This window comes from Homo sapiens, chromosome 2 (assembly GCF_000001405.40).
Source record: "Homo sapiens chromosome 2, GRCh38.p14 Primary Assembly".
Lineage (NCBI taxonomy): Eukaryota > Metazoa > Chordata > Mammalia > Primates > Hominidae > Homo > Homo sapiens.
In genome coordinates, this window is record NC_000002.12 from 117,911,310 (window position 1) to 118,055,488 (window position 144,179).

General features: G+C 42.3%; 1 protein-coding gene, 2 long non-coding RNA genes and 1 pseudogene across 12 annotated transcripts in view, besides 2 other annotated features; 3 read left to right on the forward strand and 1 right to left on the reverse strand.

Annotated features, from left to right (window-relative positions):
• Positions 1 to 4,171: 4,171 nt before the first annotated feature.
• On the reverse strand, positions 4,172 to 102,761 carry CCDC93 (CCC complex scaffolding subunit CCDC93). 6 transcript variants are annotated; one of them, XM_011511359.2, is made up of 24 exons: positions 102,645 to 102,761; positions 97,236 to 97,349; positions 95,413 to 95,507; positions 89,512 to 89,623; positions 84,955 to 85,053; positions 84,137 to 84,193; positions 74,660 to 74,760; positions 66,685 to 66,721; positions 63,879 to 63,971; positions 63,541 to 63,591; positions 62,599 to 62,685; positions 47,056 to 47,169; positions 41,064 to 41,126; positions 38,013 to 38,086; positions 36,796 to 36,877; positions 35,502 to 35,573; positions 34,220 to 34,273; positions 32,715 to 32,777; positions 29,880 to 29,988; positions 27,720 to 27,802; positions 25,393 to 25,430; positions 24,186 to 24,270; positions 19,728 to 19,841; positions 4,172 to 9,087 (listed from the first exon to the last, which is right to left on the reverse strand). In XM_011511359.2, exons 1-24 carry the CDS (start codon positions 102,684 to 102,686, stop codon positions 9,034 to 9,036), a joined length of 1,893 nt encoding a protein of 630 aa, XP_011509661.2. In that variant the 5' UTR covers positions 102,687 to 102,761; the 3' UTR covers positions 4,172 to 9,033. The 6 variants fall into 6 exon arrangements, with proteins under 6 accessions (XP_011509661.2, NP_061917.3, XP_011509663.1 ...); NM_019044.5 differs by having other exon boundaries at positions 47,056 to 47,172; XM_011511361.1 differs by lacking the exons at positions 97,236 to 97,349; positions 102,645 to 102,761 and adding an exon at positions 93,392 to 93,475 and having other exon boundaries at positions 47,056 to 47,172; positions 95,413 to 95,501.
• LOC101929908 (uncharacterized) lies at positions 10,420 to 20,361 on the forward strand. Its single transcript, XR_923242.4, has 3 exons — positions 10,420 to 10,509; positions 19,876 to 19,980; positions 20,098 to 20,361. It is a non-coding gene; the product is annotated as an uncharacterized LOC101929908 (long non-coding RNA).
• Positions 102,249 to 102,298: a silencer, noted in NCBI's record as "silent region_11894". NCBI's record gives its function as "represses an Ori minimal core promoter by ATAC-STARR-seq in GM12878 lymphoblastoid cells {active_cell/tissue: GM12878}" and the evidence as "EXISTENCE:reporter gene assay evidence [ECO:0000049][PMID:35858748]".
• Positions 102,769 to 102,968: a silencer, noted in NCBI's record as "silent region_11895". NCBI's record gives its function as "represses an Ori minimal core promoter by ATAC-STARR-seq in GM12878 lymphoblastoid cells {active_cell/tissue: GM12878}" and the evidence as "EXISTENCE:reporter gene assay evidence [ECO:0000049][PMID:35858748]".
• On the forward strand, positions 105,076 to 105,360 carry RN7SL111P (RNA, 7SL, cytoplasmic 111, pseudogene; annotated as a pseudogene).
• LOC102723413 (uncharacterized) overlaps positions 133,257 to 144,179 on the forward strand; it is a 13,243-nt gene continuing 2,320 nt past the window's right edge. The window contains exons 1-4 of one of the 5 annotated variants that reach the window (XR_427162.4): positions 133,257 to 133,437; positions 133,995 to 134,073; positions 141,278 to 141,327; positions 143,411 to 143,481. This is a non-coding gene — a long non-coding RNA (uncharacterized LOC102723413). Of the gene's footprint in view, positions 133,438 to 133,994; positions 134,074 to 141,277; positions 141,328 to 141,783; positions 142,325 to 143,410; positions 143,823 to 144,179 lie in introns of those variants that run through there. The other 4 variants (XR_923243.3, XR_923245.3, XR_923246.3 and 1 more) reach the window with 4 other exon arrangements.

Below are 144,179 nucleotides of genomic sequence, written 5' to 3' on the forward strand. Positions count from 1 at the left end.
AGTTTCAGCTTTCTACATATGGCTACCATTCCTTCTGAAACTATTCCAATCAATAGAAAAAGAGGGAATCCTCCCTAACTCATTTTATGAGGCCAGCATCATCCTGATACCAAAGCCTGGCAGAGACACAACCAAAAAAGAGAATTTTAGACCAATATCCTTGATGAACATTGATGTGAAAATCCTCAATAAAATACTGGCAAAACGAATCCAGCAGCACATCAAAAAGCTTATCCACCATGATCAAGTGGGCTTCATCCCTGGGATGCAAGGCTGGTTCAATATACGCAAATCAATAAATGTAATCCAGCATATAAACAGAACCAAAGGCAAAAACCACATGATTATCTCAATAGATGCAGAAAAGGCCTTTGACAAAATTCAACAACCCTTCATGCTAAAAACTCTCAATAAATTAGGTGTTGATGGGACGTATCTCAAAATAATAAGAGCTATCTATGACAAACCCACAGCCAATATCATACTGAATGGGCAAAAACTGGAAGCATTCCCTTTGAAAACTGGCACAAGACAGGGATGCCCTCTCTCACCACTCCTATTCAACATAGTGTTGGAAGTTCTGGCCAGGGCAATTAGTCAGGAGAAGGAAATAAAGGGTATTCAATTAGGAAAAGAGGAAGTCAAATTGTCCCCGTTTGCAGACGACATGATTGTATATCTAGAAAACCCCATTGTCTCAGCCCAAAATCTCCTTAAGCTGATAAGCAACTTCAGCAAAGTCTCAGGATACAAAATCAATGTGCAAAAATCACAAGCATTCTTATACAGAATAACAGACAGAGAGCCAAATCATGAGTGAACTCCCATTCACAATTGCTTCAAAGAGAATAAAATACCTAGGAATCCACTTACAAGGGACATGAAGGACCTCTACAAGGAGAACTACAAACCACTGCTCAATGAAATAAAAGAGGATACAAACAAATGGAAGAACATTCCATGCTCACGGGTAGGAAGAATCAGTATCATGAAAATGGCCATACTGCCCAAGGTAATTTATAGATTCAATGCCATCCCCATCAAGGTAGCAATGACTTTCTTCACAGAATTGGAAAAAACTACTTTAAATTTCATATGGAACCAAAAAAGAGCCCACATCGCCAAGTCAATCCTAATCCAAAAGAACAAAGCTGGAGGCATCACACTACCTGACTTCAAACTATACTACAAGGCTACAGTAACCAAAACAGCATGGTACTGGTACCAAAACAGAGATATAGATCAATGGAATAGAACAGAGCCCTCAGAAATAACACCGCATATCTACAACCATCTGATCTTTGACAAACCTGAGAAAAACAAGCATTGGGGAAAGGATTCCCTATTTAATAAATGGTGCTGGGAAAACTGGCTAGCCATATGTAGAAAGTTAAAATATTTTTTGTATAGAGACAGGATCTTCCTGTGTTGCCCAGGCTGGTCTCTTGAACCCCTGGCCTCAAGCAATCCTCCCACTTTAGCTTCCCAAACTGCTGGAATTATAGGCATGAGCTACCATGCCTGGTCTTGTCTGAGGGACTGTGGATTCTTATCATGATGGCTGTGCTCTGTGAGTGTCTATTCCACATGTAGGTCCCATCCCCAGAGGCTGCTCTTCTGGCCTGTCACCTGAGTGGTGTTGAGAGGTATCTTTTCAACTCCAGGTCACACCCTATCATGAAACCAATTTGGTAGTTGACTCAATCAGCGACATTCTCAATAGTCATGTGCAATTACTACGAAGTCTCTGTGACATATAGCAAGTCTTTATTTCTTGCTTATATGCCTGAGTTGGCTGGGATTTCACTGATCTAGGCAGGGCTCATCTAGGCTTGGCTTCAAGCTTTAGGTTGCGTCTAGGCCTGCTCTGTTTGTCCTTCATCCTGTCCTTGGGCCAACAGGGTACGTTCTTCTCAAGAGAGAAGGGCAAGAAGGTAAACCCAACCATGCAAGCATACTTTCAAAACTTGTGTCAAGTCAGCTAACCCATAGGACAAGCAAAAGCCCAGAGTCAAGGGGAAGTACATTCCACCTGCCATGAAAAGGCATCTGCTATGATGGGATGATGGAAAGCAGCACTTCAATGCTCAGCATTTTCAAAACAGGAAAAAAAATCAGAGTGTAGTATTAAAAGGCTAAGTATTGTCTTATAAAACTTTCCTTTCAGTTATATTTAAATCTGGACTATTTCAGGGGTCTCTTAACTGGGCTCCCTGCTTCTGCCCTCCCTATAGTCAACACAGCCCTCCAGAGGGATCCTTATTTTTTATTTATTTTTATTTTTTGAGACAGTCTCACTCTGTCACCCAGGCTGGAGTGTGGTGGCGTGAACATGGCTCCCTGCAGCCTCGACTTCCCAGGCTCAACCCATCCTCCCACCTCTGCCTCCCGAGTAGCTGGGACTACAGGTGTGCTCCACCATGCCTGGCTAATTTTTTGTATTTATAGTAAAGACGGGGTTTCGCCATATTGCCCAGGCTGGTCTTGAACTCCTGGGCTCAAGCGATCTCCCCTCCTCAGCCTCCCAAAGTGCTGGGACGACAGGCATGAGCCACTGCACCAGTGTAGGGATGCCTATTAAAATGAAGCCAGATTGGCCGGGTATGGTGGCTCACGCCTATAATCCCAGCACTTTGGGAGGCTGAGGTGGGTGGATCAGCTGAGCTCAGGAGTTTGAGACCAGCCTGACCACTGTGGAGAAACCCCATCTCTACTAAAAATATAAAATTAGCCAGGTGTGGTGGCACATGCCTGTAATCCCAGTTACTCGGGAGGCTGAGGCAGGAGAATCACTTGAGCCCGGGAGGTGGAGGTTGCAGTGAGCCGAGATCGTGCCACTGCACTCCAGCCTGGGCAACAAGAGCGAAACACCATCTCAAAACAAACAAACAAACAAACAAACAAAAATGAACCCAGATCACATTGCTTTCCTTCTCAAAAACCCTCCAGTGGCTCCCCACACAGGTCTCCTTCATGTTCCTCAAACTCACCTGCTGGGTATGCTCCTACCTTAGGGCCTTTACACTTGCTATCCCCTGTGCCTGGACTGTTCTTTACACAGGTATCTATATACTCACTCCCTCACTAGTCAGTGAGTGAGGCCTTCCTTCACTTCTCAATATAAAATTGCAACCGCCACCAAACCAGACACTCCTGATACCTTCCGTGCTTTAATCAGCATGTTGAAATACCACATGACAATATTTACGTATTTCTCTTGTTTGTGTGTTTTTTCCCACTGGAGAGTAGCTCCAGGAAAGCAGGTTCTCTTGTCTGCTTTTTTTACTGCTATATTCTCAGGGCCTGACACATAGAAGAAACTCAAGTATTTGTTGGTTGAATGCACAAGCTAACAGAGGTTCATTTTTCTCATGGAACAAGAATATGGAAGCAGGTGGGCCTCAGTGTGGTTGAGAGGCTCATCATGCCTTCAGAGAGCCAAGGCTCTTTCCACCTTTTCCCTCTGCCAACCTCAGTGTGTTGTGATGTCTCTTTTCATGGTCTCAAGATGGCTGAAGTTGCTCAAACCCTGTCCCCCCTCCATAACTTATCACAGGAAGAAAGGGTGAAGCTCTCCTAGTGCATCTCTCACTGATCATCAGGAAAGTCTTTGCCAGAAGTTCAGCAGTCTCCCCAAAACTGGTCATAACTGGGTTAGACATCCATCCGCAAACCAGCAGTTGGCCAAAAAAAGTGAGATTCCCCTGACTGGAAAAGCTGTCATGTTCCTCTCTTGGGGCTGACACACGGCCACCTCGGAGCTGGACAAAATCAGAGTTGTGTTGGTTTTTAAAAGAAGGCAGGGGTGGGGAAGGCTCACCCACAGCAGGTTTCTACACAAGATGGGCACGGCTTCTGGAGGATGTTAACAGCCCCCCTTGAATCATGACTCAGAGGTATGCCTATCTTTTGTACCCCAAAAGTCAGAGGACCAGGGTTGCACTGTGATTTTTGTAAGATGGACGGAACCCTGCAGCAGCCCGTCTGTCCCAGTGATTAGTCACATCACCATCCATTTCCCCATCCCCATCCCTCCCTCTGCCAGCCCAACATGCTCCCAGAGTGTGAGAAGAGCCAGCCTCTGCTTCACTGCCGCATTCTATTCCACCAGAAAAGGACACCTCCCTTTGCATGGCCCATTGCCTCAAGACCCAAGAAAGAGTCTCACTACTTTTGAATCAAAGGCTTTATCTTTAAGAAAGCAGATTTAGAGAATCAGAATTTTCTTCCATTTTGGTTCTATTAAGAAAAGTATACCAAATTAAAAATTAAGAACTATTTTTTAATAGATAATACATGTACATGGTACAAAATTCAAAAGGTACAAAAGGTGTACATTGAAAAGTCATTCCCACCCCTCTTCCCAGAGGCAATTCAGGCTGCCGGGCTGCTAGATATCCTCCCAGAGACATCCTAGGCATATGCAGGTGGACATATGATATACACGTGTATACGTCTGTGTGAAAACATATGCACACACATACATCTACACACTTTCTCCATTCCAAACATTAGGATACCATGGGCTTTTTTCCTCACTTAATCATGCATCTTGGGGCCCATTCTATGGTAGTACACACACACAGGATCCATTGTTTTAAATTTCTACAAACTATTCCATTGTTTAAGCTGGCCATAATGTATTTAACCATTCCCCTGTATTGGTGGCACTCTCCAACTTTTTGCTATTACAATGTTTCAACAAAAACTCTTGTACACAAGTACCTTGTACACAGGTACAATTCTTAGGAGTAGCATTGCTAGTTCAAAGAGCTTATGCATTTGCACTTTTGATAGACACCGTCCAGCTGTCCCCCATGGAGTGCCTACATGTCACACTCCTGCCACCACCGTATCTAGTGCTGCCACCCACAGCCTTGCACTGTGGTCCCACTTCTTGGTTCACATGGCTGAGACATTTCTGCCCATCAAGTTACCTTTAGGTTCATGACACATTTTGAGCCAAAACATACCTTATCTCTAACATTAGTGTAGTTCTTCCCTCTCTTTTTCCCTTCTTAGGGAATAAAAAAAAAAATCTGTAAAAGGCAATTCCTTTGAAAGATTCAAAACCTCTGACACCTTGTTTCATCTCAAACTTCAAGGTTACAGTATAACATACTCTGAGAGAGACCCTCTAAAGTTGTGAAAACTGTTCTCAAACTAAGCATCAAGTAGAGGAAAGGTTCAATCTAAATTTTCCTAATAGAGATGCAAAGTTGCAATGTGGAAAAGCCATTTTATCCAACCGGAATTTCCCAGTCAGTCATCTACCTTGAGCTAGATGCTGGGGAGAGTGTGGTAAGACAAGCCCTTACTTTTGTTGCGCAGGGCCACTGGACATGGGCAGGCAATGGGGACGGATGTAAGGCTGGCGTGGAACATCCACGGTATTCCCTGTGTTGTCAAGTATGCTGCAGATCAGCACCAGATTCTCCAGTTTTGCACATTTATTGAGAAGAGGGAATACTATTATAGCATTACCTTTTACAATGCATCTTCAGCCTGTAATAGAAGGAATGCTCTGGACTTCATGAAAAGGATCAAGAGAGGGCCTGGGGGATTCTGAAGATGCACAGAACAAGGCACTTTCCTTGGCAATCCCAACCATGGGGACAGATGATGGCATCCATCCTATGGGGCTCTTTATTGTACTGTTCTGCATTAAGATGTTCTTTTACTTTGAGGCCAACACCAGCCATGAGTAAATCATAAAGTGCTTCCTTAAAGTGTTCTTCCTCAATGCATGTTTCAACATCTGCACTTCAGAACAAGTGGTCAGGCTCAAAGTAACTGTGCTACTGCTAGATACCTACCTCCCTTTTAGGGTGATCAGTCACCTACAGAGTGGGCAAACAAGACCATATGAGGCAGCAGAAATATGAGGGCACAGGTTAGAGCCAGGGCTCACTGTCCGGAGTGCCCTTTCAGGCAGGTCTGCTTCGGTCACTAGAGACGTACTGGGGCCTGACAACATCAACAACGTCACAACCCTGAGGTCTGAGGTCCCGGGCATGGCACTTTGTGAGGTAGTAAAAGGACTGTCTGAAGGTCTTCTCCAGCCTCTGCTCAAGGTTTCAGGAGGTCCCGAGGGCTCGGTATTGTCAGAGAATGCTTCCCATGCCTGGACCCTGGACCTTCTGGTTGTGCTGATGGACTCAGCGGACACTGGCAGGACCCAGCTATCCTGAAAATATTAAGGGCTACGAGCTAGAACCATTAAAACCATGAACTTCGGACTCTAACAGAGATATGCTTGACAAACTGGGAATTTGCCCTCTGTTAAAACAACCCTCAGTGTGACTCTGACGACTGTTTAACATTCTGTACCTCCCTCTAGTGGTGTTAGCTAACCCAGTCATCCAACAGAGACGGAGCACAGGTCAAAGACATCAACAAATGTCCTAGCATCTCCCCACGCACCTCGTGATCACGCAATCTTGTCCTGCTCACAACAGCTCTGATCGCGGCTTAAAGCAGAGCAGTCCCATGTACTCCATAAGAAGCAAGAAGTGGGAGGGAGCCCCCAACCCAGAGGCTGGCGGAGATTCCACAGCACTGGGCAGCCTGCCCGCTAGCAACTCCCTGTGCTGATTGAGCAGGGAGCCTCTCTCTCCTGGGGAAACCTGGTTCCTCCTGAAGCGCATATTTTGAAAAAGTAACTTAAGGATGTTCTTGCTTCCTTTTAACTCCGGAGAAGCCTGTGGGCTTAGAGCACAATTCCATACTATGTCTGTCTAAGCACACAGAGCCATAGCCCTGGGAAGATGACCCCTTCTGGTGCTCCAGGTGGCTTCTGAAATGATCAGGGGCCTTGGGGCATCTCCTTACCCTATACGGCTTCACCAAAAAGTCATGTAACATCCTAATTACTCAGAAAGGCACTGTCCACACTGAGAGTTGTCTGCAGCAAGTGTGAAATTTGAGCTCAAACTGGCTTCTGTAGTCTAATTCAAAGTGTATTCAGGCAACAAAAACTGATTTATCCGTAGTAGGCCTTGTCGATAAAAAAAAAAAGGGAATAGAGATCTATGGACACCTCTCTATACCAAAACCAAACCAAATGAAACTCCTATGAAATACAGCTCAAAATAAATGCCTGCACTTTCAAAAAGAATTACTGGTTGCTTTGGATTCATCATGCCATACTTTCCCCATCAGCACAGAGGTGGACTCCAGTAACCCCAGAATGTCATCTGCCTCCCTACCACCTTTGGACAAATATTCAAATAACTGCCCCAACTGCTCACAAAGTTCAGTTAGCCAGGGGTGGGCCTACAAGCTGCTTAACAAGACAACGCAGATGTTTCCCTGACTGAAATAATTTCAAACGCAGTCAAACTTCTGTCTCCTTCCCCTGCCCTCAGAGTGCCACCTGTTCTTTTGCAATTACTTGCTTCAACTTAGCCCTTCAAAACCCCCACATGACCACGGCTCAGGGACCAGCTGAGGTGGAGCTGCACATGACCCAAGAAGCGCTCGCAGGTGGCAGTTTCTATTTGCAAGCTGCTGCTTCCGCCTGGCTCAGGTAGGCCTTGCTGGCCCTGGCACTGAAACCAGTGGCTGTTTTTAATCCAGCACGTGTGTGTGTTTTTAAATCTGTACACATCAGCCCTGCTTAATCACATCCATTAGGGACTAAAAATGAACACATTTCTGTGGCTGCTGAATGCCCCACTTGCTTGACATGTTTAAGCTTTTGTGTTACTGTGCAAACCTGCCACCTGGTATGTTTGCAAGATTTATGCAAAATGGAGCACAAACCTACAGAACATGACTGAGTTACCAGACTCCTGAGGACCAGGGCAGCAGGAGCTCCATGTTTGATCTGCACTGGTCATTTCCAAGGATTAAAATCAACCCTCAGCTGCCCTTCAAGGCCCTCCAAAGCCTAGTCTCAGCCCTACTTCCCAGACGGGTCTCTGAAGCCTCCTGCAGAGACTAGCTTATTCCCTCCTTTCCCAACATGCATGCCTTGTACTCCTCTGCACTCTCTTGGGTTTTTAATCATAGTGTATTTTCATTTAAAACAGTCTTCCTATCAACATCCGATTCTCCCTTTAGATAGGGCTCAAATGCTGCCTCCTCCAGGAAGTTTCCCTGGATCTCTGCAAACCCTACTGCTCTTCCTCCTGACACCCTACTTGCCTTGAGTGCAGGGAACAGTGTCTATCTCTCTCCTGGCTCAGACCATGACCCATCTGCAGCGTAGCCTCATCAAATGTGCCTTCAATGAGGGGGATGCACAGCCCCTCTGCATGCTGTGACTCACATGAACATTGGGGCAGGGGAAGGTATAATTTTTATTGACGTGTCCTCAGCACAAGGTCTGTTTTCAATTTTCTGAGAAATCAACTTGAGTAACGTATAAAAATTAAAACAACACTGAACTTTCGTTCCAGTTGCTGTCACCACCAAGCCTGCTGGCTGGCACCTGGAGGAGCTGGGAACAAAAGGTACCATGGCAGGTGAAAGGCCCAAGTGACCAACACTACATGGGCTGATCATTTCAGCTAAATGCCTTCTGTTTACTGAAAAACATCTTGGATAGCCCAGTTCTGCGGTCAAGTGTGCTGTATCTGCCTCCCTGGGCCACCTGCTGGGTACTTGTGCAGTAGGAACTGTGTTTTACACGTCTCTGAATCTTCCTCAGTGCTTATTTCTCAGTGGTTGCTGAACTAATACTTGCTAAACAAATGAATTCTTCTTTATTCAGAGTCCATACAAATACAGGTACCTTCATAAGCGCAATGTTACTGGAGACATAAAAGTTGAATCAACAGAGAACAAGTACTCCCTATATTCTTCATAGGATGATGGGTGTTATCCAAGCCACGTGTTTACTGTCTGACTCCATCAACAGCAGCCAACAGAGATGAATGGAAGCAAAGAGGAGAAAGAAAACATCCAGGTTGTTGAAATCATCACAACTGCATCTCTCTACTGTCGCTTTCAGAACCATTTCATGATCTTGTAGGTGATATACGGTGCTTAAAAGTAAAATCAATGACATACAGCCACGGCTGGGGATGTTCAGGAGGCCTTCGCTTTCACCTTGGACAGCAGCATCTCGTTCTTGCGGCCCTCCTGGAGGGAAAGCAGAGAGTATAGAGAGAGTGGTGACTACATTAGCACCCATGTGAGGCCAAGATGGTCTCAAAGCCCTTCCCATATCCCTATGGGAGACATCTCCTGGCCAACCCAGTCTCTTGGCATGCTGCCGCCAGGATGGTGAAGCTTCCTGATGACCTACTGACATCAACACCAATATAACTATAATGATGCTCCATTTCTGGGCTGTCAGACTGAAAATAGGATGAGAGGATAGGCACTGTCATTCCAAAAGACTTCATGAAGTCTGTGAAACTTCAAGGGGATAGAAGCAGAAAGCACACTTATCTGCCAGTCTTGGCCTACTATGGTGAGGGAGTGGGGAAAGGCTTTGGAGACAGCAGCCTAAAAAGAGATAAAAGGGAGCCCTAGTTTACATAGCAGGCAAAACACATAGAGTTCTAACAGTGAAAGTTAAGAATATTCTTGTCTTTAAGAAACTCAGAAAATAGGATAAGAGATATTCATCAAGAGATAATGGGGCCGGGCGCAGTGGCTCATGCCTGTAATCCCAGCACTTTGGGAGGCCGAGGCAGGCGGATCATGAGGTCAGGAGAGTGAGACCATCCTGGCTACTACTAAACCCCGTCTCTACTAAAAATATAAATTAGCCAGGCGTGGTGGCAGGCGCCTGTAGTCCCAGCTACTCAGGAGGCTGAGGCAGGACAATGGCATGAACCCAGGAGGCGGAGCTTGCAGTGAGCCGAGATTGTGCCACTGCACTCCAGCCTGGGTGACAGAGCAAGGCTCTGTCTCAAAAAAAAAAAAAAAAAAAGATAACCTGCCCTTCCTTAAAACCGAACTGTATGAAATCAATGGCACGTGCTACGGGTTATCACTGAGGGAGGTCACTGTCCCATCCTCTGCCTGTAGAATCTGACATCCAGTGGCACAAGTCACCTCTGCATCATTTCATGTTCCCTCTGGGATCATCTTCAAAAGCTTCTAACTGCGCCTCCTGCCCTTGTTCCACTGGCCTTAGTAGCTCATGATACCTCCATCTGCTAGCAAACCTCCAATAACTCTGACCCCATTCTCTGGGCAGGGTCACAAGGAGTCCTGCTTTTAAATTGGGAGATAAAAGTGGTAGCAGAAAGGGCCCGGAGAGGTAGAGCTCACAGGCTTGGCAGTGGTCAGGCCTCCAGGGGCTGTGTTTTCCTGGAGGTGCATTTATTGTGGGAGAAAAACTTTTACCCTTGAACCTTCTGCACTCAAAACCCCCACGGTCAATTTTTCCAGCTCCCTGGGCCAGGGTCAGGTGCTCCCAGCTCTCTGGAGGCCCTGATCTTTTGGCAGTGTGATGGCAGCATGACCACAACGACCTTGGTTTTGCTAAGACTAGTGCTGGCTCATCTACAGGATTCAGATGTGTCCTTCACTCAGGGAGCAAGGAAACAGGTGGGTGCTTGTCTTGGTGGTAAGGCTGAATACTTTGAGGCTGTCAGAAGCAAGGTGCTCTGACACTTTTGAGCACCTTTTTGGGGAGAGAGGGGCAGTTCATGGGCAGGGCAGTGGGGGGACAGAAATAAGGTGATGCTGGGTTCCTTTTAAAAATGGCTTGAGATGTACTTGGGGGGAAAAAAGACTCCAGCTTAAAACAAATGGAGTGGAAGAGATGGAACAAGAACAGAGAGCTACACTATTATATTGTTATACTACACTCTCTACTTGTATATTTTTTAAGATTTCCATAACAAAAATATGAAACAGTAAATAAGTTTAAACTGTCACCCACCTCACCGTTTAAATGAGGCAAAAACAGCATCAGAACTCTACCGTGGGGAACTGTGTGTGTCACAGAACCCTAGGCGATGCTTGTACTTTTCGGTAGAGACAGCCTGCAATGTCACCTAGTATGTGAGCCTACAGAATCATATTCTCCGTCTCTTCAAAGCAAATACAAAAGAGGCGCTTTGGGTGTTTGTTTCTAGAAGAAAAGGGAAAATGTCTCATCACCTCAGTCTCTTTCCTGCTGAAAACTCTATCCATGCCCACTAGGTGCCAGACAGAGAGCTAAGTTCACTCAAGGTTATGTACCGAAAGCCAGCTTCACAAAAATGTAGGGTTTGAATTCATCAGTGCTATTGAATTTAAATCTTAGTATCATGACCTGATGGCGCCCACGGTGCATAACTGTTGCCCATTTAACGTGGGGTAAATCAAACCCAACAAAGGCAACCGCTAAGGTGGCAAAAAACCATATGGTAGACAACAATGTTGTGTTTTCCATGAAGAATAATTATTGCACACTACAAGTGCTTGGGCCCAGGATGCAGTGAGAATTCAGAACGCAGAAGTAGAGGGCCAGTGAGGGGATGGTGAGAAGGCAAAATAGAGGGTGCTGGAGAAGGCTCCACCCTGGATGAAAGTACAAATTAAACTGTAATATATAAAACAGAAAAGCAGCAGAACTAGTCTGGCTGAAGATATGGGGTAGAGGCTGTGGAGTAGCAAGCAAGTCCCTATCGTCACCTCCTCCTCAACACCTGTGGTGGCCCCAAATTACCTCAAAAGAGCTTGTGGGAGAAAGATGCTGGAACACTGACATGTGGGTGCCAGTTTTAAATTTTTGCCAAGTAATATGTTCAAAAAAAAAAAAGGACTACCCACCATCACAATTATTTTCTAAGACAATTTTAACACCAAAAAATAAAAGGACATGCTAAATGTGAGGTGAAATATATTTAAATGAAATATGCAGGATTTTCAGGGGGTGGAACCAAGATGGCCGAATAGGAACAGCTCCAGTCTACAGCTCCCAGTGTAAGCGAGGCAGAAGACGGGTGATGTCTGCATTTCCAACTGAGGTACCGGGTTCACCTCACTGGGGAGTGTCAGAAAGTGGGTGCAAGACAGCGCGTGCAGTGCACTCAGCGTTAGCCGAGGCAGGGTGAGGCATCGCCTCACCCAGGAAGCACAAGGGGTCAGGGAATTCCCTTTCCTAGTCAAAGAAAGGGGTGACAGATGGCACCTGGAAAATTGGGTCACTCCCACCCTAATACTGTGCTTTTCCAACGGTCTTAGCAAATGGCACACCAGCAGATTATATCCCGCGCCTGCCTCAGAGGATCCTACGCCCATGGAGCTTCACTCATTGCTACCACAGCAGTCTGAGATCAAACTGCAAGGCGGCAGTGAGGCTGGGGGAGGGGCACCCGCCATTTCTGAGGCTTGAGTAGGTAAACAAAGCAGCCGAGAAGCTCAAACTGGGTGGAGCTCACCGCAGCACAAGGAGGCCTGCCTGCCTGCCTGCCTGCCTGCCTCTATAGAGTCCACCTCTGGGGGCAGGCATAGCCAAACAAAAGGCAGCAGAATCCTCTGCAGACTTAAAAGTCCCTGTCTGACAGCTTAGAAGAGAATAGTGTTTCTCCCAGCACGCAGCTGGAGATCTGAGAATGGGCAGACTGCTTCCTCATGTGGTCCCTGACCCCCGAGTAGCCAAACTGGGAGGCACACCCCAGTAGGGGCACATTGACACATCACACAGCTGGGTACTCCTCTGAGACAAAACTTCCAGAGGAATGATCAGGCAACAACATTTGCTGTTCACCAATATCCGCTGTTCTGCAGCCTCTGCTGCTGATACCAAGGTAAACAAGGTCTGGAGTGGACCTCCAGCAAACTCCAACAGACCTGCAGCTGAGGGTCCTGTCTGTTAGAAGGAAAACTAACAAACAGAAAGGACATCCACACCAAAACCCCATCTGTACATCACCATCATCAAAGACCAAAGGTAGATAAAACCACAAAGATGGGGAAAAACCAGAGCAGAAAAACTGGAAACTGTAAAAATCAGAGTGCCTCTCCTCCTCCAAAGGAACGCAGCTCCTCACCAGCAATGGAACAAAGCTGGACAGAGAATGACTTTGATGAGTTGAGAGAAGAACGCTTCAGACGATCAAACTACTCTGAGCTAAAGGAGGAAGTTCGAACCCATGGCAAAGAAGTTAAAAACCTTGAAAAAAAATTAGACAAATGGCTAACTAGAATAACCAATGCAGAGAAGTCCTTAAAGGACGTGATGGAGCTGAAAACCATGGCATGAGAACTACATGATGAATGCACAAGCCTCAGTAGCCGATTTGATCAACTGGAAGAAAGGGTATCAGTGATGGAAGATCAAATGAATAAAATCAAGCGAGAAGAGGGGTTTGGAGAAAAAAGAATAAAAAGAAATGACCAAAGTCTCCAAGAAATATGGGACTATGTGAAAAGACCAAATCTACATCTGATTGGTGTACCTGAAAGTGATGGGGAGAATGGAACCAAGTTGGAAAACACTCTGCAGGATAATATCCAGGAGAACTTCCTCAATCTAGCAAGGCAGGCCAACATTCAAATTTAGGAAATACAGAGAATGCCACAAAGATACTCCTCTAGAAGAGCAACTCCAAGACACATAATTGTCAGATTCACCAAAGTTGAAATGGAAAAAATGTTAAGGGCAGACAGAGAGAAAGCTCAGGTTACCCACAAAGGGAAGCCCATCAGACTAACAGCTGATCTCCTGGCAGAAACTCTACAAGCCAGAAGAGAGTGGGGGCCAATATTCAACATTCCTAAAGAAAAGAATTTTCAACCCAGAATTTCATATCCAGCCAAACTAAGCTTCATAAGTGAAGGAGAAATAAAATACAGAAAAACAAATGCTGAGAGATTTTGTCACCACCAGGCCTGCCCTAAAAGAGCTCCTGAAGGAAGCACTAAACATGGAAAGAAACAACTGGTACCAGCCACTGCAAAAACATGCCAAATTGTAAAGACCATTGAGGCTAGGAAGAAACTGCATCAACTAATGAGCAAAATAACCAGCTACCATCATAATGACAGGATCAAATTCACACATAACAATATTAACCTTAAATGTAAATGGGCTAAATGCTTCAATTAAAAGACACAGACTGGCAAACTGGATAAAGAGTCAAGACCCATCAGTGTGCTGTATTTAGGAAACCCATCTCATATGCAGAGACACACATAGGCTCAAAATAAAGGGATGGAGGAAGATCTACCAAGCAAATGGAAAACAAAAAAAGGCAGGGGTTGCAATCCTAGTCTCTGATAAAACAGACTTTAAACCGACAAAGATCAAAAGACACAAAGAAGGCTATTACATAATGGTAAAGGGATCAATTCAACAAGAAGAGCTAACTATCCTGAATATATATGCACCCAATACAGGAGCACCCAGATTCATAAAGCAAGTCCTTAGAGACCTACAAAGAGACTTAGACTACCACACAATAATAATGGGAGACTTTAACACCCCACTGTCAACATTAGATCAACAAGACAGAAAGATAACAAGGATATCCAGGAATTGAACTCAGCTCTGCACCAAGCAGACCTAATAGACATCTACAGAACTCTCCACCCCAAATCAACAGAATATACATTCTTCTCAGCACCACACCACACCTATTCCAAAATTGACCACATAGATGGAAGTAAAGCACTCCTCAGCAAATGTAAAACAACAGAAATTATAACAAACTGTCTCTCAGACCACAGTGCAATCAAACTAGAACTCAGGATTAAGAACCTCACTCAAAACCACTCAACTACATGGAAACTGAACAACCTGCTCCTGAATGACTACAGGGTACATAACGACATGAAGGTAGAGATAAAGATGTTCTTTGAAACCAACGAGAACAAAGACACAACATACCAGAATCTCTGGGACACATTCAAAGCAGTGTGTAGAGGGAAATTTATAGCACTAAATGCCCACAAGAGAAAGCAGGAAAGATCTAAAATTGACACCCTAACATCACAATGAAAAGAACTAGAGAAGCAAGAGCAAACACATTCAAAAGCTAGCAGAAGGCAAGAAATAACTAAGATCAGAGCAGAACTGAAGGAAATAGAGACATAAAAAACCCTTCAAAAAATCAATGAATCCAGGAGCTGGTTTTTTGAAAAGATCAACAAAATTGATAGACTGCTAGCAAGACTAATAAAGAAGAAAAGAGAGAAGAATCAAATAGACGCAATAAAAAATAATAAAGGGGATATCACCACCAATACCACAGAAATACAAACTACCATCAGAGAATACTATAAACACCTCTACGCAAATAAACTAGAAAATCTAGAAGAAATGGATAAATTCCTGGACACATACACCCTCCCAAGACTAAACGAGGAAGAAGTTGAATTTCTGAATATACCAATAACAGGCTCTGAAATTGAGGCAATAATTAATAGCTTACCAACCAAAAAAAGTCCAGGACCAGATGGATTCACAGCCAAATTCTACCAGAGGTACAAGGAGGAGCTGGTACCATTCCTTCTGAAACTATTCCAATCAATAGAAAAATAGAGAATCCTCCCTAACTCATTTTATGAGGCCAGCATCATCCTGATACCAAAGCCTGGCAGAGACACAACCAAAAAAGAGAATTTTAGACCAATATCCCTGATGAACATTGATGCAAAAATCCTCAATAAAATACTGGCAAACCGAATCCAGCAGCACATCAAAAAGCTTATCCACCATGATCAAGTGGGCTTCATCCCTGGGATGCAAGGCTGGTACAACATATGCAAATCAATAAACATAATCCAGCATATAAACAGAACCAAAGACAAAAACCACATGATTATCTCAATAGATGCAGAAAAGGCCTTTGACAAAACTCAACAACACTTCATGCTAAAAACTCTCAATAAACTAGGTATTGATGGGATATATCTCAAAATAATAAGAGCTATCTATGACAAACCCACAGTCAATATCATACTGAATGGGCAAAAACTGGAAGCATTCCCTTTGAAAACTGGCACAAGACAGGGATTCCCTCTCTCACCACTCCTATTCAACATAGTGTTGGAAGTTCTGGTCAGGGCAATCAAGCAGGAGAAGGAAATAAAGGGTATTCAATTAGGAAAAGAAGAAGTCAAATTGTCCCTGTTTGGAGATGACATGATTGTATATCTAGAAAACCCCACTGTCTCAGCCCAAAATCTCCTTAAGCTGATAGATTCAGCAAAGTCTCAGGATACAAAATCAGTGTGCAAAAATCACAAGCATTCTTATACACCAATAACAGACAGAGAGCCAAATCATGAGTGAACTCCCACTCACAACTGCTTCAAAGAGAATAAAATATCTAGGAATCCAAATTACAAGGGACATGAAGGACCTCTTCAAGAACTACAAACCACTGCTCGATGAAATAAAATAGGATACAAACAAATGGAAGAACATTCCATTCTTATGGGTAGGAAGAATCAATATCGTGAAAATGGCCATACTGCCCAAGGTAATTTATAGATTCAATGCCATCCCCATCAAGCTACCAATGACTTTCTTCACAGAATTGGAAAAAACTACTTTAAAGTTCATATGGAACCAAAAAACAGCCCCCAATGCCAAGTCAATCCTAAGCCAAAAGAACAAAGCTGGAGGCATCATGCTACCTGACTTCAAACTATACTACAAGGCTACAGTAACCAAAACAGCATGGTACTGGTACCAAAACAGAGATATAGACCAATGGAACAGAACAGAGCCCTCAGAAATAATGCCGCACATCTACAACCATCTGATCTTTGACAAACCTGACAAAAACAAGAAATGGGGAAAGGATTCCCTATTTAATAAATGGTGCTGGGAAAACTGGCTAGCCATTATGTAGAAAGCTGAAACTGGATCCCTTCGTTACACCTTATACAAAAATTAATTCAAGACGGATTAAAGACTTAAATGTGAGACCTAAAACCATAAAAACCCTAGAAGAAAACCTAGGCAACACCATTCAGGACATAGGCATGGGCAAGGACTTCATGTCTAACACACCAACAGCAATGGCAACAAAAGCCAAAATTGACAAGTGGGATCTCATTAAACTAAAGAGCTTCTGCACAGCAAAATAAACTACCATAGGAGTGAACAGGCAACCTAAAGAATGGGAGAAAATTTTTGCAATCTACTCATCTGACAAAGGGCTAATATCCAGAATCTACAATGAACTCAAAACAAATTCACAAGAAAAAAAACAACCCCATCAAAAAGGGGGCAAAGGACATGAACAGACACTTCTCAAAAGAAGACATTTATGCAGCCAAAAGACACATGAAAAAGTGCTCATCATCACTGGCCATCAGAGAAATGCAAATCAAAACCACAATGAGATACCATCTCACACCAGTTAGAATGGCAATCATTAAAAAGTCAGGAAATAACAGGTGCTGGAGAGTATGTGGAGAAATAGGAACACTTTTACACTGTTGGTGGGACTGTAAACTAGTTCAACCATTGTGGAAGTCAGTGTGGCGATTCCTCAGGCATCTAGAACTAGAAATACCATTTGACCCAGCCATCCCATTACTGGGTACATACCCAAAGGATTATAAATCATGCTGCAATAAAGACACATGCACACGTATGTTTATTGCAGCACTATTCCCAATAGCAAATACTTGGAACCAAGCCAAATGTCCAACAATGATAGACTGGATTAAGAAAATGTGGCACATATACACCACGGAATACTATGCAGCCATAAAAAAGGATGAGTTCATGTCCTTTGTAGGGACATGGATGAAGCTGGAAACCATCATTCTCAGCAAACTATTGCAAGGACAAAAAACTAAACACCACATGTTTTCACTCATAGTTGGGAATTGAACAATGAAAACACATGGACACAGGAAGGGGAACATCACACACCAGGGCCTGTTGTGGGGTGGGGGGAGGTGGGAGGGATAGCATTAGAAGATATACCTAATGTTAAATGACGAGTTAATGGGTGCAGCACACCAACATGGCACATGTACATATATGTAACTAACCTGCACGTTGTGCACATGTACCCTAAAACTTAAAGTATAATAAAAAAAAGAAATATGCAAAAACATATTTCATCCCCTCCCCCTCTTCTGACTTGCTTTGGACTGAAGGAAAGAGGCCTGGCAAGAATCTGGTCTAGGTGTCTTAGCTGGATCTGAAGGAACCACCCTCTGTGTCTGGTGTGACAATGACTGCCAGCACAGGTGGGAACCCAGACCCAAGCCACTTAACACCTCTGAAGGAACTGGTGCCTTGGAGGTCATCCTAAGCTCTCATCTGAGAGCCTGCAGGGCAAGAATGAGCTTTTCCATTTCATTTTCAATTGCTTTGACAGCTTATACTTATCCTCCTCAACTTGCTTTTTGTTTCTACACTGTCAAAAGGGTGTCTCCAAGCAGCATTTGAGATGCAGTTCTTCTCCTTTTGTTAGTTTTGATTAAAGGGAACGAGGAGCTCTGAGTAGGGCAGCAAATTCCTAATTGTTCCCTGCCAGTTCACTCACTGGCCCTTCTGGGACCTCAGCTGCAGCCTGTGCTAGCCTCAAAGGAGTCCCAGACTGAGCCGCAGACCCTCCGCTCCCCATTCCTGCACTGCTGTGGCTGAAGAACTCTTTCTTCCGATGGCTAGGTCCTGCTCACCCTAGAGGGCCCTCCTAGACCACACTACCTAAACCAGTCTCCTCACATGGCAAAGTCTGGAATTGTTACTACTTATTTGTTATGACTTGTTCTTAGCTTGCCATCCGTCTCTCCCACCACAGCGTATGCTCCTTAAGGAGGAGGAGGTCTGCGTTACAACCTGGCATCTGCCCAGGGGTATAGTAGGAGCTGGAACACTGGAAAAGATGAGATTTTGAAATGCCTATGGGATGTGGCTTCTAGAAGTTAAATCACAGATAAGGAAATATGTAGAAGACAAGGGAAAGATGAGGAAGGAAGAAAAGTCTTAAATTAAGAACAAAATTATGAGCATGGAAAGACTACATTTTTTATTCTGCAGACCAAACACCAGGATACAATCTACCTTTAACTCTGCTGTATTTTCAGCAGTCTCTAAACTCACTGAAACCACATGGATTTAGGTTAGGGAGAAGGAATTCCTTAAAATAAAGCTGCTGAGACCCTAGCAAGGGACCAAATGAAGTCTTTTTGGAAAATCTCTTAAGGGCAGGCACTTTTCTTTCTGGAACAATGAAGAGTAACTGCCCAAATGCAGGAAGGAAAAACAGGGAAAACCGAAATTCAGTTGAGTGTTGGGTGTTAGGAGGTGCCAGGCCTGGTGCTGGATGTTTCAAATTTCTCACCTGACGCAACGGAATTCACCAATGAGGAAACTGAGGCTGGGAGGGATTAGGTCATTGCCAAAAAACACAGCTGGTAAGTGGTAAATGTAGGATTCGAATCCAAGCCTGTGACACTTCAAAGTTCTCTCTTCCCACACAGCTTCTTGAGGTCCCTCCCCACCCTAAGATTGGCAGGAAAGAAGATTCTATATCTGAATCCACAACAAATGCTGTTTCCAAGTGGCCCTTGATACGGACTGATGGAGTCATTTTGTGAGTTAATGTGCTTACTAAGTGTTAGGAAAACTAAAGTGATGTGATGTCTTAAAACATTTAATTAGACCTCAAGATGGGCCACAGAAAAACGCAATCTTCAGCTACCTAGACGCCACACTTCACTGCCAGATCACACTCTGTCTTGTTATTTCCCTTCACAGACCAGAGGAAAACCAAAAAACTGCTGTTTTTTAGTGGCTACTTTTGAGGTGAACATATATCTCACGTTAGCCTTAATGTGCTACCCAGCCTTCCTCTTACCTCCTTGAACTCTTTCACAGTCTTAAAGTATAGCCTCTGCTTTTCTAACAGCTCCAAGTACTGGTCGTTCAACTGGTCTCTTCTCATTTTGTTCTCTTGCTTTTTCTTTTCCATCTGTTGAAACATTGTGGGAAATGGTGATGAAAAGACATGTTCTGCCCAAGGGCTACTGGCAACATCCAAAAGGCAACAGTTGTTAACAGTTTCATGGATTTCCTTACAGTAGAGGAAGCTTCAATATATAATTTTTGAGGTTGGTTAATTTATTTGCATATTACATGGAGGCTCTACAATTTATTCAGCAATTTTTCTATCACTGAGTATTAACTGTTTCCATTTTTTTTTCTCACTACAATTTCACAATGGACAGGTTGGTGATTCTCAACTAGGAGCTATTTTGCCCCCCATCCCCCACCCGGCAGTGTCTGGAGACAGTTTTGATTGTCACAACTGCGAGAAGTGGGTGCTACTGGAATCACTGGGTAGAGGCCAGCAATGCTGCTAAACATCCTACATTGCACAGGACACCCCCACAGCAAAGAATTATCTAGCCCGAAATGTTAACTGTGCTGAGGCTGAGAAACCCTGATTTAAAAACTGTGCTCATATAATAAAACCGTGTATCCTCTTTTGATTTAATGTAAGTATTTCCATGTCATTATAAATTTTCTACAAATTATCATTTTAAAAACAATACAATATTCCTGCTGATTGCTAACTTACCCATCTTCCTGCTGGTAGACAATTTAGGATATTTTCAGGATTTTGATCTCATAAATAGATGCTAGGCTTTGATTTAAAGAGACTTTTCTAAGGTATCCAAAAGCTTATTCATTCAACAAACATTGACTTAGAACCTACTGAGTAGCTACGTGTAGTGGTGAACATGGCAAAGTCACTGCTCTCACAGAGCATACATTCTAGAGATTCACATTAAGCAAGCACCCTGACAAACAGACACACAAAATATTCGCAACACTGATCGGTCCTGTGAGGAAAATGACACGGGGGGAGGTGACGGAGAGGAGGGTGGGTGCATGGCCTCCTCAGCCTGGAAGCTCAGAGAGGCTCTCTGAGGACACTAGAGCAGGGCTGGCAATGCTATGTGCTGTATGTCTGGAAGGTAAACCCAGAGAATCAGCCAGGAAATGAGGGCAGTAAGAGTTACGGTACAGACCGGGTGCCTGACTCATGGCCGGTGCTCAAAAGCTTGTTGAATCAAATTCTGAGAGATGCTTTGCTGTGGCTTTGCTGATGCCTGACCATGATTTCTGTGTTACACTTTGGGAGGGATTTGGTAAACACAAGCTATAGGTAAAATTGACTGCATTTTATTCAGTAGTTCCCTCCACACTATAGGCTTCTGTTGACTACACAGGACAAATGCAACTTGGTGTCCCCAAGGCCTATCCCAATGCTGTTCAGAGAAAGACCCACCACATATGGGGACTGATTTGCCTAGTCAAATCCTGACCTTGCATTCAGTTCCTGAGTCCCAAGACCCTGTGCCCTGCTCTTTCCACAGGTCTGCATACGGATGCCTGGTGCACACCCATGCTAGGTCTCCAGTTTGGTGCCCTCCCTTGTGCCTAGGTCTCCCAGAGTGGCCAGTCCCCTCTGGGGTGTCCTACCACACTTGGAGCCCTGGCTCAGCAGCAAGTCCTGATCCCTGTCGATGGAACCCCTAATGCTGCCTGCATGGGTCTCTGACACCCACTCATGATCCTGTCACAGTGACACACCAGCCCACCGCAGTTCCCACTACTGTTCCTTCGTGGGCTCCAACTCTCAAAGCAGCAGACATCTTTTCTGCTGCACTGGCTAGGACCTCACAGCTAGGTCCCTCTCTCTTATTAGGACAGCCAGCAGCTCTATCTCAGGCCTTTCCTCTCTGCTCTGCACTTTAGCAAAACACTTCACCGTGACTGATTATGTCCTAGTGAGGTAGCAATGCGCTTGAATTATGAATTTATCCAGGATCCACTGTGGGAGTTAGTGTGGCAACCTAGAAATAGTATGAGCTTGAGGCCAGAAAGGCTGGGTTCAAATCCTAGTTCTGCCACTCACTGTGTATCCTTGGACAGCTAATTTAACTTTTTTGAATGCTACGTCCTTTAGCTAAAATAAGAATATCACCTAGATAACCAGTTTTGTTACAAGAAGCTTGGGACATGAAATGGTAAGTGAATGATCCATCACCTGGTCTATAGTAGCTGCTCAATAAAGACCATTTTTCTTCTCAACATTTCACATCCTAGAATGCCAACTCACTATGAGAAGCAGGAGTTGACTCTTTGATTTAAGCTTCATTTTCACACTCTTCTCAGTGTCCCCTTACTCAGACGTACCATTGTTATTCCCTCCTTATCACCTCTTCACACCCTAGGTCTGTGAAGTGCTTGTGCCAAGCACTTGCTCACAGTATTCCAGAGATCCAGAGACCTTAACTCCTCTGAGTGAGGTCGAAATGCTGACTGATATGTGACCTCTTCTTTACTCAGAAACCCTCAGACGGGGCATAAACACCTATTCGGTCATTGTTACCCAGCGCTGGTCTACTATGTAACACTCTGAACCTGCTGGTTCTGAGAAACCTGTGCTTGAGAGGACAGACTCCCCTGCCACATCTATGAGAGCAGGACCCATTAAGGCACTGTTACAGGGAAAGCTTTTTTTTTTTTTTAAACAAACACAATAAAACACATCCATCCAAGTGACTGCTGTTCCATTCACAGTGTCTATCAACATTCAACATTCAAAGCGTATCTGGAGCCCTCTCTGAGAACTGCTCTTTGACTCTGTTGAAAGAATTCACTCATTCAACAAATAGTCCTTGAGGGCCTAACCATGGGTTAGGTGCTACATCAGCCACCAGGGATGCAGACCAGAGAAAGAGAGCCCACTCTGCCCTGGGTGCCATTGACCCATTTGGCACCCACCATGGAGGGGAGAGACAGATACAGCAGCGCCTTTCCACACTGGTCAGCACTGAGGGGCCAAGAGCACGAAGCCTCCTCGGGGAGAGTGAAGAGAGTGAAGGGGTGAGGCCCACTTCTTCCCCTGCTTTGGCTCATAGTCAACAACAGGAATTCATGGAGTTTTTTCCTTTGGCCTCCACTTCCTGTTTACACTGCTCTCTGTAAACACGAAGCAGAAGTCAAAGGAAAAAACCCCATGAATTCCTGTTGTTCTTGACTATGAACCAGAGCAGCTTCCTGCAGAGCAATGGCAAGGTGGAAGCGTCTAACACACTGACACCTGGGTTGTCAGAGGCTTTTGGTCAGCCAGGTTCTCTGCCCTCCACCTACTCATACCCCAGGTCACTGAGAGGGGACTGCATTCTCCCTCTGCAAGACAGCCTATCCTGGCTTGGGTGAGTGTGCATATATAGGCAAACACTGACTTATGTCGTTCTCATTTTTACGGCTGAATAGTCTTGAGAAATCGTGCTTGTTACTAGTGATACTTTTTTTCTCCTCCTTTGACATCGTTTTATTGAAGTCATTCACAGAGAGATTAATGATATTTTTCTACAGGGAAAGGGATATGGAGCACTTCTGCCCTTAGCTCATCTCTTGTGAGATGAGATTACAGGCAACTTGAATGTTTGTCTTCTGTAACAGGGTTTTTTATGATGACAGGACCTATGGACAATTCTTTCTTTCTCATGTGTTTACATTCTGGCATCACTCACTGGAGCCCTCTGCCCCAAGATCGTAAGAGGAGAAACCCAACGTCCCCGGAAGATTTTACTGCCATGTCGGAGAACCACTCTGGCGTGATACATTTTTAAAACAGGACCATAAGCAAGAGATATTTGGAGGTACTGTTTAGGATTCATCTGAGAATGGTGGTAGGAAACTGCAGCTGTCTCTGTAGGAAAATCCCATGCTGCACCCTGACTGAGTGGGGCCTCTCTGTTCTCTTCAGACTTCTGAGACTCAATTTCCTCTCAATTTGGCAGAACTCAGTTCAGCAATGATTTCTCTTTTTTAGAGGGTTCCTGAAAACCAAAATGCTCTCGAGATCCTAAGATTCCTAAGGAATGAATCTCTTGTGGCGGAATGTCAGGTACCACAGATCCACCGAGGAAGTGAATCTAGTCAAGAGCGGAAGCCTGCTGGTGAAAGGTGGTCTCCTCATCTGTAAAATGGGTGTGATACTGTTCACTTCAGAGGTCTTTTAGGAATGTCAGCACAATGCTTGGTACACAATAGGTGTTCAATACCTGGGAGCTACTGCTAACAGCAACTTTTGAACCCCTGGGTGTAGGCAGCTCATGAGACAGGCCCTGCCCATTACAGAGTAAGACGCATGGTGGGAATACCTCTGTAGAAATGTGTCTTTTCAGGATTGAGGGCACACTCCCCAACTACCAGAAGAGGCCTTTTCTTCCCAGGACCTTCCCTGTCACCACTATAAAACCTGGGCTGCATTACAGAAAAGAAGCCATCTGACCTTCATTCTACTTTGCTTAATTCCTTCCACAATCTGTTCCATCTGACGTAAAAACTGGTCCCGGGCAGCAGGGGAGGCCATGGCCCTGAAAGAAAAACCAGTAGAGTTATGACCGGCACACAGGACTCTGAGGCAGGGGGAAATGCCAAGCAGTCAGCTCTGTATCCAGATTATGACTCTTAGGAGAGGCAATCAGGTCTTTGTAACGCACAGTGGAGCCACGGGGGCCCCTGGGATCCCAGGCAATTAAGGATGCTAAACCTCTGAGAAGGCATGGAAATTAGCCTGGTCTTATAATTGCATGTTAATCTTTTTTGTCATACTTTCCCTGTAACTTTCATAACTAATATGTATTTTCTTGCAGTAAAATGTGACTAAAATTAACAAAAACATTATTTATTTGAAATACGGCATGTACTGCATAAGTAATGAATTTCATTTGGTTTACAAAATTTGAGGATTGGCAGATACTTGAAACTGGGAGACATATTCTGAGATTTCCTAAAACCAGGGGAAGCTGTGGTTTTTTGTTTTTTTTTTTAAGAAAAGAAGCTTAAAATCTAGAACCTGTAACTCAATAAGATGTCAGTCACAATGTGTCCGCTGTCATCTGCCAGAGGACAGCAGAGATTTGTGCCAGAGAGAAGGGCCTGCCAGAGGACAGCAGAGATTTGTGCCAGAGAGAAGGGAAGCATGCTCTCCAAGGAGCAAGTCCTGGGGCTGCTGGATGGTGGGTGGGCAAATGGACATGCTTGAGGGCTTGATTTGGGAACAGGTGGGCCTTGACATCTAGTTTTTAGAGAACAATGTACACATTAACCAAAAAAAATCTACCATGAGATTTAAAAAATCTAAAAAATTATATAAATTCCATTATGTAAATTTTAAAGCATCTCTATGTGTTCATTAACAAATATTAATTTGATAACATACAGAGAGATTTTAGTAGGTGGGTACAGTCAAAGTATTTGAAAGTTAACTTTTTTCGTCAGCTCTTCCTTCACTCTACTATCATTATAGTTTTGCAGGTACTCAAGGAGAGTGTAAACAAGATACTTAGCAGAAGGGCTAAAAGAGTAAGAATCACATACCCAGTGTTAAGTCTTGCATGTACCTTTGTCAAGCACATTATAGCAATGTGAGGTGGGCTGAATTCAAAGCGCAGGCCGGCAGGGTATTAGTGGGAAGGAGGACTGACAGTACTTACTGTGAGAAGTTCTCATGAATTGAGTTCAGCAGACTAATCTGGGGAAGTAAAAAAACAAACGAAATTATAAGACAGGCAAAAAGATTTCCACACTACTGCAACTGCTGCAAGCTTGCCTGTCTCCACATACTGCTTCTGCAAGGAACACATGCCTTGTTTATGAAGATTAAAGTAACATATGAAAAAAAAATTAGCCACATGTTCTGTCTCACAGATTTCCTCAGGGAATCCACCTTCTTCTCACAGAAAATTCCCTCTTCCTACAGGGCATTCCCACAGGAATGTAGGGAGAAGGTGCTTTGAAGGGAACTGGATCCCAGCTGAGAGGACACTAAGCTAACACTAGGGCTCTCTAGGCAAACTGCCACCACAGCCCTTTCTATCTTGCCAAACACTGCACTTTATTTTCAAGGATAACAGCTTACGGGAGTCAGACAGTGTGGAAAGTGAGAGTCGTTTACACCCTATTCCTTCCCACAGAATCTTCTCGCCAATGCAACAAGCTAAGCTGCTGGGTGGCTGAGTGCCTCCAAGGGGATGCACTGTTCAAGGCCCCGTGGACACTGCCTTAGCCCCGCAGCAAATCCTCTTATCTGCCCCAATGATACAGTCCTGGGAAGGGCTCTGAGGCAGGAGTAAGGAAACCTGGGTCATCTTTCTGGCCATAAAACTACTCAATTTGGGGCCTCAGAACTAAGTAATTACCATATGTGAACTTTAGGTTCACAGTCAGCAATGTAGAATATTTCTTGTCCTTAGTACTCCACAGGAAGGTTTTAAACTATCATAGGCATAAATCCATTTAAAATAAAATACCAAATTTATTCAAATGTAACATTCTAACTGGTAACATGGCTTGGAATTAGAAAGCCCAGCTCCCCAGTCTGCCTCGCAATATTCCTAGTTTTTAAACAGTGGAACAACTTTAAACACTGCTGATGAAGGAAGGTCAATGGGGTTTAAGGTCTTTGGGAAGGGGCTGGCCTATCCCTAAGTCAGGGTTGGCAAATCTTTCCTTTGCCAGGTAGGAGGGCCCCAAGGCCAGGATGTGGGACAGAGCTATTCCCCAGGTCTGATGCAAATCCCATGAAATGCATTCATCTATTCAAACATTTATCAAATGTCTGTTATACGCCTACCACTGTGTAAGCCCCGGATACAGAAAAAAATAAAACAGCTTCCCAAGGAGCACCCTCTAGGATGACAGAGATCTACCTGGTTTGTCTGACAGCAGGCAGTAAAGGTGACAGTAATTACAGATGCCTCAATTTGGGTTCAGGTAAAAGATACATTTGTAATATTATCCTTATTAAAGTGGTAATTAGTGTAGACTACAAGGTGACAAAATGAAAACACATTCTATCAACCTCAAGGTGAGGGGGAGGGTAGGAACAAGTATGTACTGAGAATCCACCATGTGTAAGGAACTTTACATTTTCTCATTCTGTCCGCATTATAATCATCATCAATGCAATTAGGTGTCATCCCCATTTTACAGGTGAGAAAAAAGAGGCCACATTAAAACCCAAATAAACCCAAATCTGACTGACGCCAAAGCCCGTGTTCTCTTCAGGACACTATGCTGCCATGGTGAAGACCAGGACTGTTCTCTTTTTTAAATTAAGACATATCTGCATACTGTGCTCCAACCGTTTGTCATCAACTTGGGAAAGCCCTGAGCCATTAATTTAACCTGAGTTTTTAAATGTTAAAAAGAGATATACCTAATGCTAGATGACGAGTTAGTGGGTGCAGCGCACCAGCATGGCACATGTATACATATGTAACTAACCTGCAAATGTGCACATGTACCCTAAAACTTAAAGTATAATAATAAAAGAAAAAAAAGACAAGAAAAAAAAAAAAAAAAGACGAAGGGAGTGACAGTGACCCTTTCACCCCTGCTTTGAATTTTACAAACCTTTTAGTTCACGCCTTTGTCGGCCACTGATGATTAAACAGGTATTTTCTCCCTGTAAACTATAACAAGCCCACCACCCCCATTTCATTCAGCTGGTTCCTCCCTTCCTTTAAATCTCAAACTAGTCTCACCAACTCCAGAGCTTCCATTGTGTTCCTTTTAACAATGGCATTTCCCCCACAGCACTCTAGAATGGCTGTCTACCAGTCTCACTTCACAGCAGACAGTCTGGGTTCCCAAGGAATCTTGCACTTTCTGACTGGGTATGCCAGCACTTAGCATATAAAATAGGCACTCTTTCTGCTAATGCTGAACATACCTGTCCCAAACATCAAGTTCATTTGACTTCCTGGAGTCAACTGCACTGTTAGCTGCTTAGCCATTTTCTTTTTATAAATGTTCTTACCTCTTTTTCCAAATAAACCTTTTTATCATCCAGGGTATTATATAAAGTGAAGAACTGCTTGGTTTCTTTGTGCACTGCTGAAACTGTAAAAGTAAAGAAATCAGCACACGAATAAGAACAGGTATCAGAACACCCTACCTGCCCCTCTCCTCCATGAATGCACTGCCAGGACAACTTTGTCAGGCCTGGGAGCTCACTCTGCAGAAACCCCACAGCGTGCAAACTGAATTGCCTGGGAAGCTTTTAACAAGTCTCAGGACCAATGAAAGGAGAATGTTGAAGGTGGGACCCAGGTGGTGACAGTGAGTACCCAAAGTTGAGAATTACTCCCATAAATGAACCAGCCACCCTTACCTCATCCAGCCAAAGAACTGGGTGGGGGTTGTAGATATTTGATAATAACACATTGATACAGGTATTTTGATGTAACTGCTTGAAAATGTCCTTAGTGTAAACATGTCTTTATCAGATGATTTTAACCTGTGTGAAATTTGTTCTGTGAAATAAATAGATGCAGGTATTATTATTGCTAAAAGCTTTGAAACAAGCAGGAATAGAAAAGTAAAGGGAAAGATTTAACTTAAAGCAGAAACTACTTTCTGCTGAAAACTGTCACTGCTGATCCCTGCCTCTGATCATTTGAGTCCAGTGTGAGGACTGGATGAAATCCCAGCCTAGTGGGGCCGGGCACATGAAGGAAGTGTGATCTGATCTCCTCCAATAGAGCCAGTGCTCTACCAGGAAGGATGCTGGAGAGGCCAAGTCCTCAAGGCAAAATCTTAGGTGGATTTTGAAATACCAAGTGGGAATTGTAGGATAATGGCACTATGGACTCAGGTACCAGCTCACAGGCCAAGATGCAGATGTGCAAGAGGGGTGAAGCTGGGTGAAGTGGGCCAAGACGATGCAGGACTTAGTATTGTGTATTTAGGATTCTAAAGATTACCCAAGAAGTTGCAGGGAGCCTAAGTATTACAGCTTTTAGAGTAAAATGATCAAATATATGTTGAAAGAGATCTAATTAGACTCTGAGCAGCAAAGGAAGGTGGCTACAGCGCAGTCCAGAAGAAATAGACTTGAAAATTACTAAGACACAGAATTGGCGAGCAGCTTGAGTCAGAGAAGAAAGAGGGGTCCAGTTTGCCTAAGAGGAATACGGAGTAGGAGGGCCGAATTCAATTTTGTACCTGTTGAGTTTCAGGTATCATGGGGACATACAAGAGTAGGAGCCTGGAGAAGAGGTGGTCACTTCTTGCCTGGGGTGGGGTGCCTAGAATAGGTTTACAGGATCTGAATTGGGTATTGAAGAATTTAGCCTGACAGAAGAAAAAGGATCCAGGCACCAGGAACAGGAGGAGTCAAGGCTAAGACGTCAAAGCTCATGGTTTGTTCAGAGGCAGTGTGTGGACTGGCAAGGCCAGAGTGAGGGTTCAGATCAGGAAAGGGGCCTCCAGGCAGGCCACTCAGACTGGGGAGGAACCCAGGCATGGTAAAGAAAGAGGCTCTATTCAGTAAGGCCTGAGGAGTTCCTGAAGATTTGTTAGCAGAGAGAGAAGTGACAGAATCAGATGTGTGGCTAGGGGACTTGGAGGCACTGCAGCTAATGGTCATTTAGCTGAGATATGATGCAAGAGCAGATGTGGCAGGAATGTTAGGAAGAAAAAGGCAATGGCAGCCTTGAGGGCCATTCTGAGCCTCATGAGACATGATCTCTTATTCAGGCTGAGGGGGTCATGGTCCTGGGTTACTGGGTGAATATGATGCTGTTAAGGGTTAAGGACCACATCAGCAACAAAGTCTGTAGAGAAGAACAATGAATGAGGACTGATCTCTAGACACCAGGGTCACGATGTTCCGTGTGAAGTTGGAAAGTGGTGTGGGAGCTCAGGGGAAGGCTGTGTGGCTGACCAGGATGAGGGCTGCTTTGAAGCTTTAGTCTAAGAGCTCAACTGGTTCAACTATCTGTCCACGGAGAGGGCAGTGAGAGCACCACAGTGCTGCTCCCGGGACTGCCAAGTGGGCCTGCTGATGAAACGGAGCTTTCCGGTGGTGGCCTTTGTGGACTGTGCTCTGGTGCATGCTCCCCCATGCTAAAGTGGAACAGACCCCTCGCCTGTCCCTTCCCAGCCTCAAGAGCTTGTCTGTGGTCAATGCACCTACTCTGGCGGTAGAGTTCAATAAATCTCTTCTGATACTGTATTAGCTCGGCACGGCTAGGGACTTCATCAATCTTGCGGTGCAAAATTGCTATTTCTCGATTTCTTCGAGCCTAAATGCAAAAGGGAGACAGAGACAGTACTATTTGGTAAAAGGCCTTACATGTTCTCTAGGGAGCCAAAATATTGCCTGCACCCCGACCTGAGCCCAACCATGCGCCCTACAATGCAGGCACAAACTCCTGCCATGGGCTTAAAGGTCCCCATCTCAGATTTGGATTGACTTTCCCGCTTTCCTAGGAGTGGGAGGTGGTGTGACTGTGAACTGAATCACAGAAGGCACCAAATGAGTGGACCAGGAGGGAAGATACTGAATGGGAAGGGCTTCTATGGACAGAGCCGGCAGCTACCCACCAGGCCCCCAAGGAGTCTAGAATAGCCAGCTCCACCCTGCCAGGCAGGGACAGGCAACAAAAGGAATGCTTCAGATGATGGGAAGCTATGCCACCTTGCCGCCTCCACATACATCCCAAATTCCTCATCCTGGTTAAAAAGCTCCTGCAACCTACTCCTCAAATACTTTCTAGCATTTTCTCCCTTCCACAGACTCAGGAAACTGCCCTACTGACCGGGTCTGGGAGGCATGGCACTGCTGTGTGGTGTGGCATGGTACAGGGGCAGCTGCAGGGAGAGCAAGCCGCTCACTTGTGCATGGCTCCCACTGAACACGTGTAGACTCCAGACCAAGCGGGCTCTGAGTGCTGCCTTTCTTCTGTGCCTGCATCCCTTTGTCCACCATATCCTCCCACTCTCCTGCCTGCTTTGCCTGCAGCAGCAGATGTGAATCTCTAATTCACTGGGGAAATAGGAGCCTCCTGGTGGGAAACCCACATTCAGCTCTGGTGACCTAATCCAAAACTGGGTCTCTGCAGCTCCAGGGAGAGGGAAGGATGTATTTCTCCCTTAGGCCAAGGCTACGCTCCCCATGGGTGCTCAGGCTCTGACTCCTGGTTTTCTTTCAGGAGTCTTAAGATACAACTCTTCAGTCTTTTACTGCATCTGTAACTTTTCACTGGCTACTGACCCTTCTCATCAGCATTTAAATACATTCATGTCCTCACTCCTTAAAAAGCCCTTCTTTAATCGCCATCACCTTTCAGCTACCAGCCTCTCTCTTCCCTTTTACAGGGAAGAGAAATGTACTGAGAGCCATGCACATGGGAGCCTCTGTCCATGCCAGTCCCTCTTCAACCCACTGCAACTAGGCTCTCCCCAGTGCCCCACTGAACTGCTTTTGCCAAAGTCACTGCACACCTTCTCAGGGACACATCTAATGGACAATTCTCAGCTCCTAGCCTTCTTGATTTCTAGTGGCACTTCCCCTCCTCTCAGCTGAGCTCTCTGCTCGGCTCCCACAAGCCTCATGCACTTGTTTTCCCTTCTGGCTGCTCAGGTGCATCTTCACTGGGAGATCCCTTGTTTTGCTCTGCCTATCCTCACATGTGCTCACCAGGGTGTAGTCTCAGGGCCTCTTCCACATTCCACAGCCCCAGTCCTCATCAACACTGCAGACACCCAAATCTCCAGGCCATACTATTCTGGGAGTCAGAGCTGACAACAAAGCACTCCTTGGACATTTCAATGTGGTTGAGTATCCCAACTTTGAAAAGCCCCAAACAGATCTCATTAACACTCCTATTTATTATACTCCTCTCGCCCTTAACCCTAGTCCATTAATTCTCTTTTATGCTTCTCCTCTATGAATAACACAAATATTATTCACCCTTGTGTCAGAAATTCCAGCATCATCCTTGACTCCTCTTTTTATCTCAGATGATACTAAGTTCCATCAGCTACAGCCCTGCAATCTGTCCCATCAGTTCATTTCCATGCATTCTACAGCCACTGCCTAACTCAGGCCCTTGCCCTCAGCAAGCCACTGGCTTTACTGAAGCTTTCCCCTAGCCAGTCTGAAGCTGCCCTTAGAAAGCAATTTGCACATAATCTCCCTTGAACTTTGATGTATATATAGACATGTCTTGGTTCTCAAATAGCCAGCATGTCCAGGAGATGGGTCATCCTATTTATTAGTTATGGGACCTGATCCAATGCTGAATACATATAAAGCACTCAGTCAAAAAGTTTCCAAATATGCAGCTGTACTGTCCCGATTTTATTTAGTTCTGTGCCTCTTTAAAGATTAGTAGTCTGTAACAAGGACAAATTTGACTCACTCTAATTTAACCCTCTCAGCTCAGCAAAGTAAGTAGGTGCCAGAGAGAGGGGAAAGGGGCTCTCACTGGCCTCTGCAGCCTTTTGGCCACTCCTACCCGAGCCCGGCCTTTCCCTCCCAGGGAACAGAAGGTTGGCTTGAACCAAAGTGTGACACAAGGAATTTTTGGCTTTTGAGCTTCCATGAGCCAGATCCCAGCAATGTAGGGGATTTTAAATGTAATTTTGACTCTGCATGAATTAAATTTTAGAGCTAATTTTGAAACCTATCTCCCCCATATTTGATGTCACTCTCACAAACTGCCGGTTATCCAAACAAACAAGCCAATTTCTTCATAAAGAAAATGGGATGTAATATCCACTCTCCACCTGGGGTTAGGATTAACTCAAAGGAGTGGTTGTGAAAGTAATATACCAACAATGTGAGATGTTAATACCAACATCTTAAATCACTGAGTTACACTCCAGATAGAAAGAAGACTGGGGAACAGCAGCCTCATTACTTATTTTCTCTAGTTCTTAGATATTGAGACTTTCTAGTTATGTCATAGGACATTTATACCTAGTTAGAAGCATTTATGCATATTTTTGTCCTTCTTTTACTCACCTGTAGTAAACGTATCTTGTAAAGTTTCTCTTTCTCCATATTATACCGTCTGTCTAGGTCTTCCTAAAAATTGGAAAAGGCTGTAATTATCTGGGAATAGAAAACTTTCACTCTTTAATGGAGTCTTTGAAAGTTGAATATGTTTTTATCATATCTCCCCCATCCTAAGGCCTTAAATTTCTCTTCTTAAATGCCCAAGTTTACTGTCTGGGTCCTGTCTCATATGAGACCCTTGATACCCTCTCATATCATGTTATAACAACTCTTCCTTCTGGGACCCAGGGCAAATCCAGTATTCTTAAGTGAAGTAACCTCCAAATGTATATGCCCTTCCCCTGCAAAAACCTATGATGATGTAGAGACAAATCATTAGTTAAAGAATGTGTTGTACTATGCCTGTGTTTGGAGATGATGCTAGTTTTCTATGTTTCTACTTAGAGCTGTGTTATCCAATGTGATAGCCACTAGCCACAGCAGACAGTGCGGAACAGAACATTTCTATCACTGCAAAAAGTTCTTTTGGACAGCATTGATATAGAAAATAGAAACTAGTCCCTCATTGAACCCAGCAATGAGACATGGCTGGATGAGACATGGTAAGAGACATGGCTGGATGGTTTGTCGCCTCAGAGAAAGTTACAAAAGGGGTCAAAGGAGTGCCTCCTTCCTCAGCATAGGGAATATAAACACACCCCCCTACCCAACGCACCCAAGGGGCTCAGCTGCAGGCAAAATCCAACAGACTTCACTGGAAGAGTGCTGAAGCTCATTCTCCTGGGAGATTACGAGGGTACAAAGGGAAGAGGAACCCTTAAAGAAGGCAGATGCTTACAGTTTTCCTGCTTTTCCTTTCCTCCACTTCCTTTCCTATCTCTTTCTTCTGGAGGGTTTTGGAATGCGGAGAGCACTGGTTTAACTCAGAAGTGGGTGGCAAACTACAGCCTGTGAGCTAAATCCTACAACCTTTGGGCCAAATATGCCTTGTGGCCCATTTTTGTAAATAAAGTTTTATTGGAACACAGCCATGTCCATTCATTTACAGATCAACTATGGTCACTACAGCAGAGCTGGCTCACAAAGCCAAAAAGAGTTACTATGTGCACCTTTATAGAAACAGTCTGCTGAGTCTGGTATATAGTACAACAGAGAGAGAAGGTTTTCCCCTCTGTACCACCCCATCCCTCAGAGCCCGAGTGGTGACCAGCATATGCGGCCAACGCAGGCCTCTCCCCTTCCCAGCTGAGAAGCCAGCATGAAAACAACATGCTTGTACACAGAACTGGAAGAAAACCCATCAGAAAGGTGACCTTCAGGGCCATTCCTGGTGAGACCCTGCCTCCATCTGAGGCCTAGCTGTATCAAACAGGACAATGCCCTGGAACGCCTAGATGTGGAGTTGGCCATAGAGCACATTAAAGTAGGCATGAGAAGCCATCACAGGAGAGTGGAAAGCTGGCCGCCTGCCCTCAGGAGACAATGCCAGTCCTGAGCAGGCAGGTACTTACGTCATGAGTCATTGCAGAGGTCAAGGTACCAGGCGGCTCTCCACTGGAGAGGGTCTGAAACAATGAAAACATAATAAACACCTCTCCTGAGCATTCGGGAATAAGACAGAAGCCAAGGATCTAGATGTAGGAAGGGGCCAGGCAGGGGCATAAGGGTGCAGCTGAGAAATGTGTTGATGTCCCCCGAGCATGTCTGAAGAGAGCAGAAAGGGAACTGCCCTTAGATGAGCAGCAGATTTTAAATTGTTCTTAGGTGTCTGTCAGTTACACACTAACACAGTAAACCGTATAGCTCTTTTTGAATGTAAGAATCTCGCTAACAAGATGTGCTGAAAAGAGAAATGAGATCTTAAGAGTCTAATTTGTGCAGAGGCTCAAAACTCAAACTGATGATTTGAGCTTTAAAGGTTTAAAGTTTTAGAAACAACAGGAGAGGTGGACTGTGCGACGATGAGCCTGGGATACCACTGCCTCCTAGGCTCTCCTATTCACCCATGCCAGTCCCCTCACAGATGTGAAGAGTTGTATGGCTCGGGTGAAATAATGCAACCACTCAGGAGAGTGATAACGGCCCTGCAAGATCTTCGTCTCCCCGCTGGGCATGGCAGTGTCCTGTACAGCCATGGGCACTGTCCAGTGCAGAGTTCTGGGCCAGGCAGCAGGGCATGCGGTCTGGCGTGGGGTGGCTGGACACTCTTGTCCTCCCTAAGCCTCAAGTTCCCTGTTTCTTACAATTTAAGGTTCAGTGAAAATTCATGCTAGCTCCTTGGAAGATCAAGTCCTCTGTTCAGAGAACCAGCTGTCCAGGTGTGTTCCCTAAACCCAGACTGCTCCTGCAAGCCTAGGGTTCTTCTGTTAAATCCAACACTGCTCTCTCCTTCTTCATGTTTGTTGCTGCCTTTTGGGAGTGGGGCATTATCCCTGAGCAGGAAAGGAGAAAGGTGAAATGAGTAAACTGGCAGAAAATTTAAGGAACGGGTGAGCAGGAAATAGAGCTCAGACTTTTCCCAGAAACATCTCCCTAAACAGAGGGAGGCCAGAATTGTGTAATCTGGTAATTCGTGTCTGGGTTGCTGCCTTCCACACCCTCTGCTGCCTTCTACTCCCAGAGGAAAGAGAGAAGAGATGGATACAAATCTAAGAAGGTCACAGAAGGAAAACAGTTGAGGAATGTCTATTTACAGGATAAGTTAGCAACAGCGGTCTGCTCTTTGGTCCTCTAGAACTATCTTTTTCCCGTAATAGCACCTGAGAGTCTCAAGGACTAATTCAGAGCCTTTACCTTTTCATCTCCACGTGGTGCTCTCTCAGCTTTCAGGTTTTCAATTTCTTGCTGTAGTCGTGTCATCTCCTCCTTTAAAAGTGACATGAACTTTTACAAAATTCAGACAAGGAGTAATTAGACGCAATTATTCAACTATTTGGTCCACAAGTCTTATTTTCACATTTCATGAGTTTATTCTGGGACGAAAAGCTAATGAGGTAGCTGCCCTGATCTCCAATTATCAGCCTGGGAAAGTTCTTTTCAGGAGGCTACAGGCAGCTATTCCTCCATCAAAAGAGGTCCTTCTTTCTGAAGGGCTGGTGAGGTATACAGTAATCACTGGGCATTGAAATGAACAAGTGATCTAGAGCCTAGTTCCAGTTAGTCTTGTCTGTTTCCTCTCTCCAGCAGGCCTCAACCTTATTCAGCTGTCCATCTTCCAGCCTGGAGCTCTGCCTCATCAAGTACCTCCTCCACTTGCTGTCCTCCTTGGCCCTTAAGTAAGATCTAGCTTTTTGGTGGCTCCTGTGCTGAAGTGCCTTTTCCTCCCCTGGAGCTCACACAGAACTTGCCAGGCCTCATTTCCTATCTCACACTAGAGTTGCCAGAACACGCATCACCCCCACGACTAGACTACAAGTTTCCAGAAGATGACAGCCAGGACTTACACATAGGACATAGACATCCCAGGTTTTCAGGACAGCCCTGGTTTTGTATGATGTTACCCTTTTCACAAAGGCCGTCTGTCAACAAAATATATTTTTGCAAAAACTTCATAAGACTTTTCTTTCAAATACCAAAGTTAGGTGACATTGTTTGTTTTGGGGTTTGGCACAAAGTTACTAACCATGGTGCTCTATTCAGCTTATACAACTGACAAATAACTGCTGGATGAATCTGCTTTTTTTTTTTTTTTTTTGAGATGGAGTCTCGCTCTGTCACCCAGGCTGGAGTGCAGTGGCGTGATCTTGGCTCACTGCAAGCTCTGCCTCCCAGGTTCACGCCATTCTCCTGCCTCAGCCTCCCGAGTAGCTGGGACTACAGGCGCCAGCCACCACGCCCAGCTAATTTTTTTGTATTTTTAGTAGAGACGGGGTTTCACAGTGTTAGCCAGGATGGTCTCGATCTCCTGACCTCGTGATCCGCCTGCCTTGGCTTCCCAAAGTGCTGGGATTACAGGCATGAGCCACTGCGCCTGGCCAAATCTGCTTTTTAAACTGCACTGGATAGGATGCCACAACAGGACAACGGAGGTAAACCAAGAGATTCAATAAGCGTCCTGGTTTATTTGCTGACACCAAACAACACTTACTCGACAATGTGCTTTAAATTCCTGTTCTTGACTTTTCAGATTTTCATTCATGGCTACAAGTGCTCTCAGGTTCTGTAGGATACTGAAGAGAAAAGACAAAAAAATGACATATGGCAGGCCATTATGATTTTATGAATCGCAGCTAAAAGCAGGTCCGCAGCTAAAAAAGGACTCTCCTTTTAATTTCCTTTCTCAGCTCTAAGAGTGTCTCACAGATTCTGCACAAATGATAATGACTTCCATTTAACTGACATTATTATTCATTTATAAACCCAAGACCATCAATGCCGGATCCAAGAAAACATTACAGATTCCACAATTAAAATGTCAACTATAGAAACATCAATGAGTTTCAATAGTACCAGGTATATTTAATGATACCAATTATTCAACTGTATTCGGGGCATATACAGTATTGAAAACTATTTTTAAAATCCATTCTGAAAAGGAAACAAGTTGCTTAAGGTCATTAAAAGCACTAATTTGACAATAAAAATATCAACTATCTGACAGTGCTTTGCTCCATTTCATGAAACAAAGGTTTCTAATTATAGAGTCAAGTTACCTGTGGGTACTTTTTGCTAAAAATGTTCATCAAACAAGCACTGCTCATTCTGTGCCTGCAACTTTTTGATTTCATAGTCTCATTCAAATAAGCAGCTCCCAGGAGACTTTACCACCCAAATAGTCTGAAGCTAAAAAGGTCAAATGTTAAGTGCTTTCTCTCCTCTAATGCTCTAATGACAATTAATTCTACATGAAAGAACAAACAACTACAGCAGCAGCTGTGTCTTGACAGAAAAGACTGCACCTTTTCTACCAAGGAGGCACGAGCTGTTTAAAAACTTGTAACAATAGTGAACTCTAGGGAAGAGAATTGGGTGGCTGGGGACAGGAGTGGGAGGAAGATTTTTCACCATATGCCCTTTTCTGTACTATGAAGGTATGACCATTTTGAAAAATAGAAAAACAAAAAACTATGCTGCTTCTGTACACAAGGGGTATTGGGAAAAAGGTGACTAACCCAGGGCAGCCCAGGCACATCTCAGCATGGCAGAGTCACCACTTTCTGGATGAACAGTAAAATGATCTGACCTGCAGGGGCCAGACCAATAGCCTTTGGCTGCTTTGTTCTGTGTTTAAACAAATTAAGCCAACAAGTATCAGCAAAGTCACTTTCATCAAAGCAAAAATAAGCACATGCTGAAACCTCTTACCTTGGATCAGCTTTGGATTCTATCTTCTCGAGGGCTGCTTGCTCTTTGTCCAGTTTCTCACTGTAAGTCTTCAGCTGCAAGAGAGAATGAAGACATGGTTGCTGGAGCCTTGGTAGCAGAGGTGAACAACTTCACCTTCTTTTTGTGAGGCAGATAATGACACTTTTTAAAGAAGAAACTTAAACTTGGATTTTAATGTGTAAAGTAGGTAATTACATCATACAACAGAATACTAAGCCAATATTTTAAAAAAGAATAAAGTAGCTCTTTTACAATGATCTCTAGTATCTACTGTTCAGTGAAGAAAACACCGTTTCTCCAAACCTACACCCTTTGTACTTTTTGAATTTTGTACGATGTGAATGTGTTACTTATTCAAAAATTAAAAAAAAAAAGTTTTAAAAAAGTTCCAAGAGGTCTAGTTGAAAATAGTAGACTAAGCACAACTTGCAGCCACCCCTTCTTGCCCTAAGACCCCCAAACATCCAGACTATTACATTAGAACACAAGAGTTTAACCTCACAGGCCAAAAAGGATGGTTAACAGACAGGAATGGCCTCAGGAAGAAGCTGTGTGGAGTTAGCAGACGTAGGAAGGACTGGTGTGCAGTGTTGGGGATCTGCATTAGGAATAGCCACATAGGCTAGGCAATGAAACCTGACTCTCTTAAACACAAGAGCTGGTGCTTAAGTCTCAGAGGCAGGGCGGGGTCCCACATAGTTGGTGATACCCAGCAGAAATGGGGAGTTCCCCGACCCAGAACATCAGTTACTACCGGCTGATCTCAGCAAACAGTAGGTAGATCCCTTCCAGAATAAACACAGGAAGTGGGCTGCATAAAATGCATGGATCCACAGAGGTGGTAACCCGAAATTTTAAAATTAAAGATGAACATATAACCAAGGATCATCAAAGAGCTGAAGACAGACATAACCTTAAAAAAGATGTATCAATTCAACAAGTCAATTCTGATCTTAATAGTTACAGAGCAAGCAAAACTAGATACAATTAATGTACTTAGACATAAAAGAATACTGCATAAAAACAATCAGCCTCACACACACGAAATTAGAGTTGTGACTGCTGAAGTTACAAAGCAGCCAATCTCCTGGCCTTTCTGAAGCAGTCATGCAGCCTCCCCCACAGGTGTCAGGCACCACTGCTGTCTGCAACCCTCCATGCCCAGCTCTACTTTTCCCAGATTTACTGGAAAGACACAAGTCCTCTCTGCTTTTCAGTGCCACTAGGTTATCCTGGAAGGGCAGGTTTTGCTGAAGAGGTCAAATCTGGGAAGCCTGGAATGAAAGGGTTCAGAGCGCTCATTCTGCTTACTCCTAACCTTGATAGGTAAGGAGAACCAGGCCCAGAGGTGAAAAACATTAATTACGCACAGGCTGACCAAATCAAGCTTCTTCAGAAGTTGTTCAGTACTAGGTTTTATACAGCTTCCCATTTTTCTAGATGGGAATTAGTCTGATTTTCCTATTAGATAGTAAGCTCCCAGAGAGGGCTCTGATGCCAGGCTGCCTGTATTTGAATCCTGACACCCGGCTGCATGGCCTCTCTGCCTTAGCTTTCCCATCTGCAAAAAGGAACGACGACTGCAGGAATGATATGCCCAGAGCAATGTTGGCTGCTGTTTTCATTTGAGGATAGTCTTATTACTGACTTAAATCACACCCTCCACCTTTCTATAACATGAAAAGGGCTCAACAAATACTTGATTTAGTATTTAGTATAAAAAGCTCCTTTATAAGTCACTTAGTTTATATCCTAAGGCATATAAATGTCTTAGAAAGCTGATATCAAGATATTTTGCCTTTAATCTCTTTCAGATTATTATACAAAGACAGATCCACGAATTGGCAAACTTCATGCCAGGGGCTCTGCGGCATTAAAATATCACAGAGGGCTCCCAACCCGCAGAGCTTGCCATCTAATCCGTAAGGAACCCAGTCACAGAGCAATGTAAAGGAAGCTAATCTGTCCAAAGGCAAGGCAGGCGTCTTTATGAACAATGAGAAAAAAATTATTCTAATTGACATTCATGTGCCTGCCCTTTTGAAATATTCTGACAATAACTGAAGAGGTTAGTCCAGACCAGAATTGAAAAGCTTTGTCAGGTTTACATCAAGGTGGCAAATTAAGTGCTACATATCGCTACAGAGTAAGAATTTTAAATTGGTAAATGTCATGTGAATTCTAGAAAAGTAGGGATACTGGGTTGGTTTCGGAGACGTCTTTGAAGATCCTAGCTTCCAAATCGTCCAGGAAGTACGAGGTAGGGACCTTGCAGCGAGGTCCTTCCATAGTACGGCTATAGTCCAAGCACCAAAATCACAAGGAAGACAGCTTTTCAAGTCTGGATGAGGATAGTTCTCTGTGGAAACCAAGGAACAGAAATATCTACACACTGCTCATGACAGAGGTGGCAGCAGAGGTGTCTGTTCAGCAATCACAAGTGGGAAGTGAGCAGCGACAATGCTGATGTGAAGTAGCACACTTGCAACCTGGACTACAGATTGAATCGCAGGGTTCAAATGCACTCCCAGCCCTCCTTCTCCTCCTGCAGCCCTTCCCCCACTCTGCCTAGGAGATAACTGGAAATTCTGAACAATTATATCACTCTGAGGTTCTCTCATCTTTCAAAAGACATCTCACTCTCAAGGAATTCAGGATCTTAGAGTTACTATACAAGCTGCTGTTTGAGGGGCAGGAGCTATTTACTGAGTGACACTGTGAGTTCTTCTCTGTGCCCCACCCAGCCTATCAGGCTCACCTTCCCAGGAAGCCTTTCCTGACCCTCGCAGCCCACAGAGACCCCTCCCACCAAGACCACTAAGGGACTAGAATGTGCAGTGTGGGCAAACTGATGACATGGGTCACGCACTACCATGTAACTGTCCTATGTCCTCAAAATGACTGCAGCCTCTGAGAACAGGATCGTGTCTCCCACACACAGACCGATGAAACACATCATTCCATTAGTGGTTCAGGTCAAAAACAATTCTTGACAAGGGCCCACAGAAGAAGGAGAATCTATCTGCTCACCTCTGTCAGCGTTTTCTTGGCTTCATTATATCTGGCTTGTAGGCTGGTGTGACTTGCTCGCAGCTGTAAATGAAAGATAAAAGACATATGCTCTCATTTGATCCTTATGACAACACAGATGTGAATTTCACAGATGAGAAAATGAAAGCTCAGAAAGATTTAAACTGAGCAAATGTGAAAATTTTAAAAGGGTTGCCAACAACAAATGAAGAAAAAAACCTCATATTTAATTAGCACCAAGTACATGTCAGCTGATGTACTAGGAATTTTGCATAAATTATATCACTGAATCTTTATATTCAGTGAAAAAAGACACTTTTCTTATTTTACAGATGAGGAAATAAAGACTCAGAGCAGTCAAGTTTATTTGACTAAAGTCCCATAGCTGATAACTGATGAGGCCCAGATCCAAATTCAAGTCCCTCTGACTTTTCAGTGGGGCTACAATCAATGCAGTTAACCCACTTGCCTGTTTGCAGAATACAAACAGCATTTCAGCACTTGAGATCCCAGCATAAGACTGGTTGGCAAATGATGACACATAGAAGATAGGATTCAGGACTTCAACACCAAGAGAATGAAAATAAATTACTTTTACTGTTCCAACTTACATAACTGTAAACTCACATCTTGAAAAAGTCAATTCCCTTTCTCTTGCTAAAACAGTATATCCTTGTGTCTATCAACTTTTAGAAATTTGAAAACATTCCTTTAAATGCTCAAAAGGATTGTGTATTTTCACTTTTAAGAAGGATACAAGGCAGAAAACCACCTTCAAACTTGTTATTAACTGGGTTCAAGTTAACAATGAGAAATTTTAACCTATATCTCAATGGTTATTTCAAAGTAACATGCCCCATCCTTGGGCCTGTAAGCAGCTTATTAAGAGTTATGTCACCTTCAGAAATCATTACTCCAATCTAGCTACTAGTCTTCATGACTGATAAATAGTTATAATTCCAACAAGGCCTATCAAGAAGCCAACTCAAGCTGAGAGCAATGTGATAAAGGAGAGAGAAGCAGGTGGGTTCTGGTGCCCCCCTTTTCAAAGAGAGCCATCTGTGCAATGACAACTTTTATTAGTCTGTTTGTGTAACTGGGAGATAAGGGTACTCTGGGAAAAAGTTTAGTTTTCTCTTTAAATCCCAGTGTTTTAACTGTTGATGTTTGCTATGGTCTGAATGTTAGTGTCTGCCCCAAATTTGTATCTTAGAACCTAATACCCAATATGACAGTTTCAAGAGGTGGGGTCTTTGGGAAGTGATTAAGTCATGAGGGCTCCAGCCTTGTGAATGAGATGAGTGCCCTTATAAAAGAGGCTCAGTCTGGGCAACAAAGTGAGACTCTGCTGTCTCCAAAAAAAAAAAAAAAAAATTAGCCCGGCATGGTGGTGTTCCTGTGGTCCCGACTATGTGGAAGGCTGAGGTGGAAGGATTGCTTCATCCCAGGAGGCTGAGGCTGCAGTGAGTTATGATCATGCCACTGGACTCTAGCGTAGATGATGGAGTGAGACCCTGTCTCAAAAAAATGAAAATAAAAGAGGCTTGAGTGGGCTCCCTTGCCTCCTTCCACCATGTGAGGAAGCAGCAACTAGGCATCATCTATGGACATCAGACACCAGATCTGTTGGTGCCTCGATCTTGGACTTCCCAACCTTCAGAACTGTAAGCAACAAATTACCACGTCTAAGGTATTTTGATAGAGCAGCCTAAATGGACTAAGACAAGGCTCTAGGAAAGGTCCCCGGGATCTTCCCACCTGCTTCACCCACCTTCTTGTGTAGCCTCTCACCCCTGCACCCACCTACTCATCTGACATTTACCCAATGCTCTGCTCAAATGAGGTGTATGGGAGAAAGAAAAGAACATGACATTGTAACTGTGGGATTAAAATATGAGAAGAGATGGGGCAGAGCCAGGCCCAAGGAAAGAGAGTTAGCTCCCTCACCAGGGGGTTCAGGAAACCTTCACCAACAAAGACTTACCCCAGATGGATCTTGGCAGGGAAGTAAGAGCTTTCTAAGAAGAAAAGGCTCATCTCTTTTCTTTTCTTTAATTAATTTAACTAACAATTAAATTCTTCATCTGATCATCTTTTCTTAAATAGGAAGTGTCCCAGTAGCTTAGCTTAGTTTTTATCTTGCTGGAGTCCTCCAGGATTCTCTTACCTCTATTTTCTTCTTCATCATTAACCCCTACACTTACTCTAAAAATTCAGCTGCTGGTTAACACCACCTCTCTGGATTTCTCTTTCTTTCATCACTCTCAGGTTTCCTCTTAGCTACCTACCACCTGTACTCCATTCTATTCCTTTGCATATTCCCTCATTGGACCATGATATGATTTGGCTGAGTCCCCACCCAAATCTCATCTTGAATTGTGGTTCCCATAATCCCCACGTGTCGTGGGAGGGATCAGGTGGAGGTAATTGGATGATGGGGGTGGTTTACCCCATGGTGTTCTCGTGATAGTGAGTTCTCAGGAGAACTGATGGTTTTATAGGCATCTGGCATTTCCCCTGCTTGTACTTCTCCTTCCAGTCATCATGTGAAGAAGGACATGTTTGCTTCCCCTTCCGCCATGATTCTAAATTTACCCTGAGGCCTCCCTACCCATGCAAAACTGTGAGTCAATTAAACCTCTTTCCTTTATAAATTACCCAGTCTCAGGTATGTCTTTATCAGCAGGGTGAGAATGGACTAATATTTCCTTATTTGTATAATGAGGATAATAATAGTACCTCCCCTTCATAAGGATGTTGTGCGAACTGAGTCAATTTTGCAAAGTGCTTAGTAATTAGTAAGCAATAACAAAGCACTTATTAGCCATTACTATTACTGACAGATAGATGTCTGTGATAGAATACGTGAAATAAAAACTCAATTTTGTAACCATACAACTCACTCTCCCCAGGTGAGGGCATACGTGTCTGTAAAAGCCTAAAAAAGGATGCATCTCAGATGCCTTCTGCCTGTATGACCTTGTAAAAGAGGCTGTGGGATGTAAAGAGTTTGGAATCCCTCACATACTACAGGTAGAAGTAAATTGATAAAATAATTGATGAACAACTCAATAGTTTCTAGCAAAATCAAAAACGCATTTTTTGAGAAGTTAGGGAACAAGTTAAATAAATTGTGTTACATATATACTATGTCACACTATCCAGTCACTAAAAAGAATGAGGTAGATTTATTTGCTTAAATTTTGGTTCAACCACTAACAAGCTATGTGACTACAGACAGCCTGCTTAATTTCTGTGTCTCAGTATCCTTATTTGTAAAGTGAGGAAAATAACAGTACCTCCCATTCATAAGGATGCTGTGTGAACTGAATGAGTTAATTTTATAAAGCACATAGTAATTACTAAGCAGTAACAAAGCACTTATTAGCAATTACTATTACTGACAGAGAGACGTCTGTGATACAATAAGTGAAATAAAAACTCAATTTTGTAACCATACAAGTCACTCTCCCCAGGTGAAGGGGCATACATTTTTGCAAAGGCCTAAAAACAGGTTTGCCAGGAAACACAGCAGACACAAATAGTAGCTTGCTCTATTTATTCTTATCTTTATATACTTCTATACTATTTAATTTATATTCAGCTTATCCCTACAATTTAAAAAAAGCACTTGAAACATTTGAAAACTGACAGAAACAAAAGGAAAATGTGTTTAGTATATCTGCACACACACAGAAACATGGAACACAGACTCTGAGCAAGTCTCTCCCTTCCCTACCTCATTTTCCTCATCCAGTTGGCCTAGCTACATGGTCAGGGATTACTCCATGTGCTGGTCATCATCTCTAATTACATTAAACATTGCAATAATGATTGCTGTCTTTTAATGACAGCCTGCTATGTTAAGCAGTATGCTTGAAAAATGACAGCCTGCTATGTTAAGCAGTATGCTTGAAAAATAACAGACTCTGGGTAAAAGTGTTCTGAACCAACTGCAAAACAGACTCAAGAGTCAGGGAGGATTGCCCTGTCAGCTGGACCAAGAATGAGTCAAGACTGCCATTTGTGTTGAGGCTTAGTATTGCTTCTCCCCAGGTTTAGACAGAAGGTAGAAGCAAATGTCCGTTCCTGCTGGGATACTCTGGCTCCTGGAGTCCACAATAATCTCAAAACTATCTTCCCTCAGAGATAAAGACACCATAATAAGGAAGACTCATCCTTGTCTCCTGCTCCTGATTCTGTGATGAGTTCTTTTTGAACCATTCTTATCACCAGCAGGGGTCAGGAGTAGGGATGATACTGTCTGAGTTGACAACTCATTAAAATGTCTAAACAAATAACTGAACAGAAACCAAATCATAGGCTATCTTTTCATCCTTCTTTGATCCAGAGCATTTAGCAAACCAACCTATTATTTGTTCAGCTATGGTAGAACAAATTCTAATAGAACAAATTCAAATAAAGAAATGATTGGGCAGGACCATTTGATAGGTTAATACCTTTTAAATATGTGGGACTAACTAAAAACTAACAAGCTCAAAATGCCAACTGGTACCCATTTTTTTTTTTTTTTTGAGATGGAGTTTCGCTCTTGTTGCCCAGGCTAGAGTGCAACAGCATGATCTCGGCTCACCGCAACCTCCGCCTCCTGGTTTCAAGCAATTCTCCTGCCTCAGCCTCCTGAGTAGCTGGGATTACAAGCAGGCGCCACCATGCCCAGCTAATTTTGTATTTTTAGTAGAGACAGGGAGTCTCCAAGTTGGTTAGGCTGCTCTTGAACTCCCGACCTCAAGTGATCTGCCCCTCCTCAGCCTCCCAAAGTGCTGGGATTACAGGCGTGAGCCACCACACCTGGCCCATATTCATTCTCTTAATCTTCTTCTACGTGTATTCTTCTAATCTAATCTATTGCTAATGCAACTGAAGCATATAACTTTTTTATTGTCCAATGACTGTTGCTGAGTCAAACTTCCCAGCTTCCTCTTAGGTCTACTTTTCAGGGCAAATATATGAAGGTCTTTCCAAAACAGTCTCATATCACCAGGTATTACAGAACACCATCTCCTACAGCTCTTTTAAAAATGATCAAGTTTCCTCCATTTCCCTGCCATCAATAGTAGCAGTCCACGTCTAGACTATTGCATCAGCCTCCTACCTGTTGTCCCTGAATTCCTTCTCACCCAAGTCCAGTTAATTCATGCTCCTGCAGCAAACAGAATGGTCTTTACAATATGCAATTCTGATCATGCCACTCCCCTATTTAAACACGTCAATGGCTTCTGTTGTCCTTAACATGGCTTGGATGGTCCTGTTGATCAGACACTGCCAACCAACTGTCTTCATTCATGACTCCCTGGCCACAAAACAGACTGGCTAAGACCCTTCCTCCTCTGGTCTTTGTTCATGTTGTTCTGTAAGTCCATATAGCCCATACAGACTTCCTGCCTGGAAATACCCACTCATCTTTCCAGTCTCAGAACTCTGTGACCTGAGGCTAGGTCAGGTCTCCCTATTAGTCACTCTCCCAGCTTCCTAGACTTCTCCTTCAAGCATTTAACACACCTGTAATTAAATGACGATGAGTGTGGTAACTTCTCATTAGAAGTTAAGATCCTTGACAGGAAGGATCATAACTTGTTCTTCATTCATCCCAATAGCTAGTTCAGTGCCTAGCACACAGTAGTGCTCGGTAGATATTTGTTAACTAATGCTATTTATTCTTGCCCTGTGATCTTTTCCTATGACAGAAGTTAGCAAATTTTTTCTGCAAAGGGCTGGATAGTAAATATTTTAGGCTTTGTAGGTCTTATGGTCTTCTGCAACTACTCAACTCTGCCACTGTAGCCTGAAAGCAGCCACAGAAAATGTGTAAACAAATGGATGTGTTATGTTGTAATAAAACTTAATTTACAAAAACAAGTGGCAACTGGACTGGCCCAAGCACCACAGTATGCCAACCCCCGTTCTGGAATCTCCTTTAACCAATCTACCATGAAGATCTTGAATAAACTTACGAAAAGAAAACACTGACCTCTTCAAGATGTTTGGTCTTTTGCGCAATCTGTTTGTTCAAGGAAATGACTTTCCGGCGATGTAGCTGGGAGGTTCCTAATTTTTCTGGACTTTCTTCAGCTGATAGCTCAGACTGCTGTGGAAAAAAGGGATGGCAAATCCAAAGGATTTAGTTAGTTGACCTTGGTTCATGTAATCAAGCCCTGTTCAATGTGGGCAAAGCAGTACTGGGCAGCCAGTCACACCAAGCCAGGGCATTTACAGAGGCCTGTTCAAAACCTGGCGTACAGAAGAGATTCTGACACAATGACCAAAATCCCTATCAACAGAACCTGCATTCTGGGCTGAGGGAACAGCATGTGTAAAAAAGTACAGGGACATAACTGTGGTTATGTCAATATCATATAGGCAACAGGTATCATCAAAAAGTCTTAAATAGGGGAATAACATGGCCATAGTAATATCTTCATAAGACCATTCTGGAGTTATCAAGAATAATGAATTGATTCACTGTGATCGAAGTATTATAAGCAAATGGTTAAAAAAGTCTAGCCATTCAGCAGCACTTATAATGAAGAGTCTCCCAACACATTTTCCATCACTTGGCCCACTCCAATTTAATCATTTCCTATTTCTGATGTTCTGGAGTTAACAGGGGATTGATTGGAAAGGGATTAAAGGTGCTGAGAGAGGTCAGGTAGGAAAAGTTCTGCAACTCTATAAGGGAGGAGGGGGTGGAGAAGGATCCTCAGGACCAGGAGTGAGTGTGAGAGAGATCTCTGAACAAGATGATGAGGTGAATGTGATAACATTTTCCAGGAGGGCAAATGGCCATTCCTGAAAAACCACACAAAGAAGTAAGCAGCTTAGTGTAGATACTGAATACAAACACCGCCTCAAGACTCCTGTGAGAAGCCCCAGGAAAAAGAAATTAAAAGGTAGACCGTTTTGCAATAAGTGCAATTATAATACTTCTTGGATGATTATAGTTTTATTAAACAGTCAAACACCAACAATAAAACATCTTCTTTCTTATAGTAAGTACCCCAATTCCAAGCTAATCATTGATTCTAAACTCACATGCAACAAAAACCATTTGGATATTCAACTTTCCCTGAATGTTTTAACAGTGTCCTAGGCTTGAAAGTCTAAGATATTTACCCACAGGAAAAAGAAATGGGAAAGTGAGAATGAGGAGAAATTGGATGGCCATAACCATTTATTCTGGTTAAGGATTTCTCTGAATAATTCAGCAGGTATTATTAATGGATGATGAGTTCTTCTGCTACTTAACAATTTTGGAGTTACAAAACAACCAGCAGGATACAGCTGCATAAAATGGTAAGAAACATCACTTTCTGTCTCATGGGCTGGTAGGCCATAAAGGAAACAGAAAAACTAAGCATTTATTATTACAACACATTTAGCCTTGAAACCTGGGACTGTGTAAAATGTCAACATTATTTTAGCTTTTAGGATTTCTGGGAATTGGAATTAACTTTTTAAAATTAATTTTGGACGCACCAAGATATTCACAACTTGTAGTATGGAGAAGGACAAACTATTTCTGAAAATTATTTGAGAGTATTAAAAAAGGGTGGTGGAAGAGGAAAGACCAGCCCCACTCTAAATCACTTACAAAAACAGAATTACAATTAACTACATCTCCTCTACTTTGATTGGATTGACCTGAACTATGCTATTAATTTGGCCACTTTTGTATGTTATGTATTTAATAGCTTTTTTATAGTTAATTTTAGCTTTGAGTTTTAATATCCAGCTTAGATTCCTTGACTTTGACTTCCAAAGTGTCATAAGCATATTCTCAGAGCATTGTGCTTTACTAGCCGAATTACATAAGCCTTCTATTCATGCTTTTCTGATACCTGAAACAGAACTAATTTCCCATACAGTATGTCTCTATGTTTGGTGTGAGGATTATGCTTCAGTATCCTGACCTCCTCCAGATGCCTGTCAGGCTTCGAGACTGAGACGTGGGCAGGCAGGCTCCAGTGGATCCACGTATCACTCACCTTCCAGACTTCCTCCAGTGTGTGGGGGCTGAGTAAACTCATTCAATTCTGTTCTGCAGCTTTGGCATGGATTGGGTGATGTCTCTGACTGTTAGCAAGCTTTCTTGCTCATAAACTGCTTTTATGGCCAAAGTCCTAAGAAAATAAAAACTGCATTCCCCCACCCAGCTTCCATGCTCTCGTATTAGTGTATGTGGCACACATACAGCTTTGTTTTAAAATTATGACCTTCAGACTTCACTTACAAGAATTCTTCTTGCAGGAAAACCAGCAGCCATCTTGATATGTGGAAAGATTATTTCTGTTGATAGCTATCTAAGTCTCAATTTTGAGCCACATGCTCCCTCAAAACCCTGTCAGAAGGTCTCAGAGGCCAAATACCTTTTCATAATAATATGTTATTTGCCTTTTCACTCTCATTCTCGTGATTATACAGTGACATCTTCCAGATGTTACATGACATGTGATATCACTGATCTGATGTTAATATTAATGTGCTCATTATAATTTGTAAGTAAATACATAAGCTATTGGGTATGAATTAATACATGTTACTGTCAATGAATACGTAAGCTACTGTAAATGAATTAAAATACACAAGCTATTGAGTCCTCAGTTATTTTTAAGAGTCTTTAACTGGGTCCTGAAAGTATTATAAAATGTTGAGAACTGCTACTTTAATCTAAGGAGCCTGGTTCACTTGGTAACCCACCCATGGGCTGGGACAGTCAATGGGGTGGGCTCACCAACTGGCCAGCCATCGTTTATGTAACACCGAGAGGGAAAAGTTCTTTCTCATTCTGCTCTTTTACTAGACCCGTGATTCAGACAACCATACAGAGAGAAAATGCTCGCAATGCACAGAAAAATATCTTGAAATCTCTATAGGTACCTCTACCATATCTGTTATAGTAGTATATGTTCCAAGGAAACATGAGCTTTCAAACTGCTCTCTTTTATTGGTAGGTAATAATTCTTAGTCCTGTGTGGAGTCCTGTAAATGTACATTTACTGGCGCACAGTACTTATAAACTTGTAAGTTCCTCTGTTTGCCTCTGAGTTTAGAGACAGTGCTATGGGAAGCTGCTTTGTTTAATGGGAAGTTATTTTTAGTCAGATAAAACAGTTTATTACTGAGCTGAAATGAGAGTTCCTAACCTAGTAAACAGAAAGCTGACCGCTCTGTTTTTCAAACACACTTTTTATTAAGCAATCTAAATTTTTTGTTTCTCAAAGCCAAGAGAACTCAGACTGATGAAGACAGGAACAGGTCCGTAAACCAGCAGGTCTCATCTAATGGTTCATTCACTGAGAGATACGATGAGAAAGAAAACTAGATGACCAAGGTGGATTTTGAATGATGAGACAAAGTCAGACAGAAGGAGAAGAGGAAAAGGGGCTTTATACTAAATCCTTGACAGAAAAAATTTAAACCGTAGAGCATCTTAACAGATTTCTGCTGCCAAAATGCAACATCTGTCAAAGAACATCAACCATCTACAAATATTCCATTTGTGTTTACATTGCAGTGAGGGCTAAAGTGCCAATCTAATTTGTTCAACATTTTCAGATTAAGAACGTGCTTTCAAAACCACATTGTGGATTAAGATGACTTCTAGTGTAAATTTAGTGTTTTCTAATAACTGACAGATATTCACAACTTCTATTTTTAGAGGAAACAGATTTAAATGTCACCGAATAATATTAGTCTAGTTCAAAATGGTAAATTCCCAAGAGAAGCAAAAAATGATTACTTTAGCTAAAACTATATACTTTTATAATTGAAAGAAACCCAAAAGGTTATTTACACATCAACCTTCTAATACAGGGTTCTCTCCTATATCATCTCCCTACCCCACCAAAATATGGTCACTAAGCTGACAATAATAAAGAATTCCTATCTTACAAGGTACCAGGAGTTCTCTACACTAAATAGATGGACTTCAATTTTTGGTACCCTGACTGACCAATTAAGGACAAGTAGGCTGGGCGCAGTGGCTCGCGCCTGTAATCCCAGCACCTCCAGAGGCCAAGGTGAGTGGATCACTTGAGGTCAGGAGTTCAAGACCAGCCTAGCCAACATGGTGAAACCCTACTCTACTAAAAATACAAAAATTAGCCAGGCATAGTGGCATACGCCTGTAATCCCAGCTACTTGGGAGGCTGAGGCATGAGAATTGCTTAAACCCAGGAGGTGGAGGTTGCAGTGAGCCGAGGTCACACCACTACACTCCAGCCTGGGCGGCAGAGTGGGACTCTGCCTCAAATAAATAAATAAAGACAAGTAAACAGACTATGTGAAATATTTATTTAAAAATGTTTTTAAATCTAAGAACTAGCAAGAATGTTAAATTTCGGAAGGCCAAAAAGTAACTGAAAGTGGGAATCCAGGAATGTATATGTACCCACTGAAGTTGGCTTTTTTTCCTGAGAGTATTTGCCAAAACCTGATGATCACAAGCTTTGATTTTTACAATTCAGTAACAACTTTTTACCACATAAATCTTGATACAGCTGTAAGAGGGAAAAAATCCACAATGAGATTTTGTAACAACAGATTGGACCTCATGCAGTTCTGCAATCCTAATTCACACACTACTTTGGGGCAAAAAACCCATAAGTAAGGACTAGGTATAAAATGCACTTGGGCTGAAGTATCCCCAGGTGCTTGGCAGAAGCAAAAGCAGATCTTCCCTGAAAGAACAGAGCTTCAATCCTAGGCCTCAAATAGTTCCTACAGATAAACTTCTAAGGGATATGGGGCTCACAGTCAAAAATCAAAAGCAGACAAGAAGTCAAACTACCATAAACAAAAGCCAGTGAAAACAGACAGCAGAACTGCATCTGTAAAGACTTATTCAAATACACCCCCTCCCAATGCACACACCATATACATACAAGCATGCCCATTCCTCCCTAAAGCAACAGATTAAATCTAATCACTCTTTCAGATAACAGTTCAACTAAGTGTCTACAGCTCTTCCACCTGTCCTTTCTATAACAAGATGCTGACACCTTTCACCACCTTGGATGTTATCCTAGTTTGTAAGTGAACTTCTAAAGCACTCCTGATGATGTGTGACCACTGCAGATAGGAGGGAATCATCCACTTTCCCTGATCTATATTCTGCTTCCAAAAATGAAACTCAATACATGAATGCTCTTTTCAATATTTTTAAAACCCACTAATGAAATTCCATGAATTTCAAAAACCCATAGTTATGTAACCTTGTTGAGTCTAAGGCTTTGCTTTGGGTCCCACTGTGAGTAATGCGGTGTGCCTGCTCAGAATGCACTTAACATTTAGGAGGTGTGAACAAAATCCAAAACCTCCTCTTTAATCCCCATACACTACTGTCAGGTCAGATGGCATCCTCACCAAATCATGAATTGGTACAACTCACTTTTCTGAAATTCAACAGTTTTTTCATTTTTCTTAAGTGATGTTCCAATTATCTTTGCAAGTGATGCTTTAAGTGATGCTCAAATCTGGCAAGGCTAAAGTCCAAGTCTTTATGCAAATTGATACGGACTCTGAAATGTATAAGTTGTGCTGTGTGGCTTGAGATCATTTTACCAGGCTGACAATTCATTAGTTGATACCATTATCCTTGCAGTTAGGTATTGTATACTAATTACGTAAGAGTCGATCCGAATTCAGGAAATCTTAGAGCCGTTTGTAAACAGAAACATATTTAGCATTGTTCTCTCCAGATTTACAGGGTTCCTTACTCTCTTAACTCTGATTAAAATTTTAAATCTCTCTCCCCACCTTCCTTGGCTTATTTCAGCTAATCTTTACTCAGATCTTATTGTGTGGGGGCACGGTGGTATGCACTGGGGAAGTGGGAAAAGACAAAGACTGTACCTCTGGCCCTTCATAATCTAGCCAGACAAAACCAGCTAATTCGTAAGTAAAGGTGTTGCATCCTCTGCATTCTCCTCAATGCCTAAATTGTGTCACAGAGGAAAAGGGTTTTGAAAGCTGCTGTTGTTCCTTCCTCTCCCTCTCTTCCTTTCTTCTTTCCTTCAGCAAATATCTGTGAAAACCCAATTGTGTTGGGCACTGAGAGTATACTATAATCCTAGCCCTCCTGGAAAGCAAACATTCTAGTCCTGGGAGACAAGCAAAGAAACAAACGAAACAGTGCTTGAGGGAAGTGCTACAAAGGAGATAAAGAGCTGATCTCTACAACATCACTGAAGAGCCTCTTTTAAGAAGTAGAATTTTTTTTTTTTTAAGAGGGTCTCACTCTGTTGCCCAGGCTGGAATGCAGTGGCATGATCATAGCTCACTGCAACCTCAAACTCCTGAGCTCAAGCAATCCTCCTGCCTCTGCCTCCCAAGGAGCTGGGACTGGAGGTACATGTCACTATACCCAAGTAATTTTAAAAAAATATTTTGTAGAGATAGGGGTCTCACCATGTTGCCCAGGCTGATCTCAAACTCCTGGCCTCAAGCGATCCTCTCGCCTCAGGCTCCCAAAATGCTTGGATTACAGGCGTGAGCCTCTGTGCCTGGCCCAGAATCATTGCTAATGGCTATCAGGTGAGTCTCCACAAAGTCTTCAAGTGATCCATTATCTTCTACTGAGTATTTATTATGAATGAAGCAACAGGAATACAAAGATAAAAAATGAAATATTGGCCCTCTAAAACTTCAGAGGTTAGGAATATGATTTATGCAACACCTATTATGTTATGTGAGGAAATAGTATCTAGAATGAAGGGGTTTAAAAATCTACCTAGACCCCCACCCCTCCTGATTTTAGACCCCCAAACCCTCCTGGGTTTTTCTATCTGTGGCCACAATAGGAGGTTTCCAAGAGAGGAACACCCCCACCCCTTTCCTGACTCATACTACACTTCTCCCCAACTCCACAAACCGATGCTGCTAGCAAGTGGTAACATTTTTTGAGTTGGGCAGGATGATAGGATTGGAAACACTCACATCTAAGCTTATTAGAAATCACACAGGTGGCAGATCAGGCTGATTTTCTAACAAAGCAGTCGGGGTCCCCGGGCTGCTAAGCTTCCTGTTACTTTCTGGCCCAGGCAATGTCCCTGGGGTGTGGTATCTTCACTCAGTCCTAAGCCCTTCCCTTTTCCATTTCTAACCCCATGGTATAATTTTAAAAGTCATCCATTCTGCCTGGTTATTATCAGGCAAAAATATTTTAATATCAACAAAAATATCAACAACTTTTCTTTGGGCAGATACTGTCACTTCAAATGATAACACAAACCTAGTAGCACCCGGCAGCCACTTTATAGGCATACAAATTGTATTATTCTGTAATTTATGTTTTCACAGGTTGACTGACTCCTTACTGGAAGCCCCTCAGGGCCGCAACCCTGACTCACGCGTAACGCAATCCCTGCCCCCTACACCTGACACTGCCTGGATGCAGATCTACTCAACAGGTGTTTGCTGAAAGAAGAAATATATCTAATCACTCTTTCACATGACAGTGATTATGAGGTCAATTCCATCAGTTCTCTGGCAGAAAAAAAAAACAAAGACTTAAAATATAAAAAGATTGTATTAATTTAAAAATATATTTTCAGAAGACTTCATACGTTTGGAAAAAGTGTAAGAGTTACAAACCCAGGGTGGAGAAATAACAACGTGAAGGCAACTACTAAGAGGACAAACGATATATTAACAATTGATTCTTTTGGGTCAATTCCCTCCAACTTTGTTGAATAAATTTCCTGAGGGCCTAGTGGAAACGAAGGCCTTATGGGGGTGCTAGCCACCATGTGTGCCCCATATCTGTTGGTAGAAAAGTAATCCCTGTCTCCTACTCTTTCTAGTTCAGAGGGGCTGCCAGTCACACCCAACTCCTGGCAACAATGGGCCTGGGGAGAAATCTGTGACCTAAGCCATGACAGACAGAGGACAGTCCTTCCTTAGGATTTTATACACTGATGGAGGAAGGGGGCAGTAAGACAGAAACTGTCTACAGTCAGGCCTCCAAGGTGATGAAGCCAAGACAGAGACAAAGTGAAGCAAGGGTAAAGGGATATGGCAGGGCCATTTGAGTCCCCCACTAAATACTTCCAGTTCTGAGAGCTGATAAAGGCTCCCTTTTGCTTATAGCAACATGCTGGGTAGAATTCCTATTACTTGCACCCAAAAGGCTTAAAAGGCAAAGGGTCCAACTTAGTGAGTGACAGAACTGAAGAGGCAGTCTTCTCTGCTGATTGCATCATAAAGTGGAATAAAAATCATCATGATAGATGGGGACAAGATCTGCTCTAATCAAATGTGGCTGTCTGCTTTTTCTAGAAGAGACACTTTCCTTTGTGTTTTTTCATAAGTACATCCTTGACCATACCCAAGCTCTAATTATCTGGCGAGATTCCCCAGGTGCTCTGGAAAGATATGACTTCAAGATAGAGCAAAGGCTTCTAACTGCCAGAGAATGATTCTCAGAATCAAAAGGTCAGAGGCAATGGTGCCAGAATTTCTTAATTGCTGGACAGGAAAATTTCCAAAACCCATTAAGGAAAAATTCCTTCCACAAATAAGTCCCTTGATGATCTAAAATACACCTTGCTATGGAAATGAGATCAAGATGTTGACATTCTTCGGGCTAGGATATTACCTCCCACTGCCTTTTTTTTCTGAAACAAAGTCTCTCTCTGTCGCCCAGGCTGGAGTGCAGTGGCGCGATCTCAGCTCACTGCAACCTCCGCCTCCCAGGTTCAAGCTACCAATCCCACCTCAGCCTCCCAAGTAGCTGGGATTACAAGCATGTGCCACCACACCCAGCTAATTTTTGTATTTTAGTAGAGACAGGGTTTCACCATGTTGGCCAGGCTGGTCTCAAACTCCTGACCTCAAGTGATCTGCCTGCCTCAGCCTTCCAAAGTGCTGGGATTACAGGCGTGAGCCACCATGCCTAGCCAGATATTACCCTTTAAAGGACTGCATGAGACCACATTAATGTGGTATTCTCCAGAAACATGAAGAGTCACTTAGATACTCCAAATACAAACTTCCACGGCTTTCAGCAGCTTAGGTTTATGGTGTGTGAGTGCCTGGGCTGAGCTGCACCATTTTCACTTTCTCTTGTTTCCGTGGTTAGTTCCCGGTATGCCCTAGCTACCAATAGCCCAAGGTAGGCAGTTGAATAGTGGGACAGTCTAAGGAGGCACAGCCACAGCCAAGCCTGGAAGGCAGACACTAAGGATGGTAAAGGAGGCTGTCCCTGCTTCTCCCTAAGGAAGCTCCACCTAGCCAAGGAGAAAGATTGCAAAGTCAAAACAGTCCTGCACTCAAACCTGGAACTTATTAGCTGTATGGCACTGGACAAGTCACATAATCTCGTTTCTTTGCCTGCAAAATGGATATAATATCACGTACTCATTTATAGAGCACCAACACTGGTGGGCCCTTAGCGAGACTCTCAGATTACAAACAAGAGTAAAGGTGGTCCACAGCCACATAAACAGATAGTTTCAACTGCATATAAGTATAATGATGGAGGAAGGCAGAGGATTATAAGCAGGAAGGCAGCCTATACGAATTAAATGAGATAATTTTTTAGAATTAAAAAATAAGAACTAAATGAGATAATGGTACACAAAGAATCTGCATGGAGAGGCACTCAGGGTAGATTCAGATTCACCAAGACAAATCTGTGCCTCTAGAGCTATAAAATATTCAGATCCTTTAGAGCTACAAAATGTTCCAATATCCTGTCTTAGGGAGAAGTCAACCAATGAATGATTTAGTTGGCAGACTAAGTATTAAAGCGGTCAAAACGGTGTATGGTTAGTTAGTATGCAGCATTAGGGAAAGTCCCTTCCTGCCCTCCCAGGGACCTTGCAACTTCCCTGGCCCAGCTTCCTTTTCTTTCTTCTGGCTCCTATCAAGCTTAGGGGGTTGCAGGGCGGAAATATATTTTGGACAGTCAGGCATTTCAGTTTTCTGTAAATCAGAGTAATAGATTCTTCTTCCCTGTAAAAATAAATGCTATGATGCAGTGAGAATATTAGACATGAACACCAAAAGCACACTGGTACTTCTTGTAGCACATTCAGGGAAGGGTGTTACCCTTTGGAAACAATGGCAGATGGAGCTACTCAGCCTAGAGTCTACGGACACTCATGAATTATGTATCTGGAAGCTTCTTCACATTCCTCTTTCTGCTGCTCTACAAGAACCATATTGAGTTACATGTCTCAGGAACTTTGAGATACATGTTATGTTACACTCTTATAAGAAACTTGTGAACTTTACCAGTAAAAGAGAATACTGCACATGTTTTTTACCTTGTTTTTATATCCCAGTGCCTGTGAAGTTTCCAAACACTCACATCTGGCAGGCTATTCAATTTATTCCCTGGTCACAAAATCATTTTTACACTTGATCCTCCCCGCAAATTATCCTTTTCCCTCTCTTCATAAAGAAAAAAAAAATCCTGATCTCAGCCTAAGTGAGTTTTTCTCAGATACTACCAACAGCTTCCCTCCTGGGCATTCCTCAATCCCATCTCTATTTCCAAGGTATATTACTGAGACCCTGAAGGTGGCAGCATTGCCAGTGTCCAGTTTCAGCCCAATCTGTGGCAGTATGATTAAAAGACCAATAAGCAAACCATGGTAGACAACTCTACAATGGCCCCATGATTCCCACCTGCTGATGTTCACACCTGCCTTTGTGTAACCCCTTTCTTTTGGGTGTGGACGGAAGCTGTGCCTTGCTTCTAACCAACAGAATACACCACAGAGAAAAGGCAGTCTTTTGATTACATATATGTAATTACGTTATGTAAGTCTATAATGCCTGCCCTGCAGGGAGATGCCCTCCCTTGCTAGCTTTGATGAAATAAGTGGCAATGTAGGAGAGGCTCATGTGACAAGGAACTGCAGGTAGCCTCCAGCTAACGGCCAGCAAAAACTGGTGACCTCAGTGAGCAGGTTGCAAGGAACTGAATGCTGCCAACAACCATGTAAGCTTGGAAGCGAATCCTTCCCCAGTAGAGCCTCAGATGAGACTGCAGCCTTGTAAGACTCACAGAGGGTGCTGCTAAGCTGTGCCCAACTGCTGCCCCACAGAAACAGTGAGACAATAAATGTGTGTTATTTTAAGTGACTACATTTGTGGCAGTACTGCCACACAATAGCAGATAACCACACAAACAACGTGAGAATGAGAAAAGCAGCCCCTGACGTCTGAAAGCTAGCCTGGTACTATTAGCAAGGCATTGATGTTGGTGGGAGGCTGACTTGCACTCATAACCAGGCCTTGTTGCAAAACATAAACAATTTCAAAGAACACCAATACCAGACAAGGCCACCCTATGACTATGAGTATGTCCGAACATGGACGAAAACATAAACATTGTCCGAATCACAAAAATGACCAAATATCCCCTATACTAGCTATTACGCATACATAGCTTTAACCTTGATTCATTTTCCCCATGTCTTAGAGATAAGATTTATTAAGATACTCATTGACAGACTCACCCTTCCTTACAGCATCGAACCCAAAGCAAAGCCCCACTTCCTTGAACCCTCCTTCAAGTCACCTTACATAAGTCCAAATCCTATACTAAGTCCTTTCTGACACATTCTTACTGAAAGGCCCCATGATTCCCATTGGTATGTGTTCTCCCTCACTACAAGCAGCAATATACCCAACTTGTTCAACCACAGATATGTTCCTAATTGAACAAACTAGGTCTTTGACTGGAGAGCACTGACAAAACAAAAACAAATCAAGCAAATAACAAAAACACCATGCATGACTTTACCACAGAACTGCATAAAATAGAAGTATAAACCAATAATACAAGAAAGAGGCCATACTCAGTTTAGCTATAAGACATAAAAATAGAATCAAGTATCTCCAAATGAGTAGAAAGAAATTATCTGACAAACAGTAGTAGGATAAGTGGATATGAATAGGAAAACTAGGACAGGTCCCCACTTTAGGCTAAAGAAGAATAAATTCTACATAGGTTAAAGAATTAAACATAATTAATAAAAGACCAGCTGACATGCATTAACTATTTTACCAGATCCATGGAAAAACAATGAACCTCTCATTTGGAAACAAGAATAAAAAAAAAAGACTGACCAACTTGGGTACAAATTCCTTGTATATAATGAAAAACAATACAAAAGTAAAATAAAGTGCCTGAGAAATACTTGCATCACAGTGACAATATATTTAAATCTGAAGTATAGACTTTATTCAAATTCACAAGGAAAACGTTACTCGAGTATAGTCTATAACAGACAATTCAGAGAAGAAAACACAGTAAACAGTCCTGTATTCAAACCTGGAACTTATTAGTTACATGGTACTGGATGAGTTCTCTGTAACCTGTACTTACACAGAACCATCTTCGATCCTCTCAGTGGTCTACAGAGCTGCCATTTTATAGTTGCTACAGTAACAAATTAGACAAACAAAAAAATCAAAGCTGGAAATATTGGGGGCATATGCTGGGAAGTCCCTTCACAACTGTTAGTATTTTACGTAGTTGTAACACACAGAGGGAGTGATAACCAATCATCCAACACCTAGAAAACCTCTCAGCAGAAACTATCTGATCACATTTCACAATATTATCCACAATGGCAAACAGAAACAACTTAAAATTGTGTCTAACAAAAAAAAGTTTAATGAACTGCGCTGTATTAACACATAAATTATGTAGTTATTAAAATAAATGGGAACGGCCAGCCACAGTGGCTGAGACCTGCAATCCCAGCACTTTGGGAGGCTGAGGTGGGAGGATGGCTTGAGCCCAGGAGTTCAACACCAGCCTAGGCAACATGACAAAACCCCATCTCTACAAAAAATACAAAACTTAGCCAGGCATGGTGGTATGCGCCTGCAGTCCCAGCTACTTGGGAGGCTGAGATGGCAGGATCACCTGAGCCTGGGAGACCAAGGCTAAAGTGAGCTGAGATTGTACTACTGCACTCTTTGCCTGGGCAACAGAGTGAGATCCTATCTCAGGAAACACACACAGCCACCCATACACACAAACACACACTTAGAAAAATAAAAATAAATAAACAAACGGGAAGGCTAGAAAATATTTAGGATGTGATCTGACAAAACCAAAAAGAATGAAGACTACAGTAATGAAAATAAAGCTATCAACAGCTGAAGAGTGCCAGGCACCGTTTGAGGCATTTTGGTCACATTTCATTTAATCTTCCCAACACCTGTCAGAAAAGTAATATTATTCTCATTTTATAAAGCAGATACTAGGGCAAAGAGAGATTAAATATATGGCCGAGGTCACACAGCTGGGAAATGGAAAAGGCAGAAATGAACCAAGATATGGCTTCAAATGGTGTGTTTTTAATCACTGCACTCACTCACTGTCCTACCTCTTTTAGACATATATGATGATTACAACTATACACAACTATGAAGATCTGGGAACAAGCACTGCAAAATAATATGCAAATGTGAAATAACTGCAATATGGGAATAGGATTAAAGGCAATTTAATTTTGAAAAACCATCAGCTTTAATGCTATACTACCTACCCAATGAAAACAACACAATTAAGTAATGAATGTTTGACACCTCCGCTTCTCCATTGGAAGTTTAACTACAGTCATCTCTTAGTATATGTGGGGGATTGGTTCAAAAACCACCTGCTTATGCCAAAATCTGTGCATACTCTGCAGTCGGCTGTACGGAACCCACATATATGAAAAGTTGGCCCTCCATATACACTGGTTTTGCATCCCATGAATACTGTAGTTTCCATACACATCTGGTTGGGAAAAAATCCACATGTAAGTGGACCCACACAGTCCAAACCTGTGTTGATCAAGAATCAACAGCATATATGTCCTTAGAAAAAATCTTGGCACGGCTTCCTGTCCAAATTACTCCTAATTTCACTCTTTTCTAGAAGAATGGAATGGAGGTAGAGAATGGTCCAAGACAGATAAACCAGAATGTATCCATCAGAGTTGGATAGAGATCACTGGTCAAGAGTGAGGAAGAAAAAGCTTATTAGGAGATAAAGACACAGAGAGATCCAGAAGGAGACGTGTAAAATGCAGAATAACTGGGGAAGTCAGGTGAGCTTTAGGAGTCCTAGGCAGGGAAAAGTGTGGAAAGAGAGATGCACTGCCAACCACAGGGGGCTCTGCCTGCCTGCTTTTTCCTCTTACAATCATCAGAGCTCCTACGTGCTCCCTGTAGAAACAGCAGTGGGTGCTCTATCCAGTTGTCATTTTTTTTTTTTTCTGAAAAACTGGGTTCAGCAATGCTATGTGGCAACATAAGGGCGGGTATAAACTCACACTCTTGCCATTCAGATGTGTGTGCTGACAGGAAACGAAGACACTTTCTTCTCAGACAGTGAGTTAATACTGTTTCCATAATTACATCTTCATTTGTACTTTTAGGATAACAAACATCCTTTTCTGGTCAAATTTCAGATGACACTTTGAGCAGTGTCATCTTTCCTAGGTGGTAATGGAAAGACAGGACACTCTGGATTCTATGAGATTGGACTAGAAAGCCCATGTTAAGAAACACTTACTTGGGGGAGTGGGGAAAACAAAGGAATCTCACCCTGAGACATTCCAAGCTGTTTTACTCACTCATATTCGCTTGCACAAGGGTCCTTCAAGTCTCCCTCCCAGAGGTTCCCACGGATGGCAGCACTAGGCATTTAAAACTGTTTCCCAAAAGTCTTGGGGGTGTTATAGCTGATAACGCCTCCAGATTACTGGGGACAATTTTTCCCTAACTGTATCACCTGTGCAATCACTTCAGAAGAATATGTCACAGAGAGTCAGGGCAGAGCTAATTTGTAGTAAAAGATTCTGAGAAAAGGAAAGCAAAGCTGGATGCTTCAACAGACATCAACATTTTAGGGGGACAGGGCTGGGGCAGGAGGGATGTGCAACAATGTCCTGTAAATCTGATTTTACTGATACCACATCTCAGCCACACCAGAATCAGTTATGTGCAAAATGATTAATCACCGTCTCCCTGAAATATTCAAGGTCTTCCTGCCTTTTCTTAGGATGGAAAAAAAAAAAAAAAGCAAACTCTGAAATATGATTTCAGGCTTTCCTTCATTCTATACTCTTTTAATAAAGTAGAACAAAAAATTCTGCCTCGGGTTTGGCTGAGTTATGGGGTTTATCTCCTAAGTGGCAAAGCTTCATTCCCTAGCCCAATCATCAAACTGAGCCCAAGTTATAAGAGGCCTGATAGAAAAGAAAAAATGCTCATCCCATACCCTCAGGCATGAATTTATCAAATGTGATAACTGCTCTGTGAGACAGGTTTTCTCTTTATATTTACAGAAAAGTGGGCACTGCAGGACAAAATTAATTTAACTAACGGGCAAGTGCTGATAGCCGGTTGTGCATGGTAAAGCCCAGTGTGTTTCTGACTAACGTGGCTGGTGAGTTACAAGAGAACACGGGGCACTGCTGGGGTAGTGGGGTAAGGAAGTGGGAGAACAAAGCCATGGAGCATTATCTGGGGCACAGACTCCAGCTGGGCCCCCACCTACCTTCTCTGCATACTCGGACACAATCTGCTTGATCTCAGCAGAGCAGAGTCCCACAATCTGGCCCACGGAGCTTGCGGTGAGACGGCTCTGCAAGTATATGGAGGGAATGTTCTCAAGGCCAAGCCTTGTCTTCCATAGCACTGGAAAATCTGAACACTCTATTATGTCTGAACACTCTATTATGGTAAAACATAATATTCCCAGGGGAAATAATTTGGCTTTGCCACATATTACCAACAGAAAGGGAGAAAAGAAGCCTCAGGACAAACACGCAGCTACCTCCTGAGTCACTGAGCGGATGGTGCTAAATCCTCCTCGGACCCTGGGCACCCCTGGAAAATGGTCCTTCCCTTCTATGTACCACCCCAAGGTCTCACCTCCTGAGAGTCACCAAACAGAGCCTGCAGGGGATTTGGCAGGCCTAGGACACAGGGAATAGAGAAGAGCATGGGAAAGGACAAAGAATCTCAGAACTCTAAAATATCTCTTTACTACCACAGGTCTTCCCAGGCCTCAAAAAGAATGATCCTTTCACATTGGCTATACCTTCTGGACAGGCTTTGAGCTCTGGAAAGACCAACTATAATCTCAAAATCCCGCTTCCTACCTAGATAGTGTAGGAAGAAAGCAGAAGACAAGAGCTGCCTCAGCATGAGGCATAACTCACGGGTCAGCTCTAGCTCTTCCGCAGAGGCCCTGTGAACCTCCCAGCAGGAATATTCTGCTTTCACAAGGGTCCTTCAAGCCTCCCTCCTAGAGGTTCCCATGGGTGGCAGCACTAGGCATTAAAAACAGATTAACAAAAGGAACTCCCTGGGGAAGAGGAGGTACTGTGTGCTGGTGAGAGGCAGCTCCGGAGAAGGTGGGCTCTCTGGGAGAAGACCCCAGCAGAGCAGGGTGGTGCCAAGTCCCCATCCCCACACCTCCCCGACTCCCACTCACCTCCTCATTTGCCATAGCGGTCATCTTGGTCATCAGCGACTGAATACGCTGCTGAAAGAGGAATGGAAGGGAGCAGCAGTGAGTGGTTCTGAACATGTAAGACAGAAGCAATATGCCTACATGGATCTTTGCGGTGATATCCAAGGGTGTCTTCCTTGATCTCGTCTTATGTGAGCCTCAAAGGCAGGTGATAAAATGAAACTGGAAGGTGTGAAAGACCTGCTCACAGCAGCTGGCTGTGGGAGGTGGTGGCCATTTGGGAACGCTAGGGATAAGAGTACGATTTCTCCCAAAATGACTTACACAGAAACCTCAGAGGGCCTACATGGACCACACACCTCTTCAGCTGCTCGAAGCTCATCTTCCTCGTGGGCATCAGCTTTTTCTGTAGCTGACAGCCCTGCTGGAAGTGCCGTTTTCTTGTCCTCAGCCTGCAAGGGAAGATGTGAAAACAGCTGAGCACGGGAGATGGAGACTCAGTAGAGAAAGGACAATACTGACAAGAGGCATGAGTCTGTGAAAAAAACACAGACCTGCAGAGCAGCAGCATCCTGAGAGAGTGGATACTCCAAACGGCTGAACCTCCACTAGAGTATAGGGTGGGCAGGTTAAGCTTCAGGAACTGGCAAATGCCTGTTTCCATGTCCCAGCTGCTCACTGATTAAATTCAGGCCACACACATTTGCCTGACTTACCCTTGCACTTTGACTGGGGCTTCCCCCTACTTTAACACTTTCAAGAGCAGATCACTACTAAAGGAGTGTTTCTTCAAACTGCCTGTTAAGACCAATTAGTGGGACATAAAAGTAATTTGGCAGGTACAACTAGCATCTGTATAAATTAACACAACAGAACATGCCAGAGTGCTTTGTAGTGAGGGGTTAGGTACTGCTTACTGAAACTTTTGTTTCAGGGGTATTAGTGTGTGTGTACTGAATCATGATGAAAAATTATACGTTTACTGCTCAGAGTAATCAAAACAGTTTGAATACCACTGGTGTGAAGGATGAAAACTGCCTTATCTAATGATCAAGCAGCATGCTCTGGACTCAGCCCCAGGCTCTAAATGAACCAGGTCAAACTCAAGGCACCCTGGATTAACTGCTGCCTCCTCAATCATGGGCTATAGGTTTTAATTCTATCCCTGCCATCCACCAGCTGGGTGACCTCAGGCTTACCTCTGATCCCTGCATGTTAAGGACTTCCAGGGTCAAAAGAGAGGTTTGGTCTCAAATGCCCTTCTTGGACCATCCCAACTCTAGGATGCTTTTCTATAACGAGTCTATCACTGCCCATGGGAACACTCCGAGCTCCTAACTGCTTGGACACATCTACAGGGGATGAGACTGCTAATTCAAATGTGCCGTCTGACATAAAAATGACAGGACAAGCACAATTTGAATACTATTTCAGGGACATCTCATGATTTTTCCAATCATAACCAAATTGCCCAGTCATATATAAAGACAATCTTTTCAGACTTAAATTACATATCAAATTAAATATACACATCAAACCCTTATTATATACCAGATAAAACATGATATACTCAAATCCAGAAAACACCCTGCTCTGTAGGAAATCATTATTCAGTTGACTAAAAAAACACAAATGGGGAAAAAATAATGAGAAAACTAAAAAAGAAGACATCATAATCAGTACATGACTAAGTACCAATAACTAATACTGATATTAATAATAATGTTTATTAAATGTTTACTATGTGTTGGATCATTCTAAGTCCTTTACATTTCAATCTTCACAATAATGCTGTGAGATAGGTACAATGACTGCCCCCATTTTACAGATGCTGTCAACTAATGTACAAAGAATCAGTAAATTATCCAGAGTCACTCAGCGAATAGAGGAGCTGGAATCCTAAACCAGCTAGTCTGGCTTTAGAACAGTGCTCCTAGTCACTGCTGGTGCCTGCAGCGACTGAGACAACAGTCAACACAGGAAGCAGAGGGGGAGCCTGGGGAGTGGGTACAATGGAGTGGGTGGCAGGGGAACAGCAGGGGGAGTGTGTCCTGTTCAAGAAATCTGGGGATCAGGTGGAGAATGAAAAGAGGTTAATAACCAATCTTTTTTTTTTTTTTTTTTTGAGACGGAGTCTCATACTGTCACCCAGGCTGGAGTGCAGTGGCGCGATCTTGGCTCACTGCAAGCTCCGCCTCCCGGGTTCACGCCATTCTCCTGCCTCAGCCTCCCGAGTAGCTGGGACTACAGGCGCCCACCACCACTCCCGGAGAATGTTTTTTTGTATTTTTAGTAGAGACGGGGTTTCACCGTGTTAGCCAGGACGGTCTCGATCTCCTGACAATAACTGAACTTTTTAAGAGGCCACTGACCACTATAGCTGACACTTTATTATTTAGAAGGCAGTGGCTATGAGCACAGGTTTGATGTCAGACCTCTAGGTTCAGATTCTTATTAAGTTCACTTTAGAGCTATGTGACCTTGGAAAAATCACTGAGCCTCTCTGAGCGTTAGCTTTCTGACCTAAAAAGCAGAAATAAACATCCTCCTCATAGAGTTGTTCAAGGCAGTAAGTGAAAACATACAGAGCCCTTAACATACAGCCTGGAACACAGAAAGAGTTTAGCACCATAACATTTATGTACCTGTCCTGCTGCTGACAATGAAGCATCATTAATAAACACATAAATTAACAGAAATCTTTGGGCATCCTTTGTGAAGTTAGAAAAGCCATCCTGATTTACCTGGCTCTTCCATGACTGGCTGTTTCAGCAGAGGGCAGGCCTGTAATTCACAGCTGTGCTCTACCTAACATCCTGTTCACATCTATTTAGAGTCTCACCTCAGATGAGGAGTGCTCTGGGAGCCCTGGCAGTGGACTTCACCTTCATACTGCAGAGCCACTAGACCCCAAGTGACTGACCCTAGGCCACAACTTTCAATCACCCCTCATTTCCAGCCCCAGGAGGAGACTGCTGCTTTGCTCCCCAGTCTGTAGAGGTGGCTAGCTAGAAAAGCCAGGACGGAGATGCAGGGGCCAAAGGCAGCTCACACATCCCTGGGTTTCCCAAGAAGCTGCTGCCCGGCTTGTGAGTGTTAGTCAGAGGTGAAGGGAGTCACTTCCATCTCTCAAGTATTCTCTCTTACTATCAATGTTTTTCTTACCTTCTCCATTTTGCTCTGGCGGCTAAATCCATATCTCCTGCAGGCCACAAAAAAGGAGTTTAATTACTACTTAAAAAATTACAATACATTCAGTGAAATGCATTTTGGTTGACTTTTTACATGAAAAACATCAAGAGAATTTATGCCATTTGGTGACTTGAGAAAACGTTACAAGTGCCTAAATTACAAACATATTCCACTGTCTTTTTAATAAAGGGCCAGCCACCCTACTTGCTATGCAAATACTATAATGTAAATTGGAACTCTCAGACAGTATGGAATGCAACATTTTCCTTAAGTGCAATTATGACTTTTTGAATCAGCCACTGCATTTCAGAGCCACGGTTTAAGCTAAAAGCCTTAAAAATATCTATATAAACAAATGTAAATGTGTTTCCTTAAGCCAAATATGCGCTTTAATGGCTACTTCCATAACTTAGAGTCTAGCACACTTTTTATTCCCAAACATAATCCAAGCATGATGCCAATAATGTGTACTCACTTCACACAACCTTAAATTAAAAAAAACACAAAAACACAATTCAGTTTCAAGTAGTTTATTTTCTGGCTCTAATTAATCTATGTTTTTTTAAAAAGCAAGTATAACAATGCAAAATCCATTCAACCCTCAACAAAAAGCAAAATGCAAACCACCCAGCCTCATACACCTTTAAGTGATTTGTAAGAAAATAAAGTTAATGCAAACATTTAAGAACAAATTGAGCCAGGCGCGCTGGCTCACGCCTGCAAAGTGCTGTAATCCCAGCACTTTGGGAGGCTGAGGCGGGCCTATCACCTGACGTCAGGAATTTGAGACTAGCCTGGCCAACATGGTGAAACCCTGTCTCTACTAAAAACACAAAAAGCAGCTGGGCATAGTGGCACACGCCTGTAGTCCCAGCTACTTGGGAGGCTGAAGCACCAGAATCACTTGAACCCAGGAGGCAGAGGTTGCAGTGAGCCGAGATCATAGCACTGGACTCCAGCCTGGGTGACAGAGCAAGACTCTGTCTCAAAAATAAATAAATGAAAATAAAGAACAAGTTTAAGGCTACTCTGTGCCTCACTTCTGGGTTGTGTGCTCACCTGGTCTTGGTCCTCCAGCTTCACTCCCCACACTCTTCCTGCCCATTCCTTGTCCAACTTCTGCATTGGCCTGATGCACATTTATCAATGGCAGGCCTCTTCCCTCAGAAGAAAACAGAACCTCCTCAGGAGCCTTATAAAGCCTCTCTTCCATGGCTCAGCCTAACAAGTGTTTCACCTCACCACCAGCAGCACCTTCTGTGTTCCTATTACACTTACTACCTGAACAGAGAGCTCTGCACAAACTAAGCTGTTCCCCTCTCGCCCCTGCTTCCCTACTCACCCTCCACTCCTCAGCTCTAAAGCTCCTCCCCTGTGAAGCATCCCCCATGCACATGTGCTCAGCCTGGCCTATCCATCCCTGCATCTGTTCATGCTCCTCTCACTTCCCAGATGGTGAATACATGCAACTGTTACTTATCTGTATCATTCTCCTGAGGGCAAAGATTCTACCTTTATATCTGGTTTTTCCAATATTCACTGAACAAACAAACTAAACATAAGTGAAAAAATGCAAAAATCAAGAAGCCAAAAGTATCATCTGACCTTGCAACAGATTGTCATATAACTGGGGAAACCAAAAAGTCACTGCTGGGCAGTATGTCCACCCTTTAGAAATAAACCTATAGGTCCAAAGTGTAGCAGACCAAGGTTAAATTTTGGCTATCCACACGAATTCTGTAAAGGACCTTATGGCAGATTCTGTGGACTGGCTTAATATCTATTGCATCTTCTAGTACTGCTGAGGCTGGAAAAGAGACTATTTTCCATACTCCCTTGCACCTAGGGTTCTGAATACTGTTAACGTTCCACCAATCAGATGCATTTGCTAGAGTTTTCAATATGGAACAGTTAAAGGAGGAAAGAGGGAAGCATAAAGGATCCATTGTGTTGGTGTGGATCACAGTAGAAACAGCCAGGTTCTGGGGCTAGCAGCTATCACAGTGGCTTCTTGGTTTTTCAGAGCTTCCTAATTTGACAGAAGCAGCGTGGTTTCCTTCCTTGTCAAGCCGCTATAGCACCAGCTTCCCAATCCTACAGGCTGCTAGCTAGCTTCCTGATTTTGGAGGCAGAAACAGTATCCTGGAGCTCCAGTTCTAATGTGAAGCTTGAGAGCTGACCCTGGCTCAGCCTAGTTCTCATCCAGCCCTGTAACCAATCCCTTCTGCTGAAACTAGTGGGAGGGTACTGTTTTTTCAACCAGGGAACCCTGAACAATACAAGGTCTTGCCCAAGTTTCCCACTCCTATAGTGTCCTTGCATCTTGAGTATTCATCTTTCCTTTTTTATGCCTTTAGTCTGTGGAGACTTTTAGGGCAGAAGACATAAAGCCCTTTATCTAAGGCCCAGGGACTTCACGGATTTTCCAAATAAGGAAGTGAACAACCAAATCTGAGTGACTTGATTCCTAGGACGAATCTACTCCTCCTTAAAGACAGAGGCTCTGGGAAGACTCTTTTAGTAAGCCCTCCAGATGTGAGCTTCTGTGACAGCCAACGCACTCATTGTATGGTGAACATAATTATCCCTCATGAGTAATCCGCTAAGCCTTTCTGTTGAGCCTCTGGAGAGGAAGAAATTTGCTTCATTCACTTTAAAAAAATATTTTAAAAACTGACATAATTCATATAATATAAAATTCACCATTTCAAAGTGTATTGCTCACTGGATTTTAGTGTATTCACTATGTTGTGCAACCATCGCTATTATCGAAATCAAGAAAAGCTCCATCACCTCAAAAAGAAACTCTGTTACTATTAGCAGTTAATCACAATTCTTCCCTCTTCCCAGCCCTTGGCTACCACTGATCTACCTTCTGTCTCTATGGATTTGCTAATTCTGGAGATTTCATAGAAATGAAATCACTCAAAATGTGGCCTTTGTGTCTGGCTTCTTTGACTCATGAGAATATTTTCAAAGTTCATCCAGGTTGAAGCATGAATCACTACTTAATTCCATTTTATGGCTGAATAATATCCCATTATATGAGTAAGCCACATTTTGTTTCATCAGCTGACAGACATCTGGGTTGTTTCTACTTTTTAGCAATTATGAATTGCTAAATTCATAATTGTGCAATATATTATGCAACATATTTACAGTGCTACTATAAATATTCATGTACAGCTTCATTCACTTCAATATCCCCATTGCCTGGCAGTTCAGTGCCTGGCACATAGTAGGTGCTCAATTAATGGTTGCTGCATGAATGAAGAGTCCACATGATTTTTCTAAAGGCCTCATCCATGTCACAAAGTAGTGAGATTTCCATGACAAAGCTCTGTCCTCAACTGCCTATTAACTACTGCCTCGCTTTCCTCTTTTCCTGTCAGCCCTGCCCGTTTCCCCCAAGTGACAGCTCTGATCCGCAGTGCCGCATGCTTCCATTTGCTCCTGCATTCCTCTTCTTTAGCTCTGATTCTTGCTACCTACACTGTTAGCACCAAAGAGCTCCTCCCATCATCCAGTTCACTTCTTCATACCTTAGTCATAGGACCCAGTCTTTAAATCAAGGATGTACATTTAGAACAGCACAGTACAAAAGAAATATAAAGAAGGACACACATACAATTTTTTAATTACTAGGTTAGTAGGTTCATATGACCAAGTTATTCCAAAGATAAACATTTCCCATTAACTAAATCAAGCACAAATCTTAAAATTTAAATTTAACTTAATTAAAATCAAAATTCTGTTCCTGAGCCACACTAGTCGCATTTCAATTGCTCAATAGCCACATATGGATAGTGGCTACCATACTGGACACCACAATTCTAGAAAACAAACTAACTTTCAAGAACAATTACCTCAGGCCAAACTAAGATGGTTATCTATTTGGAATATAAAACAAAATAGGGACATAAAAAGCCCTAAATACCAAGGACTGTGAACTTTGTTCTTTATTCATTTGACAAGAACTTACTAAATATCTTTTATGAGCATGTCATAGGCCTTATCATCATAGGAGACACAAACAGGTTGGGAGAGGTATGCCGTGTTTTATTTACTAACTACAGAATGCTGGAGTTAGCCTGTTCCTTAGTATTCAAGGCCTAACTTTGAGTTGCCTAGAATGACTTCAAGAACTCAAAATTAGGCTTTGAATACTGAGGAATAGGCTAACTCCAGCATTCTGGTGGCTGTGCTCCAAACCTCCTCTTGCAAGTCAAATATATGGCACATAAAATGCATTTCCCCAGAGTAGCAGTTTCATAGCACGGTTAGGTGCTTAAGTTAGCCTCTCAAAATTGACTGAACCCATAACAAAACTGAAATATTATAGGTGTGCAATTTTGTTTACATCCAAAATCAAAACTATAAGTCTTGTTTTCCTAACACCATTAACACTTAGAAAAATATACCCAAACTATGTTTTTAACAGATAAACAGTCCTTAAGGCCTTCAGCATAGTTGACAAGGTTCATAATTCACCTTTATTTAAGCAACTGAGAGTCAAAATGGGGGAAGGAGATGGAATGCGGACCTAAAAGCCAAAGGGCACTGTGGGTGTAACGCTGATGAGTGACCTTCAACCCCAAGGAAGAAATACTGATTTCAGACCTTCTTGCTCTAGAAGTCAAAATACTTTCCCCCTGACAAGAGGTAAGATAAGGTAGAAAATAGAAACACTGGAAGAGAGATCTGGACTCCTAAAGCTGTGATGCCATAGTGTAGTGGGGGGGGGGGTGCGTGAGGAAGTCAGGAATGCCGCAATGTTAAAGGGAAAGGGAAGATGGAGCAAAGTGAGTCCCAGGGCCAGCAGGGGGCCAGCCTTGTTTGACAGGGGCAGGGGAGAAAAGGCCAGACTTCCCATACACATGCTAGAGGGAGGGCTAGTGTGAAGGGTAATAAGTGAAGGAGTCCACGGGCTGTTGCCCCCAAATATGGCACCCTAATATGCTGAATAACTTGAATTAAAGGCACTTGAAGGTCACATGTTAGAACAGGGTTTTTTCTCTTATCTATATAAAGACTGGACCCGTTAAAGAAAACACAAGTGTCTTCCATCCACTCCCTGAAATCTCATTATCTACCACAGAGCAAGAGACTGAAAATTAAATACCACGCCTAGAACCCAAACCATGGTCTGTTTCCCATCCTATTCAATTTCCAGAAAGTCATTTATTAACCATGGTCTGATTCATTTCCCCTAAACATCATTTACTACCCCTCCAATTGGCGTATTTCCCTATCTGCCTTCCCCTGTGAAGAAGGACATATAGGCATCTGGACATCACTGGGTTACTGGGTAGTCACACTTCTGTGGTTTTCCCCCCACACAATAAATTATGTATGCCATTTTCTCCTGTTAATCTGCCTTTTGTCAGTTCATTTTCAGTGAACCTTCAGAGGGCCAAGGGGAAGCTTCCCCTCTTCACTCATACATAAACACACAAGGACAAGGAGAACTGTAAGGGGAAAAGGTCATATCTGAGGGCATTTGAAAACTGAACTGTTGCTGCTAATAATGATGATTATAATAAGGAGAATGATGACAGCAGCCAATGGTTAACATTTACTGTTTTCTACATTGAACAAACTGCTCAAAATTATATATATATATATATATATATATATATATATATATATATATATATAGTCATATAATCCTCATTTAATGGGAAAGATCTCCATGCAGTGGAGAATGCTGAACAGAACCTAGAGGAAACAGACTGCCAGAAAGGAAGGGAGAAGCCTTCCCAGGGAGGTGGAATAGAACACACACTTGTTGGGGCTGTACATTTTATCTGATTTGCTCTGTCAGTTTTAATAACCATTCTCTTCTTATTTAGTTTCAGACCAAAGAATAGACATGCCCAGTCTTCCTAAAACTCAGAACCTAAAAATATACTCTCACTGAAGGCTCAAACAGTATTTGCAGACAATGATAATGACATGCTTTTGAAGTTCAAGGTATCTTAGTTGAAGTGCCAATCTGAGCCTCTTTATAGTTTATGACCTTAAGAAAGTCATTTTTTAACCTTTCTGAATGTTGTCATTATTAGTCTCAAAGAGGAGAATGAGCTAAATATACTATCAGAATGTCCTAAGTACCCACTACTCCACCTGCCACAAACTTACCCTCTCCTTGCCAAAAAAGCTAAAAAAACAAAATAACATCTCTCTCCCACCCAAAAAAAACCCCCAAACCTAAAACCTTCAGGAAATGCCCACCCTAGCCGTAGAAATTAGCAGAAGTCAGCATGACCATACCAACAGGAACCAGGATTGGTATCAAGACACTGCTCTTTCTCACTCTCAGAGTTTGAGAAGAGTCAAGCAAAATCTGTCTTGCTTCCTTTCCTAAAGAGGCCAAGCCAGATTCTCACCTCAAACTGCATCAATCACTCCTGATGACAGACAGGGAGGTTCTGAACTTTCCCAGCCTTCAGATGGTGATACTAGCTACTATCTACAACATATATACAAAAGATCCCATTTGAACCTGAGAATTTCAGAACAAGAATACTGATCTAGAATTCTGTCAACATGGTCTCAGCGAGGTGGGCAATTTACTGAATTTCTAACTCCTTTTCACCCTCAGGAAAATCCTATTTTCCATGATGATGGAAAAATGGATGCATAAATAATACAAACTCACAAAATCCACTACATTCTGCCAAGAACTTCTTCATTCTGGGACACGTGACACCCACAGAGATTGTCTCTCCAGCTCTGGCTCTCCCAGAGCTGTGCAGCCTCACCTGCTCACTTACAGCTGGGCATGGCTAGACAGACTCTGTCATGATTCCCAGGGCTGGCTTCCTGAGCACACAACCCGTCCACTAGCACAGGGCCCCATGCTTAGAAGAGTTCTCACTTGGCTGTTGTTGTTGTCTTTAAATTCTTAATAATTAATCATCATTAATAACTGCTAACAAGTTACTTGGCATTTTCACTACATAGCTAGTCCTGGTGATGCCTGACTTGGAGGAGGCATTCAATTCACAGCAGCAACTAGTGAACTGTGGGGGCAGCCATCACACGCAGCCTAGGGCCAGAACTACTTCAATTTCCTTAGAAACAGACTAGTTTTTATTCTTAGGAAGAAAAAACAAAACAAAACAAAAAAAAAAAAACATAAGCAATTGCATGCAATTCCATTTGGAAACTAGAATAATTAAACCTAATTTCCTGCTGGTTCTCTCTGGTACCCTAGAGGGCAGGCAAAGCCATCAGATGCTCACTTAGGGAAACGCCAGTGGCAATGCAGTTAGTTCCAGCCACCCTACAAGGGTTGGGCTGTGAGGCAGAGCAGCACACAGGAGCCTCTCCCAACACAAAGGAAGCACAAGGAGACTTACTCACATCAAGGAATCAGTTACCCTGAGAAGAGAATGCGTGACATAAAAGGTTAATACCCAGTGACAAGCAAAAAATTCAATGGGGAGAAGCATGTCCTTGCACTTTTTTTTAAAGTAAAAACTAAGGATATAAAATAAGATTTTTTTTTTTTAAACTAGAGATGTTTTTAAGAAGTGACAAAACTACTTCTAAGTTCTTCATTTTCCTAGTTAGGACAATATTCACAGGAAATTGAAATTATTATTCTAACACTTAAAGTGAAATCACTGAAACTGTTTTCATTTACCTGAAGATTTTAACAAACAGGGGCATGCAGGACAGAGTACCTCAGCCTCTGTAAATGCCTGGAACACCCCAACTCCCAAAGGAAGGCAGAGCCAGGTGCACATTTCCAGAGAGGAATTGCAAAGGATGCCCACAGAAACAGGTAATTCATTACCAGAGAAAAGTCCCTGATGTTGGAAATCTCATGGCTGAAGGCAGAAACTCAATCGGGTAGAAGCTAGTCAAGTTAATCCAAATGAAGCAACTTAAATTAGCTTTTCTTTTAAAAGAGACACCTAGACTGGGTCCCACTCATTACCTGCCATATTCCAAAAGTGTAGCATGGATTCGAGATTCTTCATCAAGTAGCTCCTCTGCTCCCTGGTGGCGTTTGTATTTCCGACGGGGCTTGTACACTTCCTAAGTGGATGAGACAGCCAAGTTACTGAGTGTGAGAAGGCTCTCCTCCTGAATTGGCTGCTGGATGCCTCCAGCCATGGGGTATATTCTCTTTTTTTTTTTTTTTTTTTTTTGAGACAGAGTCTCGCTCTGTCGCTCAGGCTGGAATGCAGTGGCGCGATCTCGGCTCACTGCCAACAGCTCTGCCTCTACCGTGGGGTATATTTTAAAATTATACACTTGCACACATATATATCCTAAACGAAATACGTGGCATGTAGTAAGTGATCAATAAATGCAGGTCTTCAGCCCCAATGAAGTGGTCTGCCATGCTACCCCAAATCAATGTCCTTCTTGACTGCTAAGCTGGCTGTCAAATAATACCCTAGTAATATCTGCTCAGGTCTCCGGGTGCAGGTAGGCAGCTGCTATGCCAGCAAGGTATTCGGGCTGCTTGTCCCCACATCTCTCTTCTTCCCTACTACCCGGGTTTACTGCATCTAATCATTACCTGGATATCACCACAAAAAGCATTACTACCAGGTTTTACCAGATACTGGCATTTTATTTTAATTGGAATTGTTCCCCATGGATAATTCTGGTTAACTTTATTATTTTACTTTAGTATACAGTTTCGAGCATACAGAAAAACATTCTTTCTGTAACACATACGATATAATCTCAAACAATTTTGTGGAAAAGGAAATGGATCAGGGCCTGAGATGATGCTAAAGGTTGTTCTTAGAAATTCCTGCCACAAATATTCCCCAGTTTACTGCTGGTGTCTACACGAATAGGAAGCTATAAATAACATAAAACAGACTTGCAGGGAGATGCAAAATATAATCAACCTACATGGTGTCAGTTACTGTGCCTGGTTTAGCTTCCACTGAGCTCTACTATTACAGCTTGAGCTTAACTGCTATTGTACTTAGTTACAATTGAAAGAGTCAGTAACCCAAGGCAAGAAATTGGATTCTTCTATTAAAAAAAAAAAAAAAAAAAGGATTGACTCCAAAACAAGAGCATACTGACACCAACAGCTAAAAGGACCTTTTATTCCGCCAAACAATGACAATGTTGGCTTTTGTGAATTATTCCTTACATGTTAAAGTATAAATCTTCATATATATCTCACCTTTCTTTTACACTTTATAAACCACACTGTGAAGTAGAGACAGGGCACATACCATCAACCTTACTTTACTATTGAGGAAGCAGACACTGAATAATTTGTCCAAGATCCCTGGGACACTACGCGGCCTAGCCCTAGGTAACCTGGTTTCTCATTTCAAGGCTTGTCCCTGACACTACCTTGCCCCAGGCTGCCACTCTAGCCACCCACCAGCCATTTCAGCTAGCCCTCTCACAAGACTCATTCTACAATCTGAAGCTAAGTAATGCAACCTAAATATCAGGGGTTTACAGGCCAACTATAAAGAGCTATTGCTAAGTCACCCTTTAAAGCAACAGGGTCAAGAATGCTGATGTCTAGCCCTATCTCTGCCACTAATCAGCTGCATGACCTTGAGAAAGGCAGTTCCCCTCAATGGGCCTCAGTTTCTGTATCTATAAAATGAAGTTGTACTAACAGATCTTGAAGGATGCTCCCAGGGTCTCTTCCTTTGTATTATTTTAATCCTGTAAAGATACTGGCTTGGTAACATAATTCCTTAAAAAATGTAGTCTGAGATTAATAAAAAATCTACCATGCTTTCCATGATGTGCTCTTAAAAAGGAATATAAAATCAATTTATCCTTCTGTCATTAATAGTGGTAGCAATTGTAATAGTTATCACTTATTGAATAGTAGGTATGTGCCAGGCACATTCTGCTGTATCTGTGCTGTCCATTTGATCCCCACATCTGAGTGTAGTTATCCTTGTTATCTTTCTATAGACGAACTTAGGCACAAAGAGGTTAAAAAACTTGCTGATGGTGAAAAAGGCAGTAAGCGATAAAAACAGGATGACTCCAGAACTGAGACACTTAAGCACTCTGCAAAATGTCTCATACCTGTACTTTCATCACCCTTTATCTAGGTTCTGATACATATATATATATCAGATATATATATATATGATATATGTATTTATTTTATTTTATTTTTTTGCAGATGCTAAAAGGCACACACACAGGGTTAAATATTAAGGTGACCCTTTTGTAAAGCAGAGAACTCTTACACTGTGAGAGTCAGAGCTCTACTTTGCCTGTCTGGGTTACAAGTCAGGTTCACCTGTCAGAGTAATTACTCTAAGTTCACATTCCTCAATGCAGGGAAGGGAGGTAGAACAGCACAGTACCATGGCAGTGTCTGCAGCAAATCCCTGATCGCTTCCCTCACAATTACCATAGACAACTTTTTTATTGAAATAATGGAGCAGGCAGTGAAACAGCCACCGCCAATCTGGCATTCTACACTCAAAAGCTCCTGTGGGCCAGCCCATGCCCAACTCAACAGGAAGCGATACTTTCCATTGACCTTAACAGTTCATCTTTGCAGCCCAAACCCAACTCCAACAGATCCATCTTACTTAGCCTATGTGTCCCGTCAGTAATTCTGCCTTTCACCTAAAGGGACCCCATAGATGTTTTCACCACCAAGTGCAATGTCCTGAAAGATCTCATAAGAAAAAGTTACTATAAATGGGACAAATAAGTGCTTCTTAAAAATTCTCACATTAATAAAATAACAAAAATGAAGTGCCTGGGTATTGACTGAAAGAAATGATGAAAGATGGATGGATGGCAATCATTTCTGTAGAATTTCCTCCAGTGACACCCCTCACCCCTGTTCTTCCATTTTCTTTTACATGAGCTCTGCTATGTAAGTATACATCTTCTGCTCTTTGAAGTATGGCACAAGCCCCACCTCAGGTCTCCTTGAGTCTGCACTAAACAGTATGACTTGGTGGGTAAGAATAAGATCACTGAGGGTTATATAAATGAGCTAAAGATGGCTCCTGGGTTGTTTACTTCTTCACAGAAGACTGACAACTATTGGCTCAAAAGTTGACCAGCACAAACTCAAATTTTTACATATCAAAATGTTTTATACATAGCCTAAATAATCAGACTTTTTGTCATTTAGAGCCTGCCTACTTTGCAAACCCTTCAAAACTGTTGGCATTTTCCAACCACGGATAGGATAAACCCTATGGCTAGGTAGACCTCAAGCCACTGGGGCTCTTCATAGGTCTCTGACCACAGACTCCCCCCTGTGTGATGCTGAGCAACATCACCAAGACACATGAGCCTCCTCTATGATCTTGGAGAGTTCCTTTCCTCTCCTCCTACTCTGGATGTGGCCCTTGCATGCAAGCTTCTGGATGGTCTCATGGTATAAGGGACTCCTCTACCCTGCAAGCAAACCTGTCAAAGCATCACCCAAAGAAAGCTTATATATGCTACTGCCACCTTGCAGTCAGGTCGTTCTTCTTGATCAGTCCTCAAACTCCTCACTAGCTGGAATGTCACTACTGTTGCCTCAGCTCCTTGAACATGGTCTGGCATATAGTAAGTGTTCAATTAATATTACTGAATGAATACATGGAGTCAAACAAGCTAGAGTTTTAATGCTTGCTCCATTGCTTACTATACCTCTCTGACTTGAGGCAAGTTACTTTAACCTCTGTGGTTTTCCATCTGCATATTAGGTATAAGCAGAGCTGTTACGAAAATAAACTAATCGGTATATTTAATAGTACCTGACATATAGTAAGGGCTAAGATATATACATATTTACATGCATATGGATGTGTACTATTATTAACATTGCTTTACTTAGTTCACTACATTTATATTTTACAAGCTGAATGAAAAGGACTTCCTCACAGCATTCCCTATGGAAGAACACACTGGACTGGTAACTTTAAATGGCAGTCTCTTAGATGATCCGGTAAGTTCCACAGTGCACTTCTTTCCAACTAGTCTGGAAGCTCTAAGAAGTCTTTTCTCTGTCCCCTCTATTCTCATACAAAAGTCTAAACTACCAAAAAAATGCTGACAAATAGTAAATGAATGTATCTTTTGGGTCTGGATAAAACTGTGTGGGCACCTGTTATTCAAGGTTAAGAGGGAGTAAAAGACCTCACTTCACAGGACAGACACTTCATGGCTATGGAGGGCTGACATCTCAGAGGAGGAAGCTGTGTCACAGCACAGTACATGAGACAGAGGAGCTGATTATGATTATGATGTGAAAGTGGAAGGTGGTAGTTTCCACTCCTTATGTCCTTTGAAAATACCACCTCCTGTTGGGCAGGCCTTCTACAAAGCAGCCAGCTATTCTGTGCAAAGGAGATAGGGAGAAGAAAGTAATGCACTTCAAAGAAGAAAGCAGGTACTGGGAATAATCTCCTGAAGGAAGAAAAATAAAGCCAAGACAAAAACAGAACACGCCCATCATAAGCTCGGATGATAAAGTTCACAGCGGCCTTTCTGCCTGGCAATCTGGCAAGAAGTATTAAAAGCCTTAGGTATAATCTTGACCAATTCCACTTCATGGAATAAATCCTAAGTAAATAATTAGAAATAAAAGAATAAATTTAGCTATGAGGATGTCCTACATAATGGCCAAGTGAAGAAAAAAAAAAAAAACAGAGATACAAACTATAGTTGAACTAGTTCCACACAATTAATAATCTACAGCCACTAAAAATGCTATGGAGGTATCTTTATTGGCATGGAAAGATATCCTCAATATACTACTGAGCAAAATGAGCAAGCAACAAATGAGCAAGCAACAAAACAGAATATATAGTACAATGCCATTTTTTTTTTGCAATCTCTGATTCTCCATACTGATATTCACAACTCTTTATTTCCTGCTTGCAGTATCAGTGGTTATCCCTGGCTCGTGGTATCATGGGTGATTTAGTTTTTGTTTTTCTCCATTTCCTAATTTTTCATTCTTATTACAACAGCATTAGTACAAAAGAAAAAAAAAACTTTGAAAACAAAAAATCATGCACCAAAAAAATGAATGGGCCACATAACCAAAGATGAATGCAAAAAATTCAAACAGTCTTCTAAGGATGGCTAAAGACAATAAGCTAAAGATTCAATATTTAAATACTTTTATGTTATGTCTAAACAAGAATAAGTAAAAGCCTGTTGGTTGAGACACAAAGGCATCATGCTGATCAAAAAGATAACAACAGGACAGCTCCCACCTGGCATCCATTCTTTGGCTGGGCAACAGGTCTTCAGATGAGAAATCAGCCAATGTTCTCGTAAGGAAATGAAGAGGTGGTAGGAGAGGACCCAACCACTCTGTAGGCATTTGAGTCTCTGGGACCCAGAGAAGCAATATCCCAGGGCCCTGAAGTAAGTCAGTAATAGTACTGCAAAACTGGTGCTAGGAATATGTGGGAAAGCAGAGAGCAGGTGAAAAGCCAGAAGAGAGGAGGAGTGCCGACACCTGCTGTGTTAGAGTCAGGTGTAATGTCAAAATCTGACTCCCTCTTCCTAGCTCTGCAGCTACACAGGGAATTTATCAACCTTTCTAAGCTTCAATTTCCTGACTTGTAAAATGGAAATAATAACATATAACTCCTGGAGTGTTAACGAGGGATAAAGGAGCTAATGCTTGTTAAATGCCTATTGAGATGCCAAGCACCTGGTAAGCACTTAATAAATACACAGCAGCTCCACACCTATTTTATAAAACGCTGGGTCTAAAAACTAGGCATCTACATGTCTGACCTTATTTTATTCCTTAATTTTCCATTCACAACTTAAAATTAAGGATTTCCTTTCCTTTATTAAAGGAGGGATTTTCCTTGAGGAGCATGACAATAATTAAAGTTTTGAGCTGTTTAATTTTTTGTACTGACTCACAAGAATAGGTCAGGGATATGCACCACAGCCCTAGAGTTTCTGAGACCTTTTGGGACTCTCATTTCAAGTCAGCTAAAGAAGGGCTTGCAGAAGTGGTAGAAGGGAGGGAGGAAAGTTAATGGTGACAGAGCTCGCTAAGAAACCTACGCAGACAGCTCCTGGAAGTGAGGGGTGTTTAAGCAGATGAGGAAAAGAAAAACCCAAAGGCAACCTTTAGCCATCCATGAAGATTCTTTATCATTCCTGCTGAAAATGTATTGCCAATCAACTGAGGATTAAGTTCACTCATAAAAAAGGAAATAAACTAAACAATACAAATTATAACCAGGGACTCACAATTTTTTTCCATTCCCCTTTTTATTTATTGTTTTGAGACAGGGTCTCACTCTGCCACCCAGGGTGGAGTATAGTGGCATAATCACAGCTCACTGCAGCCTCAACCTCCCCAGGCTCAGGTGATCCTCCCACCTTAGCCTCCTGAGGAGCTGAGACTACAGGTACATGCCACCATGCCTAGCTAATTATAGTATTTTTTGTAGAGATGGGGTTTCACCATATTGGCCAGGCTGGTCTCGAACTCCTGGGCTCAAGCGATCTGCCCACCTCGGCCTCCCAAAGTGCTAGGATTACGGGCATGAACCACCAGGCCGGACACGTTTTCCTTTATTCTGATACTATTTTCTCATCAGCTGCGAACACCATTTTATCTAGAGGCTCACAGCAGCACAGTTACAAGACTGGGTTTGAATCCTGCCTCTACCATCACCATTGTGACACTGGGCAACTGATATATAACCTACCTGTGTTTCAGTTTCCTGATTTATTAAAAAGCAACAACAACAACAAACTACTACTTCATGGGATTGTTGTGAGGACTAGATGAGTTAGAGATGAACACCCAGAACAATGTTTGGGGCACTATGTAAATATCTGTCATTATCACATATTCCTTAATTCTCTGCAACCACATTACCAAGCAGAAGTGGATTAAAAAAAAAAACCTCCATTAAAAATGAGAAGAAAAAATAATGTGCCTCTAGGGGCTTTAACTAATCCATAGGCATAGAGATGCCAGGCTCAGTTTCATTACCAGGATGATTGACAGCTATGCTGGCTTTTGCTCTATGGCCGAAAACTGTACCATTTTCTCATTCTCTACCCAGGGCTCAGAGTGAGATTTACACATAAAGATATTCGATTAAGCATTAAAAATTTTTAATGTTTGGGCCGGGCACTGTGGCTCACGCCTGTAATCCCAGCACTTTGGGAGGCCGAGGTGGGCGGACCTCGAGGTCAGGAGATCGAGACCATCCTGGCTAACACGGTGAAACCCCATCTCTACTAAAAAAACAAAAAGTGAGCCAGGTCTGGTGGCGGGCGCCTGTAGTCCCAGCTACTCGGGAGGCTGAGGCAGGAGAATGGCGTGAACCCGGGAGGCAGAGGTTGCAGTGAGCCGAGACAGCGCCACTGCACTTCAGCCTGGGAGACAGCGAGACTCCGTCTCAAAAAAAAAAAAAAAAATTAATGTTTGAATGTGGCTTTTGTTACCAAAAAAAAAAACAAAAAACACCTTAATGTGTACTTACTGTTTTGAATAGGTAATGCACAGACTTAGAATAAAATTCAAATAGTACAGAGATTATAGGAAAAAGACAATTTCCCCTTCTCTCCTGCTGCTGGCCTAGCAATTTCCTGCCTCAGAGGTAACATGATTATCACCTTGTTTTCATATCATTCCAGAGATGAAGTAACATTTAAAACAGGGGAAAGCAATTATCATATCCAACTAACTGGTTACTATTTGTCATGAGAAATGTAGTTAGCAGGAATCTTTGTTGTGTTTTTGTTTTTGTTTTTGTTTTGAGATGGAGTCTTGCTCTGTCGCCCAGTCTGGAGTGCAATGGCACGATCTTGGCTCACTGCTACCTCTGCCTTCTGGGTTCAAGCAATTCTCCTGCCTCAGCCTCCCAAGTAGCTAGGATTACAGGGGTGTACCACCACATCCAGCTAAATTTTGTATTTTTTGTAGAGATGGGGTTTCACCATGTTGGCCAGGCTGGTCTTGAACTCCTGACCTCGTGATCCACCCGTCTCAGCCTTCCAGTGTGCTGGGATTACAGGCGTGAGCCACTGTGCCAAGCCAGCAGGAATCTTTTAACAGCATACAAAAGCCCCTACATTGGTAAGTGAAAAAACCACAAAATTATCTTTAAAGTATGATTCCAATTCAGTTTAAAAATGCACAATAAAAACATGGAAGAAATATGTCCAAAAATTAAAAGCGGTTGCTTCCGTGTTGTGAAATTAAGGTGAAAAATCAACTTTAATTTAATTCCCCTACATCTATCAATCTTTTTAAAAACTTGAGGATGCTCTAAACTGAACACCTATTTCACAACCAGGAAAGAAAATTACTCTGAGGTCATATCATTTTTTCTTGTTATTGTTTAATACTGCCACCAAATCTGAAAACAGTATCTGGCTTTTGAGTGTCACCTTCCCAAAGGTTTTCCACCTCTAACATTTCCAAAATGGAATTGAGAAAAAAAACAAATTACAACCATAAAGTGATCAAGATTTTTTGTTTCATAGGAGATTTCCATGTCTTTCATTACCAAATGATTGTTCTTTTCAGAGTAATCACCTTGGTAGACCACACATTTATTTTTAAGATAAGCCAGTTTGGAATTCTTTTTCTGGAAAGACTCTGTAGGCAGTTCACAAAGCCACAAACACCAGGCAATGCCAATCTTTACAATGACACAAGGTATGTAACCCATGCCATCTGTATAAGAAGTACATCTGATATTTCATTTGGGTGGCATATTAATACAAGAAACTATGCAACTATGAAAACCAACTAGATGTATGACATAATTTAGATGAAGTAAAAAGCATGCAAAACAACACAACACATTATTTTCAGGAGAGAGAGACTGTGCACACAGGCACCTAGGCTTCATTCCCTTCAGCTCAGGTAGGAAGGCTGGGGGTGGAGGGTACAGCTAACAAGGTTCCACAGCTCTGGCCCAGAGTGTTTTATAAAGGGTCAAAGGTTCCACTAACCCTTGTGCTGGCGAAGTTGGGACACATGTGCAGACTCATTGTGATTAAGACGTACTGTGAATGGGGACAAACGCCATCCCAGAGCTTCCCGCACACAGCTCAGAGGCTACTCTGTCTATGCAAAGCCATCAAGGGGGTGGGGGACAGAAACCTCAAGTTATCATCCCCATTCATCATCTGCTCTTCAGAGCTATTCAAAGTTTATACCTGCCATTGGGATAAACTAGGAAGGGCTCTGTGTTTGGCTATTCCTCCCTTAAAAGTGGAAGTGAGGGGACAGAACAGTAGTGTGGCAGGTTCTCCCTGTGCATACTGGTGTCCTGGCCCTGAGCAGTAAAGCAGGCGGGGCTTCCCTCACACAGCCATCTGAGTCTAGCTCCTAAGCGATCCCCGTAGATGGAAGCCTCAGGAGCAGCGCTTTTGTGATTTAACAAAGGGCTATCTGAGGCTACGCAGGACTCTGACAGAAGAATACGGCCAGGGGACTTACTGAGAGGTCCACAACTGTCTTGATGGCCTTTTCTTTTCTCTTTATGAAGTCATCATCCTACAAGACAAAACAGAGCGATTAAACAAATCCCAAGGGAAAATTAAAACTCAAGTGGACCACTCAGATATGTCTTATAAATTGACTTCTCATCTCATCACTACTTTGCCTGACGAAGTCTCAATTTTCGAACAAATTGTAATATATTCTCCATGGGAAAAGGCTACAAACCCTGCAGATGGCTCCAACATAGATCCCTACACAGCCAGTAAGAAAAAGGGGGTCATAAGGAATAGTGCTTAAGACGAGAGTTCTCATTTCAAATCCTCTTAAGCACTGAAACCTCAGGTAAGTTACTTAACCTCTAAGCCTCAGTTTCTCTGTCTATGAAACAGAGATAAAAACGCCCATCTCAGGTTGCAGTAAGGATTAAAGAATAAAAGCCATAAGATGTGCTGAGACTAGCATGTAGTAAATACATGATGGCTATTAGCTATTATTGTTTTTAATTATATTATTATTATTATTATTAAATTGTTACTATAGGATGTTCTGGGCAAGTGGCCTCTCAAAAAACTTAATACAAAAATCAACTATTATTCTTGTAAGTTAATAAAAGCTCTAGATCAAACACTAAAATTCAGAGAAGATGACAAAATTATAGAGCTTTGCACTCAGTGGCTATGTAAAGAAGCACTAATGATGCCAAGTGGGGCTGAGAATGTAGGGGAGCCTGAGCTTACTCTGCTCCTTGCTAGAGAGTCTCTTAAGTGTGCACTCTGTTTCTCAGTGGGACAAGAAAATAAAATCACAATACTGACCTCAGGGAGACTGTAAGTCTTCTGGAACTGGGATACAGAGTAGGAGCGGATATAGTCACCCATCTCTTCTTTTGTTTCTATAGCTCGTTTCACCAGCCACTGGGGAAGAAAGTGAAAAGACAAGAGTTGCTAAGGACAACATCCCACTGAAGTGAAGGCCAGTTCAGACATGGCCCAACTCATGAACTCAAATCAGCATAGTTGAACTGACTAGGTGATAAGAAGCTATCAACACATGCTGTTCTATAGGAAAAGCAACCAGCTGGGTATCCAAGATGTTAAGATCCAATGGGACCTAGTGCTGAGTAGCCGTGCAGGAGCTTTAAAGCCTTACTTCACATCCTTGAGCCTCAGTTTTCCTTTCTGTAAAAGTATATCAGTTCCCTTCACCTCACAGAGCTAACATGGGAGTAAATGAAATCACAAGTAGTAGAGTGATTTGTAAACACCTGAAGCACAAAACAAACAGAGCTATCTCCCAACTTCCTGGTCCTACTGGCAGATCTTCATGTAAATCTCTTTTTCTTGTGCTCCTTACACGACAGACCAGGGAAAAGGGAGAGAACCACAGAGAATGCTAGTGTAACTCCCCATTTGACAAGTGAAAAAATGTCCAAAATACTCAGATTTGACAATGGTGCATACTGAGTACGCAGTTGAAGGCACTGGTTTATCCTGACATTCATAACATTCTCTCTTAATCCTCACAATGTCGGATGGTACTGGCTGAGTTTTACTGAACCTGAAGTGCCGGGAGACTATATAACTTACTCATGGATCCATAGCTAGCCAGCTGCAAAGCTGGGAGTCACAACTCAAGAGACTATTCTACACCGAAGACTGGACAAATGGTTTCATGAAATGTTTCCCAGCTTTGTTAGGCTGATACCCAGAAACAGCTGCTCTTCACTTCTCCCAACTGAAAACTCCAGTTATTATCATTAAAACACCACCCTGCAGAAGATCCACCTGCAGAAGATCCACCCGCCCTGAGGGTAAAAACCTGCAGAAGATCCACCCGCTCTGAGGGTAAGGGTGTAAAGTGTAAAAAGAACCTTTGCTTCTCCTCCCCGGCTCTTCATTCACTCCCTTTATTACTGAAGAACATCACAGAAGGGGTGCCACTCCCTCTCCAGAGAAAGCTACTGCATCTCAAAAGCAGTTTTGGGATAGTAGCTGTGTTTCGCCAACAGCATATCACACTTGGTGAGGGTTAGCTACCTAGGAAAGCAGGCACATGGCACATAACACTGTGCTGCACGGTGTTCCCGCAGATGTTTGTTCACAAAGCGCAGCCAGCTCAAGTAAAGCACATGTTTAGGAAATAGCTGCTCAGAATAGAGCAAATAACTCTGAGGAATATTCCTTGCTGTCAGTATCTTCTATATATTTCTACCACTTCACCCCCAAACAGTGACCTCAGGCAAAGACTAAAATCCAGAAGCAGAGACAGAAGATCAGAGAGTATTGAGAACGATTGTAGTCCCTCACCTGTACTCCATCCCAGTAAAACTAAGTGGTCCAGGACAACTAAGGGCCAACTAAGGCAGTTGGCTCATTGCTCAACTCAATTCAGCCCTGCTTTCTTTTGAATTGGGAGACCCAGTTTCTGGCTTTTCACATCTGCTTCCCTTTCAGAGCTGCTCCCATTAATCCCAGATCTACCCTGAGTTACAGCCTGGCTGGATCCTGGAGAGCATGATCCCATTATGAAGGGAAAGCTTGTTGAGTCCTAACAGATGTTTTGGAGTTTCCAGCATGAAAGGCTATAGAGGGAAACTCTTGGACAGCCTAGCTCTGCCACAGGTTCCCTAGCACTCAAGAAAAATATTGACCTTCACAGGAGTCACATGTCCAACCCAGGAGAAAAAGATATGATCTAGAACTACCAGGGGCCAGAAATTAGATCTGCTTTTTTCTTGGCTGCATCCAGAGAAAGTTACTACAGCTTTGCTAAAATGGTGTGAACACGGATGATGGGCTTCTAGAATCACATAAGAGAAGTAGGTCAATGGCTTACAACTGCTGGCCAGTGATTATTCTTTCACGAGTGCCCGGGGGGAAAACAAAACAAACAAAAACAGGCAAAAGCTACAGGCACATGGTGAGTTTCATCATAGTTAAATGTATTTAATTTCAAGGACTGCTTTTTTTTGAGTTTGAGAATTAAATGGCCATTATTTTATGAAATGATAAAGCAAGATTGTAGTTATTTTTTAAAGTGTCCTTACCTGGAAAACTACAGGTGGCAACCCTAGGCCAATCTCCATTTTTGCTTTAAAATTTTACAGGTCCATGAAATTAAGAAATTGTAACCACTAGCCTGGGCCCTCCCATCCAGACAGACCCTCTAGCATTCCACTCACAATGGAGAACATTCAGACCTTCAAAACACCCAACTGACTGCAGAAGATCACTTCCAATTCTTCTCACAACCTGACTAGATTTTTTTGCCTCCAAAGTCCTAGTTAAAAACGGTCTAATCTCTAGAGATCCATGTTTTGGGGGAAAGGTAACAACTTCACAGTTTGATGATATTGGAGGTTTCAATAATAATCAACACAGGGCCCCAACTTCCTATTTTCATAAAAATGATCAGGTAGTGTCCCCTTGCATAAGAAAGACAGAAAGGCTAACAAACATACAAATAAATTTTAAGGTAAAGTCTTGGCCTCGAATTTACAAATTTCATGGAATTCGGCTTTGAAGTCTAGCAGAGGGGAAGACTCAACACATAACAGTAACAAACTATGTAACACTTAGAGAGCACTTACTAAAATGGTCAGTCTTTCAACTAAGTGCTTTAGACATACAACTAACTTAATTCTCATCCTATCAGGTAGGTGCTATTATTTATTTCTATTTAACAGACGGAAAGTTATTTACCCAAGGTCACACAGCTAGAAAGCGACCAACTTGAACCCAGGAGGTCTCCAGGGTCCATACTCTTGACCCTATATTTCAAAATCTTAACACAGAACTAGAGAACTTCTAGCTTCAAGGGCTGTGTAGCTTCCTTCTCAGCAGCTGCATGAATGGTGGAGTGGAAAAAGCACAGGCTTGGAGACAGAGTTTAGACTGGAACCTTTGTTTGTCCACTCTCCGCCCTTAAGCAAATCAATTACCTTCTCTCAGTCTCATTTTTCCCAAATGTAAGGAAATTACATTTCTCACTTTCCTCAAATGTAAGGGATTATAATAAACGCTTCAAAGAACTCTAATAGAGTCAGATGGGAAGTAGTGTTCACACAGCGGGCAACACACCTGAGTCCCTTTGCTCCTCCTCTTTCTAAGATGCCTAGAGGGGAAGAGAAGAACTGCACAGAATGCAGTTGTCCCAAGGAATCTGTGGTGGATGGGTTCCAGGACCCGCTAGATATTAATCCACAGATGCTCAAGTCCCTGATATAAAATGGCACAGTATTTGCATACAACCTAAACACATCCTCCCCTATATTTTAAATCATCTCTAAGGTTATAATACCTAATACAACGTAAATGCTATGTAAATAGTTATGTTATACTGTATTTTTAAATTTTTATTACTTTCTTTTTCCAGCTTGCTAAATTTATATTACTTTTTATTGTTGTATTGTTATTTTTTATTGTGTTTCCCCCCACCCACCCCCAAACATTTTTGATGCATTGTTTGTTGAATTTATGGATGTGGAGCTGCGAATATGGAGGGCCGGCTGTTTGGGAGCTGTACAGCACGAGCCACTTAATCATAGGGGTTTGGGAAACAGCTGGAGGCAAAGAGAAGTCTCTCCCTTAGGCATTTAGCCATACGGACTGAATATCTACAAATTGTAAGATGTTCTGGTAGGTACTGGAAACAAAGCAATAAGCAAGACAGCCATGCAGACTTGCTCTCATGCAGCTTAAGAGTCTAATGAGAGAAGCAGATAAACAATCACACACACATGGATACACATGATTATGAACTGCTGTAAGATTCTGGTGAAGGAAAGGAATGTGGCCGTAGGAGTGCATACCATAAAGGAACATGCTGTGGATTAGCGGATGAGGGAAGGCTTTCTTGAAGAGGTTTGGTGGAACTGAGATCTGAAGGGTTGAAGTAAGCCATATGAATTAAACAGGTAAGGAGAGAATGGAAGAGCATTCCAGCCCAAGGAACTAGCAACGCAAAAGCACTGTGACAGGTGGAAGAATAAACCTGGGGAAATCTGAATGAATGCCAGAGAGTGCTAGAACAAAAAGAACAAAGAAAAGCAAGGAATGAAATCAAGCTGGATAGGTCAAAAGGGAACAGAGCATACCAGGCTACAGAGTTCTGTTTTTACCAAAAAGGCAATGAAAAGTCAGATGAGAACATTCAAAGATCTTATCAGGTGACAGCATGAAACTAGAGTATATGCAGGACTGGCAATCTTCTGAAGATGACGACAACGAACACCACCATGTTCTGCTGTACCAAATCTAAGCCACACCCATTACATTCAGGATCCAGGACAGACGGACCCATTACAGGACAAGCCAGGCCCATCACAGGAATTCTGATGTTAAGAGGACAAGAAACCACACAGAGGCTCTCACCTGAACAACAGGAAATATGTGAATAAAATCCATCCCCTGGATCTGGTGGGGCTCCAGCTGGTGTGGGCATTTCATCCTTGGCAGGACCGAGACAATTTTTTCTGACAGAGCTCTGTTCAGAAAAAGTAACAAGCAAAGAGTGAGGCATACTAAGTAGCCTTTATGGCATCTCTAAAGTCTGGGCAGCATCACAGACGGATCTGGGACTTCTCCATGCCAGGCTAGTCCAGACCATGACAAGTTTCTCCTAGATGACTGCAAAATGAGAAAAATAAGCACAATTTGGTGGTGTGTAGGTGTGTGGTCACAAAACTGCCTTCATCCTTTATTCTATAATGTTTTTCTTCCTACTTTTTTGGATGTAAAATATTTTGTGAAATGATGGTAACATTAGAGGTAGTCGTTACTATTTTTTAACTTCCTTATGTAGTAAGATAAAAAGTTATTAGTGCCCCGTATTCTTTTTACATTTCGTTTTACTGATCTACTCTTTCTAACAGTTTGAAAAAAGTATTCTAAATATCAGGCAACAAATAATTACCAGACCTTACACCAGGTACCCAGAATATTAACATGAAACATGGAGCCCCATTTCCAAAAGAGATTTGGAGTTCTCTACTCTCTGGTACAAGGATATTTTTAAAATAAATAGTAGCCTTTAATTTTTTGATACTCTAAAATAAATTCTAGAGTTGAAGGAACTGTATATCCTCACTCTCATTTCCATACAGAAGAGATATTTTCTGCTTCTTATAAGGGACACCGACCTTTCTCTAACACCTCGCCTCAGTCTTCCTCCTATAGAAGACCACAAGGTGGGACTGAGAAGGGAGGAACCAGGCTTCCTGAGGCCTCAGAGTTTTCTTCTCTGTAGGTCAGGAGGAAAGCATCCTCTCCTGCTAGGGAGGTTTCTCAGCTCAGCCTGAGCTGGGGTAGGACAGTTTATGGCAGCACTGGTGGAGGGATTTGTATGCAAGTCTGTTTTATTGCAGCCTGAAACCTCCTTCTCGAATCAGTTGGCATTTCATCTCTAGCTATGTGATTCCTGTTTCTTATACTATCTTAATTGGATCAGACTCAAGGGGAGAGAAAAGATACTATTCAGTGGTGTGCCTGACCCCAAAGCCATGGTATGTAGCCTGGGAACATTGAGAAGCAGTCACCAGGCATGGCCTTGTGGACATCTGGAGAAATAGGAGCTTCTGGCTCAGCCTACATGAATAGGTTACATTGCCACACAAGACCCTTTAAAAAAAATCTTAGCCAGTCACAGCAGCTACTGTGGCCTTATAAACAAATACAGTACTATGTTCTAATAGACAAAGGTCCAGGTAAACAAAGGTCACTTAGAACTTACTAGGTGCTTCAAATTCAACAAGTTTTGGGTCTCCCAAAAGTGTTTCTTGTTCAGAGAAGTCTTGTCCACCTTTATCTTTCTGCAGTTCAATAATCCTTCCAAGGAGACAGATACCCTCAAGATGAACATCTGACTCAGGGCTGGGTGAGAGTTATTACTGTCTTATCTATGATTCACTTAGTAGGTTTCACCCCTCAGTCTTAGTATTAACAGTAACTAGGTGACCTAGGAACTAAAGTTAAAACAGCCCCCCAGGGAATGGGCACTAGAGAACACATTAAGAAACAGTGTCTGGTATCTGGAAAATAGCTTCACAAGTTGGGACCAAGGTTAAAACTGCTGAGGACAACAGTAATACCCCACTGATCATAAGATCAAATGTCAGATCCAATGTGTTAATAGAAAAAAATATGGAAGGGGGGAGATTAATCCCTCACTGCACACATTCATAGAAGAGAGGGAGTATCTTCCTCCTAGGAGGGAAGCATATAGGAGAATATTTGCTGCCTCTTCCCCCTCACCCTTCCTCCCTAACAGAGGAAGGGGTGAAGAGTGATTTATCCACAAGTCCTGAGAGGGGCCAGGCATGGTAGCTCATGCATGTAATCCTAGTGCTTTGGAAGGCCAAGGAGGGAGGTCACTTGAGGCCAGGAGTTTGAGACCAGCCTGGGCAACATAGTAAGACCTTGTCTGCATAAAAAAATTTAAAAATTAGCCAGGCATAATGGTGCATTCCTACAGTCCCAGCTACTCAAAAGACTAAGGCAGGAAGATCACTTAAGCCTAGGCGTTTGAGGCTGCAGAGAGCTAAGATCACGCCACAGCACCCTAGACCAGGCAAGAGTGGAACTCTGTCTCTTAAAACAAAACAAAACAAAAGTCCTGAGAGGAAGAAGAAAATTTTCATGCAGCTCTCAGCCACTCCTGGTGCCCTTCCTTTCTGGGCAGCCTGTCTTTGGGACACATGCATCTTTTCTGCCATAAGATATGTTGCCTGCCCCACAGGGGAAGCCAGTGGTTGTCCAGGTCTGCTTGGGACTCACATGGGATAGCTTGGTAGTGAAGCACTAACAAACCCATTTGGCAACATATCTAAGGTTCTCTGTTAAGCTTTTTTTAAAATTTTGATCTCCATCAGACTCTCATAGCTTATTTAATTTCCTTGAAACTTGTAAGAAGAGATGAGTGTTCAACTGGTACTGCTGCCTAAACTCCAAGCTTAGCAAATGAAAATGAATATCAGTTCTGGTTTTGCTCAATGCAGGTCCCAACTAACTATGCAGGGGCACGTGATCAATACAGCCTTTCCTTAGTTACATTTTGGTTCAGCAGGAGGAGAGCTCCCTCTTGTGGCTACAGATATATTGGTTTGCATAGAGTTACCAATTGCCTAGAACCATACATAATAGCTTAAAAACAAGAGGCTGGGACCCACACCACCATCCAGCCTAACCCCCTGCCTTCAGACATGGCATTTCCTGGCCACTCTTCGGAGCCAGCCTACTCACCCAGTTCATAAAGGTCCAGAGAGAAGGCTATCACGGGTCATCCTAGGATTTACAACCCTCTTAAACCCACCTCTCAGAAATTACTGCCAAGTCTGGACAGTCTTGGCAGCCAAGGTGAGGACATGGAGGAAAATGCAGGCAGGCTGGGGGTAGGGAAAGAAAGTGAGAAAGACTTCTTCCAGAAATCTAACAATCCCCTTTCAGCTTCTACCTGCGGCTCTAGGTGGATCCTTCAGATTTCCTAAAAATCACAGAAATTAGCAATTGCAGAGGTCACCAGGCCGGTTTCCTAGACTAAGATTTTAACATGCCCAGCTGTGACTAGTTTGACTCCTTTAGTTTTTAAGAGTGTTCAGTGCACTGCTTTCTTCTCCACTGCAAACAGCTTGAAAGACAGTGAATTAAACCTGGGTCTAAATTCAAGTTCCACCACAACTCTGAAACTTTTGGCAAGTAACTTGGTCCAGGTCCAATACTCCTATCATAAAACTAGGGATAATCCCTACTCAAAGCGGTAGTGAAGGTAAAATAATAAAATACACATGCAAGTGCTTGGAACACAGATGCCCAATAAAATGTTTGTTGTTGAAATGAACTCAGTTATAAATGTAAAATCCCATTTATGGGCCTCTGGCCATAGGACCCTCTGTTAATGGGGCTTCAGAAGAAGATAGAAGTAGAGGATAGAAGCTTATGGAACTCTCAGCAAAGAAAGATGACAGAGAACAAGGCCTCAATTGGGCACATAAAGAAGACAGCTTGAGAGACAACCATGCCGTCAATAGGCAAGTGTGCTCCTTGGACATACGTCCAGCCCACCCATTAAATTGACTAGATATACTGGAAGACGGCAAACATAAGGCAGTTTTAGTCTAAACTGCACCTAACCAGAAACTCTATGGTGGGGGGGAACACCAAACAGAACACATTCCAAAACCAAACAGAAAAGATTTTTAGATGACTCAGTACCCTGTGGCTGTAACATGTCTTCTACAGATAATAAAGAATGAGCTACCTGATGCACTGCTGACTCTGGTGGGTCCTTAGTCACGTAAACCCGTCTCCAGCTTTGCCCACAGTTACAGTTCATGGCTCTGCACTTAAGAGACACACATCAAGCACTTACCAGGGAATATAACACATCCTCAATCCCTTATCCAAACCCTTTGGGTCAGATGTGTTTCAGAATTCTGAATTTTTTAGATTTAGTTCCTTAGAATACCTAAGGGATACATATTATATATTATGTAAGAACCCAGGAAAATCTAGAGTCACACTCTATAATAAAAAAAAATTTATTTAGCAAAACTTATAAATAGTCACATAAGTGGGATCAATAAAGCTATAAATTCAGTCAATTCAGGTTATGTTTTGCTCCCAAATAAGCTTTGTATCTAAACCTAAAAGAAGAAAAAACAGTTTTCAGTGTCTTTTAGATTTCAGAAATATAGACAAGGAATTGAGAAGACATAGAAAAATACTGTGTTCCCATATCTATTAAAAGTATAATGGAATGCTGCCACTGATGGGAGTCTACCATATTCCCTAAGGATATCGAAATGAAAACAGGGCCTAACGACCACTGGAAAACTCAAGGGGAATTTAGGAAAAAAGCACACGTGGGATCCAAGAAATGGTAAAACTAGCACAGAAAAAATGCAATGAAAAGAAATACCAGCACATCAAGAGTGCCACAGGTATAGGAAGCAATCAGCTCAAAGACAGAAGCTTCCAAGAAAAGCATCCTCAAGAAGACAAAGAATTCATGCTAATGAACAGCCTGATTAAGAAGCATAGGCCAGGTGCGGTGGCTCACACCTCTAATCCCAGGAGGCCAAGGCGAGAGGATTGCCTGAGCCCAGGAGTTTTAAGACCAGCCTGGACAAGATGGTGAGACACCATCCCTACAAAAAATTTAAAAATTAGCTGGGCGTGGTGGTGTATGCCTGTGGCTCTAGCTACACAGGAAGCTGAGGTAAGAGGATCACTTAAGGAAGTCGAGGCTGCAGTGAGTGGTGTTGGCACCACTGCACTCCAGCATGGGTGATAAGAGTGAGACTCTGTCTCAAAAAAAAAAAAAAAGCTGGCTGATCTGAGCTACAGCTAAAGGCATATGCTTCTTTTGTCAACAAGAAAAAAACAAAGGCAATTAGAAACTTACAGGGAAAATGCTGTATAAATATAAAGTAAATTGCAACATTCCTGATGCTCAGTTACTCACAGATACCACCTCCACTTGGCTGCCAGAAACACAGGGGCAAATCTTTGGCCAACAGTAGGAAAACAAAGCATTTTGTGACCCATCACTGTGGCAGTCTTACCCCAACTCTGCCTTTTGTCCCCACTTTTTTTTCCCCCTTTGCTCCATTTTCCCACCATTATTGCTTCCTGTTATTTATAAGACCCCTTTGTTCCTTTTGGAAGTGTTTTCTCTTGGGAGAAGGTAATACTTCAGAAAAATGAATAAACAGACTGTCACAGAATCACACATATCTGAGGTCAGGAATCTCTCTTCTGACGGATAAAAGAACTGAGGCCCACAGAAGGAGTGGCTGTTCCAAGGCCACACAGAGACCCACTGGAAGGCTGGGAGAAGAACCAGGTATCCCAAGTGGTCTAATGAAATGGCCAAGCCCCTGGTGAGCTGCTGTGCTACAAAAGACTGGGCAGGGTATGCTCAGGTGAGATCTCTAGCAAGGAGACCATGCTGCTTTCTCTCGAAGACAGGCAAAGTGAGACTCTGCCTTACACAGAGGCAATGGGGAAGGAAAGCATCTCCTTTCCTCTTTCTAATCAACTTCCACTGATATGAGCTGTCTTTGAAAGATAAACTAAGTAGTCACTACAAACTTTGATCTAGCTGTGTGACCTTGGCTTCTTTCAGTCTCAGTTTCATTTGTAAGGCAGGGATAATACCTCTTGTAATAAAAGTTAAAATAAACTATGTAAAGTGTCCAACCAACTTCTGGCACACAGTAGACACTCAAAAGTTAGTTCCCTTCTCCCCACCTTTAGGTTTTCCATAGAAAAACTTACATTTTTTGACCTATCGTAGAGTTTTCTTGAAAGAGCAAATCAACATCTACATCAAAGTTGCAAGTGGTGATACACCAAGTCATTCCTCCTACTACCTGCAAGACATAAAGAAAATATTTGTTTTCTCTTTTTAGTTTGGGGAGAATGGAAGAAGTGGAAGGTAGATGGATTATAAATAGCTCTAATAGACTCAGTAAACATACAAAATTATATATCTTGAGAGAGAGAGTGTGTGTCCTCCTTACCCCATCAAGTACAATTAATCTAAAATGGCACCGTTACAGAAAACTTTCTGCAGTGACAGAAATATTCCGTTATCTGCAAGGACAAGTACAGTAGCTACTAGCCACATGTGGCTGCTGAGCAGTTGAAATGTGGCTGGCATGACTGAGGAGCTGACTTTTATTATTAAATGAACATACTGTACATAGATCCTCTTTATAGTCAAAAGGACAGACATTAATTCTGTGTTTTATAGACCAGACACATGGGCAGCAAGGCTGACATTTTGTTTCCATACATCTTATTTTTCTTATCTACCTGAGAATCCCTGGCTCTACTTTTCCCTCAGGAATTCTCTGAGATGCAAATGAGAGTAAGACTAAAAACCCATTTTGAAACAAAATCCTTTTCAGACACAGCTTGATATTAGAAAAAAATAACAATAAGGCTGGGCGCGGTGGCTCACGCCTGTAATCCCAGCACTTTGGGAGGCTGAGGCGGGTGGATCACGAGGTCAGGAGTTTGAGACCAGCCTGGCCAACGCAGTGAAACCCCTCTCTACTAAAGATGCAAAAATTAGTCGGGCATGGTGGCAGGCACCTGTAATCCCAGCTACTCGGGAGGCTGAGGCAGGAGAATCACTTGCATCCCGGAGGCAGAGGTTGCAGTGAGCCAAGATTGAGCCATTGCACTCCAGCCTGGGCAGCAGAGAGACTCCATCTCAAACAAACAAACAAACAACAACAACAAAAACAGTAAATCTTACCCCTGGCTGCTTTAGACTCTTACAAGTTGCCCAATAAAAATGCAGATTCCAGGGCCCAAGCCCAGACCTAGCTAACCAAAATTTCAATGAGTGAATCCTGGGTTCTGTATTATAAAATAACCCAGAGTGATTCTGTTAGGCACAGCCAGGACTGTGACCCCGTGGAGCACTCAGCACTGTCTTCCACAGCCTGCCCTGTGTGATTTGAATGCGTCCTTTCTGTGCACAGTCCACGGTGGCACTTTCTGCATCATGCCATTTATTCTGTGCATGTTGATTCACTTGTCTCTCATCCCCACTCTACAGAAATTGGGCTCTTTGAGAACTGTGCCTCTGTTTTTTCTCTGTGTCCTCAACACCTATTACTATGATTTGTGCATCATCATTCAAGGTTCTGCTGAATTAAAAGATTTCATTGCATAGCGATCTCTCTCTCATCCTAAATCAGAGCATTTACTATCCGCAGAATATCTGGCAACCGTCTGTGAGCACGCTGACTTGGGATAGCTCATTATTAACTCTGATTATTTTATTTTCCATAAGTTTTATAATCCCCACCCAAACTGTAAATTCCTTGAAAGAAGGAACTATTTATTTTGCTTCTTTGCATTTCCTAAAGCTTTGTGCACAGAAAAGGAACTGACGTATTCACTGATACATCATTTCTGTCTTTGAAAAGAAGTTTGAACACTTCCATAATGAATCTGAATTAGGAAGAAATGGAAACACAGACATGGAAGAAGTTAAAACATCATCTTTTCCTCCTTTCTTTGCCATGATTAACCATGTCATTCTGACAAAAGATAGTGTAATGGTTAGAAAGATTTCCCCTTACCTTGTCAAAGGGTGATAAGCCTTTAATTCTTGCCCTGAAATACCCAGCTGCAACCAAGAGCTCCAGAATTTCAGTCAACTTGACATTTTGTTCTTCATCTTCTCTTGTTTCCACCTAAAATAAAAGGTAAAACTTTGGCTGGTAAAAGATATGCTGAATAAAGGAACACCAGGTATATCCCCTGATGCCACAAGCTCATTGCCAAGGAGTAGATGACATTGGCTACATCACCACAATAGATTCTCTGAAAATTCAGCAAGTGTCACACAGAAGTATGTGGACAGTGTTGTTGGAGTCACAAATGGGTCCGCGGTCCTCAACGGGCTGTTAATCTTCATAGCTGAGGGAGACACATGCCCAAGTAGTATATACTACTCATCACATGCTGAAGGAATCCAGGGAAAAGGAAGGTTAGAGCACAATACTTCCTTTTTCTCTAACCCATGGTTTACTTTGACAGTCTTCTCAAATGGATTATGACTCCTTACAAACAGGAACAAGGTTTTATGGTGTTTTCTAAAAAAAACTTTACACTTAGGACTTAGGGCCGGCGTGGGGGCTCACACCTGTAATCCCAGCACTTTGGGAGGCTGAGGCGGGCGGATCACTTGAGGTCAGGAGTTCAAGACCAGCCTGGCCAACATGGTGAAACGCTATCTCAACTAAAAATACAAAACTTAGCCAGGTTTGGTGGCCCATGCTTGCAATCCCAGATACTCAGGAGACTGAGGCACAAGAATCGCTTGAACCCAGGAGACAGAAGTTGCAGTGAGCCAAGATCGTACCACCGTACTCCAGCCTGGACGACAGAGCAAGACTCTGTCTCAAAAACTTTATACTTGGCCAGGCACAGTGGCTCAGGCTTCTAATCCCACCGATTTAGGAGGCCAAGTGGGGGTGCCGATCACTTGAGGTCAGGAGTTTGAGACCAGCCTGGCCAACATGGCAAAACCCCACCTCTACTAAAAATACAAAAAATTAGCTGAGCATGGTGGTGCACACCTGTAACTCCAGCTACTTGGGAGGCTGAGGCACGAGAATCACTTGAACCCAGGAGGCGGGGGTTGCAGTGAGGTGAGACTGTGCCATTGCACTCCAGCCTTGGTAACAGAGCAAGACTCTATCTCTAAAAAACAAACAAACAAAAAAAGTTATACTCATCCAGAAGTTACTGACAACAGGCATAGAAATGAAGAAGGGAATTCAAAAGTGCATCCCTCACTGTACTTCCCTTTTCGATCTCGAAAACAAATATATGAAAGGCTTCCAACCCAGATACATTAAAGGGTGATTATTGCCACATAATAGGATTGCCTTAAAAATAATAAATTCATCTAATATATGTATATCAGTATTTTGCTTTTTTTTTGTTTTTTTGTTGCTTTTGTTTTTGTTTTTGAGACAGAGTCTCGCTCTGTCACCCTGGCTGGAGCACGGTGGCGCAATCTCGGCTCACTGTACTCGGATCCCAGAGAGAACCTCCACCTCCTAGGTTCAAGCGATTCTCCTGCCTCAGCTTCCCGAGTTGCTGGGACTACAGGCACATGCCACCACGCCCGTTTTTTTGTTTGTTTGTTTGTTTTTGTATTTTTAGTAGAGATGGGGTTTCACCGTGTTAGCCAGGATAGTTTCGATCTCCTGACCTCATGATCCACCCGCCTCAGCCTCCCAAAGTGCTGGGATTACAGGCATGAGCCATCGCGCCTGGCCGTATCTCAGCATTTTGATTTAAAATTTTTAATTTATATCCTCCTTTTACCCCAATCTTTATCTAATACTTAAATCCATCTAAATATTCTAATACTCTTTCATCTATTTACTATCATGAACTACCTTTCCTCTCTTCCTTTGCTACCAAAAATAAAAAACCATCTCTCTATATAAAACACCAATAAGATATCCTGGTTCACATGCTCATAATCATCTCTGAGTCCTCCCTTACCCAACAATGCCTGTTAAGTCTTCCTTTACTATGCATCTCACATTTATCTTCCCTTCCCTTTCATTCATACTTCATTCCAGAACTCTTGCAAATGCTTCTTCATCTTTCTTCCTTTAATTTGTTTTGCTCATCCCTTCCTAAATCACAGCTTTCATGTTATCCCTCTTTAGCTCACCCTCCCAGCCCTTATCAACAATGCACCACACACACTGCCTGTAAGATAAACTCCAGATGTCTGGTTTCACATTCAGATCTTTGGCCACCAAACTATCTTTTCAGGTTCATCCTTTAACTACCCCAAAAACAATCAAGACAAGGCCATGGCTATATTCTCTAACCACTGAGAAATCACTTTCAAATTCCAGCTCCCATGCAACACCATCCCTCACAAGTCTATCCTGAAATGGCCACTCTCCTCAGCATTTCTGTACATATAACTAAGTATCAACTATATACTGTACATATAACTAAGTATCAACCTCTTCAAAGTGAGATATCTAGTGTTATACACATGCTTGTCTTTGCAACTGGACTACTGATTGATTAACGAGAGGACTATATATTATATACTTGGGTTTACTCCTCTGAATCCAAACAACATTAAGCTCCAAGGACACACTTATTAAATAAAGAATGATCTACTAATGCTTACATAAAGTAAGTGAACCTAAACCAGTCATGTATTAATAAAATGTTTCAGTGATCACATCCCTGACAATGGAAAGTTTATTTTGATGTATAAACTGCCAGGAAAGGGAGTATACATATTAAAATATAGTTAATACAGAATTATTAAAGTGACTGATAATCCCCTGCAATAGAGTAGGAGTGGCGTGGGGGAGGTGACAGCACTGAGCTACATCCGTCTCTGAAATGACCCTGGTCCAGTCCATTAAGGATCCTGAAGATCAGCATTCACTAGTTCCTAGTGGACATAAAAATTTTCTTAAGTAATATAAATAATTCACACCTTCTCTCCCTTCTGCAAAAAATCTGGGATGGTTGAGAAACGTCTACAAGTGAAAACACTCTAAGAAAAGAGAAGCTAAAGAGTAGTTGTAGTTCAAGTCAGCAGAAAAAGAAAATGAGATAATATAAGTACTTTCTTAAAACTTCTGGGGTGTAAAACAGGAACACTTCATTTGTTCAATCATTTATTATGAAAACATGAGAAGAAGACAAAAAAAACCAAAAAAAAATAGGATCATCACTGCCTCAACACCTATCTAATGGACACCCACTGGCCACCCCACCACAGATGCAGGGCCCAGGCTTCCATCCACTCACCCCTAGCATGGAGAAGTTTACTTTTGCAATATAACTTGTGAAGTAATTTTGGCACAAGACACTAAATGGGAATGTATGACTCCAAATTCACTTAGCAGATTAACACTGAAATCAAATGGAAAAGGGCCACTGTCTGATCTGCTGGGAATGAAAGACCCTCTCTTGAAGCAATAAAAATCCACCAGGCTGGTTAATACATCCAGTTGTTGAAGCTAAATTTCTGACAAAGACAAACAACAATGAGCTCTTACACAAAGCCCAATAAACTTTCAATTTCCGTCCACTATAGTTGTTGTAAGCTGGAAGGCAGGCCAAGTCTAGCTATCTTTGTAAAGGGTTAAAAAGAATGAATTCGGGCAGGGCAGTGGCTCACATCTGCAATCCCAGCTACTGGGAAGCCTGAGGCATAAGAATTGCTTGAACCTGGGAGGCAGAGGTTGCAATGAACCGAGCTCACGCCATTGCACTCCAGCCTCGGTGACAGAGTGAGACTCTGTCTCAAAAAAAAAAAAAAGAATGAATTTAATGAATTAACTGGTCTAGTGACATCCTAATAACACAGACTATCCATATTTATATTTACTAGCTTCTGAACTAAATGATGATAAGTTATTGCTTGACCTGGTGAGTGTGGCCTCTTAGCAGTCAGTGAAAGTTTAAACGAAGGACATACAGCAGCAGGTTGCTCTTCATTAATTAATTTATTTATTTTCCCCCCAGAAAGACCTCCACTGATAGTACTGTGGAATATTGGGTTGGACGGATTTAAAGTAGAACGTGGGAGACCAGACAGAAGTCTACAGCAAAAGGCCAGGCAAAAACTTGATGAGAGCCTAGAATACAGAAGTGGCAAAAAAGAAAACTTCAAATGTCACAGTACAAATCCTATTGTTCACTATCCTGGGTCCCATCCCAGGCAACGTGCATGTAAGATTTTACCTAATACAGGGGTTCTGACAACATTATGCTTGTCAGGTTTTCTTAAGACAACAAAATGGACTTGCATTCGGGGAGCACACACTGACAAACAAATCTGTCCTTTCAGACTATATATATTCCCAGCTTCTGGACACAGAACACAGTGATCCCTCAATTAGTGGATACTTGTGATATGAAAGAACTGAGGATTTGGGAGGAATGCAGAGGAGTAACATTGGTCACTGGCAGGTAAGTGTGAAGGGACGACTCACCACGTCAAGCAAGCAGTCACCCTGCCCAATGCCTGCTCCAGAACCTTAGGAAAAAGGCAGAGGTGCGGCGTGGCTTCCATTTCTCTCCAGAATCCAGTAAACTAGACTAGCCTTTGAGTAAAATCAACTGAAAGGGACGACAGATGCAAACTACCTATGAGATGCTAAGTGGTATTTGCAGCCAAAAGAAAATGAATACACTTTCCCTGTATTCCCAGCAAACGTGGAAATCCGCAAACCACTCATGACCCCCTCCCTAGCACTAAGTGAGTACTTAACAAACACCTTTGGAAAAGAACCCCGCCCTCTTCTGGAGAAGCCGCAGCCTTTCCGCCCAGAGCCGGGTCCCCCGCCACACAGCACCCCTGGAGTGCGTCCCACCCCGAACGCCCCGGCGCGCTGACCCAGCGGGACACCTCCCTGGTGCGCGCAAGTCTCCCAAACTTCCTCCCGCCGCCCCGGCCCGGGTCCACGCAAGGAGGGTGGCATTCCCTCCCGACAGCAAGGCGGGTGGGGCGGGCCGCCGGGACTCTGCGGGGTGGCGGTAGACGTCCCAAGGTCACCACCCGAGCCCGAACCGCCTCGGAGAGCGGTCTCGTGACTCCAGCGCCCAGCAGCCTCGGCCCTCGGGGCTAGCCCTGCGGCGCGGGGTGGGGGAGCCCGTCCCGGACAGGGAGAAAGGTGGGAGCCCAGGACCCCGCGGCGCGTGGGGCTGCGTCAGAGCAGGTGTCGGGCTAGGAAGGCCACCTGCGCCCCAAGAGACCCGGGAGCGGCTTAAGTTTGTCCTCACCCGCCCGCCGCCCCCTGCCCATGCAGGGGTACCTGCTCCCCGCCTCCAAGAAGAGGGTCGGCGCTTCCCTGAGGTGGATACGCCTGAGGAAGGGGGCGGGGCGCCCCTAACGCACCCAGGGCCCGCTCAGCCCGCCGCCCCGCGGCTCGGCCCTCTCTTCAGGAACCCCGACGTGTCAGGGAAGGAGGAGGCGTTCTTACCTCCGGGAGACCCTGGCCCTCCGGCCCCCTGGGCAACCCCATGATCCGACCGGGCTGTCGTAAGGCGAGAGCGAAGCCCGCCAAGCGTCCGGAGGAAGCTGTCCCTGCCGCGGAGCTGCTACCGGGGTGGAGTACAAAGCGGAAACTCCCTCTGCCGCCGCCGCCGCCGCCGCCGCCGCCTGCCCGAAGCGCCGCAGCCGGGCAGAGCATGCGCGCTGGGGCCGGAGCGCGGCGCCACTGCGCCTGCGCCACAGCAGCCCGGGGAGAGGTGGGCTGGGCTGCAGGTCCTGGCGTTGTGCTGGATCATCGCGCCCGTACTCTGAAGTTTTCTCCGTGGCGCTCTTTGAGAGGGGTTCCTCCTGCATCTTGAGAATATTTTGCATTTCGGCTCCCTTCTCTTCTCGCTGCCATCGGATGCCCCAAATAGGTCCTGTCCCCTCGGTGAATCAGACTTCGGAAACCGCCTCGCTTCAGGGTCAGAGTCCAAGTACAGATGAGCTTGAGGATTCTGAATGCACGCCCGGCTCTAGACCTTACAGACACACGCTTGGACAGACTTCTCCATATACGACCCAGGAACGGACCCCTTGAGAAGGGATTCTTCAAGCCCGCTGCCCTCTCCAGCGTCCTGGCCAGTGGCATCGCGTTCCCAGGAAACCTCGCTTCAGATATTGCCCACCACCCCGCCCTATTCACGGTTCCTGGGTCTTCCTGGAGGAATGACATCTCAGAGAATGCGGACTCCTATGTTCATGTCATTTGAGCCGCCGCGTCCCTTATTTGATGTACCCCTTGTTGGTCCCGGAGGATGGCAACTAGACAAAAGGTCACAGGCCCCCACACCCGCTCCATAACGGCTTCTTGGCTTTTTGTTTCTTTTAAGCAATGAGGAAAGAGATGACTTTCGTGAAAACTTTTGCTGGAGAAGAGATCCTTCCCTCTGTATATGTGTGTGGGATGGGAAGTGTCAGACTCAGACCTTTAGTTCCTTGAGATCAAAAAGGTTTCGTGTTTGCTTTCGTCTCTTCTTTGCATCCCTAGCGTCTTTAAAAGAGTAGGCAGGCGCGGTGGCACATGCCTGTAATCCCAGCACTTTGGGGGTCGAGGCGGGAGTATCACTTGAACCTAGGAGTTGGAGACCAACCTGGGCAACATAGTGAGACCTCCATCTCTACAAAAAATAAGAAAATTAGCCCGGTGCCAGTGGTCCCAGCTAGCCGGTAGGCTGAGGTGGGAGAATTGCTTGAGCCAGGAAGGTTGAGGTTGCAGTGAGCTATGATAACACCACTGCACTCCTGCTTGGGTGACAGAGCAAGACCCTGTCTAAAAACTATATATATATACGTGTATATATATATATGTGTGTATATATATATACGTGTATATATGTGTGTATATATATACGTGTATATATATATGATGTTTTCTATTTTATTTTATTTTTGCACCTTTTGTACTCCTCCTGGAGTTCATCCTGACAGACAGAGGTTTGTCTGGAGCCAGAGCTCACAAATAGTTGGAACTGCCCTAAGGATGCCATTTTGTTCTTAAATATAACTAGCAAATATTACTCAAAGCTGTGCACGATCCCCAAACCCTGGTCCCCAATAATTTGAATAATCTGAATATGCAAGTTAAGGTATTGAGATGGGAACCCTCCTGTGTGGTATATCTTGCTCTTATCCTTTGTGAAGCCAATAAACTTCAATTTCTACTCTCATAACTTCCCAAATGTGTTGTTTTTGTAGTTTTAAAACTGTCATTCACTGAAATGGTATAGGTTGATGGGGAATGGAGAGTGATAATAATTTGTGGCCACTGTTGAGTGACCAGACAGGTACTGATGCCTAGGAACAGGTAGTAAGATCTCACATAGCAGGCAAGCCTAAACAGCTGTATATAATAGCAGCCTGGAGAATAACAGGACTCAGGCCACACCCTGAGTTCCCTGTTATAATGCTTTTGCAATGTTTTAAATAAGCATGAGTAGCTAACTTCCTCAGTAAGAAACTGTCCTTCCCGAGCGCGGTGGCTCATGTCTGTAATCCCAGCACTTTGAGAGGCCGAGGCGGGTGGATCACCTGAGATTGGGAGTTCGAGACCAGCCTGACCAACATGGAGAAATGCCGTCTCTACTAAAAATACAAAATTAGCCGGGCGTGGCAGCGCATGCCTGTAATCCCAGCTACTTGGTAGGCTGAGGCAGGAGAATCACTTGAACTGGGAAGGCGGAGGTTGCGGTGAGCTGAGATTGTGCCACTGCACTCCAGCCTGGGCAACAAGAGTGAAACTCTGTCTAAAAAAAAAAAAAGAAACTGTCCTATGTTACAACAGGTGTAGAGTGACAGTAACAGAGTTGAGGGGCATGGGGCATGCTTAAAAAAAAAAATCTCAGCAAAACAGCCATAATATCGTCAAGAAAGTTTGAACAGGGCTAGGTGGCACCTGCTTATGTCCCAGCAACTCGGGAGGCTGAGGCAGGAAAATCGCTTGAGCCCAGGAGTTCTGGGCTTTAGTAAGCTATGCCAATCAGAGATCTGCACTAAGTTTGGTATCAATACAGTGACCTCCAGGGAGCAAGGTTGCCTAAGGAGTGGTGAACTGGCCCAGGTCAGAAACAGAGCAGGTTAAAACTTCTGTGCTGATCAGTAGTGGGATCATGACCATGAATAGCCACTGCACTTAAGCCTGGGCAATATAGCAAGACACTGTCTCTTAAAAAAGAAAAAGAAAGTTTAAGCAGCCCATATTTGAGAGCAGAAACCCTTCACAGTCTTGAAGAAGACCTTTAACAGCCAATGCAGACAAGGAGGCTTGTGAGGAATCTCTCAGATCAATCCATCTCTCTCCCTTTCCCTTCACTCCAGGCACCCTCACAAATTGTGTCTCCCAAGTGTGATATCTGAGGACTAGAAATCAGTCATTCTGTCTCTCTTCTGTACACTGAGTACAGAGTTGTGTGATGTTCCTCTTTGGAGCCTCACAAATACTTTCCAGTTCGTGGGTAAAGAGGTACCATAGTGATATAGTTTGGATATTTGTCCCACCCAGATCTCATGTCAAAATGTAATAGCCAGTGTTGGAGGTGGGGCCTGGTGGGAGGTGATTGGCTCGTTGGGGTGGATTTTTTGTGAATGGTTTAGCAACATCCTCTTGGTGCTGTCTTCCTGACACTGAGTCACTCATCACGAGATCTGGCTGTTTAAAAGTGTGGCACTTATCCTCTCTAGCTCTTGCTTTCACCATGTGACATGCCTGCTCTCCTTTCACCTTCCACCATGATTGTAATCTTCCTAAAGCCTCCCCAGAAGCCAAGCAGATGCCGGCGCCATGCTTTCTGTAAAGCCTGTAGAACTGTGAGTTAATTAAACCTCTTCTTTATAAATTACCCAGTCTCAGGTATTTCTTTATAGCAATGGGAGAATGGCCTAATACACATAGTAAAGAGCTTCCTGTTAGGCTTAGCTTTGTTCTGGAGGAAGTTTTCTTTCTTTTTTTTCTTTTTTTTTTTTTTTGAGACGGAGTCTCGCTCTGTCACCCAGGCTGGAGTGCAGTGGTGCGATCTCGGCTCACTGCAAGCTCCGCCTCCCGGGTTCACGCCATTCTCCTGCCTCAGCCTCCCGAGTAGCTGGGACTACAGGCGCCCGCCACCACGCCCGGCTAATTTTTTGTATTTCTACTAGAGGCGGGGTTTCACTGTGTTAGCCAGGATGGTCTCGATCTCCTGACCTCGTGATCCGCCCACCTCGGCCTTCCAAAGTGCTAGGATTCCAGGCGTGAGCCACCGCTCCCAGCCGGAAGTTTTCTATAAAGCTTTAATTATTCTGTCTTCAGGCTTCTCTCATTCCTTCTACATGTAGTGCAACAATGGGTGTTCAGTAAAGTAGAGTGACACAGCGAGGTCACACAGCACATTAGAGGGAGTGCTAGAACCAGAGCCCCAAATTTCTCATTCCCCATGTTCTTTTGCTCACCCATCCAACCATCCATCCATCCATCCATCCATCCAACAAATATTGCTGAGTTTCTTCTATGTCAGTAGCTCTCAAACTTGGCTGCACATTGGAATCACCTGGATTCCACCCTTAGCAATCCTGATTTAATTGGGCTAGGGAGAGGCATGAATATTGAATTTTTTGCCTTGGAACATATTGTTTTATATACAACACAGTAGTGAATAGTGACTTCATTATGGATTTGTTTCTTTATAGATCACAGTGGCATATAAAATTCAAAATCCATAAACAAAGAGCTCTTAGGTTAAATGAGTTCTTCCTAAAAATTCTTAATGGCATGCTGGTCTATTCTCAAGCGGTACAATTTTATAATGCACCATCCTATATTTAGCATGTCACATTTCTACAGTAACATAATGGAGGCACAGGCAGTGCAAGCAGATTTAAACCCCTTCTACTTCTGGACTGAAGGTTAGAAAAACACAGCGTGTACACACACACACTTGGATGAGTTCTTCCAATACGTTTTCCCCCAAAAATGATAGTTTTATCAAAGAATTTCAATAACTTTCATAGTTTGTACAACCACACTCTATTAGCTACATTAAAAAGGATTCAACAAGGGGCCAACTACACAGTAGTAAATAAACATGTTTGAGAATATCTGCTACATTCTCTATCTCCTGGAGAAAATAATATTTACATTTTTTTGTAAAGTGATTTAATAACTAAACAATTCTTTCTTTTGGTCGGGGGTAGGTAATGGGATTTTCAAAGCTTCACAGGTGATTCCAATAAGCAGTCAATTTGAGAAGAGTTTCTCTGTGCCAGAAACTGTTCCTGATGCTGCAGATACTGCAGTCAACACACCAAACAAGATAATTACTGACAGAAATTAAACATGTAATTAATAAGATAATATCAGGTAGAAATAGGTGCTATTAAAGGGGGGAAAAACAGTGTAGTTTGGGTGTGGTGGCTCACACCTGTAATCCCAGCACTTTGGGAGGCTGAGGCAGGCAGATTGCTTGAGCCCAGGAGTTCAAGACCAGCCTGGGAAACATGGCAAAAACCTGTCTCTACAATTAACAACAACAACAACAAAAAAAACAAAAACCAAAAAACAAGCAATGACAACTACAACAACAACAATTAAAAAAAACCAGTGTAATGCAATAAAGAATAGCTAGAGTCAGAGTCACTTTTAGATGAAGGGGCCAGGATTAGGCTTTGCAGTGCCATTTGAGAGAGACCTAAATCCCAAAAGGACACCATAGAAGGGCCTCAGGGGAAAGCATTGCTGGCAGAAGGAGCATCTGAGGTGTTCTGGACAGTTTCCCATTACCCTTCCAGTCCTGCTCTCAGTCCTCTCCTTGTTTGTTTCAGCACAAGGCTGACCAGTAAGGACTTCAGCAGCAGGGCCTGGGGTATGAGGATCTGGGATGTGGGTCTTGGGATGAAGGGGTGTCTGGGATGTGAGTCCTGGGGTTTGGGGGAACTGAGTTATAGGGACTAGGAAGTAAGATTTCAATAGTAATTTGACAAAATATATTAAGAACTTAAAAATTTTCTTTGATATGATACTTCCACTTTCAGGGCTTATATCAGATCTTCATCACAATGTTACTGATGAGAAAAAAAACCTATAAACCATCTAAATAGCCCATAATAAGGGACTGGTTAGGTACATTATAGTCTGTCCATTTGATATAGTGAAAATGTGTGCTTCAGCAGGCCATGAACAAAAACAGTGAGAGATGAGGCTGTATAAATGTTAACAATGTCTGCCTGCCAAAAAATTATTACAACATTTAAAAGGCAAACTGGAAAAATATTTGTTACCTGTGACAAGAATTCTTCCAAATGAGGAAGAAACATTTAACAGAAAAATGAGCATAAGACTTGAATAGAGAATTTCTAAAAGAAATTGTCACTAAATGTCTGAAAAAAAAAAAAAAACTCAGCCTTATTCTAAAAGGTTAAAATGTGGTATCTTTTTGCATGGAAAAAATAATTAATGCTTAAAAGACACTAAACAAATGCCAGTAGCATTCCCTAGTCAGTAAGGTTTTACAACAGTTCTTGGACGGCAGTTTGGCAAAGTTAATTTTTCACCAAATATTCATTCTGTGCCTCTTCTGTGCCAGGTACAGAGAAGGGCTCTCAATGTGGGTGAGGGTAGAGATTCAGGACCAAGGAGCAGTCTGGAGTTTTCACAGAGCATGGGAGATTGTCTTAGTCTTTTTAGGCTGCTATAACAAAATACTATAGAGTGGCTTATAAACTACAAAAATTTTATTTTCCTCACTTCTGGAGGCTGGGAAGTCCAAGGTCAAGGCATCGCCAAATATAATGTCTGGCGAGGTCCCATTTCTTATGGATGTACAGCTTCTCATTGTCACCTTACACGGTAGAAGGGTGAGGAGCCTCTGTAAGGCCTCTTTTATAAGAGCACAATCCTATTCATTATGGTAGAGCCCTAATCACCTCCCATCTTCTAATACTATCACCTTGTGGGAGTCAGGATTTCAACATATAGATTTTGGGGTAACCCAAACATTCCCACCACAGCAGAGGCATTACCAACATTTAGCACCCAGTTGTTAAAGACATCAAACTTCCTGCATTGATTTTAGGTCATAAAAATTTCTTTGACCAGAGAAATGTAAGCAGATAGGAGATTGTGCCAGTTCTGGGTGAGGTGTCAAGAACCATTCTGTGTTCCCTCACTCTCCTAAGCTCAAGCCATTCACCAGGAGACCGCATACTCAGGCAACCATACCTCCCTCCACCTGGGCCCTCAAGCAAGAAACACCAGTGAGAGACCAGAGCAGACCTGAGCCCCAAGCCCAGCCGAGTACCAAGCCCACGAGTGAGATATCAGTGTTGGTTGTGACCAATGAGGTTTGGGGGTTATTTGTTAAGCATCATTATCATGCATAACCTTATAAACTGTACAAAGAATTGTTCCCCCAGATGCCATAAGCATGCCCAACCCTCTGTCTGAAAAATGCTGGATACAGAAAAGAAAGAGAACAGAGCTCTGGGATGAGCATGCACAGTCAACCAATCATCACAGCACAGATGACATGACGCATGTTGAAATAAGTGCCTTTAATAATGAGTTGAAAAGTGGGATGAAAAAGAGGAACAGGAGTAACAGTTTTGAGTGGGAAGTTAATGAAAGTTTCTCCAGGGATACAACATGTAAGACTTGAGATGAAAGAGGGTTAGACCTGGAGCGGGATAAAGGTTTCCAACAGAGAGGGGGCCATGAATAGGGAGGAGCTTGCACCTGAGGGGTTGGAGCAGGAGCACTAACTAGGTGCCAACTGGATGGTCTGGCCCCATCAGGACCTTGGGGACCACCAGGAGGGGATTGGATTTTACCTAAGTGCAATGAGAGCCATCAAAGGGAATTTTGTTGGTTTGTTTAAATCAAAATTTGTTTTGTAAACATATTAGTTTTACCACTGGTGTGATTTAGCCTTTGATCTATAGAAATGGAATTTGAGTTTCAAATGTCTCCAGTGGCAGGACTGCCCACAAAGAATCCCTACTACCATTCACATTTTGGGGAGGGGGTTAATAGCACCAACTCAAGTACTATCCTTACACTGTCTAGAAATGAAAGGAAACAATTGACTCAGGAATTTCACTTCTAAATAGCCTGCATTTACATAACAGTATCCTTGGAATTATAGTTCTATCAAGCTTTCATGTGAAAACTAAATGAGAGAAAATGAAAATTACTTTAGAAGAGAGACCAAAAAATACTGTTTTCTGGATTAATCAGAGACTTCCTGTTAATAAATAGCAATAAGAATACAACTTTCATTATCCTGAAATCAAATAAGATGAAAAGAATTATACTAAGATTCACACATATATTTGTGTGGATATATATATGGGAAAAACCTAAGCATGTTTCCCTACTCTCTACTCACAATCACAGAGTACTTCTGACACCAGATGTGTGGGGGGTTTTCTCCACATGCCAACCAAGCAACTCTGCAGCAAACACCAGCTAGGTGTCCTGTTATTCTGATCCTACTTACTTGGAGACAGCCAGGTAAAGTTGGGTTGAGAGCTCAGGATAGGTGAGGGCTCAGTCCCAGGAGCCTGACCCCATTTCACATGCCAATTACAAACTCAGATTTTGACCTCAGCTTCTGGCCCACTGACTATAAACCAGGGTTCCCATGATTCCCTCCTTGGGTTGTGGCATTGGGCATTCTGGTGAGCTCTCCATGTGATCTACACATCAGGCATGAGACTTTATCCCTGAAACTTATGTCAAATTGTCCAGCTTAGCAGTTTTTGTTCTTGTTTGGAGAGTTGTAGCAAGATATTGAAGTAAACTAGAGGAATTTAAGATCCAATCCTAAATAAATAACAAAAACTTGAAAACAATCAACAGGGCTATGATCTAACAACAAGTGTACTATGGTTTTCTTCTGAAACTTAATTTTTCTCTCTATTGTCATCCCCACTTCTACTAAAAATAATCACAGTAACACCAATTTGTTTCTAAAATAAGTTTAGTCTCAAACTTGGCCTAATTATTTGTATAAGTACAGCAAGAATAACCATATAGGCTCCTTTTAAATTTGCTTGATGATAATTTTGACAAGAAATCTTAGGCTGGACTTTTTTTTTTTTTTTTTTTTTTTGAGATGAAGTCTCGCTCTGTACCCCAGGCTGGAGGGCAGTGGCGTGATCTTGGCTCACTGCAAGCTCCGCCTCCTGGGTTCACGCCATTCTCTTGCCTCAGCCTCCTTAGTAGCTGGGACTACAGGCGCCCGTCACCACGCCTGGCTAATTTTTTTTTTTTTTTTTGCATTTTTTGTAGAGACGAGGTTTCACCGTGTTAGCCAGGATGGTCTCGATCTCCTGACCTCGTGATCCGCCCGCCTCGGCCTCCCAAAGTGCTGGGATTACAGGCGTGAGCCACCGCGCCCGGCCTAAACTGGACTTTTTAAAACCTCTCGATGCTAGGAAGTCAAACCAATGCAGACATCAGACTTTGCCCTTAAAGCCAGACTCTCTATGCATGTTTTCAAATATGACATTCCAGTCAAAGCTTTGATAATATAGTCAATGTTTTCAGTTGTATCATGTTAAAGAGAACAGATTCTTGTTGAATTTATGCAAATAACCATATCATCATAAACAAAAATAAGGATACCCATGAATTATTTCCTGAGTTTTGGAGGGATCAGGTAGGGAACAAAAGCAAATGTTTCAATTTTTGTTTACAAAAGTATGCATTAGCAAATTGCTATAAGTTATAGTTAGCTTAAAAGAAAAAAAGTTCCCTTGCTGGGTGCGGTGGCTGACGCCTGTAATCCCAGCACTTTGGGAGGCCGAGGCGGGTGGATCGCGAGGTCAGGAGATCGAGACCATCCTGGCTAACACGGTGAAACCCCATCTCTACTAGAAGTACAAAAAATCAGCCAGGTATGGTGGCGGGCGCCTGTAGTCCCAGCTACTCGGGAGGCTGAGGCAGGAGAATGGCGTGAACCCGGGAGGCGGAGCTTGCAGTGAGCCGAGACAGCGCCACTGCACTCCAGCCTGGGCGACAGAGCGAGACTCCGTCTCACAAAAAAAAAAAAAAAAAAAAGAAAGAAAAAAAGTTCCCTTAAATCGGGATAATGAAACATTAAAAGAATCAGAAATACTCCCTTTTTAAAACGCCATTAAGCCCCATTATTCTTTCTTGTCAGTTCATTCAGTCTCATGTAATAAATTTTTGTTCTGTTTGATCTTGGTTAGCAGTTTCACAAACCCATCAGTCTCATTAGAGTTCTAGAAATTCTTACCCAGTCCAATGGTATTAAAAAAAAAAAAAAACCTTAAAGTTATCAGAAACCTGTACTTGCCAGGGTTCTTTCTATCCTTATTATGAACCTCCTTAAAGACATACAAATATAACTCGAAGAAGGTTAAATTCCATTTCTTATTTGACAAAGTTTCTCATGTAATTTAAGGAATCAAATAAGCTGTTTAATCTGTTTAATATCTCTCTTTTGCATTTCCAGGGGCCCTCTGGGCTGTCCAACAGCTGGTTCAAGGTCAAAAGGACTTAATTTTATAATTTGATTTTAGGAAGTTTGTCGAAAATAAACTTTCAAAACACTTGATCAAAAGTAGGATCACAGGCCACTATGAAACAATAATTATTCCTTTAACCAGAGTTTTAATTAAGAGAAGTTGCAAGGCTGGGGGAAGTGGCTCACACCTGTAATCCCAGCAATTTGGGAGGCCTAGGCGGGATGATCGCTCAAGTCTAGGAGTTTGAGATCAGTCTGGGCAACATGGCAAAACCCCGTGATATGGTTTGGCTGTGTCCTCACCCAAATCTCATCTTGAATTCCCATGTGTTTATGAGAGGGACACGGTGGGAGGTAATTGAATCATGGGGCAGGTCTTTCCTGTGCTGTTCTCATGCTAGCAAATAAGTCTCATGAGATCTGATGGTTTTAAAAAGGGGACTTTCCCTGCACAAGCTCTCTTCTCTTGTCTCCTGCCATGTGAGATGTGCCTTTCACCTTCAGCCATGATTGTGAGGACTTCCCAGCCACGTGGAATTGTAAGTCCAATAAACCTCTTTCTTTTGTAAATTGCCCAGTCTCGGGTATGTCTTTATTAGCAGCGTGGAAATGAACTAATACGCCCTGTCTCTACGAAAAATACAACAACAACAACAAAAAATTAGCCAGGCACAGCGGCATGCTCCTGTAGACCCAGCTACTTGGAAGGCTGAGGTAGGAGGATGGCTTGAGCCCGGGAGGCAGAAGTTGCAGTGAGCGGAGATCATGCCACCACACTCCAGCCTGGTGAACAGGACCAGACCCTGTCTGGGAAAAAAAAAATTGCATATTTGTAGGAAAAAACCCTTTAACTCAATTTTCTTAAGTAATCAGAGACCTAATAAAGACAGTATGAAGCATAGGAAATTAACTTGATAAAACACAAAATCTCTCTTTCTCCTGCTTACAGGTTCCCTCTTTCCTTGCTTCTTTTTAGTTCCTAAGTCCATATTTTGAAAGAACCTTTAAATAATATCAAAATTAGACAAAATTACTTTTTTCCCAAAGGGAAAAAAGCATACCTTTATGCCTTTCTTATAATTTTTCTCAACAAAAACACTCTCACTTTCCTGCTTAGCATACTGAATTGTTCCCTTTATTTCTAGTAGTTTTAATTATGTATACTAATTATACTTTTTAATTCTTAGCAGTTGCAAACCAATTCTGTAGAGTAGGACCATTTCATAATTCCTAGAAATATGTGCTTCCTGAAGGTACAAATTTTCTTTTTTTCTTTTTCTTTTAGAGATGGGGTCTCTGTTACACAAGCTGGGCTCAAGTGACCCTCCTGCCTCAACCTCCTGAGTAGCTGGAACTACATGCATGTGCCATCTGTTTTATCTGGCTAAAGTACAATTTTTCAATGTGGAATAGAACACATTTACTAACAGACCTAAATGCATTTTGTCTTTTTGTACAATTCAAGAAGCCAAAAACAAACTTAAACTTACGTGCAGCAATTAATGTTTCAGCATTTTATCATACTTAGAAATGATTCAGACATTTCATGAGAATCTATTAATTATAACACAACTTTAAGTTATCTACAAAGATTTTTGAAACCATGAAAATTTTATTTATAAACTTTTATCCTGTCTATATTCACCTAGTCTACTCATTCTTAACAATAATTCTTGAAGTGCCCATTAAACAAGGCTAGCCATCATTTAAGTTATTTCTGTGTTAACCTTTTTTGTTTTGTTTTGTTTTGTTTTTTGAGACGGAGTCTCGCTCTGTCACCCAGGCTGGAGTGCAGTGGTGCTGTCTCCGCTCACTGCAAGCTCCGCCTCCCAGGTTCACGCCATTCTCCTGCCTCAGCCTCTCGAGTAGCCGGGACTACAGGTGCCCGCCACCACGCCCGGCTAATTTTTTGTACTTTTAGTAGAGACAGCGTTTCACCGTGTTAGCCAGGATGGTCTCGATCTCCTGACTTCGTGTTCCACCTGCCTCGGCCTCCCAAAGTGCTGGGATTACAGGCATGAGCCACCAGGCCCGGCCCGTGTTAACCATTTTTATAGCATGCAAATGCTAAGCATGAACTCTAAAGTTAAATGCATGGGTGTTTTCCTGATCACAAGACACAGTTGTTTTTATTTAAACAACAATAGTAATAAACTAATCCTATTTACCGAAGATTTACGCAGATCACATGAACTAAAAGGCATTAAAATATTTGATCTAACTGCTTAGGTTTTCTTCAAGCAAATTAGAGCTTTTTTTCATATATTTTAGTAGAGAAATATCACATACACGTAATACATATAGACATATGGACACACAGAGAGAAGCAGATCTTACAGCTTTTTAAAGATTCTTCTAGGCAGTCATGGTGGCTCATGCCTGTGTAAACCAGAGTATCTAAGACAAGTCTCAATCAATTTAGGAAGTTTATTTTGCCAAAGTTAAGGATGCACCCATGATACAGCCTCAGAAGGTCCTAACAACAGGTGTCCAAGGTGGTCGGGGCGCAGCTTGGTTTTATACATTTTAGGGCGACATGAGACATCAATCAATATATGTAAGATGTACATTGGTTCAGTCTGGAAAGGTGGGACAACTCAAAGTGGGGAGGGGGCTTCCAGGTCACAGGTAGACAAAGAACAAATGGTTGCATTATTTTGGGTTTCTGATTAGCCTTCCACTGAATCAAAGGAAGCAATCAGCTGTGCATTTGTCTCCTGGGAGCAGAGGGATGACTTTGAGTTCTGTCTGTCCTTTGTCCACAAGGAATTATTTTGTGGACAAATTGTGAGGGAGGTATGTAGGTTTTTATCTTTGTAGCCATCCTATTTAGGAATAGAATGGGAGGCAGGTTTGCTCTTTGCAGTTCCCAGGCTGACTTTTCTCTTTGGCTTAGTGATTTTGGGGTCCTGAGATTTATTAATTTTTTCATACCTATAATCTCAGCCCTTTTGGAGGCTCAGGTGGGAGGATCACTTGAGGCCAGGAGTTCAAAGCCAGTCTGGGCAACAAAGTGAGGCCCCGTCTCTACAAAAAAATAAAATTAGCTGGGCATGGTTGTGTGCTCCTGTAGTCCCAGCTACTCCAGAGGCTGAAGTGAGAGGCTTGCTTGAGCCTGGAACTTCAAGGTTACAGTGAGCTATGATTGTGCCACAGTACTCCAGCCTGGGTAACAGAGTGAGACCCTGTTTCAAAAATAAATAAATATTCTGCATTTTCTAGTTTTCAAGATCTCTCTCTCTCCACTTTAGACTATCAATCTTATGATTGCTTATTCCTTGCTCTAAACAATTGTTAGGTAGGTGACCTTAAATTTGCATTGCCAAAGGCATGACATTTGTGTGAAACAAGGTGAAAAATTTATAGAACTTAGGTCTAAATGCCATTATTTGCTGAGATAAAGAAGGGCATAGGTAAGAGACTCAGTTAAGACAAGATGGTGAGGAAAATTACCTTAAACAAGAGTAAAATTTGTTATGTAAGCTTTAAGCCAATGTCTTTCCTATTGTTGTTTAGGTACAGAAAGGAAGATACCTTTAGAAATGCAGATTTCATTTATAGATGTAAATTTATTTTTACAAGGAATTTCAAAATAGCTAGCTAAATGCAGAAAGTTATATTTTGGAAACCAAGTTAGTTCAACGGGCAGTCTTTTCAATTTAGCTTGTTTCTTAATTAGATTACTGACTTTAGGATGGAGTTCTTCAATGAACAGGGCTAAACAAAAAGGTCAGTAGATTTAATTTTCTTATCAATCACTTAAGCTTTTTATTTGGTATTTTGTAAAAAGCCATTCAAAAGATGCAATAAATTTTTTCTGAAATACTTTTAGAAGCTTATGCCTATTGAAGGCATCCCTGGATGGGCCTAATTTGGGAGCCCTGTAGATCAGCTCTTCATGAACCACTCCCAAAAATCAGCCAAAAACCCCAGAGATTTAAATAATGCCTTGAGAGCTGCAACAGTTGAAGCGGCCTCATTGTCTGGGGTGACATCTGAGGTCCGTTTTCTCTTGGCCATGGAGAGCAAGGATGCAGACACACAAAGAGTAAGGTTAAGAGTGGAAATTTAACAGGCAAAAGAAAGAGAATAGCTCTCTGCTACAGAGAGGTGTCTGGGAAAAATGGGTTGCCGATTTGTGGTGAAATGCAGTGGTTTTTATAGATGACTTAAGAGGGAGGCGATGTCTGATCTACATAGGACAAAAAAAATCAGTTAGGACCAGGTGTGCCATCTGCATAGGGTGTGAATCTCTGGCAGCCCCCACCCCAGTCTTTTATTATGCAGGTGAATTCTCTGCCTGAGCTTCTCCATGTTGCCCATTTCATTCTTACTGTGCATGTGCTAACAAGAAAGGGAAGATGGAGCTTCCATGGCAGACACACCTGTCTCCCAGGTAGCCCTTTTCTGTTGGTGCAGTTGCTGGCATTCCTCCGTGCAAGCTTCCAGCTTCCTTTTTTATGTTTTGCATCCCTATTTATCAGGCTGCTCTTTGTTAGAAAAGACATGATTTCTAGGGCTGCTTTTTGTTAGAAGGGAAGTTCTGCCAAGGACTCTTTGCCATCACTATCTGCCTAAATAATTTCTTTATCTCTCCTGTATCACAATCAGTCTAGCCGCAAATAAGGTTCAACCCACATTTCTGTCTGGCCATATTTTGCTAGCTGCAAATGGGATGCAGCTCCATTTCTGTCTAGCCATATTCTTGAGGCTCCTAGCCTTTTGATTGGCCACCTGTATACACAGGCCCAACAACCCGTGTACCCCTGACAGATGGAAAGTCAAGCCAAGTTCTCAGGACAAGAAATGAGAAGATCAGGAAAGTGATTGCTGCTCATGGAAGGGAAAGGATCAATCTTAAAGTATAATTGTTAGAGTAGGTAGTTGTCAGATATGAGCAGGGCAGAAGAGGCCCCCCTCTACCAGGAACGTCAGGCGACTATCAGGTGATGGTCAGGCAGTTGTTAAACTGTCTCTCTAAAGTTATAATTGGTCACAGCTGTTGCCAGGGAAAATGCCAACTCTCAGTAGATAGAAAACACCTGAAGCTGATGAGCAGCCACTTCCCAATAAGATCTCAGGAACTGGGTGAGTGGGCCCAAGCATGCAAGCTAAGAGACAAGATGGCAGTTTAATTGGTATATGACCTTCTTCTAGGAATACGTGACTGCTAAGGGAAAAATGCCTCAAATGAGCATGTGCACAATTTCAGTAAACACACTGTACATGTGGCCCCTCCCAAGTCCTGGCAGGCCACTGCGCATGCGGACAGCCCACCCCAAGGGAAGAATCGGGGAGAAGAAATGCAAACCCTGGAATCATACCGACATATAAACCCCAAGTCAAGGGGAGGCGCTTGAATCTCCCAAGTTGCATGCTTGGCCCTTTTCCAAATATACTTTACTTCCTTTCATTTCTGCTCTAAAACTTTTAAAATATACTTTCACACTGTGCATTATGCTCAGATGAATAGTTTCTTTTAAGGAGGCAAGAATTGAGTTGCTGCAGACTTGTACAGATTCACTGCTGCTAACTCAATGTTGAGCCAGGTGCAGTGGCTCTTGCCTGTAGTCCCAGCTACTCGGGAGGCCAAGGTGGGAGGATGGCTTCAGCCCAGGAATTTGAGCTCAACCTGGGCAACATAGCAAGACTTCGTATCAAAAAAAAAAAAAAAATGAAATAAAGAAATTTTTTTAAGTGTGGCGTTGTTCATCAGGAACATTCTATGCAATGGCCCCTATAATTCTGATTTTTTTTTAGTGTTATTTTGCCACTGTTGTAAAATTTGCAGCTTCCAGACTCATAATTCCCATACATAAAAAGGAAGGTATAGCTGGAAAGCAGAGTACTTGGAACTTTAGAAATTAGGATCCCATTTTTACATTGCATCTTGGGTCTCTTGGAGCTGAGATGGCTTTGACCCTGACATCTTGGCCTGCATGAAGAGAAGAAATAAAGAGGACTCTCAGTAAAAACCACTTACTGCCATCAGTTACCTTAAAAACTGCCATTTTTTTGCCAATGGCTTGTCAGTCACTGTAGACCAAAAGACCATGTGTCCTGTAATAGCACAAACTAACCCTTGCTATCCCATGGTCAAATGCCCTCTCACAGTGGAAACTAACTTTTGGTACCCCCCAAAAGGCAAAGAGATCAGGGCACCAAATGCAAAAGCGAGCAGAGCTCAGATCTGAGACGGACTTATGAGTCTTAGGGCTCCTTGGGCTCCTTGAGGAAGACAGAGGACACCCCTCCCACCGCCCCCTGCTCAAAGAGGTGAGTAGTACCTTTTCTGTGTTCCTCATGGGGTCTCAGGTCATCAGCAGTCTCCTTCAGGTACCTTCGTGGTCACCAGATCTGTCAAAAGACAAATGTAAACACATTGAGTTGAAAGAAGTCAATTGGCTTTATTGTGATTCTAGAGTTGGACAATACTTCATTCCATAAAATAGAATAAGAGTTCCAATGAGCTGAACAGAGGTGGTTGGCTTTATAGCCAAAAAAGCGGGCCAAATAAAGCAGAAACAAAAAGCAAAAAGTGGATTGATCATTTCAAAGTTACTTTCTTTGTAAGGTGGGGACAGGGAAACAGAACAATAGAAAGATAACTAATTATTTAACATTGGGTTACTACATGTTACTCTTTGTTGTAGGGTTAAAACAGAGGGAACTTTATTAGCATGCTGATTGGAGATTGAAACTGGCCTATTTGGATCATTAGGTTGTTATCTCTTTCTCTCCTGATTTCTTGGAAGGCTAGATAACAACTCAGTTTCCGGTTGGTGAGCATTGGTGATTGCATTCTAATTTTTAGTTTGGTCTACTGGAGCCTAGTGTAGGAGTTTAGTCCAAAACAATGGCCTCCTATAGTTTTTGTTTAGCAGTGGAGAGGAAAAAAATAGTCTTGCTGTGGTTCTGAATCTTCAGAAATGTTCTTATTACCCGGTGGAATCAACTTAGGTGATTAGGTGACTCACCTCTGTTACCAGGTTGTGTGGACAAAGGACAAAATTTAGTGCAAGAACTGGCACATTTCTTGTTGCTAGTGGAAGGTGTCATGGGCCATTGAATATCCTTTTCTTTTTTCTTTTTCAGGACTGAGTCTCGCTCTGCCGCCCAGGCTGGAGTGCCGTGGTGCGATCTTGGCTCACTGCAACCTCCGCCTCCTGGGTTCAAGCAATTCTCTCTGCTTCAGCCTCCTGAGTAGCTGGGATTACAGGCCCCTGCCAACACACTTGGCTAATTTTTGTATTTTTAGTAGAGATGGGGTTTCGTCATGTTGGCCAGGCTGGTCTCAAACTCCTGATGTCAGGTGATCCACCTGCCTCGGCTTCCCAAAGTGCTGGGACTACAGGCGTGAGCCCTGGCACCCGCCTGCTATTGAATATCCTTAATGTAGAGAAGTCCTGGGGGTAAGACGGGGGTCTTCTACTTAAACACTGCACATGTGGACAAGATGCCCATGAGAGTGTTCATGGCAAGCATTGTTTGAAATAGAAAAATAATGAATATGACCTAAATAGTCATCAAAAGAAGAATAGATATATCATTTGTGATAACTTCATATGGTGGAATAATATACAGTTGTGAAAATGAACTAGAGTTTGTATTGAATATGGATAAACATGAAAAAATATAAATAGGAAGTTGAGTTTTAAAAAAAGCAGCATTCATAATGATTTGCCAAATTTACAAACATTCAAAATAATATCCACTGCTATGGATACATAAATGGGTAGCAAAAATGTGAGCACATGCATGAGAGTTATGATCATGACCTTGCTTTTCTCTGCAGAAACAGAAGAGGAGGGAGCAGGAAGGGAGCAGAAAGGAGGAACTGAGAAAATCACCATCTGTGATATTTTATTTCTTAGGGCAAGAAGATCTTAAAAAAAAGACAATGTCAGTGATAAAAAGTGGGTGATGAATACATAGGTAATTATATTATGCTTCTTTTCTGAATATTCTTAATTATTTTACAATAAAATATATTAAAAATAAAATGAAGAAACAGAACCACAAAAATAAGTTAGAGGCAAGGAAAGGGTTTCAGAGGGTATAGAGTCCGCTTTGAAGAAACTTGGCTGTGAATAAAAGGAAAGAAATAAGAAAATGGTTAGGGGTAGCATGATTTATGAAAAGTTTGTTTGTTTTTTGGCTTTTTTCCCCTTTAATATGGCAAAGACTTAAGTATCTCATTAAATTCCAGGGAAGAAGCCAGTTGAGATTTTTTAAAAAATCTTGAAACACAAACTTGGACATTGGAGCCTTAGCTTTCAGAATCCTCCCTGAAAGAAGAAAAATACATGTTTTTCTCCCCCACTATATTGTCACTTCCTCGAGGAAGGACAAGGGCTCATGTATTCTGTTTATCTGCATGCCTGGAGCCTAACCCAAGTAAGTGCACCATGCATGTATGTGTAGACAGATGGACGAAGTGATGATGGATGGATGGGTGAATGAATATGAGTGATGGGTGGATGGATGGATGAAGGGATAATGGGTGGGTGGGTGGATGGATGGCTGGATAGATGGATGGGTGAATGAATGAATGAAGGATGCAGGGGTGAAGGATGAAAAGGTGTAGGCTAAGTATTAGCATAATGTGTGCATCAGAGTGGCCACTAGGTGGCAGATGTGACAGTCAATGATTATTCTTTCGGAGAAATCAGTTCAGATGGTTAGCTACAAGATAATGGACCACAGTTATAGTTTTTCTTTCTTATTTTCTTCTTTGTTTACTTTCTTTTTTTATATTGAGATTGGATCTCACTCTGTCAGTCACATTGGAGTGCAGTGGCTCAATCATGGCTCACTGCAGCCTCGATCTCCCAGGTTCCTGAGTAGCTGGGACCATAGGTGTGCACCACCATGCTTGGCTAAAACTTTTCTCTTAAGTGAACTTATGTAAGTGGAATATGCCCAATATTTGAAGTGGGAATTTGGACTATCCTGTTAGCTATGGATTTTTCACTCAAATATCAGTAGGTCAACTTAGTGTTTCCTGGAGAAGGAGCTTTTGGGCCAAAAACAAAGAAAGAAAGGAAGAAGGAAAGAAAGGAAGAAGGAAAGAAAGAAAGAAAGAAAGAAAGAAAGAAAGAAAGAAAGAAAGAAAGAAAGAAAGAAAGAAAGAAAGAAAGAAAGAAAGAAAGAAAGAGAAAGAAAGAGGGAGGGAAGGAAGGAAAGAGAGAGAAAGAAAAAAGAAAGAAAGAAAAAGAAAGAAAGAAAGGCAGTTGCATTGACTCGTTGTTTAAAAAGGGACTGAGCACATGTGTCCATATTTTCTCTTGCCTGAAATCCCACTGAAATGATGGCAAAAGTATGATTCTACAAGGACACAGAGAATGGAAAAGGAAACAAAAGTGCTATTATAACCACTTTCTTAAATGGATTGTACTTAATAAATAACAGGCAGGAAACAACCTGGTCATCTTTAAATTTTCTCTGTCAGATTTCCTTTCTTCCATGCTAGGATAATATCTTGTGCAGAGTCTAAGGCTTTTCTGGGCACTTTTGGAGGTTAGAATAGTATCATTTTGGGGTATTGAAAAGTACACTCTAATATAATCTTCCATCTTTTATCTAATTTACATCTTCTCCCACTTTCTAGCTTGGGTCTGATCCTGAATTCTGCCGGATGGAAGTGGGGGTTCATGGTCTATTCTTTTTGTTTCCATCATAACCCTTCTTTCTCTATTCACCAACTGATGCTTCTATGCCCCCCTTAGTATTATGCCCAAGGAGAGCAGGGATTAGAAGAGAAAAAGACAGTCCTATATTATTGGGCAGTTGTACCTGACATTGGTACCTCTGTGTGGCAGGTGCTCCAATGCTGACCGTTTCTGCTGGGGGTGCTTTTGCGTAGTTATTTTTTGCTCAGTCTCCCGTGGGACTTTTGACTTCACACTGTTCTCTCCATACTTCACTTGGTGAAACCCCATGCAGCTGAGCTTTCATGATTTCCCCTAATTCTCTTCCCAAGTACTCTTGATGCAAGCTCATTCTGTTGAGCCAGAACTCTTGGGTGGAAACTCAAGCTCATTATTACTTTCCTGGTTTCTTATTTAGTTCTTGGAAAAACTCATGAATCTCTGTCCATTTCAATGACGAAACTTCAGACCATTCCCACTGCAGTCCCTTCTTTGTTCTACACAAGCATCTCCAGGCAGCCTCAGGTGATTGGAAGGCACTAATCCTTCTGCCCTACCACCCATCTGACCCCCTAAATCCAGAGGACATGGGTCTAGATCTCCCAAGAATACTCTTTCCCCACTCTCTGCTCAAGTAGAAGCACAGAACAAGTCTACACATTTCTGCAGCTCAGCAGCAGCTGACTGGGGACTGAGATGTTGGTCTCCACTCCTGGCAAGTAACTGAGTGTCTTGAGTGTGCACCATGAAGCCTCCCCTTGCTTGACCCAAGAGGTGGAGAGAAACTTCTGCTTTAAATGTTCATATGCCCACATATGACGCTCTTCGAAAAAAAAAAATCCTAACTCACTCTAAAGAGTCTCTAGCCTTTTTATGGATTTTTCTTTCTTCAGACATGGACTAAAGTTGGGAGGTGGGCTACGGGCACAAGACTTATTTTACCGTAAATGCATGGTATGTTAGTCCTTCATGAATGTCTAGCATCTTCTTTTGGAATACGGGCATACATGGCATTCTAGGCTTTGAGCCTCAGACACAACTCCAAATTTATGAAAAACCTCACTTAAAAGCTTGTTATACTATAATTAAAGATAATTATTAATTATAATTAGTAATTGTATTAGTTCATTCTCATGCTGCTATGAAGAAATACCCAAGACTTGGTAATTTATAAAGGAAAGAGGTTTAATTGACTCACAGTTCCAGAGGGCTGGGGAGGCCTCAGGAATCTTACAATCATGGCAGAAGGGGAAGCAAACACATTCTTCTTCATATGGCAGCAGCAAGGAGAATTGCAGAGTGAAGTGGGGGGGAAAGCCCCTTATAAAACTATCTTGCAAGAACTCACTCACTATCATGAGAACAGCACAGAAGTAACCACCCCCATGATTCAATTACCCCCCACTGGGTCCCTCCCACAACATGTGGAGATTATAGGAACTACAATTCAAGATGAGATTTGGGTGGGGACACAGCCAAACCACATCAGTAACAATTAGAGAAAAAAAAAAGGGGCTCTTGGAAATTAAAAAGTGATAGCTGAAATTTAAAAATTCAGCAGAAGAGTTGGAAATAGAATGAAGAAAATGTCCAGGAGGTCAGATATCCTAGTATAAAACAGTAGGGGAGAGGATTTTCACAGAAATAATAAAGCAGTGTCATGATTGAAAAGATCCTCCCAATGCCATGCATAAGAAATGGAAAAATGATCTACACAAAGGCACAGACATTTCAGAACATTAGAGATAAAGAGAAGAAACTAAGATTTTTACAGAGAGAATGATCACATCACCTAACAAAGAAATGAGAATCAGAGTGGCATGATTTCTTAAGAGTAACACTGGAAGTTGGAACAAAATTGAGCAATGCTTCAAAGTTCTAGAAAAATTATTTTTAAACCAGAACTTATACTCTAGGAAGCCTTTAATCAACGAGAAGGATATAGTAAAAATATATTTATTTATTTTATTTATTTTTGAGACAGGTTCTCACTCTTGTTTCCCAGGCTAGAGTGCAGTAGTGCAATCATAGGTCATTGTAACCTCAAACTTCTGGGTTCAAGTGATCCTCCTGCCTCTGCCTCCTGAATATCTAGGACTACAGGTGTGCACAACCACGATTGGCAAATTTTTATTTTTTGTAGAACCATGGTCTCACTCTGTTGCCTGGGCCAGTCTTGAACTCCTGGTCTGAAGTGATCCTCCTGTTTTGGCCTCCCAGGATGCTGGGATTATAGGCATAAGCCACCATGCCTGGCCAAAAATATATTTAAATATGCATTTCTGTGGGGTCCCTGGTGATATCCCCCTTATCATTTCTGATTGTGTCTATTTGATTCTTCTCTCTTTTCTTATTTATTAGTCTAGCTAGCAGTCTAGCTCTTTTATTAATTTTTGGCAAAAAAACAGGCTCCTGGATTTGTTGATTTTCTGAAAGGTTTTTTCACGTCTCTATCTCCTTCAGTTCCCCTCTGATCTTGGTTATTTCTTGTCTTCTGCTAGCTTTGAGATTTGTTTGCTCTTAGTTCTCTAGTTCTTGTGATGTTAGGTTGTTGACTTGAGTCTTTCTAGCTTTTTGATGTAGACATTTCAGTGCTATAAATTTTCCTCTTAACACCACTTTAGCTGCATCCCGGAGATCCTGGTATGTTGTCTCTTTATTCTCGTTAGTTTCAAATATCTTCTTGATTTCTTAATTTAATTTAATCTAATTTAAAGTTCTAGGATACATGTGTAGGATGTGCAGGTTTGTTACATAGGTAAACATGTGCCATGGTGGTTTACTGCACCTATTAACCCATCACCTAGGTATTAAGCCCTTCATGCATTAGCTATTTATCCTGATGTTCTCCCTCCCCTCACCCCTCCAACAGTCCCCAGTGTGTGTTGTTCCCCTCCTGTCTCCATGTATTCTCATTAGAACTTCTTGATTTCTGTCTTAATTTTATTATTTGCCCAGGAGTCATTCAGGAACAGGTTGTTCAATTTCCATGTAGTTGTGTGGTTTTGAATGAGTTTCTTTATCTTGAGTTCTAACTTGATTGCTCTGTGATCTGGGAGACTGTTATGATTTCTGTTCTTTTGAATTTGCTTTTGAATTTGCTGAGGAGCTTTTTACATAATTATGTGATCAATTTTAGAGTAAGTGTCATGTGGCGATAAGAAGAATGTATATTCTGTTGTTTTGAGGTGGAGAGTTCTGTAGATATATATCAGGTCCACTTGATCCAGAGGTGAGTTCAGGTCCTGAATATCTTTGTTAATTTTCTATCTTGATCACCTGTCTAATGTTCTCAGTAGGATGTTAAAATCCCCCACTATTATTGAGTGGGAGTCTAAGTCTCTTTGTGGGTCTCTAAAAACTTGCTTTGTGAATCTGGGTGCTCCTGTATTGGGTGTATATATATTTAGGAAAATTAGCTCTTCTTGGTGAATTGAACTCTTTACCATAAAAGTGTAGTTGCTAGTTGTCTAGGCCATGTCCATTCTTTCTTGCCTCTTTTCTAGAAGAACTTGTTAGGCACAAAAATATGCTCAGTTAAAGTCTACATTTCCCATGCTTTCATGCAGACTAGGAATAGACATGTGACCCATTCTGAAAAATAAAATGTAAGTGGATGACTTTGAGGAAAAGTCCTTCAAAGGGAGTAAGATTAACATACATATTGTTTGCCATTTTCCATTCTTGTCTTCCTGCCTGGAAAAGTGACATGAAGCTTGAGTCGGAGCAGCATCTTTTCCCATTTCTTTGCAAGTTCTTGTTGACCTGTATGTATTATCCTGAATTTCATGACTTTCCACTTTTGAGGTCTGTTAACTAACTTTGAAACCTTTCCCTGCTTGAAGATAATACATTCCCTCTTTGATCAATGCTGTTGACTTCATGTGTCTTATTGGTGTTTGCCTCCCCAGTGCCCAGCGCAGTAGGTTCTGAATTACAGGCCTTTGAATGAGTACATGAACCAAAGAGTGAACAAACACTATCCTCATCTATCGGCTTCCTAGACACCTCCAACTTCTTTCAAGGCTTTAGCACTTGATTTATTGTGTCTTTTCCTCACCATCATTTGCTCACAGCTTCCATGACTTCAACGCCCACAAGATCCTTATAATTCCTTGACCTCAATGTGCCGTGGCTTCTCTTAAGGGGATAAACTAAATGATTCCCAAGTTCTGTTTCTCCTTTCTGCATCCTTATTTTCCTCTCCCATAATTTTTTGTTGCCTCTCACGAGGGCAATTGCAATATCTTCCAGTAATTCCCTCACCCGCTATGGCACTGCAACCAGGTATATCACCTGAACAACACAGCTTTCTGGCTTAAAACCCTATTTATTAAAAATTGTCTGTGCACTTTACATCTCTCCTTCACAATCTGATCCCAACATACCTTCCTCTCCAACCTCTCACAGCCAACCCAGGCTTCTTACATCTCCTCACACCCACTTGGAACTTTCCCAGCTCTTTGCAATAGTTTGTATATTTTCTCCACCTAGAATTGCGCTTGCATTCTCTCAAGCCCACAGCCATTAATCTCGCCCAATTGAAAGACCAACTCTCATGTCACTTTCTCCCATGAAGCATTCCCCAGTGATTTAAGCAGAATTAATCCCTGGAGCTGCTATGACTGCAAAAATACTTTGCAAGTATGTCTATTATAGCATTTATTAGAACAGTTAATACTGTATATGGCTACCTGCCCATGTACACTCACTGAAGAAGCTCCCTTTCTATTACCTTCACAGACTTAGCACACAGTGCCAGGCATGTAGCACACTATCAAAAAACTGTTAGATGAACTGAATTGAGATTCAAGGAGCTATCCCTGACTGTGAGTTAAGTCTAGTGTATTCCGGAAATAGGAAAGGCAATGAATATCTACTCCCTTAGGAACACTGCCTCATAATTATTTTTAAAGTTTTCTATTTTATCAAAGAGCCTTAGAAATCACTCCTTTTCAAAGCTCCACCAAAGCATTATTTTCCTAATTAATTATTGTGGAGGGATAACTATTGCATAAATCAATTCCCAACTTAGTTTGATCATGATCACTAACGAAATAGATTGGAGATCTGGAGACCCAAAGAGAATGTTTTCAGATGAATAATATATTTTATTTGTCAGCAGTCCTCAGGCTCAATTTATGGTGAAATTAACTGAAAGTGGATTGCAAATAATTGTCAGTTCATTGTCAGTCTGCATTTCCAAGGCGCTGAATAGATAGAATGACGAAAGGTAATTTCGTTTTTCTTCGTAATTGCTTCTGGGTAATACCAGAGCCTTTGAAAGAGAGTGTGAGGCTGTGCATGTTGAAAATTGCAAAGAAAATGCAAAGCTTGAGTTGAATACCAAAAATTCTCCCTATGTCAGATGTGGTAGAATTAACATTTCTAGGATTCTTTGCAGTCTATTCCGCTAAAATTATCTACAACAGATAACATGGTTTTGGACTTAAGATATGAAAAACACTATTTTACGTGTCAATGGTGATAGTTAGAATGGTGATCTGACTCTCAGTAGTTTTATGGTAATTTCTGAAAGGGGTTAAAAAAATACAATTTCTTTCACATAATATGAGGAGTCAGTGGAAGGTTTTTTAGCTACTTAAAATCACCAGAGAAGAAAGTAATCAATAGCCAATGAAGACGAATGAGGTTTCAAAGACAGGTGAAGAAAGTGAGCAGGTAATGGTGGTGGAAGAAACAAGCATTCATGAAAAACAAAAGTAAAAGAACAACCTCAGCTTTCTGTCATTTCTTTATATTTATTCTAAAATTAATTAAGATAAAGGAGGTTACTGTGTGACATAATGCCACAAATCACTAACTAGTAGGGATTACCTATGCACCGTGTTGTAACTCTTCAGATTAACATAGTATCTTGACTTGCTAATACCGTTCACCTCACAAAAGGGTCCCATGGTTCAAATAAATTTGGGAATGTTGCATGTAATTTCCCCCTCTTAGATAATCATAGTGCACATTAACATAGGAAACTCTATGAAAAGTCCTGCAATAGGAAAACTGTGTAACTTTGTCTGAACAAATATTTCCCAAGCATATTTTACTGCAGTTTCTAATCAATGCCTCATGGACCACTGTCTGAGCAATGGTCCACTGGAAGATCGAGCTGGCTGGTTCTGCAGAAGAGTCTTGGTCTAGATGTTGTCCATTCTTAGAGTTATGTCTGGGGGAGGTATATGGGCACTATCCTGTGTGTATGTCAGACACTGACTCAGTGGTACTGGTGTCTTGAACAGAAGAGACAGGAAAAGCGAAGAGAGAAGTCATGGTTTAAGTTTATTCTTGCACTGCGATGAAGAAATACCTAAAACTGGGTAATTTATAAACAAAAGAGGTTTCATTGGCTCACGGTTCTGCAGGCTGTAGAGGAAGCATGGCTGGGGAGCCTTCAGGAAACGTACAATCATGGCAGAAGACAAAGGGGAGGCAGGCACATCTTCAAATGGCCAGAACAGGAGGAAGAGAGAGAGTGGGGAGTGGGGAGGTGCCACACACTTTTAAACAACCAGATTTCATGAGGACTGTATCAGGGGAACAGAACCAAAGGGGGAAATCTGCCCCCAGGATCTAATCGCCTCCTGCCAGGCCCCACCTCCAACACTGGCGATTACAATTTGACATGCGGTTTGGGTGGGGACACAAATCCAAAGCATATCGTGGTCTATATGAAATGAGTGCATACCCTAAATGCAAATTGGAAAATAAAGTATTGCTACAGAGACACACTCAGTTGCTAACTCAGCTAGTAAAAAAAGTACTTGAACATTCGTTCTTTTCAGAGTAATCTATGACATGTCTCCTGCTTGGAAGCCCCTCCATAGGTCTCAGAGATGAGTGCAATGTCTTTATCATGGGCTACAAGTAGGTGCCCTCTCTGGCCCATGCCTGTTTCACACCACAGCCCCCCGGTCACCTCCTGTGATCAACCTCTCTGGTGTTCTCTCAGATCCCACATCTCAGACCAGGCCCTCTTATGGAACACTGTAACTTTTCTTGATAGCACTCACTGCAAATGATTAATGCTATGTAGAACATTGGTTAACATTGTATTGAAGTATAACATATTCTCTACAAAGTGCCTAACCTTGAAAAACTTTTACTTGTGGATAAATCTGAGGAGCTACCACCCTGATCAAGTCGTGGAACATTTCTAGCATCCCAGAAGGCTCTGTTCCTGCTGTTTAAGCCACTTAGTTTGTGGTACTCAAACACCTAGTTAGTAGTTAGGGGTGTTCTCGCCACCACCACCTCCACCTCAGTGATGCAGGTGACCTGCCAAGGAAGCCAGAACATTTCCCAGCAGAGCTGTGCCATGCCCCACGTGGAAGGAAGTCTGTGGGGGCAATGGAGCTGTGGGTCTGGCAGCCCTGCTATAACACCAGAATGAGCTAGCCACCAGTGACAATGTTTGCGGGCTGTGGTGGCACCTAGCACGCTACACCCACATTCAGAACATGGCAGAGGCAGCTTCCCTTTTCTGCTTGCCAAACTTCACACAGATCGTCTTGTCAGCCCAAGCAGAACCACCCAGGGAAGGGGATTCTGCTAAACATAGTTCCCATTTAGCTAAGTCGCCACTGTACCAACCACCACAGGGGCATCGTTTCTGCAGAGAAGCTCTTTCAATGTCTTGCGTGGGGAGCATACAGCAGGCTCCTGGTGCCCTGGTCAAAGACGGGAGACAGGATGGGGCTCTGGCCATGCGTACGTGGACCTCTACTAATCTTCAGTTTGGGGCACAGAGCCTCATCCATTGCCTCTACTCTGACACATGTTCCAGAGTTGGGATTCTGGCCCTCTCAGGGTCTCCAGAGAACAATTCTCTGGTTACTTGTGAGAATCAGGGGGTTGGTGATGCAACTGTAAAGGATGGGATTGAGCCGGGATGGGTCCAGTGGCTCTAACAGAGGCTTTCAGACTACCTCCCTGTTTTCAGCTTTGCCTGAGCCTTAACTCCTGCTCTCCAAGCTACCTGTGCCTCAGCCCTGAAGTGGTCAGAGTTCTAAGCGGTGAATCGCTCTCTGCCATTACCCCCACTGGGCTCCAAGGTGTCTCTACATTCTCTCCTCTACAATGCCAGACACCAGTTCTCCATCTCTTTTTCCACTTCTAGAAATTTGTTGACATTTTTCACTTGCTGTTGCTAATTTTTATCCACTGTGGTCTTTTCGCTTGTTCTCATTGTCCTTGCAGGTTAAAGATACATATATATTTTTAATTATTTTCCTCACACTTCAGTTGTGTCTCAGAAGGAAGTCAATGCATACACCCAACCTACCATTTTAAACACAAGACTTAAAAATATATATTTTTTCTATATGTTATTGGGGTATAGGTGGTGTTTGGCTACATGAGTAAGTTCTTTAGTGGTGATTTGTGAGATTTTGGTGCACGCATCACCTGAGCAGTATACACTCACCCTATTTGTAGTCTTTTATCCCTTGCCCCCCTCCCAACCTCCCCTCCAAGTCCCCAGAGTCCATTGTATCATTGTTATGCCTTTGCATCCTCATAGCTTAGCTCCCACATATCAGTGAGAACATACAATGTGTGGTTTTCCTTTCCTGAGTTACTTCACTTAAAATAATAATCTCCAATCTCATCCAGGTCGCTGCAAATGCCATTAATTCATCCTTTTTATGGCTGAGTAGTATTGCATTGTATATATGTATATATATACACACACATATATATATATACACACACACATATATATATATATATACACCACAGTTTACTTATCCACTTGGTGATTGATGGGCATTTGGATTGGTTCCACAATTTTGCAATTGCGAATTGTGCACCTATAAACATGTGTGTGCAAGTATCTTTTTTGTATAATGACTTCTTTTCCTCTGGGTAGATACCCAGTGGTGGGATTGCAGGATCAAATGGCAGTTCTTCTTTTAGTTCTTTAAGGAATCTCCACACTGTTTTCCACAGTGGCTTTACTAGTTTACATTCCCACCAGCAGTGTAGAAGTGTTCCCTGATCACTGCATCCATGCCAACATCTACTGTTTTTTGATTTTTTGATTATGGCCATTCTTGAAGGAATAAAGTAGTATCTCATTGTGGTTTTGATTTGTACTTCCCTGATCATTAACGATGTTGAGCATTGTTTCATATGTTTGTTGGCCATTTGTGTATCTTCTTTCGAGAATTGTCTATTCATGTCCTTACCCCACTTTTTGATGAGATTTTTTTTTCTTCTTACTGATTTGTTCGAGTTCGTTGTAGATTTTGGATAGTAGTCTTTTATCGGATGTATAGATTGTGAAGATTTTCTCCCACTCTGTGGGTTATCTGTTTACTCTGCTGACTCTTCCTTTTGCCGTGCAAAAGCTCTTTAGTTTAATTAAATAGCTATTTATTTTTGTTTTTATCGCATTTGCCTTTGGGTTCTTGGTCATGAAATCTTTGCCCAAGCCAATGTCTAGAAGGTTTTCCAATATAATCTTCTAGAATTTTTATAGTTTCAGATCTTAGATTTAAGTCCTTAATCCACCTTGAGTTGATTTTTGTATACGGCTAGAGAAGAGGATCCAGATTCATTCTACATATAGCTAGCCAATTATCCCAGCACCATTTGTTGAAAAATGTGTCCTTTCCCCACTTTACATTTTTGTTTGCTTTGTTGAAGATCAGTTGGCTGTAAGTATTCGGGTTCTTTTCTGGATTCTTTATTCTGTTCCATTGGTTTATGTGCTTATTTTTATACCAGTACCATGCTGTTTTATTGACTATAGACTTATAACATAGTTTGAAATCAGGTAGTGTGATGCCCCCAGATTGGTTCTTTTTGCTTAGTCTTGCTTTGGCTGTGCAGGCTCTTTTTTTGCTTCCATATGAATTTTAGAATTGATTTTTCTAAACCTGTAAAGAATGATGATGGTATTTTGATGGGGATTGCCTTGAATTTGTAGATTGCTTTTGGCAGTATGGTTATTTTCACAATATTGATTCTACCCATCCATGAGCATAGGATGTGTTACCATTTGTTTGTGTCATTTATGATTTTTTTCAGCAGTGTTAAACACAAGACTTTTTTTTTCTACTCGTTCTTTAACCCACAGCCCCTTGGCTTTGTTCCCAACAAACTCCTGGTGTAATTCTCCACCTCCTAATTTCCAGGTCAGTAGACTCTTTCCAACCATCACTTTGCTTGAACTTTCTGCATATCTGGCCTTGCCCACACCCACACCCCTGTCTTCTGCTCCTACCTAGTGGATGCTGTCTCCTGTGCCAGGTCTCCTGGAACCCCCGATCACTCCCTCAGTTTCCTTTGCTGGCTTTTCTTCCTTTTCACTCTCCTTAAATGAAATTCCCTATAGCTTAATCTTTGGATCTATTTGCATTCTCACCATAGTTTTAATGGTCATGTTTACAGAATGATTCACAAACCTGTATCAATCAGGACCCTTTGTCTCAAGTAATAGAAACCTGATTTCAGAAACAGAAACATAAATTTGCTTTGCACGCAGAAAGAAGGCCGAGGCAGCCCAAGAAACGTGAATGACAGGAAAGCCTACTATATGCTGTCTTATGTTACTTCTCTGTATTGGCCAACTACTTATATTGAAAATGATGACATAGAAGTAAAGAGAATTGTAATTCCTTACTCATCAATAAAGTGAGCAATGTTGGTAGAATGTGCACACATCGAGTAAGATGAAAACAGTCGAGTAACAGAAACCTGATTCAAATTTTGCTAAGAAACAAAGGGAGAGGTTGTTAACTCATTTATGTAACTCAGGACTCAACTGAGATGCTCAAAATCTGTACTCCTTGAAGGGTTTGTTTTTGTCTGTGTCTCTCAGCTCTGCTTTTCTCCACATTGGCCTCATTCTCAGGCAGTCCCTCTCTACCTGGTGACAAGTCCAGTGCTCTATGATGTCATGGTCCTCATGTCTCATCATCCCAGAGGAAAAGGGTGTCTCTTTCCCCACAGATGTAACCAGGTTCCTGTGGAGGACACGGCTTTGCTAAGCCTGCCTGGCTTCTGTGTCCTCCTCTGGGCCTGAGTGCAGAGGGTGAGAGTCCACATCCCCAGAACCATGGGGACTGAACAGGATTACTACAGAGCAGCAAAGAAGTGGGGCACCAAAGGAAAGGTGGGTTGTGGAAGGGATGGAAAGGGGAAGGAGATAATACATTCATTTTGACAATTTGAGGAGGTCTAGATTCAGGACATCAGGGCTGTCATCCTGGTTCTTTGGGTTTCTTGTCTTTTGTCTGTAAAATCGGAAGGTTGGAATTCTAAGGCCCTCTGTCCACCATCATCTTTCTTTAATTCTATGAATAATGGACACATAAAGCAGAAGCTTTTGAAGGTGCCTCTGGGCATAATCTGAGGGGCAGCAGAGCACAGTGGTTAGAAGTGTGAACTCTGGAAACAGATGTGTCATTCTGTGTGTGTCCATCATCTCAGGATCTGCTCAGTGGGCGTAGTCTCACAGAGCCCCAGGCTCAGAGAGCCTCACACTTATTTTAATGCTCTGCTGTCACTGTCTTGAAATTCTCAACAATTTTATGTTTGAACTTATGTTTTGCAAGTGAATTCTGACAGACATTGGAGCATACATGAGAGTAGGGAAGATAAGCACAGTATGTTAAGCCCAATAATAATAATGGAGTATCTGCTGTTCCTTGCTACCTTATTTCCTTACAGAGTACACAACACCTTGTGAACACAGAATTCTGGTGGACCCAGAATATGTGGGAGTTCAGTGAGACTTAAAGAGGAAAAGGTGAGCATGGCATATTGGCATATCTGCATATCTACCACTGACTTTTCGCTTGGGCCAGAACTTGCTTTGAATGCAGAAAGCAGGCCAAGGCATTCCAAGAAACATGAATTACAGGAAAGCCTACCATATGCTCTCTTATGCTACTTCTCTGTGTTGGCTAACTACTTGTACTGAAAATGATGACATAGAAGGAAAGAGAATTGTAATTCCCTACTCACCAATAAGCCCAAGGTGAGCAGTGTTGGTAGATTGTGCATATATCAAGTGAGATGAAAATAGTTGAGTTGGTTTTGTGCAGCATTTCTACCATTCTGGAGAGAGTGAAATACACACACATGAGCGACAAAATAACGAATTGTGAAATTTTGATTATTCTGTATATGAGTTACATGCTCTTTTATTTGCATTGAAAACACATTGCACAATATAAAAATGAATGGTAAAACTCATACAATGACAACATTAAATTTTTTATTAAAATAACATTAAATAGCAAATTAAAACATCATAACAAGTTGAGAGAGAGACTTAGAAAGAAAGGAAAAAGCTTTATATTTTCATACTTTTAATGGCACTTCTTTCCCTGCTTTTGGAACAAAAGGCTCCACATTTTGATTTTGCACTAAGCCTCACAAATTATTTAGCCTCCCCCTGAATCAGCAAATGACTTTACCTCCTGGTGATTCCGTTTCTCTATTTGTAAAGTGGGCACAAACACAGCAATGTCTCCATTATTGGACTGTTGCAAGAATGAACAGTGCTTAGCATTCAGTAGTTGCTCAATAAACATAAGCTTTTATTATAAAAATGAGTTAGTATAAGACATATCTTTATGATGTGAAATAGTCAATCTTTTTTTTGTTTGTTTGTTTTTGAGATGGGGCAGGGTGGGTCTCACTCCTGTTGCCCAGGCTGGAGTGCAATGGCATGATCATGGCTCACTGAAGTCTCAACCTCGGGGCTCAGGTGATTCTCCCAACTCAGCCCCCTGAGTAGCTGGGACTACGGGCATGCACCACCATGCCTGGCTTTTTTTTTTTTTAATTTTTTTTATTTTTTTTATTTTTAGTAGAGACAGGCTTTCGCCATGTTGCCTAGGCTGGTGGATTATTAGATCTTAAATTTCCCTCGATGGTGACTTTCTGTAAACCAAACTTGATAGCAAACTCCCCTCTTCTATACTTTTCCTATGTTGGAAAAGTTTATTGGAGTAGTTTGAATTTTTCACTGTAGTTTCATTAATAGGCTCACTTAATTTACTACTTAAATGATGCCATTGGCATTAGCAGAATACTTTATGTAGTCAGCAGCAGAACAAATAAAGTTAAGAAAAATATTTTAGGGGGAGAATATTGGGGATCAATCTTTTTTAATTCCAAATAAAAACTGAGGTAAGGATTAAGCTATTAAGTGAAAAAGCAGAAAAGGACATTTTCTACTTCTCAACAACAGATGGCGATGTAGCTAAGCAAATAGAGGACATTGTTCTCGGAGAAATTCTGTCTTCAAGTGCGAGGAAGCAAAGCTATAAACAACATATGGAAAACAATGAACATTTTAATTAGGTGTTAATAACTGAATATTGAATCTTTGTCTTCCACCTAACTCACAACAATGTTATGACAGCTAATTAATAAGTGATTGTAAAGGAAATGATTAATTATTTAGAGTAATAATTAGAATAGCTTACATGCTTGTAATCATAAAATGGTTTTAAAAGTAGACAGAGGCAAAGCAAGTTATTATTCTGTTGTTACAAAAATATTGCGGTGCCTCTTTCAGGATGATTCCTATTGTCATTCTGCATTGTCTGGATTTAATAAACAGGCACCATCATGCTTTTTTTTCCCATCAAGTTTCATTTCAGCCATGGAATAGAAAATCATGTATGTGTGGTTTTTAAAGGATTTTCTGTCATACTTATTTGAAATTATGTACATGGGAGTAAACTGAAGGCCTACCCATGTGGGGGGAACTTTTTGGAAAGATATTAACCACAGAACGAACCAAAACAAAACCCTGGACCAGAAGAATAAAGTCTCCCCCTAGAGTCTCTGTCTGTAGTGTCTGATTCTCATATATAAAATCAAAACTAAAAAGCAAGTGTATAATCCCAAACTTCTCCTCCTCCGCCTTCTCATTCTGTATTTCAAATCTCTTTGAACTGTCTCATGTCTTCAGGATATAATGAAATCCCTTGCTCTGGAAGGAAGCCACAATAGATATATTTCAAGACCTTTCCCTTTCCTTTCTGCTGGTAGCAGAGCTAATGTAGTTTACTTACTAGATGAGTCACCATGGATGCTGATACACTCAAGCCAAGTCTACCCTAGTGAGGGGAATTGGAGAATTGTGGCAATTATCTCATAATTTAAATAAACAAAGCTTCCCTCATTTTTGTTTCGGTTACCTGAATTTTTCAAGTGAATGTCTAATTTTAGTTTTGAATTATTAGAGGTTGTTCTTGCCTCAACCCTCTTAGTAGCTAGCAGAGCTCTGGACGGCTTTGAGGTGAAGTGCTTTAAGAATGTGCACCCAAGGCAAATGTATTCTGTGCTTTCTATTTTATCATCCCAAGCATTTCTACTTGGCATTTGGGGAAACAATGTGAATAACTCAAGTCTAGGATGAAACATTTCTGGAAGGCAGACAATATTGAGATCTGGAAATGGTTGTTTGGAGAGCCTAGATATTTCCAATCAGACAAAGACATTCATAATACCATGTCCTTCCAGACAATATGGACCCCAACACGTTTTGTGTGGACCACATGTTTCTCGGCTGGCCCCAGTCCAAGCCACCACCTGTACTGAAACTTCCAATTGGGAGTTTACGGCTGATCCTGGCTACCTCTCTTAATCACATCTTTCTTCTCAGACCATGTCCCCACCTTGCCAATGTGAATTCCTCCATCTTATTACCCCTCACTTAATGCGAGTGAACATTCGAGGGAGATAGAGGAGCTTTGCAAGTGTAAGGCATGGCTGTCATTTCCGGGTCCTAAAGCATCATATTGTTATTTAATACTTATATTCAATGTCTTAATTATTCAGCACCTTTAAGCCACAATTGTTTGGCTTCAAATAGAACCTGGGTGATGGTAGTTGCTAAGGTGTGAGCCCAAAATGACTATGATCTGCATTTCTTTTCATAGTGTGCATTTTTGAAGACTGACTCTCAACTTTCAGCTTTTGCCACTGCCTGTGATATGTCTTGCTCTATGTGACTCAGCATGAAAGGCTCATCTGGCAATCCCATCTCTAATTTCTTATCATTTGCCAGCAGGAGATAGCTATGTTGCCTGTTCAGAGAAGGAGCATCTATCTGATTGACAGGATGCTGTGGGTAGAAGTGGACGTTGGCAGTTGACGGACCTGGGTTTGAATCCCATCCTTTCACTTCAGTCACGTGCAATATTTCTTACCTTCCCTGAACTTCAACTTTTATTTCTGTAAAACAGGGATAATAATATATATCTGGCAGAATAGTGATTAGAAATAACTTGTGTAAAGTGCCCAGCAAAAGGTGAATGCTTAATAATGGTAACCATTGTTAAAACTTCTCTTTATGCAACAGGAGAGAAGATATTTCTATTCTTTTGCTATTATGCCTCATTCTCCTTTCTCCACCGTAGCAGGACTTTACCCCTCAGTTACATATTTTCTAAAAACATACTGTGAGCCCAACACTGTAGGGAACACAAATAACATGTGGTGCTGTGACTCTGTCTTTAATCAATTATGCTCTTATGAAGAAAAGACAAAATGGACATGCATGAAACACAATAATAATAATATCTAATATAGATGGAGAATTTTACTCTGTGACATATTTGTGTTAATGCTTTACAAATTAGATCTCATATCCTCATCACAATCATCCAGTCAACAAAAGTATTGTTGTCATTCCAATTTTACAGAATAGAAAAACCTCAGAGAGGTTAGGAGTCTTGCCCAAGGTCACACAGCTAATAGTGGCAGAATCAGGACTTAAACTTGGGCCATCTGACTCTGGAACCTGAGCTCTTAACCACGCTGTTTAATTGTTCACATGGACAGTATGAAGTGGTGCAAACAAAGGGCTGTCAATTTTCAGAGACTGGACAGACCATAGTAGGGTGGAATTTACCCAGAACATTTTTTGGAGGGAGTGTACCTTCATCTGAGTCCCACAAGGCATTCTTTAAAAGGGAACGGTTAACAGTAAAATATAACAGTCACAAGAAGGTGAATTAGAAGTTCCCCATGAAACCACATGTCCATCATTTTTCTGCTTGGCTTAATGCCAGGGCCTGAATCTTCTCAAGTAATTCATGGCTGGTTCAGGTGTCCCCAGCATCCTGTGATCTCATTTCTCTTACATCAATCATTTGGACATCATTGTTTAAGGAATCAAAGGATTTCTGTGCTGGAAGGGATGCCAGGAGCCCCGTCATGACCTCAAGGGAGAGGGTGGCAGTTGCCCAAGGTGACACAGCTGCCCCAGCTAGGAATTGGGTCTCTTGACTGCCATACTCATTCTCTTTCTGCTTTGACACATTGGGACCCTGCCTTTGATGGCATCAAGGATGGTGGTATAGGTCTTACACAAATTCTCCCAGTTCTGTTTCAAGTGGTTAGCACATAGCACTGTGCAATACTCATTTCCTCATTGGTACTTACCTTCTCTTTATCAAGGCAGTAAGAATTTCCCCAAAGACATTATTGGTCAGTCTGCATCTCCCTCATCAAAATGCTACTCTATTGTCTTGTTGAGAATCAAACACCATATGCTGGGGGCCCCTTCTCTCCTCCTCAGAAGTCGTGCTTCCCCCCAAACTGGAAGCAAAGCATGTTCACACTCAAAATCCTGAGCGTTTGATTAGATTTTAAAGTTGGCTGTACACCCTCTTCCTGCCACCCAATATGTTATGGGTTTGGCTGAAGAGGCTTTTGTTTTGAACTAATGTCTTTATTTAAAACAAAAATTCAGAGCCTGGTTCGACAAATGCATAAACAGGTATCCGATTTAGAGTGACTTCTTTGAAGAGGCAGCCTCTCGCCGGCTGTCAGTGGGTCCCTGCTGAGTTGTTTGATGCATTCACTGCATTTTATATTACTTAATGTGGCTTATGTATCTGCCAATAAATCTGAAATACAGGTCACAGAATATGTAGCTCAAGGAAATCCATAAAAGTAGTAGAGAGAGGCTTCACTAACTGCATCAGATTGCCAAAAGCTGAGGTCATTTCCTCTTGATAAAAATGTAGGGCTCCATAAATTATTTTTATCACCTCCAGAGTCAAGCAAACAGTTTTGCACAGATGCCAAAGGGGTTTCATTGCCTTTTCTCCTCTTTAAGCTGAAAACATTTTCCCAAGTCTTCTGCAAAGTGATTGTGTTTATCCTCCCTGCACCACCCCCCGCAGCATTATTAACATCCTAGTTTATTGCATGTAAATCTAGGAACATAAACACAATTGCACCTGGCTAGGGTCTTCAGTGAAAGTGACGCAAACACCTGAGCCTAGAAGATGGTTCTGATCTTGGTTTAAATATTCCCCATGACTGGGAGTTGACATTGTTTCCTTGAAGATATTTTTAAGGAGATGTTAGGTATGCAGAGACAGTAAAAATGAGCAGTGAACATTCAGTGGAGAACTTTATAGAAAACACTACTGAATTAACTTACAGTACATTTGTTAAACATGAGCACCTCTAATAATGACATTTCATTTAACAATGCCCTTTGTCTTTTCAGTTCATCAGTTACCTATTTCAGTAATGAACTGCAGTCATACCATTCTGATTTTCTCCTAATGTAAAGGCTCAGCTCACTTCACCGCCAGTGAAGCATGATGCTATTATTCAGTTCCTGGCTTAGGAAAAAAGCTGTAGAATATATCACAATTCTAATTGGCTAACAAATATTAAGCCCTACAATTGTTAAGGGCACCCAGTGATTCTGTTTAGCTTTTGATGGGAATAAGTAAAATAAAGAAAGGGGAACGGTTTGAAGGAAAAAAAAAAAGGTTAGTATGTATACTTTATGAGCAGTAACCGAAGTATCCATTGAAAAAATATGAGCACACATTATATTTAATAGCTCAAATGTTATCTTAATTCTTTATCAACAATTCATGCAGATAGTTTAATACCAAATATTTTAGTTAGGATTAACAATCTGTGAAACAGAAGGTGCAGCAAATGAGAGATGGAATTTGTTCTACCTGCAGCCACACGAGGAGGCAAATGTAAGCTACTGGAAGGCTGGGTCACGCGTGAGACATTCTTTTTCTGCCAAGTAAATGCAGGCAGATTTGGAAAATATTATGTCTCTCGTAGCCCCTATTTATACTTCCCATGGAAGGTAATGAAGCCTGGGTCCAAATTTATTTTTGTCCCTTTTGCAAAGCTTTCTTCGGAATGAAAGATGGGCCCCTTCCTTGTTTTCCTTTTTCCACGTGGCAGAATTCACTAAGGCATCTCCCCGCTCTCTTTTTTGAACTCACAACAACATCTCATTAGTAAAGGCAAGATTCAGCTCACCATAATCTTTCCCCAGCTGAGGCAAAGCTGCACAATTTACAATAGATCTTTGGAAAACTGCTTTTAACCGAGTGCTGCTGCACCTATAGATCTCTCTCAATTACCCACAGTAAATTTAGGCATTGTACAAGAGCAAATTTTACAGTCCATGAAGAGATGAAGTGAAATCTAGATGAAATTCATAGTGACAGATTCCCAGTTAGTGCTGTGATGTGTCTGTATTACAGAAGATAGACATTCTATTAGCATGGAAGCTCCCGTAATGGACTGTGAATCATCTCAGGTAATAGAGATGCCAAGCAGAATGACTGAAAAGCACTATTGAATTCCATTAGAGCTCTTTGTTTTTAAATCAGTCATTTCTTGTGAATAACCAACTATACACTTCTTGACCCTATCTCCAAGTGATAATTGTGGACTAATATTACAATACATTAATCTGAGTTACTGTGCAATTAGCATTTCAGCTGCAGGCTTATTTGGGGTCTCCTAAATGCAAAGGCCCATTCCTTTGGAAGCCAGAGCTTATATTTCAAATGCGCAGTTTCAGAAAGGGCCTCTCTTCCATGATGCCATTTCTAGTTCCGTTTCCACATTCTGGAGTTGTTCCTTGGTCGTCTTGTTTTCAAGGATTTTGTATTGTAACTTTGTGACTTCCTACCCCTTTTCATTTAAAGATTTCTGCCTACACCAGGCCAGACATCAAGGGAAAACAATTATCACAAAGGTAAGTCTATAAAGGAAACCATTTTAAATAAGCCAAGTCAGCAAGTCTTTTCTTCCTTTTTAAAATCTCAAATATGTAGCTAATCTTTAGGAAAATAAAGAACATCACATTCTACTGCATAAACAGCCCCATCTAATCTATCAATCAAATATGATTGATCAGACACAGTGATTACTTGGATAATTAGTACAGGGTTTAGGTTTATGCAGTACTCTGAAGCCTTTGGGATGTCTGCATAATTACCATTTGTACAGTAGATCGAGTTATAGGAATTCTGCTAGTCGATTATAAACATGAAGCACTTAGAATAGACAACTCGAACTAGCACAAGTTTCTTAATTCATTGCATTTGATACAAATGCAATAGCTTGTCATGAGGCAAAGCTTTATTTGGCCAAAAGCTCTGAAGTTAGCATATATACATTTAAAAAACAACCTATCTCTTCTTGTATCTAGTGTCTTCCACCAGATTTGCAAGGCAGGAGAGAGGTAATTTCACAAGGGGACTGTGGCATCCAAAGCACAGCAACTTGAGTTGAGCCACTTCAATATTCTCCCATAAATTCCCTGGGACAACTTTAAAAAGAGTCGACTTTACATCTTCTGTCTACAATCATCTATTTTCACATCAAGATGAACAACATTATCCTCATCTGCGGGAGGATCTGAGACTAGCGCCTCGACACGAGGCTTTCTACTTAATGTTGTAATGACAGGTGTAAGATTAACTTTGTTAGGTGTCTAGCCACTCATGCAAACTAAATTAAATTAATGGAACAAATTTCTCTCATAATTAAGATAAAAATTCATGTCAGCTGTAACCTTGCTGTACACTAATTATATACAAATGATTTATCATCTGCTTCGCCCAGAATATTAATCCTTACCTCATTGATAACTGCAGCCAGTGTTAAGAGATGAGAGTTGATTAACTATGACAGATTGGGCAACCACAGCCCTCGGTGCCGGCGCTACCAGTGAAACCAATAACACTCAAGTAGCTCTCTGTGTTTAAAATGCATTCCCATGGAAACAGATGCATGCTTAATGAAGGATACTGAGATTATTTTCAATAATGACTGATATTGGAACAGTGGGCAGAGCTGATCAATAACAATTAACCACTTAGTCTGCTAAAGACATGGTTAGAGAAAGCAGGTTATTTCCACATTAGCAGAACCTTATTCGAAGCCGAGTGCTCCATAATGTCTCTATGCTGCACCGTTTCCCTTTTTCCCTGCCTGGGAGGGGCTCCATGGTGGAGAGATGGTATTGTGCCAAGCGCCCTCCTGTCGCCTCTTAGCGCCTGCTTATGAAATGAGTGATTGATGTTGCCAGCGGTTCTTTGGATGCTCTCAAGATAGCTGCCAAATGTATCAAGGAAAGTCCAAAAGCAACTGTGACCATGAAACTAATATTGCTTTGTATGGATTTGGTTTGGTAGAAAACTTTACTGCCAAGGCGTAACTCAATTGTACAGAAATTTCTTTTGATCTTTCATTGTATGCTTTTTAATTTAATTTTAAAGAATCCAAGACGAGTCGTGTAGATATTTAAGGAAATCCTTTGCTTTGGACTCCTGTCATACTGGCTGGAAAGGGCTTTAATAACATAAATTTAATAATAGATATGGCTTTCAACACTATTTGGAAATTTGCACTTTTATTTTGTATTAATTTGAATCACCCCAGGAGTCAAGATCTTGCAATGCTAATTACTAATATAGACTCCCAGAATCCCTACCCTGACAGTCAGCTTGGAGAAATCCCAACTCCCTGGGCCAAAAAGTGTTAATAAAAAGTGATTAGCTACTTAGGCCAAGGCATATTATAATAATGCATTATATTTCCCTTGAATGGATGATATGCATTCTCATTTCTCTGAATGAAGAAAATGGTTGAGGGAGATGAAAATTCAGTCACTTCGACTGACATTATTACTGAAAGAATCAAGCTTTTAAAACAAATAGAAGAATGCTGCTTTCTCTGCACTTCTTAGATTTAAGACTCCAATCTGAAAATGCAAATAAACAGAAATATACTCTATTTACCAGTCTAGTTCATCTGTTTGTTCTATTTTGCAGACCTACGTGTGAACTAATGCAAGCAGCTAATGCCAAGCCTAACATGCTCCATATGTGTTAGAAGTTTTAAGGTGAAGAAAAGAACTGGCCTTTTTCTTCCTTTAGCCCTGTGAGACAGACATTCTGCACTTAAATTATCAGCCACAGGGCATCCGTGGCTGGGAATCCAAACAGATGCTAATGAATTTGGAACAACATTTAAGTGGCTGAACAAAAATGGATCCTAAACACCCCCAAATCAAGTGCAACAAACAAGAAATAGGCTGACACATTTCTATCAGGAAGGCAACCAGAATGTCAAACTCTTGAATGATACTGGGTGATCTCAGCTCTGTTTTATCATCTCAGTAAATAAATCTAGAGATGATAAACAACCATAAATACCTGCAACAAATGCTCCATAAAAACCAAATCTTAAATATATTCCACACATTCCTCTCCAATCACCATCCTCCACCCCGCCCCCATCAAAAAATGACTAACCTTTTGCCAAACCTCTAGGTAGACATAGAATTACATTTAACACAAAGGTAGTAATAATAATACTATATTTTTGACCTACAGAAACTAGAGTATCAGAAGAAAACAAAATGACATTCTCAGAGTACAGGCTCACTGATTGTTCTTATTAGGGGTATCTGTTTACTACCTTTCTGAAAACACCATGATCTTCCCCCAGTGCTGAGGACTTGAATCCTTACTACAGCTAAAACAGTTACACCCCTCCACCCTGGCTGGAAATGCAGTAGAGGCAATTACCTTTTCCCTA

Bases quoted from the DNA above. Each gene is read 5' to 3' on its own strand.
- CCDC93 (NM_019044.5), bottom strand. From the start codon at position 102,686: ATGGGGTTGCCCAGGGGGCCGGAGGGCCAGGGTCTCCCGGAG. The intron at 97,350-102,644 runs GTAAGAACGCCT...CTTTTATTTTAG, and splicing joins AGGGCCAGGGTCTCCCGGAG to GTGGAAACAAGAGAAGATGA. The intron at 66,722-74,659 runs GTAATGAGTGGG...TGTGGCCTGCAG, and splicing joins ACACTTTTGGAATATGGCAG to GAGATATGGATTTAGCCGCC.